This window comes from Melanerpes formicivorus, unplaced genomic scaffold (genome assembly GCF_026170545.1).
Source record: "Melanerpes formicivorus ecotype bairdi unplaced genomic scaffold, bMelFor1.0.p_v2 SCAF_18, whole genome shotgun sequence".
Lineage (NCBI taxonomy): Eukaryota > Metazoa > Chordata > Aves > Piciformes > Picidae > Melanerpes > Melanerpes formicivorus.
The window spans coordinates 10,658,068-10,772,478 of NW_027142370.1; the positions used below are offsets into that span (position 1 = coordinate 10,658,068).

General features: G+C 46.4%; 2 protein-coding genes across 2 annotated transcripts; both read right to left on the minus strand.

Moving 5' to 3' along the window:
- Positions 1-16,318: 16,318 nt before the first annotated feature.
- On the minus strand, positions 16,319-91,149 carry POLN (DNA polymerase nu). The gene is made up of 24 exons (XM_068149739.1): positions 91,023-91,149; positions 87,328-87,389; positions 86,086-86,562; positions 85,039-85,229; positions 84,036-84,148; positions 82,940-83,092; positions 79,445-79,518; positions 78,094-78,154; positions 77,552-77,616; positions 75,959-76,042; positions 75,344-75,433; positions 75,206-75,262; positions 74,154-74,207; positions 73,893-73,958; positions 68,667-68,724; positions 64,727-64,804; positions 63,778-63,892; positions 51,416-51,498; positions 48,134-48,265; positions 44,247-44,357; positions 41,772-41,850; positions 28,097-28,164; positions 20,682-20,743; positions 16,319-16,739 (listed from the first exon to the last, which is right to left on the minus strand). Exons 1-24 carry the CDS (start codon positions 91,147-91,149, stop codon positions 16,671-16,673), a joined length of 2,529 nt encoding a protein of 842 aa, XP_068005840.1. The 3' UTR covers positions 16,319-16,670.
- A 426-nt stretch (positions 91,150-91,575) lies between these two features.
- Positions 91,576-108,388, minus strand: HAUS3 (HAUS augmin like complex subunit 3). The gene is made up of 5 exons (XM_068149593.1): positions 108,130-108,388; positions 105,240-106,775; positions 104,120-104,556; positions 95,051-95,279; positions 91,576-92,879 (listed from the first exon to the last, which is right to left on the minus strand). Exons 2-5 carry the CDS (start codon positions 106,152-106,154, stop codon positions 92,622-92,624), a joined length of 1,839 nt encoding a protein of 612 aa, XP_068005694.1. The 5' UTR covers positions 106,155-106,775; positions 108,130-108,388; the 3' UTR covers positions 91,576-92,621.
- Positions 108,389-114,411: the final 6,023 nt, after the last annotated feature.

The window sequence follows — 114,411 nt, forward strand, 5'->3', positions numbered from 1 at the left end:
GGTTGGGGGGGGGAAAGTTACTATTTTATGAAGTATTATATGGGGGTGGGGGGGATGACAAGCACCACCTCTCATGCTGAGCTTGATGAAAGGGTAGAGCACGTGTTAACCAAACACAATGGGAGCGTCAATGGGAGAGCCCCAGAAGGGAGGTGGGCTGGGTGTAGGGAGAGGAGCTGTGGGCTGGACCGGGGGCAGATGGCATGGACCCGCACATGGGATGTCACCTGTGTCTCACTGGGACTGAGCTGTCCCCTTTCCAGCCTAAAGCTTTCCCAGCACTGAGCCGAGGCGATGCTGAATGAGACCAGCAAGGGAGGGGGTCGCCTCATCCCTGCCGGGGCTGTGGAGCAGGCAGCGATGCCAGGGATGCAGGAGCCGTTTGGCACAACCCCAGCAGGTCTCTCAGTGCTGGGCTAAGCCTTGGTCCAACCTTTTAGGAGCAAGGGGGGGGACAGAACGCCAGTGTGTGTGTCCCAGCAATAAGGGGTGGGGGAGGGTGGGGGGAAGATGAGGATGGCGAAGGGCACTGTAGCAAGAGACCTTGAGTTTAGTTAACAAAATTTGTGTATTGGGGCACTCTATTTTTAAAAGTCTTTCTATGCTGTACATTTGTCCTGAAGCTGAAACCATGTACTGTTGGGAGGGGGAGGGGGGGGAGGATTGGGGGGGGGGGGGGGCAGAGGGGGGGCTTTGTATAGTGTACAGAAATTGGCAGAATATTTTCTTGCTGCGTTCAGTGATTTATTAACCGAAGTAAAATAGACATAAAGTATAAAGTGTTAGCAAAAGCTAAAAGAGAAAAACACACACAAAAAAAAGAAAACAAAACCAAACCACAAAACAGTTTGTGCCTTTTTTTTTTTTTAAGTTTTAGGTTGGTTTTTTTTTCTCTGTTGCTATATAATCACTGCACTAAAACCTTTCCAGAGGGGTAAAACATAACCAAACAACAAACCACACACCGAACCAAACAAAACCCCACCGCAAAAAAACAGAGGGGGGGAAAAAAAACCCACCAAGAAACAAAACAGCCACAAAAACTAGGAATAGGTAAAGCCTAAATTGAGCATTTTTGTTGGTTTTTTAAAATTAATTATTAGGGGGTATTCTAATTGAAAGAATTTCTTTGCAACCTGTGCCTTTGTAATCAAACTCCACCTCCTGTCCGAAAAGCTAACCCTGGAATCAAGCCCACCAGATCCCACAGCTGCAGAAGTACCATCAGGTTACCAGGATTTTGGGGTTGTTTGTTTTTTTTTAAGCTATGTAAACCTCAACTGATGATGTATGCAGTGTCTGCTTGTGATGCCTGTTTTGTTCCTGGGGTTTGGAGGGGTGCAGCTCTTGGGGTGCTGTCTGCGTTCCTCCCCGGGCAGGCCGGATGCCAGCAATGCACCGATAAGGGTTGAGTCATTGCCACTTGGCTGGTAGCTGCTGAGCAAATTTCTTCCCTGAAGGCTTCTGCCAGTTTGTGACCAGGCTCCTTGGAAAGCACCCAGCTGCTTGCTCCCAGCTCTCCAGCCAGGACAGCTCATTTCTGAAGGAAAGGGCTGCCTGCCAAAGCGGCTGTGTTTTGCCTTCCTCAGAAGGAGGGGGCTTGGCAGGGTGAAACATCGCTGACCCCAGCCTGATTTTTTTGTTGGGAAGCCCAGGTGGTGGCCAGAGCTTCCCTGGTAGCAGTAGTGGAGGTACAGAACCTTTGACATTGCTGCTTCCCCCCCCACAAGCTGTTCTGAATAGGGCTGGATAAGGTCAGGCTTAAACGCATCAAGTGATGCTGCTGGTTCATCTGCACTCATGGGAAGTGCACCCTGTGATAGGACAAGAGTCAGTGGATGTAAACTACAGCACAGGAGGTTCCACCTCAACATGAGGAGGAACTTCTTCACTGTAAGGGTCACAAAGCACTGGAACAGGCTTTCCAGGGGGGTTGTGGAGTCTCCTTCTCTGGAGACTTTCTGGATGCATTTCTGTGCAACCTGTGCTGGATTCAATGGTCTTGCTCTGGCAGGGGGGTTGGACTCAATGATCTTTGGGGGTCTCTTCCAACCCCTAATGTCCTGTGATCCCGTGAAGTGCCCCTAAATGTGGTGGCTCAGCTCTGGAGCTCAAAGGCCACTGCACTGCATGGCCTCTGGGCTCTGGACCACACCAGTTCACCCCTTGGGGTCCAGCTTGTCTTGCCCCACTGCTGTGTGCTGGTAGAGCATGGTGCAGCTCGCAGGGTGGCATGCTGAGGTTGGACAGCCTTGGGCAGACCCATGTGTCTGCTCTGTCTCTTCAGGGCCTGCTTGTGCTGCATGGAAAAGATCCCACAGCTCATTGTTTGTGCCCCCTCCCTAGTGGCTTTGCTCCCTTTGGGAGCTTCTTGCTTTTCCTGCACCTAGCTATGGTCAGTTGGGGCCATCCCATCACCTTGTCTCCAAGCTTGAGCATCACCTCCTGACCCTTCCTATCTTAGCTCAGGGGCTGGATGGGTGCAGAGCAACCTGAGATGATTGTTGGTTTGATCCCAAGTGGAGGAGCTGGTGATCTAGACCTACTGCCAGAAACCCCCTTAAGATCTTCTTTCCAGTTGCTGACTCTTAATTCCAGCAGCAGTGTGAGATGGGAGGAGGTGCTCCTAATTTCTTTTTGGTTTTCCCCCTTCCAAGGACACTTCTGGCTGGACTGTGGGACAGCTCCACAGCTTGATGTGATCCAGCAGCACCCATCAGCAGATGCAAGGGGTAAAGAACCCTAGGGACATCTGTCCCCGGGGCTGGGACCTGGACAGTCATTTCTCCCCACTGTATTCATCCCCATGGATGCTAAGGGAGCTGGGTTTGTTTAGCCTGAAGAGGAGGCTGAGAGGAGACCTTACTGCTCTCTACAGCTACTTGAAAAGGGGTTGGAGTGAGGCCAGTGTTGGCCTCTTCTCTCAAGTAATTAATGGCAGGGCAAGAGGAAATGGCCTGAAATTGTTCCAGGAGAGGGTTAGGTTGGATATAAGGAACAATTTATTTACAGAGAGAGTGGTCAGGCACTGGAACAGACTGCCCAGGGGGGTGGTGGAGTCACCATCCCTGGAGGTGTTCAAGAACCAAGTAGATGTGTCACTTGGTCTCTAGTAGTCATGGACATGGGTGGAAGGTTGGACTTGATGATCTTAGAGGTCCTTCCTAATCTTAGTGATTCTATGTTGTCCCATGTGAAGAAAGTGGAGGGATGCAACTGTTAGATCAGCTTTAAAATACAGAAAGGTAGTTTTCTCTCTTCTCTTCCCTCCCCCCACCTCCCAAAATAGACCACCCAGAACATTGACAAAGTACAACAATGGTGTGCTCCTGCAGGCCTCAGTAACAGAGACTCTGCACAGAGGTTATGCTTCTGTCCCATCAAAATGCTGCTGCCTGAGTGATCATTTGGAGAGCCTGGCATTAAAAACCATAAACCAACAACTGGAACAGGTTGTTTAGCTAAAACTCAGTTAAACCAACAAGCTGCAAGTCAGCATTTGGAGCTTGGTCACTGTTTTGAGGGTTGATTGAGACTGGACATTAGGAGGGAGTTCTTTACAGTGAGGAAGGTGAGACACTGGAACAAGCTGCCCAGAGTTGTGGATGCCTCACTCCTGGAAGTATTTAAGATCAGGTCGCCTGAGGCCTTGAGCAACCTGGGCTAGCAGGAGATGTCCCTGTCCATAGCAGGGGGGTTGGAACTGGGTGATCCTGAAAGTCCCTTCCAACCCAAACCATTCTGTGACACAATGGTGAGCTGGGGGAGAGAACAGGCTGCCAGCATCCACATAGGAGAAGATGGTCTTGTTGAGAGCAAGAGGCTGGGGAGAGGCCTTGAGCACAAGCCCTATGAGGAGAGGCTGAGGGAGCTGGGATTGTTTAGCCTGGAGAAGAGGAGGCTCAGGGGAGACCTTATTTGCTCTCTACAACTACCTGAAGGGAGGTTGTAGCCAGGTGGGGGTTGGTCTCTTCTCCCAGGCAACCAGCACCAGAAGAAGAAGACACAGTCTCAAGCTGCACTAGAGGAAGTTTAGGCTGGAGGTGAGGAGAAAGTTCTTCCCAGAGAGAGTTGTTAGCCATTGGAATGTGCTGCCCAGGGAGGTGGTGGAGTCACCGTCCCTGGAGGTGTTCAAGACGTGGCACTTGGTGCCATGGTCTAGTAGTCATGAGGTGTTGGGTGACAGGTTGGACTTGATGATCTCTGAGGTCTTTCCAACCTTGTTGATTCTATGATTCTATAACAAATAGATGGTGCAGCTGTAGGTTCCTTTGAGTAACACAGCTGGGTGCAGAAGCAGCTACAGCTACGTAAGCGTGCCGAGCATGGAGCTCACCTTGCTAACTCCTCCAGAGTTCAGTCCCTTTGACTTGTAACAGGTATCTCTTGCCCTTTTTTGTTTGGTTTGTTTTTTGTTGAAAGCAAAGCCAAACCAACAAACTACAATTAGGGTTTTAACAAAGCCTCTGGTGCTTTGTCAGTTGTACTTATGATCGTGCTGGGTTGTTAGCTTGCAGCAGTTTGTGTGCTTGTGTTATTTTATTACAGCAACAAAACAACAACCAATAGAAATCTTCTTGAGACAAATGAGGTAATGGGAAAGGAAAAACAAACCAAAACCCAACGCTATTTTTTTGTTTGGGTAGTGCTAAGCAGATGTGTGGTATGCATTGGGAAAATGTCCAATGTCAGTTCAACCACAACAAACAAAGCAAACCTCCCAACAACTCGGGGCTAAATTGCTAACCAGACCTGCTCCTGTTCAAGGCAGTGGCTTTTTAGTTCATGGGTTACAATAAACTCAGATTTCCCCAGGCAGCCTCTTGCTCTGCATCTCTTCACCCTTGTACAAGACCGATGTGAGAGGAGTCTTGTGTTTTGTGTTTTCAGCACAGTGTGTACTGTACTCTGTCATGGGAAGTGGCTACAAGTCCTCAAAGAAAACCCATCCTACTCTAAAACAGCAATAATTAACCACTGGAAAGAGATGAGCAGGTGGAGGGAGTGAAGATGATTCCAGCAGGAGCATGCTGGTGTCAGTTCTGCTGCTGCACCTGGGGAGCAGATTTGAGTGCCATGAAAGGCCCTTGGTCCCTGGGACTGGACTTCAGCTTGGCAGAGACTTGCCCATGTGGGATCCTTCCCTCTCGGGCACTGTAGGCCCTCAGGCAGTGCAGGTTTCTCGCTGTGCTTTGAAGGGTGAGTTACTGAAACTGACTGTTCCTAGTGGGAGAGACAGACACCAGAGGAGCTGTCAGCATCACACAGGAAGGTGCATGCTCATTCCTGCAGTCTCATACCCCAGTGTGCTCTGCTGCTGCACTGCTGGGGCTTGACAATGGCAGAAAATAAAATACCTGAGGAATTTTCTAAGGGAGGGAAGCAGGAGCCAGCTCTGGTGGAAAGCTGAGGGGTGCCGTCAAGGAACAAAGCAGTTCCTCCAGCGTGGCAGGACATGTGTGAGGTGGCCCTTGGCGTGCTTGAGGCAGGTGAGCTCCAGCCTGGAGGGTTTACCCTGCTGCAGCCTGGACTCTCCAGTTTCCAACAGGAGCCAGCCAGCTCCTGAGGGCCAGCAGGGTGTCCTCGGGCAGGGTCAGGCGAGGACAGCTGACTTGTAGGTACTTCAGTTCTGTTCCTGATGGCCGCTGTAACTGTGAAAATTAACCAGACCTGCTGTGATAAATTTGGTTATATAAGGTTTATTTGGTTAATTTTTTATAAGTGAAAACTGAAAAGATGAAAGAGAATTGTAATATGAGAGCAACTGCTGTAAATAATGTACCAATAAAATCTCAAACTTACGTCCTTTTTTTCCTAACCTGCATCGCTGTCAAGTTTCTGACGCCGCGGCGCAGGCGGTGCCGCATCTCCCCCAGCTCCCACTCAGCATGGGCGAGCACTGTCCTTCCTCTGCTCAGGGATGAACTGGGATGGCCTTATGGCTGTCTCATGCATGTCCCTGGATTGCACTTTCATGGTGTTCCAGCTCCCTGGCTAACACTGACCAGCTCAGAGTGCTGCAGCAAGCGTGGAGCCATCTCTGGGTCTTTCATGGCTGGCGCTGCCCCATAGAGTCATAGAATGCTTGGGGTTGGAAGGGACCTTAAAGGCCATCTAGTTCCAACCCCTCTGCCATGGGCAGGGATGCCTGCCACTAGACCAGGCTGCTCATGATGGCCCTTGCCACTCAGCACAGCTCTCTCTGAGGCCATGTGCCTCTGTTTGCCCATTGAGAACTCACACTCAAAATCCCACCTGAGATCAGAGACAGCCCTCAGAAATGTCCTGTTGGAGCAGAGGGCAAAACAAACCTACCTGCTGTGCTTGCCGTTAAGTTTTGTGGCTGTTAACACGGAGATGAAGAAACAAGACCCCCAAACCACCCCCTAAATCAGCTCTGTTCGTCAGGTTCTCTTTGAGATGATGTATTAAGTGTCCTGGGAGGGGTAGAGAGCTGAAACAAGGGTGAGCAAATGTGAAACTGAAAAACCTTGGGGAGAAAAAAAAAAGGTGGGGAGAGGAAAAAGGAAAGGATAAGGGAGAGGAAAGAGGAGAAGAGAGGAAAATGGGAGAGGAAAGAGAAAAGGAGAGGAAAAGGGAGAGGAAAGAGGAGAGGAGAGGAAAATGGGAGAGGAAAGGGAAAAGGGAGAGGAATGAGGAGAGGAGAGGAAAAGGGAGAAGAAAGAGGAGAGGAAAAGGGAGAAGAAAGAGGAGAGGAAAAGGGAGAAGAAAGAGGAGAGGAAAAGGGAGAGGAAAGAGGAGAGGAGAGGAAAACGGAGAGGAAAGAGAAGAGAGGAAAAGGGAGAGGAAAGAGAAGAGAGGAAAAGGGAGAGGAAAGAGAAGAGAGGAAAAGGGAGAGGAGAGAGGAGAGGAGAGGAAAAGGGAGAGGAAAGAGGAGAGGAGAGGAAAAGGGAGAGGAAAGAGGAGAGAGGAAAAGGGAGAGGAAAGAGAAGAGAGGGAAAGGGAGAGGAAAGAGAAGAGAGGAAAATGGAGAGCAAAGAGGAGGGAGGAAAGGAGAGGAGAGGATAAAGGAGAATAAAGGGAGAGGAAAGGAAAAAAATCACCACAACTCAGCAAATGCCACAGTGTGAAAACTTCCAGCAGCTGTTTTGTGCACAACATCTTGCATGGCTGGCACCTGGGCACGTTAAACTGCAGCAGAAATGCCCTTGATGTGCTATTACATTTTCAGAAGGCTGAGGTGTTTCTCGCTGATGCTTGCTCTGAACCTTTTGGCAGTGCAATAATAGTTTCCTAAATGTCAGCTCATACCCAAGATTATCACACACAAACCTCTTGAGTGTGGCCATGGGGAGGAGGACTGCAGTTCCCCTTCTGCTTCAGGGCTGTGCAGTGGTTAAAGCCAGCACTTTTGGATTTGGGGCATCCTGGCAAGATTCCCTGGCTGTGACTTGCAGAAATGCTGCGTTTCGTGGAGGCAGATGCTGATTTTTGCCTCTCATTCTAACAGCAACACAATGGATTTTGATCTGAATAGCAACAGTCTCTAGAAATACAAAGGATGTGATTCAGCTGGCTAAACATAAGGACCTAGAATCATTTGAGACACCCTATGTTTAGTCGACTTGCAGCGAGCCCAGGCAGACTGTGTGCATTGCTCTGGGAGAGCTAATAAGCTGGAGAGGGAAGCAATGTTGTTGTCTTCTCCTTTACTCTCACGCTGAGTCATTTAGGTTTATTCTATGTTATGTTTGCATAGCAAATGGGAGCCAGTCAAACAGGCAGCTTGAGCACTTGCAAGTTATGAGGCCTACACTCCTTTCAACCTAAGGGATTGCTTCTCTCCCCAGACTCTGGCTGGCTGAGAAGCACGACTCAGTTTCTTCATAGATTCTAGAATGGCTCAGGGTGGAAGGAACCTCAGAGATCATCTACTCCAACCTCCTCACCATGGGCAAGGACACCTCTGAACCAGACTCAGCTGTTCAAGGCCTCATCCAACCTGGCCCTGAACATCCCCAGGGAGAAGGCATCCACAACATCCCTGGGCAGCCTGTTCCAGTGTCTCACCACCCTCATACTGAAGAGCTTCTCCCTAGGATCCAGGCTAACCCTGCTCTCCCTCAGCTTCAAACCATTCCCCCTTGTCTTGCTGCTAGACACCCTTAGGAAAAGTCTTCTCCAGGCTGAACAACCCCTGCTCCCTCAGCCTATCCTCATAGCAGAGGTGCTCCAGCCCTTGGATCATCTTTGTGGCCCTCTTCTGGACTCATTGCAGCAGCTCTGTGTCCTTCTCATGCTGGGGACACCAGAACTGGAGGCAATATTGAAGATGAGGTCTCAGCAGAGCAGAGTCAAAGGGCAGAATCCCCTCTCTTGCTCTGCTGGCCACACTCCTCTTGCAGCACAGCTCACAGCTGCCTTCTGCAACGTGAGGTTGATGTAGGCAGTGAAAGGATTTCAATTCCACAGTTGCCTCACTATTACTAATGTGTTTAACTGCATCACAAGCAGGACAATTCTTTGAGGTGGCAGATTTGGAAAACAGACAAACAAACAAGCAACTATAAAAAGAGATTTTGCTGCTGCTGGGGAAGGAATGTCCTTGAGCAGAGAAGCTGTGGGAGCTCCAACCCTGCCAATGTTCAAAGCCAGGTTGGATGAAGCCTTGAGCACGCTGCTCTAGTAGGAGCTGTCCCTGCCCATGGCAGGGGTTGGAACTAGGTGATCTTGAAGGTCTCTTCCAACCCAAACCATTCTGTGATTCTAAGAAATAAAAAACTGTCCCTGGCCACTGTTAAGCACAGAAGTATCAATGAGCAAAAATAAGCAGGAGGTGGAGTGGGTTGGGGAGTGAATAACACCTACTGCAAAGCTCATCACTGAGAGAACTGAAGTGTAAGGAAACTAGGGATAAATTGTAAGGCCAAAAGATCACTTTTGAGCCAGAAGGTGACAAAATGGAAGCAAGGAGAAGAAGGTGCACCCCTGTCTCTGTGCAGGAAGAAGGCCACGAAGGGTGCAGAGTGCAGGAGTGATGCTAAATGGAAAGAGCCTTCATCTGAAGTGCAAAAGATGTGCACTGAGTCCTACCTAGGGGCAAACACACAACAGGGAGTTAATTTTGCTTTCTTCTGGTTTCCACACAGTGGCATGGGAGCCAGACAAGCAGGCAGCTTGAGCACTCAGAGGTTATGTAGCCTACAAAATAAATCTCCTTTCAACCTAAGGGATTGCTTCTCTCCCTACACTCCAGCTGGCTGAGAAGCCCAACTCAAGCACATCATTATCTCCAATGGCCTTTAAACAGTGACGTGTTTCAAACCATGCTGAATTGGAGACTGGAGACAGAGTCTGGGCTCTCCTGTGGGATATGGTCATTTGAGGGCTGGGCAGTTGTGCTCTTTCCCTTTTTTTCCTTCATCTCTCTGCCTGGCAGAGGAAATATTGATTAGCTGATATAGAGAGGCCAGCCCCAAGAGGCAGCAGAGAAAGCTCCTGGGCAGAACATCCTGTAATCTGGTGGTTCATGTGTTCCTGTGGATGATGGATGTTGAAAGCCTTTCAGGGTGAAAGGTTCCCTATGCTTTGCAGATAAAAGTAGAACAGCAGCAGCAACATCCACTACTCTGGCTGCCCTTTGAAGGAAGGAATCACCTCCTCGGCGTCAGCAGGAAAAGCCACGAGCGTCGCATGTTGGGAGGTGAATCCCAGAAGGCAGCACTTAAATCCCAGAGGGACAGAATCAATCACACCTCCCTGTGCAGTCTTTCTGTGCACTTAGGCATTCAGAGGGCTGGCCAGCACACTGCAAGGCTCAGGCATTTTATGGAGTGCTAAGTGCATATCTGATCCTAAAAACATGACGTGGCACCAAGTGTCTGCCAGCTCCTGCTTCTCCTGCCAGGCTGAGGAACACTCAGCAATCCTGATATTAACAGCTGGTAAAACAAGGCCTCAGTAGTTCATCTGACCCAGGCTCAGCTTCTAGATAAGCAAAGATAAATTGCCCAGCTCAGTAGGTCGTTTACAAACTGGAGTAGCTCCCTGCATGGCAAGGCTGCACACACCAAGTGCATGATCAGGCAGTGGAGTGGAGGGGCTGGGTGGGACACAGAATTGCAGCTCATGGCCAGCAGGAGTGTAAGGTGTGTTGGTGTATTGCACACACACCACATTTATTAGTGTTTATTATTTTATTAATGCATTTTGGCTTGTGCTTGCCAGGTCCTGATGGCTTTCAAAGGATCCACCCTCATGCTCAACTTTGAGTAAGTCACAGGTGTGTGGCTGTTTGACCCAGTGACACTGGGTAAGGAAAGGTGCCAAAGCCTCAGCCAAAGCTGCAGAGCAAATCACACACAAAGACAGAGATGAAGGTTTCTAGGGCAGGTGTCTGTGGGAGTTTCAACTCACCCAGCTGAAGATGGCTTCCTTGAGACTTGCAGAGGGAAGTCCTATCACCCTCAGCCAGTGACCACCCATCCTACCCAAGAGCTTTTTGACCAAGATGTGCCCCATTTCCAAGGTGCCCATATAGCTTCCTCAGCAACACAGTGCTACAGGCAACACATTATCCATAAGGATAAGGAAAAGGTCTCAAAGGGCTGCTCAGCCACTGTCAGTGTCTTGAAGCAGGATCAACTAAGCATAAGTGTATTGTGACACACATTTGTCTGTCCTGGGCTAGAAATACAGAGTAATAACAATCCAAAAAGCTCTACTCGAGTCCATTCAAATGCTTCATTACCACTAGCAGTCTTTAGAAGACTTGCTTAATATCTTTCCTCTGCTGAAATGCTGCATTGTAAGCCTCTATCTCCTCATTCTATCTCCAGAGCACCTACAGAGCAGTTTATTGCCATCTTTATGGCAGCCCATCTCATCCTGGATGACTGCTTTTAGATCTCTCCTCAAGGTTAAACGACTGCAATTCCTTCAGTCTTTCCTCACAGGTGATTTTATCTACAGCTCTGCTCACCCCTGCTGCTCTCCTATGGATTCCTCTTGCTCTACATAATTTCTGAAAGGCAGTGCTGGAAACTGGGCAGAGCATTCAGCTGAGCCCTCTCTGGGGCTAAAGGGAGTGGAAGGGTTGAGTGCACCATTCTTGAGCGCTATGCAAACACCTACAGTCTCCAGGTCTTCTCCTGAACCTGGTGCCTAACCAGCTGTTCCCCAACCAAGTGGTTTTGCTTAGGTGTGAAGCTTTGCACTCACATCCTTTTCTCCACATTATCCCACTGTGTTTAAATCCCTTTGAATCATCAACCAGTTGGGCAGAAGCATTTAAAGCAAGATTTAAACTCTCCAAGAGCAATGTAAACCAGCCTGAGAAGGTCCCCAGAGAAGAATCAGGAAAACATTTGTTTTATTGTGCAGTTATCAATATCTGAGCAATGAGTGGCCCAGGCTGGAGGGCTGGGATGAATTAAAGAGGTGGCTACCAACCTGATTGCCAGGGAATGGAAAGTGCTAAGGGGTAAGGAGGATGCCAGGAGAAGGTTAAGGTTTAGGGCACATATCAGGAGTGAAAGGACTCAAACAAATCAGCTCCAAAGCAAAATCCACTCTGCCACAACCCACAGCAGCAGAAGCAGCACAACGCTGCCAGAAAATCTGACCAACACCCAACAACTACAAAGCTTTCCTAACCTCAGCTGTGACCCACAGAGGCCCCAAGAGAAGGTGCTGACTTCTCCCAGCTCATGTGTTACAAAAGCTCATTATATCTAAAGGGAAACCTCCCTGGGAAGCTGATTTAATTTAACCCCACAGCTGAAGGGGGTGGATGGGAAGGTAAACAGGGGTGGAATTGCTGGCAGGAGATTTGGGTGCCCCAGCTTTCAACATGCTGCACAATTTATTCCTCTTGGAGAAGTGATGTTCTTGGAGGTGTCCTTCACATGCAGTCTGGAGTCAGTCACCACTCTGAGCTGGCTTTGGGGCACAGCTTAGAGTTAAAACAAATGAAGGAAGGAAACCCCCAAACTTCTGGCAGAAGCCCTGAGGAAACTTGTCGTCAGCTAACCAGATACCAACATCCCTATTACAAGAGGGATGTGGAGGTGCTGGAAGGTGTCCAGAGAAGGGCCACGAGGATGAGCAGAGGGCTGGAGCACCTCTCCTGTGAGGATAGACTGAAGGAGTTGGGGCTGTTCAGTCTGGAGAAGAGAAGGCTCCCAGGTGACCTAATTGTGGCCTTCCAGTATCTGAAGGGGGCCTACAGGAAGGCTGGGGAAGGACTTCTCAGGATCTCAGGTAGTGATAGGACTAGGGGGAATGGAATGAAGCTGGAGGTGGGGAGATTCAGGCTGGATGTGAGGAGGAGGTTCTTCACCATGAGAGTGGTGAAACCCTCAAATGGGTTGTCCAGGGAGGTGGTGGAGGCCCCGTCCCTGGAGGTGTTTAAGCCCAGGCTGGATGAGGCTCTGGCCAGCCTGATGTAGTGTGGGGTGTCCCTGCCCATGGCAGGGGGGTTGGAACTAGATGATCCTTGTGGTCCCTTCCAACCCTGACTGATACTATGATACTATGATAAATCAGCAATTAACTGATTTTTGGACTCAGCTGGATGTGGACTGATGGATGGGTGCAAGGAGGCCAAGGGAAGCCAGAGAGATGCTTAATTTTGCCTCAGCCAATTATTCTGTAGAGAAGTGCAGTGGAACAGGCAGTAGCTGCTGGGGGGGCAGGGAGGGAGGAAGGCTGATTCTCAGGAGTTTACCTCTCTGCTTGACACACAAATTGGAAAATGGGATTGTAATCTGATGCATGACACTGCTGAATAATTAGAAGTGAGAAATTCAGTGTGCACAGCAGAGGAATCTGCCAAAAGAAAAAAGAAGGGAGCTGGCAGGGGGAGGAAGGGATAATTTCTACAGGCAAGGTTTGATACCAGGGAAAAATGGAGCCTGAAATGAGCAACTACAGTGAAAATGTAGTCAGACAGAAGATGCCCAAATGGAAGCAAGCTGAGGGCACAGAGGTAGGAGGTTTGGATTGGATATTGGGAAACAAGTCTTTGCTGCAGGAGTGGTCAGCCAATGGAACAGGCTGCCCAGGGAGGTGGTGGAGTCACCATCCTTGGAAGTGTTCAAGAAACCTGTGGCCATGGCACTTTGGGAGATGGTTTGATGGCCATGGTGGTGTTAGGTTGATGGGTGGACTGGATGATATTAGAGATCTTGTCCAGCCAAAACAATTGTATGATAGTTTGGTCTTTAAAATGTTTCCCTTTTTCTCACAACCTATGAAGAGGTTCTGGGAGAGCAAGAAGCAAAGGTCCTCTTTGCAGTGCAGAACCCTGCAAGAGTCCTGATCAGTGAGTGTGGGAGATGGCAGAGTAGATGGGGAGAGGGGAACAGCTGGCTCTGCTGGGCTTCAGTTGTCTTTCACTCACTGATTCTCTGAAGGCAGTAAAACCCATTTTTGAACTGATTTGTGTCTTTGAGTTTCATTTCAGTTGTGCCTTTGGTGGCCTGGGTCTTCCCTTAGATCATCTGCCACATGGAGCAGTGGGGAAGGAACAGTACCGGGAAACACTTGAACTCAGTGTCTGTGAGAAATGGAACAGCACAGCTGTTTGATGGCACTTGCATGGGCATGGCATGACCAACCCTCATCTGCTCAAGACTGTGATCTTTTAATGTCCACAGACCACTGTGGAATAGCAGGACTCTGATCTTAGATGTTGGCCCAAATGGATAACAGCTGTAGTTCAAACACTGGGCTCAGATCTTACATGAGCAAGACCCTGCAATTATAAGGGGAAATAAAAACCTTTTGGGTTTTGAACACTGAGAGGAGCTGAAGAGAATTAATCAGCTAGAGCAGATCCAGGATATCATTTGCTTCTGGTTTAAAAAAAGCCCTCACAAGGAAACTCATCTCTGGTTTGGATGTCAACAGAACCTGTTTGGGTCATTTTCTTGTTTACTTTGATTCAAAAAGGAGGCCAAGGAATGGGCTGAAGGTTCTATGATGCCATCCTGATATATTTCCTCTACTATAACACAGCTCTCTTCACTTCACCACTGGACAACCAGTCTGGATAAATCCCTCAGTGACCAGGTCTTGACCTCAGAATTATCTTTGAGCAGGAGGTTGGACTAGAGGCCTCCTGAGGTCCCATCCAACCTGAATTGTCCTATGCTCCTATGTCATTCTTCAGCTGGACAACAGCAGCTGCCTGGTTGAAAGACAACCCAGAAATTCCCTCCCAGCATTCTGCTGTTCCACATTAAACCACACAGTGCTGCACCAGAAGCAGCCCCAGAAATGTTTTGGGATTGGATTCCTCCTTCCCACCTGTGTTGCCTCACTCAGTGCCAGCATTTACTACATCCCCTGGTTTCCTGGCATGCTTCCTGTTGGTATTAGCAGGTTGTCAGAGACATTCCAGGAGCAGGAAGGAATTGGATCCTCTGCAGCAGCTTTTGCAGGCAGGCATCTGGGATTGGTGTTTCAACCATGTCCTGCTTTTGCCTTCCTGGGAAACTTCCCCAGCTTGCTCAGCTCATCTCTGCTGAGAACAGCAGCCTGCAGTCAGCTGGTTCTCTTGAGACTTCTTTGGGATGCACTTCTACCCCACATTTTGGTGAGAGCCTGTGATGCTATCCAGGCTGTCTTCATTACCCACCACAAGTTCAGGTAATTTGCTGTCCTCTCTGCTTGTGTTTGGAGTTCTGGAGGTCCAGCTTCCAGCCAAAGTTTACACATTTCTGGTGCATTTTTCCATGACACCTTCTCCTCTCAAGGCTTATTAGTCAGATAAATTTTAGATGCTTTTTTCCTCAGCTTTTGCTATCTACACAGATTCACAGAATGGTTTGTGTGGGAAGGGACTTTCAAGATCATCTAGTTCCCATCACCCTGCCATGGCAGGGACACCTCCTACTAGACCAGCCTGAGCACAGCCAGGCTTGGAACCTCCACAACTTCTCTGGACAACTTGTTCCAGTACCTCACCACTCTCACAGCAAAGAATTTCTTCCCTCCATGGCAGGAGGGTTGGAACTAGATGATCTTTAAGGTCCTTTCCAATCCAAGCTATGATTCTTTACATTCTTAAGTATGTGATTGTTATTTGTTAGGCTGAAGGGCTGATCAGGGCTTTTAAAAGCACCCACGTTGTCTATTTAACTTCAAAATGATGCCTCTTGAGGTAAATACCCAAGGTGGAAATCAGATGGGACATGGACAAAAAAATGCTGACTTCTTCCATATATTAGCACAGGCTTCTTGAAAACAGTAGGAGTGAAACAGAGGAGAGAGCAGAATGTTCTACACTTACCCACTGCCCTTGCAAACAGAAGGCTTGCAAATGGCCAAATCCAGCAGGAAATTCATGCAACCTCTTCTCATCTGGAAAGGTGGAATCAGACCTTCTGCCTGCACTGCCTGGGGCAAGGTCACAGCCCTGCAGGCTGGACTCTCCCCCACCCCAAGAGCTGCCCCCCAGTTAATATGTAGAAGGTTCTGACTTTGCTTGCATGACCACTGCTGGTTTTATTACTATCAGGACTGACTCACTTCAGCTGACAGATCACCTTCAAGGTCCCCTCCAACCCAACCCATTCCATGCTTCTATGACAGGTGACCTATGATTAATATGCACCATAAGAGTACAAGGTTTGATAGTTTAATGCCTTTAGGAAAATTGTTTAATGATACAAGTTAAAACTGCAGCAAAATCCCTGTAACTACACAGTTCTAAACTTTAAATGTCATTACTTTGATCCTTGGAGGTCTAACACTGAAAGATAATGAACACCTCTTAAAAGTTTTATGCTTGACTTCTAAATAATTAGTAGACTTTGAGGACAGTTTCATCTTTCACAAGCAAAGAGGCAGAATTTGGCAACCAGCAATGTTGTGAAACAAACTCATTTAAAGAGCAAATTCAGCACAAGCCCAAAAATATCTATAACAAATCCAGGCATTAAGCCTGAATCTTGAAAAGGATGAGGCTGGATCCTCACATTTAGCTAAACAGCATTTAACATGACATCAGCAATCAAATAAGAGAGTAGGCAAAACTATAATGCTTCCTCTAATGTATGCTGAGTTCAAAGTGAGCTTGAAATGTGTTGAATTGACTACAATCTGGTTATTTTTAAGTCATTTAGGCACTAAAAGTATTATAAACAGCAGCTGTGTTCACCTGTTTTGCTCCAAGATCCTGAACATAAATTCATGTGGAAACTCTTTTGTTTCCAAATAGCTCTGTGGAAGGTGACATTTAATAGGTGACACAAAGCAAGCAGCTGCCCTCTGCTCACCAAACACAGAGTATCTGAGCACAACAATTAGGCACTTGCTGCAGTTCAAACCCTGCCAGATCAGAGGTGTTTTTGCCCAGGCACTTCACAAAGTAGTTCAGATGCAAGTGTAAACATCTGCCTGTGTCACGCTCCCAAAGGGTTAATCTCGTCTTGCTTCATTTCTTACTTGTAGTAATTTAGCTCAGAACAAAAGCAGCTCCCTGCTGGTTACCTTGGCTAAAGGAAACACAATGAGCTGGTAAAAACCAGTTTTATCTCACTGCTGTTGCCTAGGGCTACAGACAAAATGAAGTAAAAAAATTCACATGCAGAGTATTAGGTGCTTATGAAAGATCCAGCAGCGCTGTTGCCTAGCGATTGGGGGAGGAATCGGCGCAGGCCAATGTGGTGGATGGGGACTGAACAACATCCCCGATGACTGCTTTACAGCTCCTGCAATTCTGTCATACACCCCCATGATTTCCCAGTGGTGAGAATCACTTTCAAGGGAACCTGTCAGAAAAGAGAAGAGGAAAAAAAAAGAAAAGACCAACAAAAAGAAAGAAAGACACCCATAAAAATTGAAACAAACAAACACACACACATCCCATACAGCACAATCCCTACTTTTGCTTTTTCCCCTTGGATGCTGCTCTAGATTACAGGCCTGCCCGATGTGAAACGTTCTTCATGCCTGCTAATACTTCATTAGCACCACAATGCTGATTAAAATACCTGAACAATTAAGGCTGACCTTCAGTTCTGCAACTGCAAGTACAGGTTGCTGAGTTAGTATCATAGTATCAGTCAGGGTTGGAAGGGACCACAAGGATCATCTAGTTCCAGCCCCACTGCCATGGGCAGGGACACCCCACACTAGATCAGCCTGGCCAGAGCCTCATCCAGCCTGGGCTTAAACACCTCCAGGGATGTGGCCTCAACCACCTCCCTGGACAACCCATTCCAGGGCTTCACCACTCTCATGGTGAAGAACTTCCTCCTCACCTCCAGCCTGAATCTCCCCACCTCCAGTGCAAAGCACAATGCATCTCGCCACACTTTTCAGAAGAGCTGCAAAACCAGAGTGTTTCTAGCCAGCAACTCTGTCAGGAACACAAAGAAACGAGGAGGGGAGGGGGTTGCCAGTTTTGTTGTGGCTTTGGTCGTGTTTCAGTTTGGTTTGCAGTTACAGCTGCTCTGCTACACAGTAGACTTTCTGACATGAAAGCTGCCTCATTAGCAAGGACTGTGTTTTGGAAAAGGAGCAACTTCAAAGATAAGGCCTCCTTCTCCTCAAAGAAGAAAAAGCAATCTCTCCCCATTAAGCCTCTGTGTGTGTGCTCTACTTTAGTGACACTTGTATGAAATGTGTTTAAAAAATAACATTCCTAGCACACAGTACAGATGGGGTTGGAGCAACTGTGCTGAAGGGGAACAGGAACATTTTATAGAAGCATGGAATCAGTTGTTTCAGGTGGAAAAACACCTCCAAGATCATCCAGTCCAAGCATCAACCCACCACCACCATGGCCATTCAAATGTGTTCCCAAGTGCCATGGCCACACATTTCTTGAATGCCTCCAGGGATGGGGACTCCACCACCTCCCTGGGCAGCCTCTTCCAGTGCCTGACCACTGTTGCAGCAAAGACATTTTTCCTAATCACCTCCAACCTAAACCTCCCCTGGCACAATTTAAGGCTATTTCTTCTTGTCCTATCACTTGTTACTAGGGAGAAATAGAAGAAGAAGAAGTAGTAGAAGTAGTAGAAGACAACTAACCCCCACCTCACTCCAACCTCCTTTCAGGGAGTTGTAGAAAGCAATGAGGTCTCCTCTCAGCCTCCTTTTCTCCAGGCTAAACAACCCCAGTTCCCTCAGCTGCTCCTCACCAGACCTATTCTACAGATGCTTCACCAGCTTTGTTGACCTTCTCTGGACATGCTCCAGCCCCTCAATGTCCTTCTTGGAGTGAAGGGTCCAAAACTGAACACAGTGTTCAAAGTGTGGCTTCCCAGTGCTGAATACAGGGGGACAATCCCTGCCCTACTCCTGCTGGCCACATTTCACAGGAAGCTTCACTGCTGAAAGACACATCCTCAGTGGACAGAAGGGTACACAACATCCACAAACACACTGATTTTGGGGGGTTTAAGTATCATCCTCAATTTCTTCCCTGAGATCAAGCTGTTGGTTCTTTATCTTTTCTGTTTGGCCTCTGCCATCAATCAATTTGTGATGCTTGAGAGGAAGATGAAGTATCTTCATGATGCATGTGTTCTGATGTGCAGTAGGAGTGAAAGTATGTCAGGACTCCTACAGCAATTTGCTCAGGAAAAGGAGAACAAAACAAGGCTAATAAAAGATGTATCTGCAGATACTTCCATTGCCTATTCCAAGTCTTTACTACAGATCTAGTAGTTTTCTTTTCCAGCCATTTCCATTAGTGCAGGTCTGTGTGGTCTGAAATAAACTAACTCCTTTCTGTCCCTGTGACACTGCTGAAGGAGTGATCTGGCACCACCAAGTACTCCATTTCTCAGAACACTGGGAACCCATGGACTGCTGCTCATTTGATAAGATAGGAGTCCCAGGAATCCTTTATTAAGCCACAAAAGCTGAGCAATTGGCTAGGGTGAAGGGTACCAGTCTTGTAGGATCAGAAAATCAGACAATGAAGAATTGTTTGGGTTGGAAGGGACCTTCAAGACCATCTAGTTCCAACCCCCTGCCACGGCCAGGGACACCTCCTGTTAGACCAGCTTGCTCAAGGCCTCATCCAACCGGCCCCTGAACGCTGCCACGCTTGCAGCCTCCACACCTTCTCTGGGTAACCTGTTCCAGTGCCTCACCACCCTCATGGGGAACAATTTCTTCCTGATGTCTCACCTCAATCCAGCTTCTTCCAGTTTGAAGCCATTACCCCTTATCCTGTCACCCCATGCCCCTGCAAAAAGTCCCTCCCCAACTCTCCTGTAGCCCCTTCAAACCCTGGAAGGTTGCTCTAAGGTCTGAGTGGAGCCTTCTCTTCTCCAGACTGACCAACTCCAACTCTCTCAGCCTATCTTCAGAGGCAGAGAAATACAAATATTTCATAAAATAATTAGAGTGAGGTCCAATGCACAGATAGAGCCAACAGCTGTGCAGCTATCACCCACTCACTTGTTACAGATGATGTTCTGGTAGATGATGTCCTACACTTTAAATGGTGACCAATGGTTTTTTTTTGGTCTGTTCTGTATCTCAGGCACCCACATGAAAACATTAAAAAGACCAATTTCCTAAGTGAAAATTACTGAAGAAAGATCTTCTGCAATAATTTTTCAGCAGTAATGAATGCCTGGCACATTTAGGCAGCCTCTTAGGGGCACATATTTCTCACTCTACCACACCCGAGAGAAACTTCATGGCAGTGAAGGAAATAGATTTTGAAAGCCCCACATGGCATTGCTGAGACAAAGAGCAGAAGCCAGCCACACTGTCCAAAGTGGAAGCTCAGTTTCCTTTAATTATTTCCCTTTAGGATATTTATAGTCATTGGGGAAAAAAAAAAAAAAGGGGGGGGGGGGGAATTACCTGCAAATATGAAAATGAAACTATTGAAGTGAAAGGCAAAAGAAGTTGCCTCTAGGTTGTTAATATGATGAATGGAATGGAATGGAATGGAATGGAATGGAATGGAATGGAATGGAGTGGAATGGAGTGGAATGGAATGGAATAGAATAGACCAGACCAGACCAGGTTGGAAGAGACCTTTGAGATCATCACATCCAACCTACCATCCAACACCATCTCATCAAATAAACCATGGCACCAAGCACCCCATCCAGTCCCTTCCTAAACACCTCCAGTGATGGTGACTCCACCACCTCCTTGGGCAGCACATTCCCATGGCCAATCTCTCTTTCTGTGAAGAACTCCTTCCTAACATCCAGCCTAAACCTCCCCTGGTGCAGCTTGGGACTGTGTCCTCTTGTTCTGGTGCTGGTTGCCTGCGAGAAAAGACCAACTCCCACAGGGCTACAACCTCCCTTCAAGTAGTTGTAGAGAGCAATAAGGTCTCCTCTGAGCTTCCTATTCTCCAGGCTAAGCAACCCCAGCTCCCTCAGCCTCTCCTCACGGGGCTGTGCTTCAAACCCCTCCCCAGCCTTGTTGCCCTTCTCTGGACAGGTTCCAGCAACTCAACATCTTTCCTAAACTGAGGGGCCCAGAACTGGACACAGGACTCAAGGTGTGGCCTAACCAGTGCTGAGTACAGGGGCACAATGACCTCCCTGCTCCTGCTGGCCACACTGTTCCTGATACAGGCCAGGATGCCATTGGCCTTCTTGGCCACCTGGGCACACTGCTGGTTCATGTTCAGCCTCCAGGTCCCTTTCTGCCTGGCCACTCTCCTGCCATGATGTACAAAGCTAAGCATAGCTGAGACAGGAATGGGTATCCAGAGTTGTCCCTACCTTTAATGGCACCTCCATGGCTGCGGTGTGCTGCAGGGACTCCATTGTTCTTTTTACCAGGGCTGCAAGGTAAAATTGAAACCCTTCAGCTTTATTTTCCATGTTAGAATTGTTAGATAGAAAATAAACAGTCACATGCTTTCCATTCACTGACTCACAGAATGGGAAGGACTGGAAGGGACCTCCAGAGATCACCCAGTTCAACCCCCCTGCCAGTGCAGGGTCACCCACTGCAGGTCACCCAAGCACACATCCAGATGGGTCTTGAAAGTCTCCATTTACAACCTCCCTGGGCAGCCTGCAGCACCCTCACAGCAAAGAAGTTTCTCCTCATGTTGTGGTGGAACTTTCTGGGTTCCAGTTTGTGTCCATTGTGTCCCTGTTCTATCACAGAGCAACTCACCCTTGACACTCCACCCTTCAGATATTGATAAGCATTGATTCAGATATTGAAAAGCATTGATAAGCATTCCCCTCTCAGTCTTCTCTTCTCCTGACTGAACAGCCCCAGGTCACTCTGTTATGCAATGCCTTCATTTCCACATGAAAGAAACTCCAACATTTACAATTGCTTCAGATTTATTTTAAGTTCAATACTATCCCTTGAGGAAGGCTCAAATCCATAGTTTAAAATGAATTTGAGAGTGAAATGTGGAGGATTACTTCAGTCCTACATCCCATAAACACAGAAGCACATCACTAATATGTTTTCCAGAGAGGCACAGCACCTCTGAGTGCTGTGTTTCTGTTTCTCAGCTCTCAGGGTCAGTGCTCTTAACTCTATGTTTCAGGACATTTAATAGATTTTTGTTTAACTTCCTTCTGCAGCCATAAAACTCCATCTAAAAATTAAACTAAGCAAGGAAATAAAATATCCTAGGAGTGTGGATTGTCTAAAATTCATTATTCTTCAAAGTGAAAAGATCAGAGCCAAACTGAAAATGAATTTTTCCCCATGGGACAGAGAGGTTACCAAGAATCTAAACAATTAAACTTCAGAGTGATTTATGGAACTTAACAACTCACCATGCCATAACACCATGGGCACTGCTACTGAAAGCATCTATTATTAGTCAGAATCAAAGAATCCTAGAATGGCTCAGGTTGGAAGGGACCTCAGAGATCAGCTGGTCCTACCTCTCCACCATGGGCAGCATGGACACCTCTCAGCTGCTCAAGGCTTTACCCAGCCTGGCCTTGAACACCCCCAGAAAAGCTGCAGAGGGACTTTTCATAAGGGTGTCTAGCAATAGGACAAGAGGCAGTGGTTTGAAGCTGAGGTTAGACTGGATCCTAGATCTTCAGTATGAAGGTGGTGAGACTCTGGAGTATGTTGCCCAAGGATGTTGTGGCTGCCTCGTCCCTGGGGTGGTTCAGGGTCAGGTTGGATGAGGCCTTGAGCAACTGAGTCTAGTTGGGAGGTGTCCCTGCCCGTGGTGGGGAGATTGGAGCAGAGGATCTTTGAGCTCCCTTCCAACATGAGCCACTCTGTGATGCTATGATTTTATGAAGTCCGAAGTCTGGAGTAACTCCCAAGATCAGCAGCTGAAGTGCCAAGGCTGGAGAAACGGAGATGTTTGTTGACACACCTATGCACAGCCACAGCTTTATACCTGCTCCAGTTAAGACTGGAGGGAGTGTGCAGTCCAGCGTAGGACACAGCATCATTTTCAGAGAGCAGAAACAAACACTGCAACCACAGACTGTGGAAGGGGAAGTGCTGGCCTAAATAATTATCCATTTAAAATCCAGTCCAAGTCAACATGGCTGTTCATAGACAAGTGTTGGATGGCCTCCATCTCGAGAAGCCCACTCGGAGCTGAAACAAGCTGCCAGCTCCCGGCGGTCAGCACTGCAGCAGGCGGCGGGGCACTCCAACCAGGTGGCATGGCTTCAGAAGGCTGAGGGGATTGCCAGGCAGGCCCTGGGTAAACATTTTTTCCTGTTTGTAAGTTTCTTACCAGGCTATGACTGCACAAAGCTTTTCTAAGAACATATCATCTGGATGCTACCAGCTCCCAACACAATAGAACGTGAGTCAGTAGGAGAAGGTCCAGAGCAGGCCACAAAGATCATCACAGGGATGGAGCACTTCTCCTACGAGGACAGGCTGAGGAAGTTGGGTCTGTTCAGCCTGGAGAGGAGAAGGCTCTGGGGAGACTTCACAGAAGCCTTTCAGGATTTGAAAGGGGGCTACAGGAGAGGTGGAGAGGGACTTTTTATAAGGGTTTGTTGTGCTAGGACAAGGGGCATTGATTTTAAACTAGAGCAGGGTGGATTGGCTCAAAAATACCCCCCCAGGAAGAGCTGGAGAGGAAAGTAGGAAGAAAAGTAGGAAGAAAATTTTCCCCATGATGGAAACAAAGTACCAGTACAGTGTCATTTCCAGTCTTGGGATCACCATTATATAGCTGTAATTAAACTGGAAGAAGCTTGATCTAGATGGGATATGAGGAAGAAATTGTTGCCCACGAGTGTGGTGAGGCACTGGTACAGGTTGCCCAGAGAAGCTGTGAAGGCTCCAAGCCTGGCAGTGCTCAAAACCAGGCTGGATGAGGCTTTTGTCAGCCTGATCTAGTAGGAAGTGTCCCTGCCCATGAGAGGGGGGTTGGAACTAGATGATCTTGAAGGTCTCTTCCAGCTCAAGCCATTGTATGACGATTCTGTGATGTTGATGACCTTACACACCTCACGCAGAATCACTCATCTCTGTGGCCCTACCACTCTTACTTTCTTGTTTCTTTCCTAAGATTTAGACTGGAGGCTTTGGGGATAATGATTATTTCTGTTCACTCAAGTCTATCTAGGGCACATCAATTATTAATTTGGAAATGTTCCTTTGCAGCCAGCCATCTACTGCAATGGCATCTGTAAAATGCTCTTCCCCTAACCTCTGCAACTTCTCTCTCAAAACCCCGAGTCAGCAATGCTGAGATTTGTTGATTATCCTCATCCTTGGAATGCTTTGTAAAGTGCTAAGTGTTAAAATATTAGGTATTAAAAATAACCCCTGGTGACAGCACAGTGAAGAGATCAGAGAGGAAAGGAAATGTGAACATATGTTTTAACATATATCAGATTTTCTTGTTACTGGCCAGAATAAATATGCGCACTGAAAGTGTTGTAAACAGGAGCAAAGCAAGGCCATGCCTGCCTGCTGGGGAACAAAAGCTCATTTGTCCCTACCACACTGAAGACATTTTTCCAGCTCACTCACCTATGAAATGATGACTCCAGAAACATGTCAAAGCTGGCCAGACAGATGAGCTGTGGAAGAGGGGGTTTTGCATGTTGAAAGCTATCTGGAGGCATCTTTAGTTTAGGCACCAGTGTTTCACAGGGCAGAGAAAGGCAGCTCAGAGGACAGAAAATGCCACTGCCTCCTGGTCACTTGAGTCTCCTTTTGAACATGACCACTTCTTTTATGCAGCCACCTCAGGACACATTAAGTGGAAAATTGCAGCAGAATTTCATAGAATTTGGACATGAGCCAAAAAATGTGTATCAGTAGATTAAAAAAATGTCTAAGATACTGTTCTTTAGGTAGGAACAATCTGGAAGTGTGCCCTGGCAGTGTCCAAAGGCAGGTTGGACAGGCCCTTCAGCAACCTGGTCTAGTAGGAGGTGTCCCTGCCCACGGCAGGGGGTTGGAATTGGTCCCTTCCTACCCAAGCTATTCTAGGATTTTATGAATTGATCAGGTCAAGGTGATCCTTCCCCTTTACTCTGCTCTTGTAAGACCCCACTTTGAACACTGTGTCGAGTTCTGGTGTCCCCATCATAAGAAGGACACAGAGCTGTTGGAGCAAGTCCAGAGGAGGGCCACAAAGATGATCCAAGAGCTGAAGCACGCTGCTGAGCGTCAGCCCAGGATATGGTTGGCTTTCTGGGCTGAATGTTGTAAAGCAGCACAAAAGACACACTTCCATAAGGAAAATGCTGCTGAGAAGGCTTGTGTTCTGTGCTGGGCTCTAATTGAAATGATCCTGTTTAGCTGCATAGTCTTCATTTATAGATCTTCAAAGTATTTAGAGGTTTTATATCCATTCTGAAAATGAGAAATCTGAGACACACACATTTGTTGTTGCTTCCCTGAAAAAGCAGATCAGAAGCATGACTGGAATCAGAATGCAAACATGCTGAATGGGAGGCCACTGTTTCTTGGATCACACTAAATGCAGGAGACTAACCCAACACCAAACTGAGTCCATTAAAGCCATCAAACACCACGCTCTAGCTTTGAGTCCACATCTCTCCCTTTACCGAGCTTTGTGACTGGACAACTGAGATTTCTCTCTGGATCATTAAGCTGCAGGCTGGAAACTGCAAGTCAGCAGATTCTCTAATGTAAAGTTTCTGAATGGGCAAAAGCTCATTAGACATGTAAAGACAAAGCTGACAGCTAAAGAATATCAGCAAATAAAACTAAGAAGAGTAGGGGCTTAAAAGAGGGAGAAAGAGCTTTGGGTCAAGGGATGAAAACTGTATTTGGAGTTTCAAAGCATTCAAGTGTTGTAGGAACACACATCCTCTGGTTTCAAACTCACATACCTGATTTGTTAGCTCACTTAGCAGCTCCTGAATTAATTGGAAAAGATTAGGAGGAAAAAGAGTCTTCAAGTTTAGTTTCATCTGAAAGGAATCTAGGTCAACCAGCTCTCAGACTGCTCTGTAATGTGAACCATGGGCTAGGGACAATGGGGAGATGTGCTCCATCATCATACTTCTGACTGGAAGTCCCATGCCAGTGCAGAAGCACCCTTTGCTGCCTGTTCACTTCAAACAAATCCTCATTAATGAGACTGAGAAAAGAACCAGCCTCAGACAACCACTTTTAAGACAACTTGGATTAGTTATTTCACCAGCAGCAGAACTATTTGCAAAACACAGAATGGCTGAGTTCCATAGAATCATAGAATTGTTAGGGTTGGAAGGGACCTCCTCCCTTCCTATATTCATAAGATCCCTCATAGCCTTCTCTTCTCAGGCTGAACAGTCCCAGCTCTCTCAGCCTTTCTTGGTAGGGTAGGGTAGGGTAGGGTAGGGTAGGGTAGGGTAGGGATAGGATAGGATAGGATAGGATAGGATAGGATAGGATAGGATAGGATAGGATAGGATAGGATAGGATAGACCAAACCAGGTTGGGAAAGACCTTTGAGATCATCAATAGAGAAACGCTGCAGCTTCTCCATCATCTTTGGGGCCCTTTGCTGGACTCTCCCCAGTCCATCCATGTCTCTGTCATACTGGGGAGCCCAAAACTGGATGCAGGACTCCAAGTGTGGCTTCACCAGTGATGAATAAAAGGGAAGGAAACTAATGAATAAAGAAATCAAGGAAATAAATGACTTAGGTTGGTCTTTAGCATTAAGGAAAAGACATTTCATCACTCCTCTGTTCTGAGGTAAAGGAGTTTAGCTGAGAGGTGCTGTCATGCAGAATTTCTCTCTTAGGGCAAAGTAGAGATAAATCTGAAAAGCAATCTTCAACCAGCAGAGTGATACAAACTTCCACCCTGAACACTCCAGCTGGGCAGCCTATGGCAAGTGCAATGGCAACTTCCAAGGTATCTCAGGCCTGTAGATTGCCCAGGTCCAGTGCAGAGCTGCCAAGGGTTGATGCAAAGTGATGTAAAACAAGATAATAAAAATCCTTCTCTGCTCTACTCCAAATCTCGTTGCACTTTCTGACTCAAACTGTGGCACTTCTAGAGAGTGGTCTTTTCTGAGCTGACAGTGCAGTCTCTGATAAACTGTATGGAGGGGGCTTTAATTTAAACCAGATTTGACCCCCTGTATTTAGAGGTCAAATGTTAATGTATTAACCTAATTCATTGCAACGCCCCTCATATACTGAACTTCAGTATTTCCCAGGCTCTTTGTTTTGATTAGATGGAGGTTTAATGTTCTCATTATGAACTAATACTCACAAGAGGGAGCAGTGATGAAATGAGACTACGGTGGCAAATTGTGCTGTTTAAATGAAAGCAAGGCAGAGAGGTAAAATTAACTATTTTCTTAGGTGGTTAGGTTAGAATGGAAGATAGTATTTCTTTTCATTGGTTCAGTTAAAATGTTTGTGCCACTGTGCTAAATGGTTTAGCCAAAAGGTATTTCTGAGCTGCACTCAAGGCCAAAGCTTGTGAATAAGCATTTAATACCTACAGGAGTAAATCCTGGAGAACAAACCCAACAGCCTCCTGTGTGCCCTCATTTCCTAACTAAATTTGTACCAGATGCTGAGACAACCTCTGGTTTAGGAAATAATGTCTGAAAGCAAGCCAGATGAGAGGATAAAAATGTAGGCAGCAACTTTTACTAACCCTTAACCTTGAAAGGTCCATCATAAAGTTCTCTTAATATTTAAAAAAGCAATAAGATATCTTAAAAAATGGCAGTGCTTTATACTCTTAAGAGAGTCATACTTCTTTATGTAGCCAGCCCCAGTCAGAAGGATTTAGGAAGCTTATGAATATTAAGGCAAATTATATCCTGAGCTGCATCAAGAGGAGTGTTGCCATCAGGGCAAGAGAGGGGATTCTGCCCCTTTATTCAATTCCTGTGAGACCCTACCTTGAATACTGTGTCTAGTTCTTGTGTCCCCATCAGAAGGAGGGCACAGAGATGTTAGAGTAAGTCCAGAAGAGGACCACAGAGACAATCCAAGGGCTGGAGCACCTCTGCTATGAGGACAGGCTGAGAGAACTGGGCTTGTTCAGCCTCCAGGGGGACCTTAGAGCTGCCTTCCAGTACCTGAAGGGATCCTACAGGAAAGCTGCAGAGGGACTTTTCTTAAGGGTGTCTAGAGACAGGACAAGGGGGAATGGTTTGAAGCTGAGGGAGAGGAGGGTTAGACTGGATCCTAGGAAGAAGTTCTTTAGTACGAGGGTGTTGAGGCTCTGGAATAGGCTGCCCAGGGAGGTTGTGGATGCCTCCTCCCTGGGGGTGTTCAAGGCCAGGTTGGATGAGCAGTCTAGTTCAGAGGTGTCCTTGCCCATGGCAGTGAGTAGATGATCTCTGAGGTCCCTTCCAACCTCCCTGCCATTCTAGGATTCTATGAAGTTCCTTTCCAAGTCCTTCTTTTTAAAGTGGTTTATTTCCCTCTAATACCCTTTGAAACCTTGGAGAAAGCTTTGCAATTTAACTTCCCAGGATTCACACACTGGATGAAGGAACCTTGATAAGAAAAATGAATACAAATCAGCATGGTGATGAACTCCAGATGAGGAGTGCATCATGTTTTATCTACATCAGAGCCAGTGGTGGAAAACAGTCAGAGAAATCTGCTTAGCATACATTTTCTTAATGATGAGAATCAATGTGCTTCTTATTGCTACACTATTTATTTATCCTCTGAGGTTAGAGGGAGAAAAAAAATGGGGTAGGGAAAAAAAAAGAACAAGAGCTTGTATTTACCTGCAAACTCCTGGATTTGAGAATCTTCTACTTCAAACAACAGCTCATCATGAATCTGGGCAATTAACCTGAAAAATTTCAGAGACTTTAGATGCCACATGCAAGAAATTTCTGAAAGTCCTTTCAATTCATACCATCAACTAAGTGTCACATGCACACAATGGCTATGGAGAAGTCAAATAACCACCCTCAGCAAATGAAAACATCATGAATGGAGGTAGAAAGACTGCCACTCCACACAGACTGAAAACATAAAGGTCATAACCAGCCTGTGCTTGCCAGCTCCTAAAGATCATCCAGGAATTTGATGTGACAGGATGTTACCTAAATCCTATGGAATGTGCAGAAAATGGCAAGAAATCGTGGAGACAGGCTGTTGGTTGAGGCAGGATGAGCTGGAATCAATGTGGTTGCAAATGGGTGGGTTTACTAATGCAGATTAAGTCAGTAGTAAGAGTAGTTGGCTCACTGCTATACCAACAGTAACTCCTAGCTGGTCAGCAGGTAGAATCCTTTCCAGGAAATAATCTTTTCAGTTCAGGGCAAAGCTGGTGTCCTCATGCTGACATGGAACACTTTTAAGACTCAGCTTGACAGGGTGCTGGGCCAGCTGATTTCAACTACACTATCACCTGGAAAGGTTGGACATCCACAGCCTCTCTGGATAACCTGGTCTAGTGTCTCACCACCCTCACTATAAAGAATGTCTTCCTAATTTCCAGTCTAAATCTACCCTCTTCCAGCTTCAATCCATTCCCCCTCATACTATCACTACAAGCCCTTGCAAAAAGTCCCTTCCTAGCTTTCTTGTAGACTCCCTTCAGGTACTGGAAGGCTGCTCTAAGGTCTCCCTGGCACCTTCTCTTCTCTGGGCTGAACAGTCCCAACTTTCCCAGCCTGTCCTCACAGCAGAGATGCTCCAGCCCTCTGATCATCTTTGTGACCTCCTCTGGACCCACTCCAACAGTCTGATATCTTTCTTGTGCTGGGGGCCCCCGAGCTGGATGCAGCACTCCAAATTGTTGTTCTATAGGTGTTCTAATCACCCAGAGCAACGCTTCCAGGACAAGATGTAAGCAGGCAAAGACCTTTACTACGTTATACAGCAAAGTTCTCTAGTCTATCAGCAGGCACATGTGTCACATCTCAACTGGTCATTTTCTACTGGCATGTGTGTAATTAAGGCATACAAAAGGTCAAAATAACAAAACAATATTTTAACACATCCAACCAAATTCTGCCCAGTTTCTCTCCTGCAATCACAAGGCGTTTACATTACCCTCAGAGTCAAAGACAAAACATAGCTTTCTCTAGGAGTTTGCAGACATGATGGAGGGAAGAGAGGCCATCCAGAGGGAGCTTGACAGGCTGGAGAGGTGGGCACAAGCCAACCTCATGAGGTTCAATAAGAGCAAGTGCAGGGTCCTGCATCTGGGCCGAGGCAATCCCAGGCACAAATCCAGGCTGGGCAGGGACTGGCTGGAAAGCAGCCCTGAGGAGAGAGACTTGGGGGTGCTGGTGGACAAAAAGCTCAACATGAGCTCTCAGTGTGCACTTGCAGCCCACAAAGCCAGTAAGATCCTGAGCTGCATCAGGAGAAGTGTGGCCAGCAGGTCAAGGGAGGTGATCCTCCCCCTCTATTCAGCTCTGGTGAGACCCCACCTGGAGTACTGTGTCCAGTTCTGGAGCCCCTATTACAAGAGGGATGTGGAGGTGCTGGAAGGTGTCCAGAGAAGGGCCAGGAGGATGAGCAGAGGGCTGGAGCACCTCTCCTATGAGGACAGACTGAGGGAGTTGGGGCTGTTCAGTCTGGAGAAGAGAAGGCTCCCAGGTGACCTCGTTGTGGCCTTCCAGTATCTGAAGGGGGCTACAAGAAGGCTAGGGAAGGACTTCTCAGGATGTCAGGTAGTGATAGGACTAGGGGGAATGGAATGAAGCTGGAGGTGGGGAGATTCAGACTGGAGGTGAGGAGGAGGCTCTTCCCCATGAGAGTGGTGAAACCCTGGAATGGGTTGTCCAGGGAGGTGGTCAAGGCCCCGTCCCTGGAGGTGTTTAAGCCCAGGCTGGATGAGGCTCTGGCCAGCCTGATGTAGTGTGGGGTGTCCCTGCCCATGGCAGGGGGGTTGGAACTAGATGATCCTTGTGGTCCCTTCCAACCCTGAATGATACTATGATACTATGAATTTGAGCAAAGGCAAATCTTCCCTATAGCCTTCCAAAGCTATCTGAAAACATCCTCTTCCCACACCAAATGTGCTGGGCTGAATCAGACCCACAGCAGAAGAGAGAGAATCTAGCACACAGAATCCCTGAGTGTAGCTCTCACTCAGTGCATGTCTGATTGGACTGTATTCCTACTAGGATTAATTTATTGCTTCTTTCATTACTGTAGGTAGGAGCCTAAATCATGAAGCAGTACCATCCATTTCCAAATTGCTTTGCAGTTTGTGTCTAACATTTAAATTAAATGCCCAGTGCAGGCTTTGCTTAATACCTGCCAGTTATTCCAGTAAATAACTCCTTACAAAGGGCTGCAACATCCAGCTGGTTACTACTTATAACTGTTCACAGCTTTCAGGGAAACATCCTAAGATAGTTTCACGCTGCCTGAAATTACAATGTGACATTGACTAACAGTGTGGTGAGCTCTAATAATAGATCTTAAATTATTAGTCACTTACAACACAGTCAGCAGCAGAGTGAAACAGATTAACATATTCCTAATAGGAAATTGGGACACAGGATACAAAAAGAAAGAGATGAAAAGACCAGGATCAGATGTAGCAAGAGGGGGGAAAAAAATCTACATGAAAAGTTTCTTTCTAATGCAAGTAAATTAATTAAAGCAAGAGATTCCTTGTAATCATTGACATGACATGGAAGATGATAAAAATCAGAAAGAACTGGGGACATTAAATATGAATATACTGTGAGCCAGTGGAGTAAGTGAAAATAATTGCATTGATCAAACCGGTGCAATAAAACGGCGATAGACTGGTGATTACTCGCAGCAGAGTAATGCCTCATGCCTTCAGTCAGGGTTAGAGCACTATGGACTCTGACTGTTCCATAGATTCATGGAATGGGTTGGGTTGGAAGGCACCTCCAAGATCATCTAGTTACAACCTCCCTCTCATGGGCAAGGACACCTGCCACTGGCCCGGGTTGCTCAAGGACTCATCCAGCCTGGCCGTGAGCCGTGAACACCTCTGTAGTGGTTTGAGCCTTAACTGAGAGTTAAAAGCTGTGACCGGTTGACGTTGCCCCCTTAAGAAAGGGAATATGGTGGACGGAAGTTGGTAAACGGAAAGAATAATCTAAACTATTTCATTGGTGAAGTGGGAGGAAGCACCTTCTGAACTGGGACAGCAGGAAAGTATACTGGGCATTCCAGCACTTTATCTTCAGTCTTGCTTCCGCCTCTTCTTCAGGCAGCAGCTTTCTGTGCTGGGCTTTTTGCCAAGGCTTCAGCCTTGAAGCCGATAAGATACCAGGTCTGTATTAACTCCTTTCCAATTAACACGAAACTGCCTCTAACTTTTTTTTCCTCTTTCTCTCTCTTTTTCTGATCTACTCTGGGGAAGGGGGGGAAGAGAGGGGAGAGCGGAGGTGGGGAACCCCCTCTGCAAGGGGGGGTTACTCTCATTTCTGTGTTACTTTATTGTATATCTTTGTATATATTGTAGATATTGTAAATTTGTATATATTCCCCTGCATACCCTACATTGCTTTGTAAATATAAAGCTCCACTGCTTTGCTAATTCAGCTTGTGAGGTTTTTTTTCCCTTTCCCTTCAATTTTCTTTCCCTTTACCTTACAAGGGGGAAGGGAGGAGGCTTCTTGGCCTTACCCTTCCAACCCACCACAAAAGCTCAAATGGGGAAAAGGCTGAGAATCTCTTCCCCACTCGTCCCCCACCTCCTCCCTCCAAACAGGGAGAGGAATCAAAAAAAAAAAAAAAAGGGTAAGGAGCAAATCCACTAAACAACAATCTGGAGTCAGCTTGGAAGTAGAGAGGCAAATAATTTTTTTTCTTCAAATTATATATATAACAATAACAGGGAAAAAAAAAAGGTTCACAAGGGCAAGGAAGAAGAATGGATGGGAGGGGGACAGAAAAGAATAATACAAAACCAGTCTTTCTCTGAGGAGGTGCAGAGGCAGCAGGGAAAAGGATCAGGTCCGGCCACGTGGCTGAGAAGCAGGAGGGCAGCTGCAGTAGCTCTCATCCAGCAGAGGCAGGAGCCAAAAAGGAGATCCAACAGCTATGATGGCCTGCTTTTTATACCCTAGCTGGGCAGGGAGGGGGGAGTGGAACAGACTCAGCTTTCCCAGGGGGGAAACGCCCTTCAGGGCGCCCTCCGCCCTCCACCCTGCTTTCTTCTTTTGTTTTCAGAAAAAGGCATTAACCCACCACAACCTCCAAGGAGGGGGCATCCAAAACCCTGTTCCAGTATCTCACCACCCTCACTGTCAAGAATTTCTTCCCAATATCCAAGTCCTTCTTAGAATAATTTACAATATACCTGACATCGAAACACTTGAATGTGTCCAGAGAAGGGCAACAAGGCTGGGGAGAGGCCTTGAACACAAGCCCTATGAGGAGAGGCTGAGGGAGCTGGGGCTGCTTAGCCTGGAGAAGAGGAGGCTCAGGGGTGACCTCATTGCCCTCTACAACTACCTGAAGGGTGGTTGTAGCCAGGAAGGGGTTGGCCTCTTCTCCCAGGCAACCAGCACCAGAACAAGAGGACACAGTCTCAAGCTGTGCCAGGGGAGGTTTAGACTCGAGATGAGGAGGAAGTTCTTCACCGAGCGAGTCATTCGTCATTGGAACGGGTTGCCCAGGGAGGTGGTTGAGTCATCGACACTGGAGGTGTTCAAGAGGAGATTGGACGTGGCACTTGGTGCCATGGTCTAGTCATGGGGTCTGTGTTGATAGGTTGGACTCGATGATCCTCGAGGTCCTTTCCAACCTAAGTGATACTGTGATACTGTGAAAAATTCATCATAAACTTATGGTGTGGCCTCACCAAGAGGGAACAATCCCTCCCCTGGCCCTGCTGGTCACGCTGCTCCTGATACAAACCAGAAAGCTTGTTGGCAATGATGAGAATTAAATTGTAGCTGAAGCAGAGGGAAAGGATTCTCTTTGGAGAATGAATGAAAAAGCTGAGTTATTTGAAATCCATCACAGCTCATTAGTTTGAGTAAAAACTCTAGTTCAAAAAAGCAATGCTCTCGTGCATGAGCTGGGAGCAGAAGGCAATGAGAACAGTTACACTTTTCCACAGGTATAATAAGAATTCTAGAAGGATAAACATTTTAAAAGTTACTAAAAAGCACTTTGCTTTTAAAAAGGCTATTAATGATCCCTTGGCAGCACAACAAACATCTAGAAAGAAAGAATCCCTCATTTTGTATTCACACATGGCTTTCTTATTTAAAACAGCACCATGTCCCTGATCATTGAAATTCATCCCATGCTCTGATGCACCATCATCAGCTTCTATATCCCAAATATCCTCCTTTTATGTCATCCCCTTTTTTCATGAGTAAAATAATCATCCAATTACCTCTCCTATGAGGACAGACTGAAGGAGTTGGGACTGTTCAGTCTGCAGAAGAGAAGGCTCCCAGGTGACCTAATTGTGGCCTTCCAGTATCTGAAGGGGGCCTATAGGAAGGCTGGGGAAGGACTTCTCAAGATCTCAGGTAGTGATAGGACTAGGGGGAATGGAATGAAGCTGGAGGTGGGGAGATTCAGGCTAGATGTGAGGAGGAGGTTCTTCACCATGAGAGTGGTGAAACCCTGGAATGTGTTGTCCAGGGAGGTGGTCGAGGCCCCGTCCCTGGGGGTGTTTAAGAGCAGGCTGGATGAGGCTCTGGCCAGCCTGATCTAGTGTGGGGTGTCCCTGCCCGTGGCAGGGGGTTTGGAACTAGATGATCCTTGTGGTCCCTTCCAACCCTGAATGAAACTATGAAACTATGAAACTGTTGATAACACCATGTTTCACTTTGAATTTGAAACTTCTAATTGGATAATGAGGGGGGGTAGGAACTCTGCTCTGCCCTGGTGAGGTTGCATCTGAAATATTGTGTCCAGTTCTGGGCCCTTCAGTTCAAGAAGGACCTCAGGGAACTGCTTGAAAGAGTCCAGCAGAGCCAGAAAGATGCTGAAGGCAGTGGAACATCTCCCTGCTGAGGACAGGCTGAGGGCTCTTTAGCTTGGAGCCTGAGGTGTGACCTCATTAATGTTTATAGAGATGGGCAGGGCAGCATCGGGAGGATGGAGCCAGCTTCTGTTCAGTGATGTCCAACAATAGGACAAGGGGCAATGGGTGCAAGCTGGAGCAGAGGAGGTTCCATGGGCACAGAAGGAAACATATTTTCACTGTGAGGGTGACAACACACTGGAGCAGGCTGCCCAGAGAGGTTGTGGAGTCTCCTTCTCTGGAGACAATCAAAACCCAACTGGATGTGTTCCTGTGAGACCTGCCCTAAGTGCACTGCTCTGGCAGAGGGGTTAGCCTGGATGATCTTTAAGGTCCCTTCCAGCCCCTATCATTCTGTGACTCTGTCATCTAGATGATCTTTACAGGTCCCTTCCAAACCAAAGCATCCTGTAATCCTATGACAAGGAGACACTTCAAAATTGCAGTTAGGAGAGCAGATGTTTAAAGCTTTGTGTATAACAAGTTACAAACAATTCCCCAAAGAGCACAAAAGCTGGTAAGGGTTCACAAGGAAATACACTAAAAAAAAATAATCAGATAAATAGGGGAATATGGGGAAAAAAAGGCCAAAAAAACAACCAGCCAAATAAACAAACAGCACCACAACAAATAGAAAGATATTGATGTTTTGCAATGGAAAACTAAGAACTTAATGACTTGAAAATGTGAGAAATGGGTACTTCATAATTTAACATTGAACAAATAGATACTTAATAAAGTAATAGTTAACAAATTGGTACTTAATAAAGTAATATTTAATAGAGCATTGGGGGTTAAGTCATCTAATGAAGTGCTTCAACAGCAACAGCCAGAATGGTTGCTCCTGTGACAAACACTTGTATGGACTGCAAGAACATTTAGCAATTATGACATTAAATGATTTGGGAGGGAAGACTTTTAAATCTTCTGTGACAGAACTTGAGGCTCATCCCCAGAAGATGAAAATCTGCAGACTGCTCTCCTACTACGAATCTTACACCTTCCTCCTGAAGCATCTGCTACTGGCCACACTCAGCCATAATGGACCAGATGGATGTTGGATCTGATTCTTCTTAGAAATCTCAATGATCCTACACTAAAACTGTATTAATCTTTTGCTGGTACTACTAATCACAGAGTCACAGAATGGCTGAAGTTGGAAGGGACCTTAGAGATAATCTGCACCATCCCTCCTCATAGTAGAGGTGTTCAAAAGGACACAGAGCTGATGGAGCAAGTCCAGAGGAGGCCACAAAGATGATCCAAGAGCTGGAGCACCTCTGCTTATGAGGATAGGCTGAGGGAGCTGGGGCTGTTTGGCTCAGAGAAAAGAAGACTCTGGGGGGACCTAATAGTGGCCTTCCAGTACCTGAAGAGATCCTACGGGAAGGCTGCAGAGGGACTTTTCATAAAGGTCTCTATAGACAGGAGAAGGGGGGATGGTTTCAAGCTGAGGGAGATGAGGTTTAGACTGGATCCTAGGGAGAAGTTCTTTAGTACAAGGGTGGTGAGACTCTAGAATAGACTGCTCAGGGAGGCTGTGGCTGCCTCCTTCCTGGAGGTGTTGAAGGCCAGGTTGGATGAGGCCTTGAGCAGCCGAGTCTAGCTGAGAGGTGTCCCTGCCCATACTGGGGAGGTTGGAGCAGATGTTCTCTGAGAGCCCTTCCAACCTGAGCCATTCCAGGATTCTCTGAAAACCTCCAACATCTGCAGCTACTGAAAAGCACTGAAAGATCCATTTTGGATCATTCCTTTATATGTGGCCTTTTGCTGAGCTTGTCCCTTTAAGAAGGCTCCAGACATGCTGAGAACTAAAGCTGTGTGTTTGTGGCACAGGTCCAGTGCTGGAAGAACAATAAATTGGTGAGAAAGCTGAATTGTTGGATTCACACCAAATTACTCAACAGTTCTTTGGACTTGTTAAACTTCATTTGCATGTGGTTGGGATGTTATAACCCCTTGTGGCTTTCTGAGAAGTCCATGTAGTGCCAGGTGGGCTTTGGGAAACATCAGTGCATTCTCAGTTTGCAAAGTGATAATTTTACAAGAACTGCTACAGGCAGCAATTCTTCCACATTTTTCCAGCAGCAAAGTTCTTTCTTACCAAGTTTGTGTGTCTGCCACTGATGTTTTTAATACTGAATGTGACTACAACTGAGTTCACCAAGTACCTTTCCACTCTCATCAATTCCATAAACTTTTCCTTCAGCTCCTACTCTATGCCTTGATTTCACTGCAGAAGTTTTGTGGTTGGGTTTTGGGTTTGTTGGGGTTTTTTTTTTTGCTGTCATCTGCCTGGCAGGAAAAATTGTGTGGAGGTTCTGTAAATTGGAGCAGAGAGGTAAAAGCTAGCACTTGGATCATTTACATCAGCAGCACATTTTCAGCAAGCTGCTAGGCCAGCAGCAGCAGAGCAGCATCTTAAGACCCTGGCTAATATGGAAGAAGTCTGAAGATATCACATTGATTGCTTGTCAGTGCCACACAAAATGCAGAGATGGTAACAGTGATGCCAGCAGATAAGCCACACTAATGACAGCTCCTTATCACATGTATTGCCTTTCATAGAATCACTTGGGTTGGAAAAGAACTCTAATACCACTGAGTCCAGCCATTCTCTAACTCTATCAAGGCTGGGGCTAAACCATGTCACTTAGCACCACATCTCTGCCACTTTGAAACACCACCAGGGATGGGGATTCACCCACCTCCCTACGCAGCCTGTTCCAGTCATTCAGAACCCTGTCAGGGAAGAGTTTTTCCTCTAATATCCATCCTAAACCTGCCCTGGTGCAACTTGAGGTCACTTCATCTCATCCCATCTCTTGTTACTAGTCGAAGTGGACTATACCATTTCATCAAGAGGGAGACTCTGCTGAAGAGTCATGAAAATGTAACTTGAGTACCTGTCCCTGACTTCCAAATGCAGTATCAGATGTGCCAACAATCATTGGAAATCTCCTGACCACTACAATGACTGAAAACCTCCTGACCACTAGTTCTACAAAAACAAAGCCTCACACTGTTGGGTCAAGGCTTGGTCACAGCTGAAGAGCCTTCAGAGTATGAAACATGGATGCAGGGCTGTCAGTAGCCAAGATTACAAACATCCCTGCACATTGAGACTAAAACCTGTGTGATCTTATCTAGAATTTCCTCCTTTCTTAAAAACTTTACTTTGAAGGTAAGGAAGACAGAATGCTGACTGTTAGGCACTGCTTGGCTGTGGCTAAGAGCACCCTGTCTCCCTGTGTAAATCTGGGGTTCCAAATCACTTCTAAAGCACACACAAAAGACATTTCACTTTGCTATGCTGTTCACAGTGAAAATTCTGCTTCCCAAATTAGAAGTTCAAAAAGGGGGGGAAAAAACCTCCACAGACCAAAAGAAAAAACCAAACCAACCCAAACTTAACAACTTAACCAGGGGGTGAAGATGCAAGCAAAGCTAGTAGTGTGCTGTCTTTGGAATGAGCATGATCTGATGTGCTGGCAACAGGAGACTGGTTGTATTTCTTATTCTGGAAGAGCTGCTGTGCATTCCTACTGTTACCACAACAGCACCACGTGTGTGCATGCTTCCTTCGAACAATATTTGTCAAAGCACTGTACAAAGGATGTTAGGATCATTATCCTGACTTGACTGATAAGGAAATCAGGGAACAGACCACTGCAAAAATAACTGAGTGTCACCTGGCAGACAAGTTTCAGTCCCATACTCTTTTGGCAGGACCACAGTGATGCTTTCAAATGCCATCATCCATCCAAGTTCACATAGTGCATAAAGGCACTGATGGTGCCTTCCTGAGAAGCTTGGCTTCTAAGTACCTGCTAAATATTACAGCAAGGAGCCATTAGTGACTATGAAAAAGCTCTCTCCTTTAGCAAAGCCATCCAGCTGTTAATGGCTGGCAGGAGTTCAACACTCCAGTTTAAAACAGTCTGTCTCTTTTAGATGTCTTTGCAGGCCTTGTCTTTCCCAGCTGTGACATTTATGATAGGAGTTAAGGCCAGGCAGTGACACTTCCCTGATGTCTGGTCTCGCCATTCCCCTCTGCTTTCACAGCACCAGGAAATTCAATGTGTAAAACTTCAACACTTTCCCATGTTCCCTGCTTGGCTATTTAGTGACACTGCTTCTTTAAAAGAGATCATTTTGAGAAAGGACAACCCAAGAAAACTCTTCTGCTGAGAGAAGAGAACATTCACAAGCTTTAGGAGACACAGCATTAGTCACGAATGTGTGGGGCTCTCAGACTTACAACAACCAGCCAGCTACTGAACCTAAAGATGCGTGTGCTAGGTAGGAGCTGCAGAAGGGAGAACATCCTTTGCCCTCTCACCACTTCCACATGCCCCCATGCTGTTGGCAGCTCGTTAGGCAGCTGCTCTGTCACTGACTTCACTCAAAGTTCAACTCGCTAAAGAAACTTTCAAGCAGGCCCCAGTTGCCAGATTCTGGTCTCTTTGCACAACTCAGGCAGCATAAAGAATTGAAATCATGAACTCAAATAATTCTTTTGGTTGGAAAAGCCTTCTAGGATCACTGAGTCCAACCATTCTCTAACTCTGCCAAGGCTGGGGCTAAACCATGGCCCTCAGCATCATGCATTTGCCTCTCTGAAACACCTCCAGGGATGGGGATTCAACCACCTCCCTGGGCAGCCTCCTCCAGTCTTTGAGAACCCTCTCTGGGAAGAAGTTTCTTCTAATGTCCAACCAGATCTCCCCTGGTGCAGCTTGAGGCCATTTCCTTTCATCCTATCACTTGTTAACAGAGAGAAGGATCAAATCCTACCTGGTTCCAACCTCCTTTCAGGGAATTGTCAAGTGAGAAGGTCTCCCCTCAGCCTCCTTTTCAGTGAGACAATCTCCCCAAAACATAGCCTGCAGTATGCTACAGGCCCTGATCCAACATTTCAGGCAGAAATGGATGGTTGAATGCCTGCAGTATCTCCACCAAAGAACCATTTCCCATTTCAGATTTGCACTAGCAGACCACTCATTTCCTGGGCTGTTTTGTAATAGTTCAAAAGCATTTTGCCCAAAACCTTTCAAGAACACTTAGAAAAACCTTTATTTTGGGCACAGGAGTGAGTCCTCCTTAGAATTCAGCACCTGTAATTTATAGTTGTAACTAGAAATGACATTTTGAAACCCTGGTCAAAAAAAATACCAACACAAACACACACAGGGGATTGGCTGGCTGAGATGTTACACTTCATGGCAAGGACTGTTTGGAAGGCTGTTACTTTGCACTGACCTAAACTCCAATTGAAGTCCTCAAGCCATGGCTGCTACAGCTAAGGTTATAGAATAGAATAGAACAGAACAGAACAGAACAGAACAGAACAGAACAGAACAGAATAGAATAGAATAGACCAGACCAGACCAGGTTGCAAGAGACCTTCAAGATCATCACGTCCAACCTATCAACTAATTCAACACCACCTAATCAACTAACCCATGGCACCAAGCCCCCTATCAAGTCTCCTCCTGAACACCTCCAGTGATGGTGACTCCACCACCTCCCAGGGAAGCCCATTCCAATGGGCAGTCTCTCTCTCTGTGTAGTATTTCTTCCTAACATCCAGCCTAAACCTCCCCTGGCACAGCTTGAGACTGTGTCCTCTTGTTCTGGTGCTGGCTGCCTGGCAAAAGAGACCAACCTCTGCCTGTCTACAACCTCCCTTCAGGTAGTTGTAGAGAGCAATAAGGTCACCCCTGAGTCTCCTCTTCTCCAGGCTAAGCAACCCCAGCTCCCTCAGTCTTTCCTCACAGGGCTGTGTTCCAAACCCCTCACCAACTTTGTTGCCCTTCTCTGGACATATTCCAGCAAGTCAACCTCCTTCCTAAACTGAGGGGCCCAGAACTGGACACAGGACTTGAGGTGTGGCCTAACCAGTGCAGTGTACAGGGACAGAGTGACCTCCCTGCTCCTGCTGGCCACACTGTTCCTGATGCAGGCCAGGATGCCATTGGCCCTCTTGGTTGCCTGGGCACACTGCTGGCTCATGTTCAGCCTACCATCGACCCCCAGGTCCCTCTCTGCCTGGCTGCTCTCCAGCCACTGTCTCCAGCCTGTAGCTCTGCATGGGGTTGCTGTGGCCAATGTGCAGAACCCAGCACTTGGATGTTTGATCATTTCCTCTCCTCAGAAACACTGATGCTCTGCACTGCCTGCTAACTCTGCTTTTATCTGACCTTCTACTGCAAAAATCGATGTTCTGCTGGACTGTTGACTACAGCATCACAAAAGATGAGAATCCACTTGTTTGGGTTTGTTGTTTGTTTGTTTGTGGGTTTTTTTCCTGCATGTTTGCCTTCAAAGTCTCTTTCTATAATAATAATAATAATGCTGACTGGCTAACTCTGCACCAGCCCCTCCAGCTTTCAGCCCAGGAAAAGCAGACTTCATTATTTCTGCCAGTGGCATAAAAATCTTGAGGACATTCTGTGATCTCCTACCCAACTATGAGCAGTCACACCAGAACAAAATCATGATGACCTAGCTTTCCTTAAGCAAAGGAAAGCCATCTATACAAGAACAAAACTCCCCCCCAGTTCATTTATTTTGCTTGAGCACTGGTTTCCTGATTCCTGGGTTTTTCCCAGCCCATTGAATGTTCAATTCCCATTATACAATGCACTCAAAATAGAGGAAGGATATGATCAGAGGGCTTGATTTCAAAGATGTGGAACTGCCACTGAACTGCATCTGACTGAGATTCAGTGGCCCCAGAGCACTTCATTGCCTTGGGATAGATTTACAGAGCCAACCATTTAAGCACAAAGATAAAACTTGGAATGTATAAAACCATCCCACAAGTCCTTGCTTGTTAAAAGATTCAGAGGCACAAAGGATATTCCTATAGCTGCTTAAAATGCCAGAAACATTCCTTGCCATGATGGTGGTTTAAAAGGAAAGAGTTTTGCAGTCATAGAAACATAGAATGGCTTGGGTTGGAAGGGACCTCCAAAGGTCATCTAGTCCCACCCCCCTGCAATCAGCAGGGACATCCTGCACTAGATCAGGTTGCTCAGAGCCTTGTCAAGCATGACCTTGACTATCTCCAGGGATGGGGCCTCAACTACCTCCCTGGAAAACCTGTTGCAGTGTTCCACCACCATCATGGTGCAGAACTTGCTCCTAACATCCAATCTAAATCTGCTCTTCTCTCATTTCAAACCATTGCCTCTCATCCTATCACTGCAGGCCTTTGGGAACAGCCCCCTTCAGGTACTGGAAAGCTGCTCTAAGGTCTCCCTGGAGCCTTCTCTTCTCCAGGCTGAACAACCCCAACTCCCTCAGCTGTGCTCAGAAGTGCCCCAGCCCCCTGATCATCTTCATAGCCTCCTCTGGACTCACTCCATTAGGTCCATGTCCTTCCTATGCTGAGATTTCCAGAGCTGGAGGCAGTACTCCAGGTGGGATCTCACCAGAGTAAGTCATTCACTACTAACCTGGCTGTTAAAGTCGGAGAACTGACAACAGAGGTAAAAACCTCCACCATAGCCATCTTACAGAGATCAGCTGCAGAGCCTAGAAGAGAAAGCAATCTGCTTTTAATTTAAAGCATGTGACTGGAACATTCTGTTCTTGGAAATATGGCAGAGCAATGACAAATACCTGAAGATCCTGGATTGTAATCTGCAAAACTAGTGGATTGGATACACGTCATCGATGAAACAGCTCATAAGAGCCATAAACAGCAATTAAAGCCAGAAAACAGTAATCAAAGCCAGAAAACAACCACATGAAATGATGTGTTAATTAAAGGTGAATTTGTCAGCCACTGGTCACGAGGTGACAAATGTCTTTGTCTTAAAAAGTCTGAAATTATCTACAGAGGAATTAAAAATGGCCTCTGAATCCATTAAGGTTTCACATGTCACAAAAGGTTAGGACATCGTTTCAGTGCTGCACTTCCCTTTGGAAACCTAATTTTATGCCTCTTCATTTCCATGTGCAGGCAATGTATATTCATTACACTCCAGTGTTAAGGGCAGTGGTGCAGAAAGCAGTGTCATGTTACAGAGGAGATGACGTACTCCTGGTGATCAAGAGGCAAAACGATTCCCCAGGCTGGCGGTTTGGTGAGGGGCTCTGCTCTGAGCCATGCAGCAGGGGCTTAATGTATCTTACATAAAGATTTATCAGATGAAATACAGACACAGCCTTTTAAGTAAGCATTGGAAGCCATAACCCTCCTGCCCCATCAGATAGCCTCCATTTCCTAGCCCATAGACATCTTCCTAACTCAATGCATTCTGAATTCTTTCACTTTCCAGAGCAAGGATAAAAAACCAGCCAGGTAGGCAAAGGGTAAGGATCCTCTGCTGGGAAATAACAATACATTAGATGCAATTATAAAGCCCATTTATTAAATCCAGTTTAGCAGACTGTGATAAAATGTTTTAGCCTCATTTAGAAAGTTCTTCCAGTCATAAAGCATTATCTCTTAGAGCTGAAATCCTGAAATTCAAAGCTCCTTGTAGTCTAGAATGAAATTGTAATCCATTTTAAGCTGGGAATACTGAATCTTTCAGAGTTTGGGGTTTTTTTTAACCCTTGCTTCAGCACACCTTCTAATATGACATGTTTGGAATAAGAGTTTCACTGGTTTTCAGCAGATCTCTCCTCCACTGCTATTTGAACTGATAATGAAATAGGATAATCTCATGATTGTAGGTACATGGAAGTGTTTGGTGGACAGTCCTCTGATATCTTTGCCTCAGCTCCAAGCTCTCTGGACAGATGGGACACAAGCAAGTGCTGCTCAGAAGCCTGTGTGGTTTTATTAATGCTGCACTGTACACTCAGCAGGATTCAAGCATTGTGCCTTCAAGTGGAGAGGGCTGCTGGCCAGCTGGATGGAAACCCAGATGACCTGGGCTCTGGATAAGGTTGTGCAGACAAGCCCAGTGCTCCAAGCAATCTGCTGCAAATTTTAGAAGGATATTTTCCAATTCTACAGTTGGGTGCCTACAACACCAAGGCAGCCATCACTTGAGCACAACTGTTAGTCAAGCTACCCCAAGCACAAATACAGGCTGGGTGAGGGGTGGCTCAAGAGCAGTCTGGAAGAGGAGGACTTAGGGTGTCAGCTGATAAAAACTCCCCATGAGCCAGCAACAACCACTGGCAGCCCAGAAGGCTGAGCTGAGCTGCATCTAGCTGCATCTAGCTGCATCTCAAGAGGAGATTGGATGTGGCACTTGGTGCCATGGTCTAGTCATGGGGTCTGTGTTGGTAGGTTGGACTCAATGATCCTCGAGGTCCTTTCCAACCTAAGTTATACTGTGATGCTGTGATACTGTGATCTAAAGCAGTGAGAGAAGCAGGAGAAGGAGGGGATCCTGCCCCTCTGCTCTACTGAGACCCCCACCTGCTGCAATGCCTTCAGTTCTGGCGCCCCCAGCCTAAGAAGGATGTGGAACTGCTGGAGCAGGTCCACAGGGGGCCAAAAAGATAGTCAGAGGGATGGAGAACCTCCCCTATGGGGGTAAGATGAGAGAGTTGGGGCTGTTCAGCCTGGAGAAGAGAAGGCTCCAGAGAGATCTTAGAGCAGCCTTCCAGTACCTGAAGGGGGCTACAGGAGAGCTGGGGAGGGACTTTTTACAAGGGCTTGTAGTGATGGGATGAGAGAGAATGGATTGAAGCTTGAAGAGGGGAAATTTAGACTGGAGATTAGGATGAAATTCTTTCCAGTGAGGGTGATAGATAAAATATACAACAGCTATAAATATTCTAGTCTATTCCATTCCATTCTGTTATTTCTATAGAACATATAGTATCATCTCTTTCGTGTCAAACTCCTGCCTCAGTGAGCCACTACAGTGGACACCTAGAATATTCATTCTTTTGAGATTACCAGTAAAGCCAAGCACAAAGAGCTGGGGAGGTAAGTAGGAAGGCAGGGAGGAAGATTTCTTTACCTTGAACAACAAAATTGACAGCCTGCCTCTCTGCTTGAGTGCGTAGTTTGTAATCCTGGGCGCTGATATTAGCCAGGGGTCTTCTGCGTCCCATCATGGAAACCACGTAGCCTTGCAGGGTTGTAAAGAGAAGTCAGTGTTCTTAGAGTCATCTAAGATAAGGGAAAACCTCCACATTTCTCTCTGAAGATAGCATGGAGTTTAGTAATGATGTGCTGCCTGAGCCCATGGAATACAGAATCATGGAACTGTTTGGGTTGGAAAAGCCCTCTAAGGTCATCAAGTCCAACCCAACACCATCACGGCCACTAAACCATGACCCAAAGTGCCATGTCCACAGGTCTCTTGAATGTCCCCAGGGATGGTGACTCCACCACCTCCTTGGGCAGCCTGTTCCAATGCCTGAACAGTCATTCTATGAAGAAATTTTTCCTAATCTCCAATCTAAACCAACTCTGGCACAATTTCAGGCCATTTCCTCTCCTCGTATCACCTGGAAGAGACCAACCCCCACCTCACTCCAGCCTCCTTTCAGGGAGCTGTAGAGCCCTCTGAAAACATTCAGAACTTCTTGTATTTAAACCTTCAATTCTTACTGTATTTTTGGGCTGTGACTTACTTCATTCAGAGCACTGGTAGATGCAAGACAAGGAAATCTTGTGTTCATTAAAGCTCTAGTTCCAGCAGGAAGGTCTGCTTGAAACACCAGCAAACTCACTCTGTGGGAGCTGGAACTATAAATACCTAGCAGAATTAACTATCTATTGGCAGCCATAATTAGAGCTTTCCATGCAATGAATAGTTTAATTGGGAATAGAAGAGGGGAAAAAAAATCAATTTGTAGAGTGATTATATCATTAATGAATATTTCCCCAAATGATCAAATAGGCTGGGGGGGGGAAAAGTTCTAACACTTCCCCCTCCCCCCCCCCTCCCCCATCTTCTTTATGGAGTATTTTTATGTCCCTCTCACAGCCAAACCTCCTCAGCCCTAGAGTGGTGGGGGTTTTAGTTTAAAAGGAGCACAAGAAAACACAGGGAGAGCTTCAGGATGTATTTTGCAACTATTTTGGATGGCAAGTGAGAGGAGTTGAGAGGGGAAAAGAGACGTGAGAATAACACAGGCGAAGCTTTATCCCAGCTTGCCTTCCAAACTCAACATCTTCCCTAAGAAAAATTAATCATTGCTAAAAATATATCATTACAAAATCTTTCATTAGACTTCTGATCACCTTGACTACCCAGGAACTCTCACTGGAGACCACAGAATCACAGAATGGTATGGGTTGGAAGGGACCTCCAGAGATGATCGAGTCGAACCATTGAGAGGAAACGGGTTTGAATTGTGCCAGGGGAGGTTTAGATTGGACATTAAGGAAAGCTTCTTTATTGAGAGAGTGGTCAGGTATTGGAACAGGCTGCCCAGGGAGGTGGTGGAGTCACCACCCCTGGAGGTGTCCGAGTAGTGTACAAATGTGGTGCTTCAGGATTTAGTTCAGTGGCCATGGAGGTTGGGTTACGGTTGGGTGATCTTAGGGGTCTTTTCCAACTGTCATGATTCTGTGATTCAGGATCAACCTGATGGACCACCAGTGTCAAACCTCCTCTGCACTGGTCTGTGTCTCAGGAGGACTCTCTTCCTTCTGCTATTGATTCTGAGCCATATAATCCTGAATCCAGTTCCTGAATCCTCCTGAACATGTATCCCAACACACTAACAAAAGTGCCTTCATCCCAAATTACTGTTGTGGTTGTCAGCAGAACAAAACCATTTCGTAAACGTGTTAGGAAGAGGGTGGTGAGACTCAGAACAGGTTGCCCAGGGAGGTTGTGGATGCCTCCTCTCTGGGGGGTTTCCAAGGTCAGGTTAGATGAGGCCTTGAGCAACCTGGGCTAGTGGAAGGTGTCCCTGCCCATGGCAGGGGGGTTGCAGGTTCCAACCTGAGCCCCTGTACATTGCACTGGTTAGGCCACACCTCGAGTCCTGTGTCCAGTTCTGGGCCCCTCAGTTTAGGAAGGAGGTTGACTTGCTGGAATATGTCCAGAGAAGGGCAACAAAGCTGGGGAGGGGCTTGGAACACAAGCCCTATGAGGAGAGGCTGAGGGAGCTGGGGTTGCTTAGCCTGGAGAAGAGGAGACTCAGGGGTGACCTTATTGCTGTCTACAACTACCTGAAGGGAGGTATTCTATTCTATTCTACTCCTATTCTATTCTATTCTAGGATTCTGTGCAATACCTTACTAGATTTGTTGAGCTTAATTGTAGCTGAAAAGTAGCTTTTCAGTCTTTAGTGATATTAATGAACAAAAGAATGCAACTGCATGACAACTGGTCATGCTTCCAGGAGAATTTTTAAGACCTACAAAGTAGCAAAACCAAAAGGAAGGCACATTATCCCTTTTCATGACTGAAAGTTATGCATCTCTATTACAACACACACCATGATGGGTAATAATATATTGGAAACTTACTGTTTCTACAAAATGCCTTAGAACTGTCTACCCTTATTAAGAAATAACAACAACAACAAAAAAAGAGATTTTGACAGTTCTGCTAATTAGCTGTTAAAAGACAATATTTCAAGCAGCTATATTTTTCTCTCCTCTAATTACTACGCTCCCAGGATTCCCTAAATATAAATGAATATGTAGACTACCAACAAATTTGATGCAAGAAGAGTTTGCAGCTGCTGGCTCCAAGAAGCACTCTGCACACATCTGTCACCACAGATACCACCTGAATTTCAAGAACAGAAACTCTGACTGATGCAAAAAGAAAGTGTGGTTAAAAAAACAAGAAAAGGGCTCTGTAAATTGACTCTTTGGCTGACTGGCTGGGCCAGGCAGGAAGGGACCTGGGGGGTACTGGTTGATAGTAGGCTAAACAGGAGCCTGCGGTGTTCCCAGGTAGCCAAGAAGGCCAATGGCATCCTGGAGTGTATCAGGAACAGTGTGGCCAGCAGGAGCAGGGAGGTCATTCTGCCCCTGTACTCAGCACTGGTTAGGCCACACCTTGAGTCCTGTGTCCAGTTCTGGGCCCCTCAGGTTAGGAAAGACGTTGAGTTGCTGGAACCTGTCCAGAGAAGGGCAACAAAGCTGGAGAGGGATTTGGAGCACAGCCCTGTGAGGAGAGGCTGAGGGAGCTGGGGTTGCTTAGCCTGGAGAAGAGGAGGCTCAGGGGAGATCTTATTGCTCTCTACAACTCCCTGAAGGGAGGTTGTAAACAGGCAGAGGTTGGTCTCTTCTCCCAGGCAACCAGCACCAGAACAAGAGGACACAGTCTCAAGCCATGCCAGGGAGGTTTAGGCTGGATGTTAGGAAGAAGTTCTTCATAGAAAGAGTGATTGCCCATTGGAATGTGCTGCCCAGGAAGGTGGTGGAGTCACCATGACTGGAGGTGTTTAGGGAGAGACTGGATGGGGTGTTTGGTGCCATGGTTTAGTTGATTAGATGGTGTTGGATTATAGGTTGGACTCAATGATCTCAAAGGTCTCTTCCAACCTGGTCTGGTCTGGTCTGGTCTGGTCTATTCTATTCTATTCTATCCTAACTTCCATGGTCCAGCAGCCACGTAGGATATTTATTCAGGAAAAGATTCCTTGGGCTTTTTTCTGTTGGAGTACATCATGTGTCAAAATGATGCAGTGTGACTTGACATGAGGTAGGGTTCACTCTGAGAACAGATGTCTTATTCTGTTAGCATCTTTGTGAGAATAGGCAGACAGGTTTAACCAGCTTAGGGTTAAAAAAGAGAAAAGCCCTGATTCACCAAGAAATAAAGTCCCCTTCGTTTTTTTCTCTCCTCCTGTAATTGAATTTGGGTTAAGGTAAATCTCTGTCTCCCCCACTGATGAGTAAACAAAAACATGCTTACAGACTCTGGCTTACCTTTGTTTCTGCATTCTTCAATGGTTCTCTTTGTAAATTCATGCAGTTTCTTGTATTTCTGCATAAAGCTCTCTATAAATTGGCTGGCTTGAGGAGGAGTAATTCCCAGGCGGTCAGCAAGACATTCCTTACCTGGTGGCAAAGAAATTAGCTTTATAAGGTAATAAAGCAGAACAGAAACCACAGAATCATAGAAATCATAGGTTCATAGAATGGCTTAGCCTGGGGAGAAGAGAAGACTCCAGGGGGACCTTAGAGCTGCTGTCCAATACCTGAAGGGATCCTACGGGAAGGATGCAGAGGGACTTTTCATCAGGGCAGGACAAGGATTCAGACTGGATCTTTGGAAGAAGTTCTTCAGCACAAGGGTGCTGAGACTGTGGAACAGGCTGCCCAGGGAGGCTCTGGATTACACTGTTTGCTGTCTACAACTACCTGAAGGGTGGTTGTAGCCAGGAGGGAGTTGTCTCTTCTCTCAGGCAACCAGCACCAGAATGAGGACACAGTCTCAAGCTGTGCCAGGGGAAGTTTAGGCTCGAGGTGAGGAGAAAGTTCTTCACTGAGAGAGTTATTTGCCATTGGAATGTGCTGCCCAGGGAGGCGGGGGAGTCACCATCCCTGGAGGCGTTCAAGAGGGGATTGGATGTGGCACTTGGTGCCATGGTTTAGTCATGAGGTCTGTGGTGATAGGTTGGACTTGATGATCTTTGAGGTGTCTTCCAACCTTGGTGATACTGTGATGCCTGCTCCTTGGGGTGTTCAAGGCCAGGCTGCATGAGGTCTTGAGCAGCTGAGTCTGGTTGAGAGGTGTCCCTACCCATGACGGGGAGGTTGGAGTAGATGATCTCTGAGGTCCCTTCTAACCTCAGCCACTCTGTGATTCTATGTTGGATCTAAGAGCATTGATGGGAAAAGGTGGAAGAAAAGCTGAAGGCAGTTTTCCAGAGTGTGAAAACTCCACCTAAGAGGTACTCTTCAAACCCATTTGTGAACCAAACAGCTCCAGCAAAAATAAAACACGCGTCAACATTAGTCACAGGAGGTTTGAAAGACAGAGATATTTATGTCAGCTGCACAGCAACACAAACCCTGCACTGTGTCTGCACAAGAACATAAGCTGAGGGGCGACGTCTCGAGGCACCGAGGCACAGAAGAGTTATTGTCACAGCAAACCTGTCAAGAAAAATTCCCTGGCATATTCGAACAAGAGAAGGTTTCAGCCACCTAAATGCCATCACTGTCACTCTGATGTGCACTGCAGAACAGTTCTGGAGCATTTTGTTCTCACTCATGCCAGGGTTTGCACTGAGCTACAGAGAAGGGCCACAAGGATGAGCAGAGGGCTGGAGCACCTCTCATATGAGGATGGACTGAAGGAGTTGGGGCTGTTCAGTCTGGAGAAGAGAAGGCTCCAATGTGACCTAATTGTGGCCTTCCAGTATCTGAAGGGGGCTACAGGAAGGCTGGGGAAGGACTTCTCAGGATATCAGGTAGTGATAGGACTAGGGGGAATGGAATGAAGCTGGAGGTGGGGAGATTCAGGCTGGATGTGAGGAGGAAGTTCTTAACCATGAGAGTGGTGAAGCCCTGGAATGGGTTGTCCAGGGAGGTGGTTGAGGCCCCGTCCCTGGAGGTGTTTATGCCCAGGCTGGCTGAGGCTCTGGCCAGCCTGATCTAGTGTGGGGTGTCCCTGCCCATGGCAGGGGGGTTGGAACTAGATGATCCTTGTGGTCCCTTCCAGCCCTGAATGATACTACTATGATACTACTATGATACTACTAAGACCAGTCTGGACAAAGTACTGGACGAAAGAATTCAAAAGACCTCCAGGGTGACTCTTGCTGAACTATAATAGGTCTGTAGTTTTATTTGACATCCAATTAATTTGGATCTTCTTCCTGGGTTAGCAGATGACAAATCTATCTGCTAAAGCACATAATGGTAACAGCTAGGACTTGGCTGTGGCTTCCTTAGAGAACTGTAACATCCAGGTTTGACCATGTCAGCCATTTAAGGAACTGTTTATATGCTGAGCAAAGTATTGCATGGAATATTAGGAAAATGAAGCTACCACATCAGTATGGAAGTCTGAAAGGTTCCAGGGAAATGCAGTTCCTGGAAAGCACAAAGTGAGGAATGCACAGCCTTCTAATTACACCAGGTCATGTTCCACAAGGCAGGAGCTCAGGAGGGGCCTAAAGCTTCCCTGAGCACTCTCCTGGAGCTATCTGTGCCAGGGGAATCATTAGGAGCAGCCTGTGAGTTTCAGTGTTCTCCACTCTATAATGCCAACTTCCAAAACTAAAAATATAATTGCTTCTTCTGCTTTTCATTCCAACACCTTGACATCCCTCTGTGCCACTTTAGGGCTTGGACATACTGCTACTAAATGGAATTGATTCCTTATGCATGTTTCTAAAGAGAGTTCCCCCTTACAGACATTTAGGTTGCCTTAGTTCTGCAAGCTGACTGAGGCAATTAGAAAAGGTGAATTGAATTGCTCCAAACAAAGCAAAACACAGCAGCTCCTCTCAGTATTTGGTGTAAAGTATCAACTCCTAGACATAATGAGACTCTTCCTTGGTTTTTAACAAAGAATCATAGAATGGTGGGGATTGTGGAGTCACAGAATCATGAAATCACAGAATCACCAAGGCTGGAAGAGACTTCAAAGATCATCAAGTCCAAACTGTCACCACAGAGCTCATGACTAAACTATGGCACCAAGTGCCACTTCCAATCCCCTCTTGAACACCTCCAGGGATGGTGACTTAGTCTCCACCCTTGGAGACATTCAGAAGCTGTCTGGACAGGGTGCTGGGCAAGTGGCTCTACATGTGCCTCCTTGAGCAGGGGGACTGGATCTGACAACCTGCAGAGGTCACTTCCAACCTCAGCCATTCTGTGATTCTATAAACATGTTTTGAGACTCTATCAGAGTTTGTAACTTCATTCCAGGGCATTAAATCTCAGTTATCCTCAACTATGTGTATCTACTGCAAAATCCACTCAGAATGAAACTAATCTGAGACAAACACAACTGCTTCAGTTACACCAGCAGCAAATAAATCCAAACATCAGCATCAGCTTTGTCTGTGTCAGTGTGGCTGTGCTAATTGGATCATTTTGGATCATTTCATAATCCCTGAGGAAAAGAAAGATGTAATATTCTGTCCAGCTTGTATTCACCTTTGCAAATTCACTTTCCTGATATAAATTATGCAGAAAGGTTGAATCTGTTGTAGCTGGTTGGGGTGGTTTTTAGGGTCTGAAAATGCGTACCTGCTCCATAAACCACGGAGTACACGATTCGCTTTGCCTGCTCTCTGTCTGAGTGTTTCACTTCTTCAGGTGGAATCTCTTTCCTGAGCAAACAAACAAGAATCACACACTTTCAGTTAAAACTTAGGTCAGTTGTCATCCCCACAAACAATGTATTTAAAGTCAATAATCATTTAATAACTACAGGCTTGTAAGGTAGGAACAGAAGCACTTAAGGGATTTTGTCTTTGGCCAGGAATCACAGACTCAGAGTGGCTTTGGTTGGAAAAGACCTTGAAGATCATCCAGTCCAACCACTCTCTAACTCTGCCAAGGCTGGGGCTAAACCATGGCCCTCAGCACCACATCTCTGCCTCTTTGAAACACCTCCAGGGATGGGGATTCAACCACCTCCCTGGGCAGCCTGTTCCATGTTTGAGAACCCTTTCAGAGAAGAATTTTCTTCTAATATCCAACCTAAACCTGCCCTGGTGCAACTTGAGGCCATTTCCTCTACTCCCATCACTTGTTACTAGGGAGAAGAGACCAACCCCCACTGGGTTCCAACCTCCTTTCAGGGAATGGTGGAGAGCAACAAGGACATTTTTAGCCAGGGGAGATGATTTGATTGACAATGTTTGAGAACATGGCATATTTCTCTGTGTTTCTTGGAGAAGAGCCTTTCACCATAATGAAGATATTCAAACACCCTGAGAATCAGCAGAGGCACAGATTTTTCCTTGCTTGGCCCATACACTAATTTTAGCCAAGCCTATGCAGAGTGCTGGTGTAACAGATATGATACTCTGAATGACAAACAAATAGACCTTGAGTGCAATCTGATTTAAGCAAACCCTTACTGCAGCACAGGGGTTGGGAAGAGGAAAAATACAATGGAATAGTATCATAGTATCATTCAGGGTTGGAAGGGACCACAAGGATCATCTAGTTCCAACCCCCCTGCCATGGGCAGGGACACCCCACACTAGATCAGCCTGGCCAGAGCCTCAGCCAGCCTGGGCTTAAACACCCCCAGGGACGGGGCCTCCACCACCTCCCTGGACAACCCATTCCAGGGCTTCACCACTCTCATGGGGAAGAACTTCCTCCTCACATCCAGCCTGAATCTCCCCACCTCCAGCTTCATTCCATTCCCCCTAGTCCTATCACTACCTGAGATCCTGAGCAGTCCCTCCCCAGCCTTCCTGTAGGTCCCCTTCAGATACTGGAAGGCCACAATGAGGTCACCTCGGAGCCTTCTCTTCTGCAGACTGAACAGCCCCAACTCCTTCAGTCTGTCCTCACAGGAGAGGTGCTCCAGCCCAGAATATGGTTTCAAACCTTCAGTGAGCATAGTCTTTGAGTTTGTAGGAGCTCAGATTGTCCCTTTGGACAGCAAGGACTTTGCACTGCTTATTATAGGATAAGAAACAGGGGAAAAAATGGATGACCTAATACCTAGTAGTGAAGACTGTTCCCACTTAATTCAACCACTCTGGTCATTGAAGACTTTCAGAACTTGCCTTCTTAGTTATGCCAGGTCAAAAGTTCATGGCTCTTTTGAATCAAGTAGGTTAAGATTCCTAAATGTACCCGAGTAAGAGGACAAAGTGGGAGCTGGAGATGATAAATTCAGAATTAGGAAGCTGGACATCATAACGGATTTCCTGAAGCAACCTCTGGCAGAATATCTGCAGGAAATTCCTGAAGAACCTGGCAGCAAGCTATCCATACACTTGAGAAAGCACCTATCCAGAGCCAGGAGGGAAAAGAGAATCTGATAAGAGAGCAGATTTTACCTGAGGACCTTCCTGAGTTGCAGAACTAAGACTGAAGAATGCAGAAACTAGGGGAAAAATACAAAAGGCAACAGTGCCTTGCTGCTGCTGCACCACTCAAACTAGAGGCCTGGAGAAGGCAAGAGATGAGAGAACAGCAAGCATTTGCCTGCAGTTTTACTGACATCTGAGGCTAGAGACACTGAGAGGCAAGGGGTCACCAGAGGGTCTGTTAGCTGCTCACTTCTCTGAAAAGAAGGGTTATAACAGACAGGGCACAGTGAGTAAGAAGCCATGGAGATCTGCAGAGGAAGACGCATACTTATCAGATCATGGTACTGAGGAAGACACTAGACAAGAGTCTTGCTGAGAGGGGCTGATGGTTCTGGAGAAACCTGGACAGTGACAGAAGAAACTAGAACTCCAATCTGTGCACATAACCAAAGGATGTTTGTGCATTATCCCAGCCTCAACTTGAAAGCACTGACAGGGAAAACCAGAAACAGACTCATGGTTGCACCCATGGGAGGCATCTCCACAAGGAGAATCCCATGCTTCAGCTGGGAGTAACCCAAACAAAACCTTGCCTGGTACAGTTATCAGATATCCCTGGCTAAGGTGATGATGGCATCACAACAGACACTTAGCATCCCCTGATCACAAAATACATGAGAAGCAAGTAAAATTTCAGAGCTTTATGTGTCCTTTAATGTATCCCACACCCCAAATGGTTAGTCAGCCCCTCCTGGGGTGGGCAATGTGAACAGAGAGGCATTACATCTAGCACTGCAAGTCTGTTAATTTATGTTCCACATTCAGATTCCTGGGATTCTGGGATAATAAAGTGTGAAATTGCCATATAAATCACAAGTGCTTGAGCAAACAGAAGTCATTAATCAAAATGATCCATTTTTCCCCCCCTAATAATAAAAATGTGAGCTTTTTCCTGTTTGCATGGACAATGATTTCCTTCTGCTCAGGGGGTTTGATTCCTTCTGAAATACAGAGTGGCATTGCTGCAGTCTGAGGTGAAGGCTATTTAGCCTTTGAGCAACAAAATGAGGAGGGGGAAGGCAATTTCTCAGAGACACATTAGCCACATTAGAAATCCCCAGTGGGCTTTCTTCTTCAGCCTGTTTCCTCTGCAAATAAATTGATATTTCTGATAATTAATTGGTTTTAATGGGTACTGTGAGAATTAATTTCAAGTCAAAACTTTCACTTTGAGCTACCTTCCAATACCTGAAAGGATCCTACAGAAAGGCTGGAGAAGGAGTCTAGCAAGAGGACAGGGGGGAATGGTTTGAAGCTGAGGGAAAGTAGGCTTAGACTGCATCTTAAGATGAAGTTCCTCAGTATGAGGGTCATAAGACTCTGGAACAGGTTACCCAGGGATGTTGTGGATGCCTCCTCCCTGGGGATGTTCAAGGACAGGTCAGAAGGTGTCCTTGGCCATGGCAAGGGGGTTGGAACTAAATGATAGGATAGGATGGGATGGGATGGGATGGGATGGGATGGGATGGGATGGGATGGGATGAATCTGGCTGCGCCAGGGGAGGTTCAAGTTGGATGTTAGGAAGAAGTTCTATACAGAGAGAGTGATTGCCCATTGGAATGGGCTGCCCAGGGAGGTGGTGGAGTCACCATCATTGGAGGTGTTCAGAAGGAGACTTGACAGGGTGCTTGGTGCCATGGGTTAGCTGTTTGGGTGGGTTGGATTGGTTGATGGGTTGGACACGATGATCTTGAAGGTCTCTTCCAACCTGGTTTGGTTTATTCTAGTTTATTCTAGGTTGGAAAAGACCTTTGAGATCATCAAGTCCAACCCATCATCCAACACAATTTGATCAACTAAACCATGGCACCAAGAACCCCATTCAGCCTCTTCCTCCTGAACACCTCCAGTGATAGTGACTCCACCACCTCCCTGGGCAGCACATTCTAATGGGCAATCTCTCTTTCTGGGAAGAACTTCCTTCTAACACCCAGCCTAAACCTCCCCTGGCACAGCTTGAGACTATGTACTTTGTTCTGGTGCTGGCTGCCTGGGAGAAGAGACCAACTCCCACCTGGCTACAACCTCCCTTCAGGTAGTTGTAGAGAGCAATAAGGTCTCACCTGAGCCTCCTCTTCTCCAGGCTAAGCAGCCCCAGCTCCCTCAGCCTCTCCTCATAGGGCTGTGCTCCAAACCCCTCACAAGCTTTGTTGCCCTTCTCTGGAAATGGTCCCTTTCAACCCAAACCAGTCTGTGATTCTATGAAGACCTTAAAACAAATGAACACCAGGTTTCTTTATACCCAAGAAAAATGTGGCAATCTTATGTATAGTTTTAACAAAACTTAATTACAAACTAGAAAACCAAGTCCAATACAGAGCTGAGCTGTGGATGATTTTCTTTTTAACCTCTACAGCACTGAAATGAAAGAATTAACACAAATACCAATGCAGGGAAATGAGCACAGACAGCATAAAGCATAGGACCACAACACAAATCCAAGAGGCCACAGGGCAATGCCAAAATAAAACTTTGAGAACAGGTAGCAGTGGAAGGAAATCAGCCTCCACAGGAATGTGCCAAGACATTTCAGCCTTTCTGGGAAAGGCTGCAGGGTGACGGAAGTCGTCTGTTTATGTGCAGGAAAAGGCAGAACAAACTCCTCCAACACAATATCTGGCAGACAGACACACGTTGCCTTGATCTGGGTCACATTCCAGACAAGCCAAGCTCAGGCATAACAGCCACAAAGCTCTTAGCCACTCTTCTGCATCTGCAGATTAATCCAGATCCCAGCTGTGAGCTGCTGATCACAGAGGTTCTCTTCCCACTCTACTCTGCCCTGGTGAGGCCACATCAGAGTACGAGGTCCAGTCCTGGGCTCCTGGGTTCAGGAAAGACAGGGACTTGCTGGAGAGGGCTACAGAGATGCTGAGGAGCATCCCTCCTATGAGGAAAGACCCAATTCTCTCAGTCTTTCCTGGTTTGCATCAGTGACATGTAAGGTTACAGAGTACCACCAAGAAACCCCTCGCCCAAGGACACGCACCAATAAATGGATCAGTGAACCAGGGCATTGGGATGTCTTCATTAGTACACCAGATGCCTCACACCTCCTTGTCTAAAGGGCAATACACAGGGTGGGACACCCCCCCCCCCATTTTATGTCTGTTTATTCCCCCTCTGGCATGTGGCAGGGGGGTTGGAACTAGATGATCCTTGTGGTCCCTTCCAACCCTGACTGATACTATGATACTATGATCATGAGAGGCAGAGCTGGAAAATCTCTGGCATGGGTCTCCCATGTAATTACAGGGGTCATGGACTTCAGCACAGAGGGGAGGGGGTCACAGTCTCCCACTCAGGGAGCTTAAATTTGCGCTAATTAGTTGATAAAAGCTCTTAGTTGTGTTCAGCTTCATTGAATGAAAGACTACAGCACTAAGAGCATCCTTCCCACGTCACACTTCTGTCATTGTCTCTCTTCTCCCTCATTGTTTGCCACCCAGACAAACAGCATTTCAGGGTTTTTTGTCTCTATTTCATGCCAGGAGAAAGCTTTCCTAACCCCTCTAAAACTCTTTTTTTCCAAGACTCCAGAGACACTTTAGGATTTTAAAAGTCCTTCCAATGGTTAATCATAAAAGAATTTATTTTGTCTGAGCAGCCTCTACAGTCCATTGCATGAAGATTTATTTGATTAGTCTTCAACCTTCTTTCAAAGAGCCTGAGATCCAGCTCTCTGGCACTTCAGAGAGATAAAGACACGTCTCTGCAGTTTGCTCTGTGGGCCAGGAGCCTCCTCATGCTATAGGCTGAAGGAGCAAACAACCAGAGGAAGAAACTGCAGCAAGGTCACACTGCAAATTGCAGCTGTCATCAGTTACAATCTGTTGGGAGATGCATTTGGGAGCAAAGTGATCCATTCTGTCTGGTAAGATATTTACCTGCATGTTGATGTGCCAGGTATTGGATTTTGAAGTGAAATTAGAGAGCATTCATTTTCAGTGCTCTTGGCAAAGAAAAGGCCACACAGAGATTTTTTTTCCTTTAAAAATGCACAATTCTGAGCAGCTTTCAGTTAGAAAAGAGAGTCCCTGACACTGATGAATATCATCCTGTCCTCCAACCTTCAGCTGTTCCCACCTTCACTCCTGCAGGAACACACAAAAAGAAAGGGCTTTCTTCCCACCTTTGTAGTCTCCCTCGCCTAGTGAATGACATGGACAAGGGTCTGTGCCCCTGTATGCCACCCTGGTGAGGCCAAAGCTTGAGTACTGTGTTCAGCTCTGGAAAGACATCGAGGTGCTTGGAGCATGTCCAGAGAAGAGCAACAAGGCTGATGAGGGGTTTGGAGGGCATCATATCAGGAGCAGCTGAGGGAGCTGTGATTGTTCAGTCTGAAGAGGAGAAGGCTGAGGGGAGATCTTATTGCTCTCCACAGCAACCTGAAAAGGGGCTGGAGTGAGACTGGTGTTGGGCCCTTCTTCCACGTAATCAGCAACAGGATGACAGGAATTGGGCTTGAGTTATTCCAGGAGAGGTTTGGACTGGACATTAGGAAAAACTTCTTTACTGAGAGAGTGGTGAGGCACTGGAACAGGCTGCCCAGGGAGGTGGTGGAGTCACCATCCCTGGAGGTGTTCAAGCAATTGCTTTTGCTTTCTTGATTTCATCAAGATTTAGCTTGGCACTAAATCTAAAGTTAACAGAGTTGAATGCAATAAACACAAACATTTTACAAAGCTCTGGAGTCATAAAATGAAGCATTTTGTCAAGGGCAGCCTAGAAGAAGATGAGTATTCTGGGGTGGCTTTTCATGCACAAGCCAAATTAGCAAAGCCAGATGTTAACAGACACCAGGAAACAAGTGAGGACTGCCCAGTCTCCTCTGAGCTTGCTTTCTCCCCCCCCTTTGTGTGTTAGTTGTGGTGGTGACAATTCTAACACTCTGTTTTATTCCAGAATGCTAAGAAAGCATTTAATGTGCAATAATCAGCTGCCAAGGTGTCAGAAAGTTAAGCTGTCTGGTTAAACTCGTTGTTAACAACCTGGTTTATTTAAAGCTGTTGTTTAGCTCTTCTGAAAACAAAGGCCATGAAGCTTCCTGAAGGCTTTATTCCCTCTGCCTTATTATCTGCTAGTCTAAACAAATGTCACAGCTGCACTTCTCCAAGGAACTGTAAACTATAAGGTGAAATTTCCCCAAGCTGCCACACAGCCAGAGTGTTAAATTTCATTAATACCAACTATTGCAAGGGAGCATTCAAAACAGAGAGAAATTGCTGTGCTGCAGAAGTAAAACTGTTAAAATATTCCACACCAACCCCCATGAGGTGCTGCACTTGGAGCTTAGAGTGTTTTAAAACCCTGGTTCTGAGGAGGCAAGCTGAGCATCCTCTCTTTTACTACACATCAGCATTTACAGGATTTTTATTTTAGGGGGTGCAGGGTGGGGGGAAGGTGTGGGGGTGTTTGGGACAAGGGAGTAGAAAGGAGTAGGTGGGGAAAGTGCTACCAAATGAAACCACTACATGAATGCTCTTTGGAAGAGCACAGTGCAATAATTAAACACCACAAGCTCAAACCTAGATCTGTTTCCTGTATCTCAAGAGAAAGTTCAAACACATCTACAGAAATACATTGAAACCCCCATGTGTGGAGGCAGAGCTACCTAAGAAAGCTATTCCACAGGCAAAGCAAGAATTATCACAGCTCTCACACAGGCTGGATTTGTAAATGCCACAGTTTTCAAGTGCCTCCTGTCAGAGTCTTCTGAGGAGCACCCATCAGTACAAATCTTAATGCAGAATTGTAACAGCTACTACAATCATTCATCAGCAACCAGACACATTTCACAAGTGATGCTTATGGAGAGAGGGATAAAAATCTCAGCCCAGCACTTGGTCTTGTTGAGCCTCATTCCTTTGAGCCCATGGGTTTAACCTGTCCAGATCTCTCTGCAGAGCCTTCCTTTAGAATAAAACCTTTATTTAGAATAAACCAAACCAGGTTGGAAGAGACCTTCAAGATCATCGTGTCCAACCCATCAACCAATCCAACCCATCCAAACAGCTAACCCATGGCACCAAGTACCCCATCAGCACTGCTGCTTAACTTGGCATGGCCTGCAAACTTGCTGATGGTGCCCTCCAGTCCCTCATCCAAATCACTGATAAAGGTTAAACAGAACTGGCCCCAACACTGAGCTCTGGGAGACTCCACTTGTGACTGGCCACCAGCTGCATATATCACAGAATTGTCAGGGTTGGAAGGGACCTCAAGGATCATCTAGTTGCAACCCCCCTGCCACGTACAGGGACACTTTCCACTAGACCAGGCTGCCCAGAGCCACATCCAGCTTGGCCTTAAAAATATCCAACCTGTTCCAGTGACATGAAGTATCCTAAACAAAAAGACAGTGTTTGGCTGAGGCTGAAGCTTTAACCTATTTGATCAAGAATGTGTTTGAAACAGGGATGTATCAAACACCTATGGGCAAGTGCCTGTGTATTTACTCAGCCCCAAGATCAAGCATGTGTGCACACCTGACCTTATCTTTTCCCAACAGACCCAGAGCACTCACCTCTTGTATCATTTTTGTCTATCTTTTGGGATAATTTAGCCCACAAGGACTTCTTTTGATTTATTTCAGGAACAGCCAAAATACCTCTGCTTATTTCCTGTGTTCTTCAGAACTCAGCAGGATCTCAACAGATAGAGCTATTGTCAGGAAGTATCCCCAACTGCCAAGTGGCTGGATAAACAAGAGTCCCTATTTTGCCCTAGTTCCTGCTAGACCAACTGCCAGGCAGCAACAGTTTGGCCCCCCTTGCCATTATTAGATAGCATCAGTTCTGTGGGTCCCCTGCTTGGCAAGTGGTAAAGGAATAAAATTTCCTCACTTCCTGGAGGAAGACAGCCTGCAAAGAGCAAAACAAACCTTTCTGCACTGTGGGCTTCCCATTCAGTTCTGGTTTAACTTATTGAAAACAAAATGCTTTTGTCCTTCTGGCAGGGCAATCCCCAGCAGTTCTGTGCTTTGGTCCTCTCTAGGCTTTTTCTTGAACAATTTCCAAAAGCAGCATGTCTGCCTCTCACCAAAATGGTTCACAACAGGTATTACCAGGAGCCCACACTGACATCAGCTGAGGAAAGATGGATGTTTATGGTCAGCACATTTTACAAGCAGCCTGCAGTGCTCCAGATGATTGGAAGTCAAGAGCTCAGGTTGCTCTGATTCTGGCAGGGACAGTGTAAGCTAAAGGTTCTTCCCCGTCTTCAAGGGGCAGCCAGCCAAGTTTGTACTATAAAAACAGCCAGAAACTTCTTTCAAAATGATTAGCAGTGGTAAAGAATTTATCAATCCCTTGGGATTCTATAATAGCCATACATGTCCTTAGGGGGGTTGCAGACAGGCAGAGGTTGGTCTCTTCTCCCAGGCAGCCAGCACCAGAACAAGAGGACACAGTCCCAGGATGCACCAGGGGAGGTTCAGGCTGGAGGTCAGGAGGAAGTTTTACACAGAGAGAGTGATTGCCCATTGGAATGTGCTGCCCGGAGAGGTGGTGGAGTCACCATCACTGGAGGTGTTCAGGAGGAGGCTTGACAGGGTGCTTGGTTGCACGAGTGAGTTGGTTGGGTGGTGTTGGATGATAGGGTGGACACGATGATCTTGAAGGTCTCTTCCAACCTGGTCTATTCTATTCTAGATAGCAATTGTCATTGCTACAAAGAAATAATGAGCTATGCCCTCTATTCTGCAGCCATTTTTGGCAAGCCTCTGAAAGCCAGAGAGACTCAGATGAACAGTTAAGGTGTCCAGTACTTGCTAGAAGGTAAACTCAATACTTGGAAGGAGGCACTGGAACAGGTTGCCCAGAGAAGCTGTGGGAGTCTCAAGCCTGGAAATGTTCAAAGCCAGGTTGGATGGCACCTTGAGCAAGCTGCAGGTGTCCCTGCCCTATGAGGAGAGGCTGAGGGAGCTGGGGTTGCTTAGCCTGGAGAAGAGGAGGCTCAGAGGAGACCTTGTTCTCTACAACTACCTGAAGGGAGGTTGCAGACAGGTGGGAGTTGGTCTCTTCTCCCAAGCAACCAGCACCAGAACAAGGGGACACAGTCTCAAGCTGCACCAGGGGAGGTTTAGGCTGGATGTTAGGAAGAAGTTCTTCACAGAAAGAGAGATTGGCCATTGGAATGTGCTGCCCAGGGAGGTGGTGGAGTCCCCATCACTGGAGGTGTTTAGGAAGAGACTGGATGGGGTGCTTGGTGCCATGGTTTAGTTGATTAGATGGTGTTGGGTGATAGGTTGGACTCGATCTCAAAGGTCTCTTCCAACCTGGTTAATTCTATTCTATTCTGTTCTACTCCATTCTCATGGAACTAGATGGTCTTCCAACCCAAACCATTCTGTAATTCCATCACAGATCCAGCAGAAAGTTACTTCAACACATCCTCTTTCCTGAAGCTCAAAGGAAGAGTCAGCAGAATCATTATGTAATGATTTTGTAGACACACCATGACACTTCTGTCTGATAAAAATATTTGCCTGTAATATTTCATTAAATTTAAAGTTCCTGTGTAGCAACTCTGAGAAGCTTGACGGCTGCCAAGAGCTGTGAGGTTGCTGAATAGAATGGTATTTCTGGAGCCTTGCCCAGAGTTGAGACAAAATTTGACTCATCTTCATGCATACATTTGCAACATACCTCCAAGCTAAAATAAGGATCTAACTCCATCACGAGGTTTCAGTGATATCATCTTAAAGCTAAGAATTTATTAGAGCACCCAGAGAATATCCAGAGCTGCTAAGTGACTCTAAAGAGAAAGGTGCTCTCTCCATAGCTACATTTATTGGTATGCTTGTGACCCTGAGTCCTGTTCTCTCACATGCATCAGGTGCTGATTCAGCTCTCAGTAGCAGAATGAGTACACCTTGAGCTCCATTTTACAGCTCCAATGAGGAGAGGCTGAGGGAGCTGGGGTTGTTTAGCCTGGAGAAGAGGAGGCTCAGGGCAGACCTTATTGCTCTCTACAACTACCTGAAAGAGGTTGTAGCCAGGTGGGGGGTAGTCTCTTCTCCCAGGCAAGCAGCACCAGAACAAGAGGACACAGTCTCAAGCTGTGCCAGGGGAGGTTTAGGCAGGAGGCGAGAAAGCTCTTCACAGAATGAGTTATTGGCCATTGGGATGTGCTGCCCAGGGAAGTGGTGGAGTCACCATCCCTGGAGATGTTGAAAAGGGATTGGACATGGCACTTGGTACCATGGTTTAGTTAGTCATGAGGTATTGGGTGATAGGTTGGACTTGATGATCTCTGAAGTCTTTTCCAACCTTGTTGATTCCATGATTCTGGTTCTTTGTACCCTGCAGCCAGCACACGGTGCCAGCTCATGGTGAGCTGTTCGTCACCAGCACCCCCAAGTCCTTCTCCTCAGCACTGCTCTCTCTTTACCCTTTTTCCACCCAACCTGGATTTCTGCTTTGGACTGCCCGAATCCAGGTGCACTTGGCTTTGTGGCATTGGCCCACCCCTCCAGCCTGTCCATGTCCCTCTGAATGACATCCCTCCCTCCAGCAGCACACAGATTGGTATCACCATATCAATAATCGTGATGATCAGAAATAGTTTTGGGGTTTAATTACTGAAGTACCATTTTTTCCCCCAGCTATCACATCATCCATCAGAAGGTGGAAGCACTAAACCCTATGGCTTCATAAGAAGGACACAGAGCTGCTCGGACAAGTCCAGAGGAGGGCCACAAAGATCATCCAAGGAATGCCTCTGCTGTGAGGATAGGCTGAGGGAACTGGGCTTGTTCAGCCTGGAGAAGAGAAGACTCCAGGGGGCCTTTAGAGCTGCCTTCCAATACCTGAAGGGATCCTACAGGAAAGGCTGGAAAGGGACTTTTCACAAGGGTGTCTAGCAACAGGACAAGGGGGAATGGTTTGAAGCTGAGGGGAGAGCAGGGTTAGACTGGATCCTAGGAAGAAGTTCTTCAGTACAAGGGTGGTGAGACTCTGGAATAGGTTGCCCAGGGAAGCTGTGGATGCCTCCTCCCTGAGGGTGTTGAATGCCAGGCTGGATGAGGCCTTGACCAGCTGAGTCTAGTTGAGAGGCAACTCTGCCCATGGCAGGGGGGCTGGAGCAGATGATCTCTGAGGTCCCTTCCAGCCTGAGCCATTCTGTGGTTACCAAGCAGCTTTCAAAAATGCTTGAACATATACTAAAAAACCACTTTGCTCTGCACTTTTTTTCAGCTGGATAATCTACTGAACTGCTGCTCTGGCTTTTTAAAAGGAATTGGTGAACAAGAACACAGTGAGAACGTTCTCAGCAGGCACATTATTACACCAGCTTTAGTCACAGGGCTCATACCGGTCAGTGGGACTGCAGCACTGGCGGCATGGCCATTACCACTGGCATGTGGTGATTATCACAGTGGAGAAGACAAGGCTGAGAAAGACAGAAAGGAGTTGTCATTCATGGTGTTAAAGCAGTATTAACCACAGCAAATGCTGCCTTTTGTAAACACTGGGCCACAAGAGTTGAAGTTATTCTTACTGTTTTGTCTAATTATTATCCCCCCAAAATGCACCATTGACTCTTACCACTGAGCAGCCAGCGTGGAAAAGATATCAGCGGTTTCAGGCTCTTGGAACAGCTTCAAAAGCTCTGGTTCAGAGGATAAGTCAGCAAGGATCCTCAGCTCAATGTGTGAAAAATCTAGAAAACAGTGCTCAAATAAATCTACTGTTCTAAAATGAAAACATATCTGCATTTTATCCAAACTGTCAGAGATTAAAAGGCAAGCCTGGGCTCTACAGTCATTTCCCCATGCTCAAAACACACACCCAGATGACTGTAAAAAGCTCATCCTGAAGATGTTAGATTCCAGCCACAAGAGCAGAAAGTGTCTGATTCCTTCACTGCATCCAGAGGTTAATTAATCTTATTAGCTCTTTGTTACTAGTTGATAAGGTTTATGTATCAGCCACTTCCAAAGCACACTAAGGAGGTGTGGGGTGTCCCTGCCAATAGCAGGGGGGTTGGAACTAGATGATCCTTTTGGTCCCTTCCAACCCTGACTGATTCTATGATAAGAAGGCTGAGGGGAGACCTTCTGGCTCTCTACAATTCCCTGAAAGGAGGCTGAAGCCTCCCTGAAAGGTGGGTCATGGTTTCTACTAGTTGTTAACAAGAGTCAGGATGAGGGAAAATGGTCTCAGGTTGCACCAGGGGAGGTTTAGGTTGGACATTAGAAGAAAATACTTCCCAGAGAGGGTTCTCAAAGGCTGGAACAGGCTGCCCAGGGAAGTGGTGGAATCCCCATCCCTGGAAGTGTTTCAGAGGCAGAGATGTGGTGCTGAGGGACATGGTTTAGCCCCAGCCTTGGTGGGAGAATGGTTGGACTGGATGTTGTACATCATACAACAACATGAACTGATACAAAGGGGTCTGACAGCCTTGTGAAATACACATTCTAAAGGAGAGGGGGAAAAGAGATGACAGAACTTTGAACATTAATATGCATGAGAATGACAATGCATGCTGTCTTACCTGCTGCTAAAAATGTACAGCCTTTGTTGGAAACAAACAGTGTTCTTGGGGAAATGGTTACTATTTCCTCTTCTTTTCCTAGAGAGGAGGTAGACATTTAAGTCCCAAGCCCAAAATATTGTGATTCAAGCCACAGGAGGCTACTACCCCCACAAACCATGGCCACAAATGGCAAGGCAAACAATTTAGCAGAGCACTGCCAGCATCACAGTGGCTTTACTCTATGGGTCATGTACAACATCTCTATCTCTGCCATGCTTGCAGTATAGAGAGGAAGAGCTAGACTGAGAGGAAGCAGCCTGAAATTGTGCCAGGGGAGGTTTAGGTTGGGTATTAGGAAAGATTTTCTTTCCTGCAAGAGCGGTCAGGCTTTGGAACAGGCTGACCAGGGAGATGGTGGAGTCATCATGCCTGGAGGTGTTCAGGAAATGTGTGGACATGGCACTTTGGGACATGGCCATGGTGGTCTTAGGTTGAAGTTTGGACTAAACCCTTCCCAAAACACTATCTAACATCTACAACAACTAAGAGTACTCACAGACCACTTAATAAAGGAGGCCTCCAGATAGGGAAGGGTCTACAGAGATGAACTAAAAATACATTTTCTTATCTTAGAGTATGCAGCAGCAAAGTGTTAATAACCAAATTCTGAGTTACAGGTGGTAGGGGAATACTACAGTGAGAACACAGAGCTGATACAGGCATCTAAATTCTAATCCCCTGTAATATCACAGAGAAATAAATTACACTGAGGAGGGATTAGAACCTCAGTGCACCCTGAGAATACCACTTGTCTGGGCATAAAAAGAGATGGTGCTTTGAAATACAACAGAATTATCTGATCAGCATAAAAGTGTGTGTGGGGAGGGAAATCATAGACTCCTAGAATGGCTCAGGTTGGAAGGGACCTCAGAGATCATCTACTCTAACCCCCACACCATGGGCAGGGTTGCCTCTCAACTAGACCCAACTGCCCAGGGTCTCATCCAAGCTGGCCTTGAACACCCCCAGGAAAGATGCATCCACAACCTCCCTGGGCAGCCTGTTCCAGTGTCTCACCACCCTCATACTGAAGAGCTTCTCCCTAGGATCCAGGCTAACTCTGCTCTCCCTCAGCTTCAAACCATTCCCCCTTGTCATGTTGCTAGACACCCTTAGGAAAAGCCTTCTCCAGGCTGAACAACCCCAGCTCCCTCAGCCTATCCTCATAGCAGAGGTGCTCCAGCCTTTGGATCATCTTTGTGGCCCTCTTCTGGACTCATTGCAGCAGCTCTGTGTCCTTCTCATGCTGGGGACACCAGAACTGGAGGTAGTATTGGAGGTGAGGTCTCAGCAGAGCAGAGTCAAAGGGCAGAATCCTCTCTCTTGCTCTGCTGGCCACACTCCTCTTGCAGCAGAGCTCACAGCTGCCTTCTGGGCTGCATGAAGGCACTGCTTGCTCCTGGGGATCTTCTCAGCAGCCAACACCCCCAAGGCTCTTTCTTCAGTGCTACTCTCAACCCACTCTGCACCCAGCCTACATTTGTGCCTGGAATTGGCCCAGCCCTAGGAAGTGTATCCAGACACAGGAATAAGAAACTTATTCTAAGATCATTAACCAAATTGATTGGGTGGTCTCCAGAAAGGCCTCTGTGCCACAGTGATGCACAGCAGCTCAGCTTTCCACAGCCACTGCTCACACAGTTTGGTTTTCTTTCTAACAAAAAAACCCTATAAAAATGAATCATGGAGATAAAAAATGAAACTGCTGTCACAGTTTTACATGGTCTGCAACAGACTCCTGGTTTATGATCTGTATTATTTGAAATGCAGAGAGCAAATAGCTGTGAAATCAAGTCTGCCTTTGTCTGACAACCAAGTGCAACAGCTGAGCAGCATTTCCCAGCTCTGTCTGCAGGCACTCAAGGAGACTTGATATTGGCAAATCTCTCTCCCCTAGGAGCCTACCATTCCATGCTTCTGTCTTTATCACTGGGCCATGCTTTTCTAGGATGAGGGCATTGAGTCCATCATCAGTAAATTTGCTGACGACACCAAGCTGGGGGCAGGAGTTGATCTGCTGGAGGGTACAGAGGCTCTGCAGAGGGACCTCGACAGGCTGGACAGATGGGCAGAGTCCAAGGGCATGAGATTTAACACATCCAAGTGCCGGGTTCTGCACATTGGCCACAGCAACACCATGCAGAGCTACAGGCTGGGGTCAGAGTGGCTGAGAGCAGCCAGGCAGAGAGGGACCTGGGGGTGCTGGTTGATGGTAGGCTGAACATGAGCCTGCAGTGTGCCCAGGCAGCCAGGAGGGCCAATGGCATCCTGGCCTGCATCAGGAACAGTGTGGCCAGCAGGAGCAGGGAGGTCATTCTGCCCCTGTACACTGCACTGGTTAGGCCACACCTCAAGTACTGTGTCCAGTTCTGCCCCTCAGTTTAGGAAGGAGGTTGACTTGCTGGAGCATGTCCAGAGAAGGGCAACAAAGTTGGTGAGGGGCCTGGAACACAAGCCCTAGGAGGAGAGGCTGAGGGAGCTGGGGCTGCTTAGCCTGGAGAAGAGGAGACTCAGGGGTGACCTTATTGCTGTCTACAACTACCTGAAGCGAGGTTGTAGACAAGCAGAGGTTGGTCTCTTCTCCCAAGCAGCCAGCACCAGAGCAAGGGGACACAGTCTCAGGCTGCACCAGGGGAGGTTCAGGCTGGAGGTCAGGAGGAAGTTTTACACAGAGAGAGAGATTGCCCATTGGAATGTGCTGCCCAGGGAGGTGGTGGAGTCACCATCACTGGAGGTGTTCAGGACGAGACTTGCTGGGGTGCTTGGTGTCATGGGTTAATTGATTAGGTGGTGTTGGATGACAGGTTGGACACGATGATCTTGAAGGTCTCTTCCAACCTGGTTTATTCTATTCTATCCTATCTGCCTGAAATTCACTTCTGTTAGCAAAACCAACACATCTAAACCCAACCCCTACCATTCTGGGAACTGACTACTTACTGGTGTTCTAAATTGGATTAAAATGGCCCAACTTTAACCTCTCCTCAGGAAAAGCCTTATGGGCTGAATGCACACAAAAATCATCCCTAGGCTATTTAACGGAGTCAAGATGAAGGTCTAGGGATGCAATTGGCCCCTTCTGTTCAGCACTGGTGACGCCACACCTAGAATACTGGCTTCAGTTGTGGGCCCCTTATTACAAGAAAGACATTGAGATGCTGGAGCACGTCCAGAGAAGGACAACAAAGCTGGTGAAGGGCCTTGAACACAAGTCTTATGAGGAGTGACCGAGGGAACTGGGGTTGTTTAGTCTGGAGGAGGCTGGGGGGAGACCTTATTGCTCTCTGAAACTCCCTGAAAGGAGGCTGGAGTTTGATGGGAGTTGGTCTCTTCTCACATACAAGTGATAGAACAAGAGGAAATGGCCTGAAGTTGTTCCAAAGGAGGTTCAGACTGGATATTAGGAAAAACTTTTACACAGAAAGGGTTCTCATGCACTGGCACAGCCTGCCCAGGGAAGTGGGGGAGCCACTATCTCTCAAGTGGATTAAAAGAGCCATGGATGTGGTGCTGAGGGACATGGTTTACTGGCAGTGGCCTAGCAGCAGTAGTGGGGTTGTGAGCTCAAGGTGATTGCTTGGACTTGATGACCTCAGAGGTCTCTTCCAACCTCAGCAGTTCCACGATTCTATGAATTACATCTGGAGGAACAGTAAGGTAGCCAAGGGAGACAAACAAGAAAATCTACTAGCTTGTGACTATTTAGATCAGTGCTGAAACAGCAGATTTTGTGGAGGAACAGTCAGCAAAAAGCAATTGGTTTAAATGCTGAAGTGTAACTCAGCATCAAGAATCCCTTCTATTCCTTAGTGCTGGAGCTATTGATCTGCTGTAAACCAGAACTCAGACCCATCAGTAGATAAAATTGCCTCTTCATGTTAATGAAAACACAGCTTACCTTTTATGTACTGCTTCCTTGCAATGTTAACTGGGTGTTTAGAGATACCTTGAATGTTCTACAAAGAAGAACAGAAATGCTTGGTCAGTTAGGGTTCATGAAAACATGGGCATGAACAGTTTATAAGCAGCATAAAAACCATGAGTGATACTGATGACCACAAGTCTTTTCCCTCATATAATGAATAAGATGAAGCACTTTGCCTTTCAGAGGCATCTTCACACTTGGGTAACTACAGTTACCTCTGAATATTTGCCCTTTCTTCAAAACTGGAAGCTTGTCAGGCTGGAGAGGTGGGCACAAGCCAACCTCATGAGGTTCAATAAGAGCAAGTGCAGGGTCCTGCATCTGGGTCGAGGCAATCCCAGGCACAAATCCAGGATGGGCAGGGACTGGCTGGAAAGCAGCCCTGAGGAGAGAGACTTGGGGGTGCTGGTGGACAAGAAGCTCAACAGGAGCTCTCAGTGTGCACTTGCAGCCCGCAAAGCCAATCAGATCCTGGGCTGCATCAGGAGAAGTGTGGCCAGCAGGGCAAGGGAGGTGATCCTCCCCCTCTGCTCAGCTCTGGGGAGACCCCACCTGGAGTACTGCCTCCAGTTCTGGAGCCCCTATTACAAGAGGGATGTGGAGGTGCTGGAACGTGTCCAGAGAAGGGCCACAAGGATGAGCAGAGGGCTGGAGCACCTCTCCTACAAGGACAGACTGAAGGAGTTGGGGCTGTTCAGTCTGCAGAAGAGGAGGCTCCGAGGTGACCTCATTGTGGCCTTCCAGTATCTGAAGGGGACCTACAGGAAAGCTGGGGAAGGACTTCTCAGGATCTCAGGCAGTGATAGGACTAGGGGGAATGGAATGAAGCTGGAGGTGGGGAGATTCAGGCTGAAGGTGAGGAGGAGGTTCTTCACCATGAGAGTGGTGAAGCCCTGGAATGGGTTGTCCAGGGAGGTGGTTGGGGCCCTGTCCCTGGAGGTGTTTAAGGCCAGGCTGGATGAGGCTCTGTCCAGCCTGATCTAGTGTGGGGTGTCCCTGCCCATGGCAGGGGGGTTGGAACTAGATGATCCTTGTGGTCCCTTCCAACCCTGACTGATACTATGATACTATGATTTCTCTCTGGCAGCCTTCCCAAACCCTGCTCTCTGGCTGCACCACAGGACATTATTAGGAGCCCAATAAAAATTGTTGTCTTCTTATTTACACCTATTTTTAGATCTGCTGCATTACTGTGGAATAAAAATAGCTGTGAACCCTACCTTAAACCAAGGAAAGAGCTTCTTCACAGTGAGGGTGGCGAGACACTGGAGCAGGCTGCCCAGGGAGGCTTTGGATGCCTCCTCCCTGGAGGTGTTCAGGACCAGCTTAGATGGGGCCTTGAGCAACCTGGGCCAGTGGGGAAGTGTCCCTGCCCATGGCAGGGGTTGGACTAGATGATCTTGAAGTTCCCAACCCATTCCAGGATCCTGTGGCTCAAGCCATTTTTCTAATACCTATTGCCACTTTTTTTTTTGAGGTGCATGATAAAATCAAGGAGATTTTTGTCAGCCACAGCACATCAGAGAAGGTTGAAGTGACAGCTAAGTTTATGAGCAAACACAGAGGGCTGGGGAAACCAGCAGATTTTTCTTTAGAGGTCTGGGTTCACACAGCTCCAGTAAAGCATGAAAGATGACACACAAGAGCTTCCTTCTGTTATTTTATGTCATTATGCCTCTTCATCTGGAAAGGTAACAGATGACAAGAGGTAATGGCTATCAAGCTCAGTGTCTGTAGCTCCACAGAATGAATTTGTGAGTGGTTTAAGAGTGAGATGAACAGCATAATATTATGGGATGCTGTGAACTCAGGAGATGGGAATGGTGCTAACTGATGTCCAAATCAGATTCATCATTTTCTGTGTAATTCTCCACTCCAAATTGTTATCTTGCACTTAAGGGGGATGTAAGCAGACTGCAAAAGCCATTGAAATGTAGAGCAGAAGTAAAAGAGCAAACCACCCAAACCAGAACAGTGTCATTTCCAGTCTTGGGATCACCATTATATAGCTGTAATTAAACTGGAAGAAGCTTGATCTAGATGGGATATGAGGAAGAAATTGTTGCCCACGAGTGTGGTGAGGCAGTGGAACAGGTTGCCCAGAGAAGCTGTGGAGGCTCCAAGCCTGGCAGGGTTCAAAGGCAGGCTGGATGGGGCCTTGAGCAAGCTGGTCTGGCAGGAGGTGCCTTCTTACAAAGCATTCAGGCCTTGCAAAAAGGATGGTTGGAAAAGATAATGTTCAAAACACAGCTTGTGGCTCAATAACTAGAGGAAATAGGAAGATCAGCAAGGTCACACCGCAGCAGCAGCCTGCGAGCGTGTCTACACCCGTTCCTCAAATCTTGACTTGTCTGCAATTGCCACCTAGTGGCTAGTGAAAGACCAGACAGCTATTTTCCTTCAGAATCATACGAACTGCTGCTAAAGGGCTTCCTCCTTTTTGGTACTAGGAGGATGCTATGGGACACGGTGTCTAAAGAAAAGTTCAGGTGAACAACATCCACAGCCTTCCTCTCATGCACTAAGTTGGACCCCTCCTGATAGACCAGCTTGCTCAAAGCCTCACCCAAACTGGCTTTGAACCCTATCAGGCTTGCAGCCTCCACAGCTTCTCTGGGCAACCTGTTCCAGTGCCTCACCACCCTCATACTGAAGAACTTCCTAGGATCCAGTCTAACCCTACTCTCCCTCAGCTTCAAACCATTCCCCCCTTGTTCTGTCTCCAAACACCCTTATGAAAAGTCCCTCTGCAGCCTTCCTGTAGAATCCCTACAGGTATTGGAAGGCAGCTCTAAGAATCCCCCAGAGTCTTCTCTTCTCCAGGCTGAACAACCCCAGCCCCCTCAGCCTATCCTCACAGCAGAGGTGCTCCAACAGCTCTGTGTCCTTCTTATGATGGTTTTTTGGGTTTATTCTTTTTGTACTTGACTTCTCACTTCAGCTGATTTACCCTGATTGTTTGCTTTAATCACTCCTTAAAGCATTGTAAAACACAGTTACAAAGGAACTACCTCAGCAGATATTCAGCTTGAATTTGCCCTAACAAGCTAGGCAATGCAAAACCAGCTACAATATTTATGATTGCTGGCAAGAGTATTCCCAATCCTTTAACACTTTGTAAAGTGGCTGGGCACTGCCATGCATCTTCTGTATCAATCAGTGATTCAGAAACAGATGGTATCAGTTCCACAAACATTTCACACAAAAAGCAGCCATGCCAATGCTTTGCCTTATAAGGGAAAGAAAGCCTTAGGCAACCCTGGATGCTAACTTCAGCAGCATTATTTTGGAGAAAAACAACCTTTAAGACAAGTAGATATTGTGCCACTTTTAGCATGGGGGGCCAAAGGTCACCTTGTGCTGGCTGGAGTTGTTCAAGACAGCTGTCTGCTCAGCTCCAACTTAAAAATGCCCATGCACCACAGCAGAATAGTTACCTGGGACCTTCGTGCTCATCTGTTCCAACCTGTCCTACCACTTTCCCCATCTGGGTGCATGAGAAGCAGGAGCAGCAGGAACACTCCTCCCTTCCATTGTTAATTCAGGGTCCTATAGCCACTCTGTTTTACCCAGCAGAAAGCAGAAGCACTTCCTATTAGCTGATGGCAAACTAAACAGAAATAGGTACCACAGGTAGGAAGGTATGAATGAAACCTGAACTGTCAAGACAGGTGAAAGAAGAGCAAAGGAAGTCACCAGTACTGTGAGGATGAGAACCTCCCAGGACAGCTTTCTGCTGGAACTCCCAAAGACACCACACCAGTCAGGTCTTGCAAGGAGCCATATGACCCCATCCATGCAAAGTGGTCACAGCATAACCATTAAGTCTAACATCTCTGCTCCTGGACCAAGCTCTGAAAACATAGATTCATAGAATGATTTGGGTTAGAAAGGACCTTAAGGATCATCCAGTTCAACCCCTCCTGCCATGAACAGGGACACCTTCCACTACACCAGGTTGTTCAAGGCCCCACACAATCTGTCTTTGAGCACCTCTGGGAGGGGGCATCCACAGCCTCCCTGGGCAACCTGTTCCAGTGTCTCACTGCCCTCACTGTAAAGAATTTCTTCCTAATCTCCAGTCTAAATCACCCTCCTTCCAGCTCAAAGCCATTCCCCTCATCATATCACTACAAGACCTTGTGAGAAGTCACTCCCCAGCTCTCCTGCAGCCACTTACAGGTACTGAAGGCTGCTCTAAGGTCTCCCTGGAGCCTTCTCTTCTCTAGGCTGAACAGCCCCAACTCTCTCAGCCTGTCCCCATAGGGGAGGTTCTTCAGCCCTCTGATCATCTTTGTGGCCTTTTTCCCTGAGCCTGCAGAAAGGTTCTAATGCCATTTGTAGCCACGAAGCTCAAGGCCAGTGCCTGCACAGACAGACAAGCAGCCCTCACACCTACATGAGCCAGAAGGACAAGAATTTCAGGCACAGGACAACAGCCTCACGGATTCCCTCTAGCCTTCATGAGCCAAATCCCACTTCTGCTTCTATTCCCCCTCTCTCACAGAGCCAGAGGTCAGGCTATGGCTGAGAAATGCCATGACTCAACCAAACAGAACCTTCCTACAGGTAGTTTGTCACTACTTTTCTGCTGTTATTCCTATACCCATTTAATAAGATTCTTCTCTCCCACATTTGCATAGCCACAAGGATGATCAGAGGGCTGGAGCACCTCTCCTACAAGGACAGACTGAAGGAGTTGGGGCTGTTCAGTCTGCAGAAGAGAAGGCTCCCAGGTGACCTAATTGTGGCCTTCCAGTATCTGAAGGGGGCCTACAGGAAGGCTGGGGAAGGACTTCTCAGGATCTCAGGTAGTGATAGGACTAGGGGGAATGGAATGAAGCTGGAGGTGGGGAGATTCAGGCTGGATGTGAGGAGGACGTTCTTCACCATGAGAGTGGTGAGACCCTGGAATGGGTTGTCCAGGGAGGTGGTGGAGGCCCTGTCCCTGGAGGTGTTTAAGCCCAGGCTGGATGAGGCTCTGGCCAGGCTGATCTAGTGTGGGGTGTCCCTGCCCATGGCAGGGGGGTTGGAACTAGATGATCCTTGTGGTCCCTTCCAATCCTGAATGATACTATGATATAATACAGCAACTGCTAGGCTTAGATGAACACAAACAATTCATGCATTAAAAATATGATGTATTTTACATAAATAATACCAATTTTCAAATCTAAACCCTCTAACAGGCTCACTTACTGGATGTTTGGCTGAAAGTCTGCCAGTTACAGTTCCTGTCTGATTCCATGTAGAGGAAATAAATCCCTGTAGTGAAATAAAGGACAACAACAACTTCATGCAATGCAAGTATCAGCAACACAAACTCACTGCAATCAGGACTACAAAATCAGAAGGAAACACTTCAGAACTGTCCATATAAGAAAGTTCTTAAACAGGAAACACCACAATCCCTTCCCACCTTGTTAGGACCTACTTAAACCCTCCTTTTGCTATCTCTACCTTTCTCATGCACGTTCGTAGGCCATCCACATAAGTTGATTTCATCTTGTGCACCTAAATGACAAAGAAAAACAAACTTTAGACAAATGTTTGTTTCTAAAATTAAGAGATTTTGCAAGTTAAAAATCTTCATTTCCAAATACATCTTAACTTGCTTTGATACCCATGTTACAAATCACTTTCATCTTAGTAAACAATGGCTTGTCTTCTTTAAGCATAGGTAAAGTGCTTGGCTGGGCTCTAAAGCCAGTTCTTTGCAGATACTTGGGAATCATAGAATCAATAAGGTTGGAAAAGACCTCAAAGATCATCAAGTCCAACCTGTCACCCAACACCTCATGGCTACTAAACCATGGCACCAAGTGCCACGTCCAATCCCCTCTTGAACACCTCCAGGGATGGTGACTCCGCCACCTCCCTGGGCAGCACATTCCAACGGCCAACAACTCTCTCTGGGAAGAACTTTCTCCTCACCTCCAGCCTAAACCTCCCCTGGCACAGCTTGAGACTCTGTCCTCTTGTTCTGGTGCTGGTTGCCTGGGAGAAGAGACCAACTCCCTCCTGGCTACAACCTCCCTTCAGGTAGCTATAGACAGCAATAAGGTCTCCCCTGAGCTTCCTCTTCCCCAGGCTAAATAATCCCAGCCCCCATAGCCTCTCCTTGTAGGGCTTGTCACCTACTGGAATTTATTCCTTTACATCTCTGGAGAAAAAGGGGCTGAGGGAGACCTTCTCACTCCCTACAACCCCCTGAGAGGAGGCTGGAGCCAGGATGGGGTTGGCCTCATGTCCCTACTAACAAGTGATAGGACAAGAAGAAATGGTCTCAAGTTGCATCAGGGGAGGTTTAGGTTGGAGAATGTAAGAAACTTTTCCCCTGAAAGGGTTCTCAAAGACTGGAACAGGCTGCCAATGGAGGTGGTTGAATCCCCATCCTTGGAGGTGTTTGAAAGAGGCAGAGATGTGGTGCTGAGGGCCATGGTTTAGCCCCAGCCTTGGTAGAGTTGACTTTGCATCAGTGCAACTACATCACATGAAAAATATCAGCTCACCTGCCGGTACTCTAGAACTATCTTAGGCAAAGGATGAAGATCTTTCAACTTATGTAGCTGCAAAATAAAGACTGTGAATTATATTTTTCTCTTTATTTCTATGAGGACAGGCTGAGGGAGCCCATCTCCTCATCTCACCACGACTTCTGAGGTGGACACAAGCTGTTGTATTTCAGTCCTGTGAAGTTTCTCACACAGTGTGTGCAGTTTTAACTTCTCAAACAGTACCTAGAGTAAGAAAACACACAGAAGAGAAATGTTCCAGTGTGTGCAGTTTTAGCTTCTCAAACAGTACCTAGAGTAAGAAAACACACAGAAGAGAAATGTTCCAGTGTTGGCAGGTGCTGAAACAGAAAGGAAAAACATGTGTGTGGGGCCTGGACTTAAGTCTAGAATGCAGATTTGAAGGAGAATAGAGCATAGTGTGGCAAAGACAGCTGTCACAGGATGGAGAAGGCCAAACCTTTATTTTTGAGCTCTTGAAAGACTGGTGTTTACTAAAGTGAAATACTCAATTTCCAACACATATCCAATTTATATCCTATATATATTTGGCTATACATATACCCAAACACAGACTATCATTAGAGTTATGAAAAGCTGTCAGGTCCTCCAATAAAAATCAGAAAACAAGCTCATTAATGTGGAAGGAAGAGAATTCTGAACAGCAAGGACTATTTTACATACTTAGTAATTCTTCTGTATCAATAACAATTGACATGACTTACATACCAACAGTAGTATAAACACTACCTCTCTGAGCTGAGTGCTGCTGGTCAAAAGGAATCGCTCTCCAGCAACCTGATGAGCTTCCTGCTCGAGCTCTTTGAGTCGTAACTAGACATGGGTAAAGCAGAATTATTTTGCTGACAGGATTGTTTCTTTCACTATCTCCTACTTCCTAACCCAACAAGTATTTTGGACTTCTATTTACAAACAGGGTACTTGATTAATGTGTAATCACTGCTGGCTGTCAACATTCGGGTTAGCAGGTTGCTTGTATGCTCTTTAATCTATAGTTCTTCATTATAGAGTAGGATAGAATAGGCTAGGCTAGACTAGAATAGGCTAGACTAGACTAGAATAGAATAAACCAGGTTGGAAGAGACCTTTGAGATCATTGAGTCCAACCTATCATCCAACACCATCTCATCAACTAAACCATGGCACCAAGCACCCCATCCAGGCTCTTCCTAAACACCTCCAGTGATGGTGACTCCACCACCTCCCTGGGCAGCACATTCCAATGGCCAATCTCTCTGTGAAGAGCTTCTTCCTAATATCCAGCCTAAACCTCCCCTGGCACAGCTTGAGACTGTGTCCTCATCTGAGAAGGGGATTTGCTGTAGTGAGGAGGAGACTTGATGGGGTGCTTGGTGCCATGGGTTAGTTGTTTAGGTGGGTTGGATTGGTTGATGGGTTGGACACGATGATCTTGAAGGTCTCTTCCAACCTGGTTTATTCTATATAATTCTATGTAATGAGCATCCCATTTGTAGGGCAATCATTTAGGTTCCTGAATCATAGAATCCTAGAATGGTTTAGGTTGGAAATGACCTTCAAGATCATTTAGTTCTAACCCCACTGCCATGGACAGGAACACCTCCCCACTAGACTAAGTTGCTCAAGGCCTTGTCCAAGCTGGCCTTGAACATCTCCAGGGAGGGGGCATCCACGACCTCCTTGGGCAACCTGTTCCAGTGTCTCACCACTCTCACTGTAAAGAATATTGTCCTAATCTCCAGACTAAATGTGCCCTCCATTGCCCCTCATCCTATTACTACAAGCTCCTGTATAAAGAGTCCTTCCCCAGCTCTCTTGTAGCCCCTCTTCAGGCACTGGAAGTCTATAGAGGGCTGTGAGTAATACTCTGTGATTATCTAGTCAGATTTTATCACAGAATCACACAGAACCAATAAGGTTGGAAAAGACCTGAAAGATCATCAAGTTCCAACCTGTCACCCAAGACCTCATGACTCCTAAACCATGGCACCAAGTGATTTTATGATACAGAATAGGAAAGAATGCTACAAAATGCAGGAGGAAGGAGGACCATCATCACCATATAATAATAGAATGAAGTCATTATATAATCAATCAAATAATAAAGTGTCAACAAAACAATAATAATAATGATCAGGATAATACAATAAATAGTAATTAAGATAAGAACAATAAACAACAATAATACATTTTAAAACAACAAAACACACTGGAAGCCCCAAGCTGTCATGTAACCTGGGACAGAGAAAAAGCTTCCTCTGCTCTTTAATCAACTATCCTCCCTAAAAGCAGGAAGGTGATGCAAGACAATTTCCAGGAGAAACAAATAAAGACAACATTTACCCCCAGAATCTCTGATGTTTTTTTCAGCTCCTGCTTGTTGACATGGATTTGGTGTGTTTCCATCACTGTAAGTACAATTGCACAATGAGAACACTAACAGCTGACAGTTTTGATCTTCCTTGCTTCTCAGGCTGCAAAATGGAAACTCAACCTTGCACAGCTGTCAGGAGGAGGGTAAGATCGCATTTAAGATTCTGAGGTGTAACTTTCTACTGGAGCATAGTCAGCAGCTGTGTGAAAATGGAATCAAAGAATTCTAGAATGGTTTGGGTTGGAAGGGATCTCAAAAATCATCTACTTCCAACCCCTTGCCATGGGCCGGGACACGTCCTACCAGACCAGCTTGCTCAAGGCTCCATCCAACCTGCCTTTGAACCCTGCCAGGCTTGGAGCTTCTCTGGACAACCTGTTCCAGCGCCTCACCACCCTCATGGGGAAGAATTTCTTCCTCATGTCTCATCTCAATCCAGCTTCTTCCAGCTTGAAGCCATCAGCCCTTGTCCTAAACAGTGAAACCCACATTTTGAGGTGGACTTTCATACCTGCCAGAATTTTGAGGAGTGGAAGCTCTAATGTGCAATATAATTTCCACAAGCCTTGAACCTGGAAAGCAAGATGCAAACAAATTCTTCAGTATCAGCCAATTTTAATGTGAAAACAAAGGCATGTCATTCTGTGGATCTATTTTCCAGTTTCTCACTTTCAGTGTAGTTCCCTTTTTATGTGACAATTGCTTGTGGAATGAACTATGAACTCGTGTAAATTCTAATACCTAACCACTGCAGCCCATCAGCACTTCTTCTTGTGGGGAAAAGGAAACCATTGTTTCAATAGCAATCTTTTGGTACAGGAATAAAGAAATAGACATCCCTCATCTTTATAAATTGTTTCCTCTCAGAGCCAGCTCCATTTTAACAGGACACAGCAATCCCTTTTTCTTTATTCACTTGAATAATTAAGCAGCCACTCAGAACTCATAACTTGGTTTTCATCAGGAACAAAATAAAAGATGACAGGGTTATGCACCCAATTTAGTTACAAAGAACAGGAAGTCTGTTTTCCCTCTAACCACTGAAAGCAACTGGACAGCAACACTTGTCCAAAAACTCCTCCTGTAGTCTGGCTCTCAGCATTTCTGTGCCTTTGGTGTTTCTCCGTTACCTCTCCTCAGATTGTTTCATCATACTGCTGGGTCACTTAGATACCCAGATTAAGCCAACATGAGTCAACAGGGTGCACTTGCAGTCCAGAAGGCTAAAGGCATCCTGGACTGCATCAAAAGAAGGATGGTCAGCAGATGGGAGAGAGGTGATTCTGCCCCTCTGCTCTGCTGCCCTCAACACAGGAAGGACATGGACCTGATGGAAGGGGTTCAGATGAGGGCCACAAAAACTATCAGGGGGCTGGAGCACCTCTGCTACAAGGACAGGCTGAGGGAGATGGACTTGTTCAGGTTGGAGAAGAGAAGGCTCCAGTAAGACCTTAGTGCAGCCTTCCAGTATCTGAAGAGGGCTAGAAGAAGGCTGCAGAAGGACTGTTTCCAAAGGCCTGCAGTGACAGGATGAGGGGCAATGAGTTTGAAATGAAAGAAAAGCAGATTTAGAATGGATGTTAGGAACAAGTTCTGCACTGTGAGGGTCAGGGAACACTGGAAGTGGTTGCTCAGGGAGGTAGTTGAGGCCCCACTCCGGAGATATTCAAGGTCAGGCTTGAGAAGGCTCTGAGTAGCCTGATCTAGTGGAGGATGTCCCTGCTGACTGCAGGGGGCTTGGACTGGATGACCTTTGGAGGTCCCTTCCAACCCAAACCCTTCCATGGATGTGTGAATCACTAACTCTCTTTACTGGAGGATAACCCATCCAAGGTTATATCCAACTACTTTTTGTATCTTACCTTTAAGTCCTGAGCAAGATCCATCATGACATTATAAAGCTTCTCCAAGTCCACACCTAAGTTCTGATACAAACACATTTAAAAAAAAAATCAAGAGTTTTAATGCCAACAGAAACATGGTTTAGTTGATCAGATGGTGTTGGGTGATAGGTTGGGCTCAATGATCTCAAAGGTCTTTTCCAACCTGGTTAATTCTATTCTATTCCATTTGGAATACTGTCTACTTTAAAAGGGATTAGAGCAGACAAATAAGTTTTTTCTGCATGTCCCCTGTTATATTTCACATTTGACAAGATTCTCAGACTTCTGACAAACAAAGTGTTTAAGAGCAGGCTGGATGAGGCTCTGGCCAGCCTGATCTAGTGTGGGGTGCCCCTGTCCATGGCAGGGGGGTTGGAACTAGATGATCCTTGTGGTCCCTTCCAACACTGACTGACACTATAAACTCACCAGCAGAGCAGTACAGATCATGGATATTCAAGAATTTAGCTGTTCCTTTATGTGCACTTTGCACAGACTGAGTCTGGAGAAATAGCATCACTGCCTTTGACATTACAGTCAGAATTCTATTACTGCTTGCAAACTGAGGAGAAAATCCTTTGCTTCCTCCTTTCACTACAGCTGCTCCTCTGAGTTGATGAGAAGGTACCTCTGGACAACTTTTCCCATCTGAATAGGGTTTTCTGCAGGAATTACTCCCTGAACTAGCTGCCATTGTCTCCTCCTTGTCTTCAGGATGACTCTCAGAGTCTCCTGGTTCTGTTTCTAGAGAGTGAGGGTAGGCATGGACTGAAACACCATGCCATAGTCTAGTCATGAGGTCTGTGGTGACAGGTTGGACTCGATCTTTGAGGTCTCTTCCAACCTTAGTGATACTGTGAAACACTAGAATACCTTCCACACCTTATCCTGTGCCCTCCTGGGACAAGAGTCAGCTACACATCAAGGAAACAGACTCCATCCTCCAAACAGGCTACAAAAATCTGCCTTCTACACCAAACTCATGATTCTGGCCTATTGTTTGCAAACCAGCCCTATTATTTGAAAAAAAGCAAAAGTCTGGTACCAAAGCATTGCAGCAGATGCAGACTGACAAGAGCAATGCTTCATTCACTATTTGATTCAAACAGAATGCAGAAGGAACCCAAATTGCTTGTTGCTGCTCAAACACAATAGAGCCAGAGCAGACTGAAAATCACTTTCTATTAGGACAAATGACAACACATTATTGCTACAGAGGCCTGCACTCTGGTGTATAGCTGGGGAAGAACCATCAGGGGATATTCATCACAGTTCTCCAGCTAATCTTTAAGAGAATTGTCAGCTCTAACAGAAGTGTGGAAGACAGCTGCTCGTTACAAGAAGCTATGTTTCATGTTAAACCCAGAGTTATCCAAGTTTTGGGGTAATCTTTGCTGCAGACATCCCATGAAACAGAGGGGCAGCAGTGTTTCAGGCATTCAGAACATGCTTATGCTGGGCCATAGCTGTTTTTACTTCCAATGACCACATGGCTCAAGATAACAGCAGATAAAACTAAAGAGATCCTATTTAAGCTGGTGTCTTTTAGTGAGAAGCATGTCCTAGCAAAGTCCCAATGTGAAAATGGGATAATGAATTCCACTGACAGCCCATGCAGGCTCCCCACCTGCTCAAGGGCTATACATCTTCAGCTCAAGCCCATACAACTTCATACTGGTCATCAGGGAGGTCGTGGAGTCACTGTCCAAAAAGTGCCCAAAAAAGAATTGGATGTGGCACTTGAAGCCATGGTTTAGTTAGTCATGAGGTGCTGGGTGGCAGGTTGGACTTGATGATCTCTGAGGTCTTTTCCAACCTTGTTGATTCTATGATTCTGTGGTTGTATGATCTGTGAGTAGACAGCACGGGCACCCACTGTGCAGGCTTCCTCCTGCCCTACAGCAGACTTGAGCACTGCAAGACTGAGAAGCAAAAGACACTTGAATGTAGGGTGCAGAGAGCTCTCTTCACAGATGAAATAGTTAGATCCACTGGTGATCATCCTTGCTTTGTAACAGTCTAGTCCTGTGTCCTGTCAGTGAAGACTTCTCTCTGCCTCAGAAAGATCAATTTAAGCAGGCCCATAATCCAGTGAAAAGCTATCAACCATCCACATCTCCTGGTTCTGGAACATACAAGCTGTGAAATAACTGTGCTTTCAGAAACAGGCAGCTTCCTCAGTCCCATTCTGGAGGCAGAAGTAAGCCTAATGAGAGGTTTCAGTTGACATTGAGATTCCTCATCAGCAAATGCAGCAAGGACAAGAGCAGTATGGTGTTCAGCACCTGTTTCAGCAAAGGTTTCAAGGCATCTGGACTATGACTCCTTTTGCTGAGCCTTCTGGCACAATATCCAACAGAGACAAGCAGCAAGCAGCTCAGATTCTGTGCTAGTGGGGTATGTGGGTGAGCAGCAGGCTACAGAATAAACCAGCATCATTCCATGTACTGTGCTGGGGGGACAAGGCTAGCACAATACAGAGGAGATAAACTGAAGAAGTATGGCACAAGACATGACATCAGATGGCATAAGCCCCTTATGCTGCTAGGAGGAGGGCTGCTAGGACCCTACCAGTAAAGCTGGAGCAAGAAGGCTGAAGAGAGAAGTCTGTTCACAGGAAGAACTGGACTCAGGAAACAGAGAAGACAAAAAGAAAGTGGAAGAGTCCAGCAAACAAATTAATTGCATGAGGAATGAGGGGGCATAATGACAGAGGAGGAGGCATTAACTGGGACCTGGGTGAACAAGTCAGCATAAAGGCACTGGAAATGTCTGGGGTAAGGAAACGAACCAGACCTGAAGTAGGGCAGGGAGGAAATAAGGCTTCAATATTGAACTGAAAGCTGGGAATCAGGATGCCAAATTTGAGCATGACAACTAAGAATAGATGTGATATATGAAGAACAAAAGGCTGAGTCAAGCTAAGGAAAGAGACAAAATTAAGGCTGCTGACTCACAGGAAGGAATATCACAAAGAGAAATAACCAAGTTCATAGCTTCTGCCTCTTTCCCTGTCCACTCCCCACAGTGACAGCTTAACTCATGCAGGAGCTTCTCAACAACTGCAGTTTGCAGATGGTGATTCAAACTGGCTCTGGTTTCCTCAGCAATGTCTGTACTAGTGGGTATGTGCTGACACAACTGGCCCCTGTAGATGCTAAGCCCACTTGGCATCTGTGGATTTGTATCCTAGAAGCTCTGTAACCATGTGACAACACTCAGGCCTGAGGAAGTGAAAGGTTTCAAACACCATCTAAGTTGCTGCTCATTCTTATTTTTATCAGTCAAACAAGCTCAGAGGGCTAATGTGGCCAAAGCATCATAGAGTCAGAGAACTGTTTGGGTTGGAAAAGACTTCTAAGATCGCCAAGTCCAACCATGCACCACCACCACCATGGTGAAAGCAATTCTTTCATCATTTCCTTCCCCCTTTAACCCAACCAGAAGAAATATAAACCAAACTACTTACTGCAGTGTTTCTCAGAGTGCCTGCCTCTCTGTTTACTCCTCCCACAGAAACAGGCTCCTCAAAATACTTCTGTGTTAGACTCTCAAAAGAGGGAACTGTGTCGCTGGGGTTTATCAGCCACGCTGCAATCCTGGGATCTAGCACCACACTATCTGCAACTACAAGAATAAGTTATGCCTGAGAATCAGAATACTTAAATCACCTCCCACACTGAGAAAGACCTGTAAAGTTTTACCCTCTGTTTTCCCTGTAGACATTTTCAGAATCACAGAATGTTAGGGGTTGGAAGGGATCTCTAGAAATCGAGTCCATCCACCCTGCTAAAGCAGGATCACACAGGAACACAGTCAGATGGGCTTTGAAAGTCTCCAGAGAAGGAGACTCCACAACCTCTCTAAGCAGCCTGTTCCAGTGCTCTGTCACCTTCACAGTAAGGTTCTCCTCATGTCAAGGTGGAACCTCCTGTGTCCCACCTTGTACTCATTGCTCCCTGTCCTATCACAGGGTATTCTTTTCCATGGTACTGAAACTCTCTTTTCCAATACTAAGTCTCACAGTATCTCCAAGGTTGGAAGAGACCTCAAAGATCATCAAGTCCAACCTGTCACCACAGACCTCATGACTAAACCATGCCACCAAGTGCCACATCCAGTCCCCTCTTGAACACCTCCAGGGATGGTGACTCCACCACCTCCCTGGGCAGCACATTCCAATGTCTAACAACTCCCTCAGTAAAAAACTTTCTCCTCACCTTGAGCCTAAACTTCCCCTGGCACAGCTTGAGACTGTCCTCTTGCTCTGGTGCTGGTTGCTAGAGAGAAGAGACCAACCCCCTCCTGGCTACAACCACCTTTCAGATAGTTGTAGAGAGCAATGAGGTCTCCCCTGAGCCTCCTCTTCTCCAGGCTAAGCAACTCCAGCTCCCTCAGCCTCTCCTCACAGGGCTGTGCTCAAGGCCTCTCCACAGCCTCCTTGCCCTTCTCTGGACACGTTCAAGTACATCCCTTAACCACCAATCTAGCTGCTTCTGCACTCAGTGGTTTTAACAGCACCATCAGTAGCACAGAGACTACAGGATTAGATGACAGATTAGATTATTACCTTGTCTCCAGCTAATTTCATCCCTATAAACTTGAAGCAGAGTCCTCAGGAAATCTTTTGCATTGAAGCAAATAATGGGAACTTTGCACTGGAGCATTTGGAACAACACTTGCCTGCACAGAAATAGTTTGTCAATAAAGACTAGACTGTCAGTAGTGAATGTGTTTTATACTTTATACTTTTAATTAGCACATAATACTAAACAATTAATACATTTCTTTGTCCCTGTGAGGACAGAACACTGTATTTGAATACTACATTCTCAGTTCAGTAATACCTGAAGCTTCATGCTATAATAAACGAAACATCCTAGGAGACATGCAACCTGTTCCAGTGCCTCACCACCCTCATGGGGAAGAATATCCTTCCCATGTCTCTAGGTCATCCAGTCCAAGCCCCCTGCAGTCAGAAGGGACAGCTCCACTAGACCAGGTTGCTCAGAGTCCCATTAAGCTTGACCCTGAATATCTCCAGAGATGGAGCCACAGCTACCTTCCTGGGCAACCTGTTGCTGTGTTCCATCACCCTCCTGGTGCAGAATTTGTTCCTAACATCCAGTCTAAATCTGCTCTTCTGTCATTTCTAGCCACTGCCCCTCGACCTGTCATTGCAGGCCTTTGGAAACAGTCCCTCTGCAGCCTTCTTACAGGCCCCTTCAGGTACTGAAGGCTGCTACTAGGTCTTCCTGGAGCCTTCTCCAGGGTGCTCCAGCCCCCTGATCATTTTTGTGGCTGTCATCTGGACCCACTCCATCAGGTCCATGTCCTTCCTGTGTTGAGGACTCCAAAGCTCTAGAATCTAGTTCTACAGGGCTGCAGTTAGTGACACACTGAGCCCAAAGGAGCACTCCATTCTTACTTGATTTCTATTAGCCCAGGCCTGGCACAGAACTGAACCAGCTAATATCAAATTCAGTGAACTGGATGTCTAAAATTAACCCTGTGCCACATAAGCACCACCACTGTGGCTAAAAGCTCCTGTAAAGCAAACAATCTTTTCCTACCAAGCAAATTTCTTGTGAGCCTGTTGTTCTTTTTCCCAAAGGGATGATGACTCAGTTTTCAAATAAATTAATCTATCCTTCTCATGAGCAGCTTTCCAAGTGTAGTCAGCTGAGGAGCAACTGGGAGGGCAAGGGTGATCAGTCTGAGTCTTCACTAGCACAACAACTCCTTTCACTGCTGAGGTTAAGGCCTGTTAAGCAGAATTACAACAATGTTTCTTCTGACAGATTTGATGCAATCCCATGAAGAAAATGATATCTCTATTTTACAACATAAAACCTGTGACAGACAGTAGTTAGTGCATGCACCCCTGACCCAGCAGAGGGGCATGCAAGTGTTTCAGCCTTGAAACAAAAATCCACAGTGACAGAGCAAAAAGGAGGGGAGAAATATTCTAATGCAAGCAGCCTCACTCTCAGGAACAAATTCCCACTTAGCCCAAGTGGGTTTATTTTGTTTATGTTTTAGTTCAGTCAGAAGTATTAAGGTTTGCCTCATTTTACATTTTGGCAAGCAATAGCATACAAAAATGGGCCAGACTCTAAGCTCCCAGTGAACGTGGGTTTGTGTTTACCAGAGCTACATGCACAGTTCAAATGGTTCTGCAAATGGAACTCTAAATAGAGCACAACACAGAATCACAGAAAGGTAGGGGTGGGAAGGGACCTCTGGAGATCATCAAGTCCAACTCCCCTGCCAAGATCATCTAGAGAAGATCACACAGGACCATGCCCAGGCAGGTTTGGAATGTCTCCAGAGATAGAGACTCCACCATCTCTCTGGGCAGCCTGTTCCAGGGCTCTGTCACCCTTCAGTTAAAGAAGTTCCTCCTCGTGTTCAGATGGAACTTCGTGTCCATTACCCCTTGTCCTGTCACCAGGCACCACTGAAAAAAAGCCTGGTGCCATCCTCCTGCCACCCACCTTGTAAGTATTGATCAGCATTGACTTGATTCCCCCCTCAGTCTGTTCTTCTCCAGACTAAAAAGCCCCAGTTCTCTCAGCCTTTCCTCAGAGAAATGTTCAGTCCCCTAAGCACTCACTAACCTGCTCTGAGCTGAGCTGTGAAGAACCGTCTTGGTACACCATAGTAGTTACAAAAGCCACTGCCTGCTCTATAGATGCAAGCAATTCTCTTCTCCCCTCAAATCCCAGCTTGCTGGTATCACAAAGATCCTTCTCAGGAGGCACTGTTTGTCCACTGTTGTATCTTCTTTCATGTGAAGAAGGCTTTGCAGGTAATCTCCTTGCTTTCTCTGAACAACATGCAGGCACATCCTGCTTTCTTTTCATGGGAGTAGCTGTCTTCTTTTCACCAGCCTTCAGGTTTTTTGCTTCCACTGAAAGATTTCTTTCTGTACACCCCCACCTTGTCCAGTCTAAATCCTGGTGGTAGCTCACTTTTTTGGTATCTTGAGAGCAAAGGATTTCATCAGTGTGGACTGTCCTGACTAGCTGACCAGCTGTGGCCTTTTCAGGGCTGGCAGATGTTTTTAACAAGGCAGTCGTGGAATCATGAGCCTCCTGGGAAAATGGAGCACTTTTAGTGCACCAGTTAGGAGAGACAGACATACAGGAGTTAATGTAGATAAAGCTTTGAGTGAAATGATATTCCATGAACAAAATGCTGGCACCAACCAGAGTCACCTTAGGGGAACCACTACCCTCCATGGGCACCCACAGCTGCTATGAGCTGCTCTTTTTTTGTACAAAACTAGCCCAGCCCACAGGAGAGAGCAGTCTTCTGTATTTTGAGTGGCCTGAGTGGACTTGCTGATGTGTGCAGCTGAGACAGGAGTATGCTTGCAGCATCTGCAGCTTCTCAGTCAACTCCACAGATCCCACAAGCACAGCCTGAGCTGGGGCTGCTGCAGTTACCCATTCCCATTCTTGCACTAGCACTCACTTGCAGCCACATAAAGCCGAATTCACAGAGGTGATTGAATCAAAACTTGAACTTCCTGGTACAGAGCAGTTTTTCATGTGGCAGCTCACTCAATGATTACATGGTAGTGATGTCTCAGTGACAGAGGTCTGAGAGCATTTTTAAACCCTGGTTGCTAGCTAAACATGGCAACCTTATTGAGTTCTGATCAGTCTGTCTTAAAAGGCAAACTTCCTCTAACAGGGTAACAGAAGTGGGGCCAAGACTCTCAAAAGTAAATAGAGATCAAGTGAAAAATAAGATGCAAGAAAGTTATGTGAACCATGAGTGTGTGCAAGAAACTGAGAGACCAAATCTGCTAGAAAGTCTGCTCTTAGTCATCTTCAATCTTACAATGTGCTTGCCTTTGCATATCTCAGATGTTTCTCCTTGTCACCCAGTTTGTTTTCCTCTGTCTTCTCTAGGCCTTTAAAAGATAGAATGGGGAACCATTTTACAACACAAAACTTGAGAGCAGAGCCTGTTACTCAGCTGACAAACCTTGTTACCTTACTGACACTTTTACCAACCCTAACATAACTGCAAGAAACTGTTCCATGACAACCATGTCCCTTAAATCAATATCACTCATGCTTAAAAGGGCCCTGCAGGTTTCCAGATACAAAAGCATGCTCTGTCCTCATCAGGTAAAAATTAATTCAAATTAGGCACAAAGCACACAAGCATTTTCCATGGTCTTTAGAAGAGGCAGTACTATGATACCAACAATAGGGGTAGGTCTTCTTTCAAGGCAAAACAGCCCAAAGCAAAGCTGGGAATATGGACATGAAAGAAAAAGAAATAACCATGTAAACCAAACTAGACACTTCACCATTTAACTCTTTTCCTGGCATTAGATAGTAAAACACTATTTGCAGACACAACTTCAGCCTTTGGCCCTGTTACTGTGAGACCACACAAAACCTGACAGGCTCTTGTGAAAGGGACCTTCAAGATCATCCAGTTCCAACCCCCCTGACATGGGCAGAGACGCTTCCTACAAAACCAGATTGCTCAAGGCCTCATCCAATCTGCCTTTAAACACTGCCAGGCTTGGACCCTGCACAGCTTCTCTAGGCAAGCTGTTCAGTGCCTCACCACCCTCCTCGGGAAGAATTTCTTCCTCAAGTCTCGTCTCAATGCAGCTTCTTCCACTTTGAAACCATCACCCCTCATCCTGTCACTCCATACCTTTGTACAAAGTCCCTCTCCTCCTATAGCCCCCTTCAAATCATGGAAGGCTGGTCTAAAGTCTCCCCAGGGCCTTCTCCAACAGCCCCAGCTCTCACCAAGAAGTCCAATGGCATCCTGGCCTGCAGCAGGAATAGTGTGGCCAGCAGGAGCAGGGAAGTCATTGTGTCCCTGTACTCAGTACTGGTTAGGGCACACCTTGAGTCCTGTGTCCAGTTCTGGGTCCCTCAATTTATAGAAGGATATTGAGACTCTTGAATGTGTCCAGAGAAGGGCAACGAGGGTGGGGAGAGGCCTTGAGCACAGCCCTGTGAGGAGAGGCTGAGGGAGCTGGGGTTGTTCAGCCTGGAGGAGGCTCAGAGGAGACCTTATTGCTCTCAACTACCTGAAGGGGGGTCCTAGCCAGGAGGGGGTTGGTCTCTTTTCCCAGGCAACCAGCACCAGAACAAGAGGACACAGTCTCAAATAGCACCAGGGGAAGTTTAGGCTGGAGGTGAGGAGAAAGTTCTTCACCGAGCGAGTCATTCGTCATTGGAATGTGCTGCCCAGGGAGGTGGTGGAGTCACCGTCCCTGGAGGTGTTCAAAAATGGATTGGATGTGGCACTTGGTGCCATGGTTTAGTAGTCATGAGGTGTTGGGTGACAGGTTGGACTTGATGATCTTTGAGGTCTTTTCCAACCTTATTGATTCTATGATTCACAGCAGAGGTGTTCCAGTCCATGTATCACCTTCATGGCCTGCTCTGGACGTGCTCTAACATTTCCATATCCTTCCCCAGGAAACTTCAAACATTTTAAATCTGAGTTTCTAGATAATTCCCACAACAATAAAACTATAACCTAGGAATGACAGTAACCAAGTCTACATTCAGTGTTTTGACTTGTTTCACAGCTAGAGAATTCTTCTTGAGAAATTGATCCTCCAGAGATGATGAAGGTTACATTTCTCTCTTTCAGCACCCAGTATCCTAAGTGCTGTGCAGCCTCAAATTTCTGGTTTATGAAAACAGATCACCAGATGGCAGCAGAAACCCATCACAGAATTGTTCTGCTTGGCATAGAACTTTAAGATCATAGTGTCCAACCATGAAAATAATACCATGGTGGCACTAAACCATGTCCCCAGGTGCCATGTTCACACATATCTTGAACACCTCCAGGGATGGTGACTCCACCACCTCCCTGGGCAACCTATTCCAATGCCATCCTTGCCTTCAAACTCCTTAAGGGTGGATGGGACCACTGCAAGCTCAAGTGGAGAGGTAAGATGACCTCTTAGTTCAACATGGCAGATATTTGTCCTATTTGAACCTAGTATTTACCCCCTAAAGATAAAAAGGTTTTCCTGGAGGTAGAATTTAATCAGTCACATGGGGCTTGGCTGTGGGTGGACCTAAAACTACAACAAATCTTTAAAGATCTATCAGTAAAATACAAATAAACTGGGACTGAGGCACCCTCAGCAAGTTTGCCGATGATGCCAAGCTGTGTGGTGTGGTGGACATGCAAGAGGAAAGGGAGGTCATCCAGAGGGACCTGGACAGGTTGGAGAGGTGGGCCCATGCTCATCAAGTTCAACAAAGCCAAGTGTAAGGTCCTCCATCTGATTCAGGGCAATCCCAAGCACAAATATATGCTGGGCAGAGAACAGATAGAGAGCAGAGTTGAGGAGGACTTGGAGGTGCTGAGCCAGCAATACCCACTTGCAGCCCAGGAACCAGCCATGTCCTGGGCTGATCCCCAGCAGTGTGGGCAGCAGGCGGACAGAAAAGATTCTTGTCCTCTGCTCTGCTGAGACCCCACCTGAAGTCCCCAACACAAGGATATGGAACTGGAAGAGTGGGTCCAGAGGAGGCCACAAAGATGATGAGAGGGCTGGAGCACCTCTACTGGGAGGACAGGCTGAGAGGCAAGGCTCCAGGGAGATCCCAGAGCAGCATTCCAGGATTTGAAGGGGGCTACAGGAGAGCTGTAGAGGCTCCAAGCCTGGTAGTGTTCAAAGCCAAGTTGGATAGGACCTGATCCCTACCCATGACAGGGGGGTTGGAACTAGATGGTCTTGAAGGTCCCTTGAGACCCAAACCATTCTAGGATTCTTTGAAACACAGTTTAAACCAGACCCAGTAACATGCCAGGATTGGGGGAGGTGAACTTTCTCCTCTCCCAATCCACACTAGCCAGCTAAATCTTTACATACAGGCAATTCCCTAAAAGCAATGAAAATAAATTTGGGTTTAAGCCTGTAAGCTGAGGACAACTGCAATTCCTACAGGGCAAACAAGAGCAGCAAATAAGGATTTAGCAGCACTACAAAGAAGACAGCAAGATATTCTTCCCAGATCTAGTTCAAGAGACAACAGCCAACTGAAACTGAGCAGAACTCTACCTTGAGAACAGAGATCCCACCCCTGCTATCCACAACATTGAGCAAGATTTGCTAATGAACATGCAGTGTAAAGGACAGACAGAAGCCTGGAAAAGTTCACAGGCAAGGTCCCTGTACCTCTAATGATCCTTAAATAGCTAATCCAGTCAACACATACATTTACTTTACAGTATTAGTTAACTAACAGTCTGAAATCCTCATCTACTTCTATACCAGATACCAGGAACAGGAAGAAAAAGCCCAATGAAATTGAGGGTGCTGTTAATATCCTAACTCCTCACACCCACATAGCATCATTTAATCAGGAAAGTCCCAGGAAATGTCAGTTTCAGCTTGGTTTCTTTTCTAAACCTGGAAACCTAAACTCTCACTTTCCCCACCCCGCTTTTCAAACAGGGACTAGAGTTTGACACTGTTTATTTGTTTGGGTTTCAGGTTTTCAGCTGAAAATAGAAACACTTACATAGATTGAGATTTACTCACTCTGGTTATTCTCTCTGCTAGCCTGAACTCCTACAGGAACAGACTGCAAAGCTGTCATAATCCTCTGAGCGATATCAGACAAAGGCACTTTAGAAACCTCACATCCTATGTATGTGTCCAGTTCCATTTGGAAGATTAAACCTAAACACAGAACACATGCAAATCATGCACTGCATCAGGGCCAGAGAACAACCCCCAATTACACTCTGCTGTAAATCAAGGCAAAAATAAAGTGAAGCCATTCACCCTCCTCAGGAAAAGCAGAGGCAGAAGGGCTTTCTTCTCCCTGATGTTCCAGGAGCAGAAGCATTCTTCTTTCCCCCCCAACCCCAACAAGTTCCCCTAGCTTTGATAATTAAGAGCAATGCTTCTTTCCTACAGGGGTGAAGACACCTCCTGACTTCTCTGAGCAAGAAGCAGCAAACTTAAAACCTGAGGGGGCAGCTGCAAATGAGAAGCCATCAACTAAACAGAGGAAACACTTTGCATGAGAACGGGGCTAAAACCAACACACAGAGTCACCATAAATATTGACAACACTGAACTGACAAAGTTTGGTATTTAATAAACACAATGTAGAGAGTTAGGATGTATGGAGCTACAGCCAACCAGGAAGTGAATTCAACATCTAAAAATAAATTATACTCCCATAAAAGTTAAAAGTCTGCTACCAAAAGAGTTTTCAGAGTAGTTATTGAAGTTACAGCTAATTTAGTAACTTTCATCAGTATGTGCAATGCCCAAAAGCAAGAGCAGCTGATCCCAGCAGAACAACAAAGACTGGAAGTTCTCATACTGTAAAAGCCTCTTTAGGGCCATTGGTACATTGAGAAGCCACAGAAAAGGTGATCAGCAGCCTAACAAAGCCCAAGGAAGCAGTAATATGAAACTGAAATGCTCATCATTATCAGTTACAGAACAAACTCAGGAGTCCAAAAGCTAAACTTAATGGTTTTTTTTTCCTGTGTAGAGGCCAGCATGAGGATGGTTTCAATGGAGAAGGTAGGCCCCAAGTTACATTAAGAGATATCAGAATGGTCTTAAACCAGATGGTCCTGGTACTTGAAACAGATTCTGGTACAGATTCCAACACATTTTTAACAAAGCCAAGTCTTCTTAGGAGAACTGGAAAGGAAACAATCAAAGAATATCTGTCCTGTAAAACTCCCCTCTTCAGAATGAGCACATCCCCTCATGTTCCAAAATCTGGAATGCCTTCTCTGCTTTATTTTCCAGTTCACATATCAAAGGTTCTCAGCATGCAAGAAAACTTATCCCAAGGGTGTGAAATGTTCCTTTTTGTGCCATGCGCTGTGCAGTGGGAATCAACACGCAGGCTGGCAGAGAGCAGCCTGAATGCAATTCATTCCAAAAACTAATGGATTACTTCAGAGCAAAGAACTGACAAAACTGAGATTTGGAATCAGCAGGCAGATGCCAAGAACAGTAAAGCAGCACACAAACCAAGGCTGGTAACTGCCAGTTCAACATGCACTGCAATGACAGATAAATGTTAGCCTTGGTAAGCCAACACTGGTCCCTCCGTAAACTCGTAGACAGTTCACATCCATCTGCTTTCCTTTAAGAGTACATGGAAGTTTAAACACCACTGGCAGGGAGGTTCTGATCTTCCAGGCCACTGGTTTTCACCCGAGACTGCTGCTCAAGCTGCTCCACCATCTCTTTCAAGTGCTCTTCATCTTTGAAAAAATACAAATACAAGTCTCTTTCCATCTGGTGGAGCTTGTTGGACTCCAGAAAGTCTCTTTTGGATTTCACATCAGCAATCAGATGCATAAGGAGTTCATTTAGTTTACTTAAATCAGCTTGCAGCTGATGAAACAGCTCAGTAAGTTCCTGACAAAAAAAAACATAAGATAAAACAAAAAAAATCATTACTTTATGTTGTTAATACACCAATTCACCAGAAATATACTTTTTTCCCTTTTGGAATCCAGTATCTGAAGGGGGCCTACAGGAAGGCTGGGGAGGGACTTCTCAGGATCTCAGGTAGTGATAGGACTAGGGGGAATGGAATGAAGCTGGAGGTGGGGAGATTCAGGCTGGATGTGAGGAGGAGGTTCTTCCCCATGAGAGTGGTGAAGCCCTGGAATGGGTTGTCCAGGGAGGTGGTTGGGGCCCTGTCCCTGGAGGTGTTTAAGAGCAGGCTGGATGAGGCTCTGGCCAGACTGATCTAGTGTGGGGTGTCCCTGCCCATGGCAGGGGGGTTGGAACTAGATGATCCTTGTGGTCCCTTCCAACCCTGACAGATACTATGATACTATGAATCCACTTTTGTTTGCAACTGAAATGTTATCACAAAAACCCCAGAACCCCAGGTGATAAAGGATTCCACTCAATATGCAGCTTCTGAGCTCGTGCAATGGTACTGACAGCAGGTTATGAAAGTGAGAGTCCATTACTTGGCTTACTAAACCAGATGAGTTCAGAGCCCCAAAAATCCAGCCTCAACAAGATAGCTGAATGACATTTTCAATCAATTGCAAGTCTTCAGACCTAGCCAAACAACAAAAGGGAGCAAAAATAATCCACAACTAAAAAGCCAATTCAGTTTTAAAGCTGAATCATTAAATTACCAGCTGCAACTTTCCCAGCTGCCACTCTTCAGGTCGGGGTAAGCAGGCTGCTCACCTACTTGCACATTATTTCCTAATTAAAGGGACTACTTGAGAAATGGGAGCAATAGAAAGAAGTGTCACTATGGTTTAAGGTGCAACTTGAATCAACAGAAAGGTATTTGACTGATTTAATAAGGAAGAATCCCTACTCAAGTATTGTTCCAATTACAGAGCTTCCTTTTTTAATAGCAACTGGTCTATATGTTGCAAATTAACTTGACAGATGGAAGTGCTAAATATATTTTTATGTATTTAACCAAGGCTGTATTATGTAAGACAAGACTTCCCTCAATCCACTTCTGGGATATCTGAAGTTATTTAACAAGCTGCATTTAACAACCCTATTCCCATCTAAAAGAGGCTCTAGCACAGCACCTGGGAGGTCTGTAGGATTGTCCTGCTATATCTGCCCTTCAAAATTCTGATGTTCTTACTTTGCCCAGATCAGTCACCCAGATAATGCTAAAATGGTTTTGTTTGGAAGGGATCTTCAACACCATCTAGTGCTATCTAGCCCCTCTGCCATGGGCAAAGAGACCTCCTACTAAACCAGGTTACTCAATGTCCCATCCAACCTGCCTTTGGACACTGCCAGGCTTGGAGCCTCCACAGCTTCTCTGGAAAACCTGTTCCAGTGCTTCACCACCCTCATGGGGAACAATTTCTTCCTGAAGTCTCATCTAAATCCAGCTTCCAGTTTGAAGCCATTACCCCTCATCCCACCCCTTTGTCAAAAGTCCCTCTCCAGCTCTCTTGGAAGCCCCTTTTAAACACTGGAAGGCTGCTGTAAGGTAAAATGTCCTATGGCCAAACCATTCTCTTCAGGTATTACAGGTAACAGGGCAAAAAAAAATAACTCAAACCCAGTTGAAATTAAGAGAAATTTCAGTGAGTTTTCCAGCAACATCATTTCCACACCATAAACTTAAAAAGTAATACAGGACACTCTGTACCTTTCACAGAAACTAAGTCAGGTGCAACAATCTGCTCAGAAACCAAGTTCCTCACAGAGAGTTGTTAGCCATTGGAATGTGCTGCCCAGGGAGGTGGTGGAGTCACCATCCCTGAAGGTGCTCAAGAGGGGACTGGATGTGGCACTTGGTGCCATGGTTTAGTAATCATGAGTTCTTGGGTGACAGGTTGGACTTGATAATCTTTGAGGTCTCTTCCAACCTTATTGATTCTATGATTCTTACCACCTGCCAATGTGTCCAGAACTGAACATTTGCTATGAGGGATCTAAATACTGCTCCCATGGTCATTATGCTGACGAATGCTGCTGATGTGGCAGCTGGTTTGCGTGCTTCCAGCCTTCATACTACATTCTACTCAGGGAAAGAGCATGACACACATTAACATAATAATTTTAATGATCAGGCAAAGGCTTACCGGACTTGTCAGCTGTAGCTGATTCCCTCCATGGTACAGAGCATCCCAAAGGGCATCCACATCACCTTCTAGCTTGGACAACTGGAGAGCCTGTTCCCTAGAAGATGCTTCTAGCTGATCTTGGGCAGCATCACAGTCCTGCTTTAACTTCCGAGCCATCTTCTCCAGGTTTTCATATGTTCTAAACAACTGGGGCTTTTCCTTGTCTCCTTCCAGAGCCTGATACAGCCTGTAACACAGAAATGGGACACCAAAGCCTTTTTGAGTCTCCCAAGCACTCCTGTCATTATTAGTCAAGAGAAGATCATAGAAACACAGAATTATTTTCATTGGAAAGACCTTGAAGATCATGCAGTCCAATCATTCTATAACTCTACCAGGCCTGGTGCTAAACCATGTCCTTCAGCACCACAACTCTGCCTCTTTGAAACACCTCCAGAGATGAGCATTCAGCTACCTCCCTGCACAGCCTCTTCCAGTCTTTGAGAACACTTCCAGGGAAGACATTTTTCCTAATGTTCAACCTAAACATCCCCTGGTGCAACTTGAGGCCACCTCATTTTATTCTATCACTTGGTCCTATAATTCTAATTCCTTCAACTTTAAAAAAGGAAATAAAGTGGAAAAGCAACCAGCCAACATTTAATGACTTGGAGACCTAGTAAGAAACATAGTTTCATAGTTTCATTCAGGGTTGGAAGGGACCACAAGGATCATCTAGTTCCAACCCCCATGCCATGGGCAGGGACACCCCACACTAGATCAGGCTGGACAGAGCCTCATCCAGCCTGCTCTTAAACACCCCCAGGGATGGGGCCTCGACCACCTCCCTGGACAACCCATTCCAGGGTCTCACCACTCTCATGGTGAAGAACCTCCTCCTCACATCTAGCCTGAATCTCCCCACCTCTAGCTTCATTCCATTCCCCCTAGTCCTATCACTACCTGACATCCTGAGCAGTCCCTCCCCAGCCTTCCTGTAGGCCCCCTTCAGATACTGGAAGGCCACAATTAGGTCACCTCGGAGCCTTCTCTTCTCCAGACTGACACCTTCCAGCACCTCCACGTCCCTCTTGTAATAGGGGCTCCAGAACTGGAGGCAGTACTCCAGGTTGGGTCTCACCAGAGCTGAGTAGAGGGGGAGGATCACCTCCCTCGACCTGCTAGCCACACTTCTCCTGATGCAGCCCAGGATCTGATTGGCTTTGCGGGCTGCAAGTGCACACTGAGAGCTCATGTTGAGCTTTTTGTCCACCAGCACCCCTGTGGTGGGATGGAAGGGGTAAGGCTGAGAAGCCTCTTCCCTTCCCCCTTGTAAAGTAAAAGGGAAAAAAAAATTGAAGGGAAAGGAAAAAAAACTCGCAAGCTGAATTAGCAAAGCAGTGGAGCTATATTTACAAAGCGATGTAGGGTTTGCAGGGGATTATTTACAAATTTACAATATCTACAATATATACAAAGATATACAACAGAGTAACACAGAAATGAGAGTGCCCCCCTCGGCAGAGAGGGGTCCCCCACCTCCGCTCTCCCCTCTCTTCCCCCCCTTTCCCCAGAATGGGATAGAAAGAGAAAGAGAAGAGAGGAAAAAAAGTTAGAAGCAGTTTGTGTTAATTGGAAGGGAGTTAGTATACAGGCCTGTTATCTGGTTTTCAAGGCCGAGGCGTTGGCAGAAAGCCCAGGACAGAAAGCTGTTGCCTGAAGAAGAGGCGGAAGCAAGACTGACTGAGAAGTGCTGGAAATGTCCAGTTCACTCCCAGTTCCGAAAAGTGCTTCCTCCCACTCGTCCAATGAAATTAGTTTAGACTATTCCTTCCGTTTACCAACTTCCGTCCACCATGTTCCCTTTCTTAAGGGGGCAACGTCAACCGGCCACAGTCCACCCCTTCTAAACAATTTCATTGGCTGTTCATACTGTCCATCCAATCCAAAACGATATTTACAGTTCGTGAGTAAAGTTCACAGTCCATTCCGGCTATGCTCAGATGTAGATGATTCAAAAGTCCAAGAAAATCAGAAAATGAGAAAAATGGAAAACAGTTCATTTCTTCACCGATGAAGCGAAGAAAAGGGAAACAGGGAAATCTCAGGGTCTCTTAGTTGACTCAGGGCTCTCAGGGATCTCAGGGTTCGTGCACCGTAGATTCCTCGTTGATTCTTCCTCTGGACGCGATGTAGCTGTACAGCAGTTCAAAATTAACCTCTTTCAGCTAAAGTTAAATTTCTTTGTGGAATACACTGAATTTCACCATTCTCTTGCATTACCCAATAAGTGTGACCCGGACCTTCAGCTGAAACCACCCCTCGGACAGGTTTAGCCTCTCCTGAGGGTGAAAATACCCAAACAGTTTTACCTAACAGATTCTTTTCTCTAACAACAGGAACTCTATCACCTTCTACTTTCCGCAGCAGATCTGAATGTGCAGGTCCAGCTCGGTTCACTGAACCTCTACTATTTACCAGCCAGGTTGCTTGTGCTAAATGTTTTTCCCAGTTTTTCAAAGATCCACCCCCCATGGCTTTGAGAGTGGTCTTCAACAAACCATTGTAGCGTTCAATCTTCCCTGAAGCTGGTGCATAGTAGGGAATGTGGAATATCCACTCAATACCGTGCTCTTTTGCCCAGCTCTTTACAAGGTTGTTCTTGAAATGAGTTCCGTTGTCTGACTCAATCCTCTCTGGAGTTCCGTGTCTCCACAGGATCTGTCTCTCCAGACCGAGAATGGTGTTGCGTGCAGTTGCATGTGGAACTGGATAAGTTTCCAACCATCCAGTGTTTGCCTCTACCATAGTAAGCACGTATTGCTTACCAGAACGAGAACGTGGTAGAGTGATGTAGTCAATCTGCCAAGCTTCACCATACTTGTACTTGGACCATCTGTCACCATACCACAAGGGCTTAAGTCGTTTTGCCTGCTTAATAGCAGCACAAATGTCACAGTCATGGATGACTTGTGTGATAGCATCCATGGAAATGTCTATGGATCTGTCACGAGCCCATTGGTATGTTGCATCTCTGCCTTGATGTCCTGACGAATCGTGAGCCCACCGAGCTAAGAACATCTCACCTCGGTGTTTCCAGTCGAGATCAAGATTAGAGTCCATGTCTACTTGAGAAACTCTTGCAGCTAGATCTGCCTGATGGTTGTGTTGCTGTTCCTCAGTAGCTTTGCTCTTAGGAATGTGAGCATCGATGTGTCTCACTTTCACTGGAATTCTCTCGATTCGATCAGCAATGTCCTGCCATAGGTTGGCTGCCCAAATGGGTTTTCCTTTTCTCTGCCAACCACTCTTCTTCCAGTTCTTTAGCCAACCCCATAGAGCATTGGCTACCATCCATGAGTCGGTGTAGAGATAAAGCTTTGGCCATCTCTCACGTTCAGCTACGTCGAGAGCTAGCTGGACAGCTTTTACCTCTGCGAACTGACTGGATTCTCCTTCTCCATCTTTCGCCTCTGCAACTCGGCGTGTTGGACTCCACACTGCAGACTTCCACCTTCGCTTGTTTCCAACAAGACGACAGGAACCGTCTGTGAACAAAGCATATTTCTTTTCATCATCAGAAAGGTCATTGTAAGGAGGAGCTTCCTCAGCACGAGTTACTTTCTCCTCTGGAGGTTTAGCACAGTTGATGCCTTCAGGCCAACTTGAGATCACCTCCACTAGACCAGGTCTTTCAAGATTTCCCATTCGAGCTCTCTGTGTTATCAGAGCCATCCACTTAGACCAGGTTGAGTCTGTGGCATGATGTGGTGTGGATCCTTTGCCTTTGAACATCCAATTCAAAACTGGTAATCTGGGAGCTAAGAGAAGTTGTGATTCAGTTCCAATCACTTCAGAAGATGCTTTTACTCCTTCATAGGCAGCTAAAATTTCTTTCTCTGTTGGAGTATAATTAGCCTCTGAACCTCTGTAACCTCGACTCCAGAAACCAAGAGGTCGTCCACGTGTCTCACCTGGAGCTTTTTGCCACAAGCACCAGGTTGGACCATTGTCACTTGCAGCCGTGTACAAAATGTTCTTAATGTCTGGACCATCTCGGACAGGTCCCAGACCCATTGCTTGAATCACCTCTTGTTTTATCTGGTCAAAGGCTGCTTGTTGTTCAGGTCCCCAGTGGAAATGGTTTCTCTTTCGAGTCACATCATACAGAGGTTTCACAATTTGACTGTATCCAGGAATGTGCAGTCTCCAAAATCCCACTATCCCCAAGAAACGTAGGGTCTCTTGCTTGTTTGTGGGACTTGCCATGGTAGAGACTCTATTTACCACATCCACTGGAATGTGTCGGCGTCCATCCTGCCACTTCACTCCCAGAAATTGAATTTCTGTGGTAGGTCCTTTCACCTTGTCTCGTTTGATGGCAAAACCTGCATTCAGAAGAATGTCAATGATTTTGTTACCTTTCTTGAAAACTTCCTCAGCAGTTTTACCCCAGACAATGATATCATCGATGAACTGGATGTGTTCTGGAGCACCTCCTTTCTCCAGAGCATCGTGGATCACTGCATGACAGATGCTTGAGCTGTGGATCCAGCCCATTGGCAGCCTGTTGAAAGTGTACTGGATTCCTCTCCAGGTGAAAGCAAACTGAGGCCTGCATTCCTCTGCTATGGGAATAGAGAAAAATGCATTAGCAATGTCTATGGTAGCATACCATTTGGCCTCTTTGGATTCCAGCCCATACTGTAGCTCCATCATGTCTGGTACTGCTGCACTCATAGGTGGTGTTACTTCATTCAGGGCTCGGTAGTCTACCGTCAGACGCCAGTCTCCATTCTGCTTCCGCACAGGCCACACTGGACTGTTGAAAGGTGAATGAGTTTTGCTGACGACTTTCTGACTTTCCAACTGACGAATCAGATTCTGAATGGGCAACAAAGAGTCACGGTTGGTTCTGTATTGTCTGTGATGCACAGTCTGAGAAGCAACCGGCAATTTAATGTCCTGTATCTTATGTTGTCCCACAACTGCAGATTCATCAGAAAGTTCAGGTCTGGCAGACAGCTTCAATTTTTGTCCATCAATTTCTATTGAAGCTACTCCAAAAGCCCATTTGTAACCTCTAGGGTCTTTGAAACGCCCTTCTCTCAGAAAATCAATTCCCAAAATACAAGGTGCATCAGGTCCGGTCACAACTGTATGCTTCCTCCATTGTTTACCAGTTAAACTTATATTAACCTCTACCTTACTTAACTCTTGAGATCCACCAGTGACTCCCAGAATAGTTATAGACTCTGATCCCTGATAATTTGATGGTATTATGGTGCACTGAGCTCCTGTGTCAACCAAGGCCCTGTACTTCCGAAATTGTGAAGTGCCAGGCCACTGGATGTACACATCCCAATAGATTCTATTGTCTCTGTTATCCCTCTCCTCCCCCTGGCGGGAGGCAGGGCACCCCTAGTTATGGGGAACATGCGCACATGTGCATTGCACATATTGTGCAGGGTTATAACTTTGCATGTTATAACTGGAGCCACTGTTGGAGCCATAAGAGTCGTTCTGGGGAACTGTGGAAGTAACAGCTACCCTTCTGGTATTACTACCTTGGGTTCTGCCACTTTGCAATTCCCTCAGTCTCCTGAAAAGATTAGCAGTTGGTTGGCCATCCCAGCGGTTCATGTTCTCACCAAACTGATCACGCAGAGTTATCCAAATAGTTCTACGTGATTGTCTTGGTGGTCTGTTTTGGAACGACCTGTTTTGGAATGTCCTGTTTTGGAATGACCTCCTTGGAGGACGTGTATTCCTCACAGATGAAACTTGTACCCACCTGGAGGAAGAATTGAAATTATCCTTCTGTGCCAATTGGTATATGGAATCTTTTAGATCCTTCATGCAATTTTCAATTTTTCCAGACAGAGTTTCAATGGCTGAAACCAAAGAACCACGTGTCATGCTATCCTCCAATTGTCTCATTTGATCACTGAATTGGCCAACCGTGGGAGAAGCTCCACCATAACTTCTTGACACAATTCTGCTTGCCAGAATGTTTGCATAATTAGAAGGAGCAAGTTTGATGATCTTTTTAGCAAGACCAATACCCACAGGAATGTCATCAGGATTCAGAGTTTCATGTTCACCATAGAGTAGCTCTCTAACAGCAAATTCTCTCAAGCGCTTAATTCCCTCATCTATGGTAGTCCAGGGTTTAGGATTCCATGGAAGATCATCTCGGGAAGGGTATCTCAGGGCAACCGCTATTAAAAGGCGTATCCACAGATTAACCTTACCGAGAGCTTCACCTAGATGTCTATCTATTCCATTGTCCCTTGAGAGAGTTCCTAACTGAGCTGCTGACTTGTCTCCAACTGTTAGAGCTGAAGCACCTGTATCATAACACCTACTAAGCCAAGCTAGAACTGGCTCCTTATCTGCCCTGGTGAAATCTTTACGGACATTTCTCAATTCCTCCCTTGGAGAAGAACAGTCCGTAATATCATCTTCATCTTCATCTCCCTGAATTCTTTGCCCGTAAAATCCTGCTGTCATTCTCCTAAGGATCTCTTTAAGCTGAGAACCACCTTTGCCAGCTGCTTTCCTAGCTTCATCTCTATCCTGCTTTGATCTCACTAGGTTAGCTAGATCTTTAAAACAAACCTTCTCTTCCTCCTGAGCAGGATCTTTTAGAGTAGAGGGCCCCTCACCAGGATCAGTCTCCTCCTCTTCTTCTCCATCTTTGCCCTTTCCAGCTCTAGTCTTTAAAGGAGCCACCTTAACTGGACCTGTGTTTGAATTTACAGCCACCTTAATGGAAGCTGACAGGTCCTGAGATAAATCAGCTGCTGGGGCAGTGACTTCCGGTCCCACTGAGGGAGTGGGTGGAAGTGACGTTGCTCCATTAATGGCCGACGGAGAAGAAGAAGAAGGAGAAGGAGTGGGAGAAGGAGTAGGTGCCATGTTGATACCAGCCGATGCCCTTGGCTGCTTGCCAGAATCAGCAAAGTCATTTAGAGCTGCCTTACCAATTAACTTTTTAGCCTTCTTTTTAACTGACACGGGTTCTCCACAGTCCTCATCACTAGATGACTCTGGGACTGATCGAGAGCCACGGCGTTTTCTTTTTGATCTAGTTTTAATAACAAAACATGCCCTGGACACCTTTTTCTCTCGCCGTAAAGAGAACAGTAAATATGCGATTACCATCACCAGCAACAGATTTATACACATCAAATAAATCACTTTTGGATCCCAGGCATCACCTAAAGTTACTGTCTCCTCAGGCGGAATCTTAAAACCCTTTATCTCAATTGGGAGAGTGGTGGAGGTAACATTCCTGTATCTCACTGGCCATAATAAATTAATACATTTTCCATACCATAATTTAACTCTATACATAACCCACATATAAATTGTCCGCACCAAATATTTACCCAGGTAATCCAAAATCAAACCCAAACAATACCTGTAAATCAGAGCCCCAAAAATTGAAAAGAATAATCGCTCCACAAACCACAACACCTTCATGTTTGCTAATTCAGCTAGAAAACACTAAATCAATCAAATAATAAATTAAACTAATTATCTGCCCCACGTTGGGCGCCAATAAAAAAAAATGTGGTGGGATGGAAGGGGTAAGGCTGAGAAGCCTCTTCCCTTCCCCCTTGTAAAGTAAAAGGGAAAAAAAAATTGAAGGGAAAGGAAAAAAAACTCGCAAGCTGAATTAGCAAAGCAGTGGAGCTATATTTACAAAGCGATGTAGGGTTTGCAGGGGATTATTTACAAATTTACAATATCTACAATATATACAAAGATATACAACAGAGTAACACAGAAATGAGAGTGCCCCCCTCGGCAGAGAGGGGTCCCCCACCTCCGCTCTCCCCTCTCTTCCCCCCCTTTCCCCAGAATGGGATAGAAAGAGAAAGAGAAGAGAGGAAAAAAAGTTAGAAGCAGTTTGTGTTAATTGGAAGGGAGTTAGTATACAGGCCTGTTATCTGGTTTTCAAGGCCGAGGCGTTGGCAGAAAGCCCAGGACAGAAAGCTGTTGCCTGAAGAAGAGGCGGAAGCAAGACTGACTGAGAAGTGCTGGAAATGTCCAGTTCACTCCCAGTTCCGAAAAGTGCTTCCTCCCACTCGTCCAATGAAATTAGACTATTCCTTCCGTTTACCAACTTCCGTCCACCATGTTCCCTTTCTTAAGGGGGCAACGTCAACCGGCCACAACCCCCAAGTCTCTCTCCTCAGGGCTACTTTCCAGCCAGTCCCTGCCCAGCCTGGATTTGTGCCTGGGATTGCCTCGACCCAGATGAGCAAAAGCATTGAGCAAAACATGAGCAAAAGCATTACAGGTTGCCAAACACCCAATGGGAACAAAACAACTGCTGTCTGATCCTTGCAGTTATTCACTGTGCAAGACCACACTCAACTATCACTTAAGTACTACAAAACATTTAAAGCACCACTGGAAAGGAAGAGGTAAAGCCAGACATGAACACACCATGTTGTCCCATTTGTCCAATGCACGTCATCAAAAGGTTTAGTCTGGAGGTGACAGCAACACAACACATGTTCCTAATGCACCACCTGAGCTACAAGCAGACTTTTAGACAGAAAAACACTCCTACATGGGTGAGGGGACACTGAAGCCAGATGGCAAATGAAGCAATAAAAATCATCTCAACACAGCTCACATATTCCAGGAGCTGTTCCTCTCCTCTACCACATGGGGGTAAGCTGATGAGGCCATGCACACCGTCTGGGAAATCACTGTTAAGGACAGCTCCCTACATCTGTGTTTAATCTAAAGTAACTTCCAAGAGGTCCTAGATCAAGGTATCATGTAAGAAAGATTTGGCTTTAAATATTTAGTATGTCCTGGATCTTGCTTGGGAATGCTTCAGCAACAGTAACAAGACTGAAAATTGAACAATTTTTCCTCAGGCAAACCTAAAAAGAACTTCAAGAGGCAAGGCTCAGATCTTGAAAGTTTCATTCTGGAGAATTCAAGGTACTAATTAAAGCAAACAGCTAAGGACTTAGCAACAGAAAAGGCTGAGCTGGCCAAAGTATCTCCCCAGCATTATTGTAAATTCAGTCCAAGTTCAGCAGTGACCATTACACTCACCTGCAAAGGAACCCATCCTCTGAACTGATGGTGCTCCTTGGCTTTGCATGCTGAGCTCTTTCAGTTATCACCTGCAGTCTCTGCTCCAAGTCATCACTGCTTTGTTTCAGAGACTCCACCAAACCCTCCAGGTGAGAGTAGATCTTCTTAAGTTTCCTCATCTCCATTTCATAGGCTAGCTCAAGAAGTTCAAATGATGCTATCTGTCTGATCAAATGCCTGCATACTGCATCCTGTCTTGAAGCACAACTTTCCTGCTGAGCAATCTGATGATCCAAGCATGCTTTCACTACTGGTGCACAAAAAAGCTGGGCCTTCTCTTTCAGAAGGGGAAGCAGCTCCTCATTGTTCATCCGAGAGATGTCTTGCTTAATTGTGGAGATTTGATCATTTAAACCCCGTATTTTGGCATCCAGGTCCTCCTGGTTCCTAGGATCCTGCATAAAACAAAACAGTGGTGAATATCCTCATGGTTGCCTTCATGTCAGATGTTTCTTCAGTTCACACAAGATTCATGTACTTAAGTGAATCTTAGCACAATCTCCCCCACTGCCCAGGGGTGGCTCAAGATGAGACTTGATGGGGTGCTTGGTGCCATGGGTTAGTTGTTTGGGTGGGTTGGATTGGTTGATGGGTTGGACATGATGACCTTGAAGGTCTCTTCCAACCTGGTTTGGTTTATTCTAAATGGTTTATTCTAAAAGATACAAGGCTGTGACACATTCTTAAATTCCAGCAGCCATACCTGCTTGTCACTCACTTGTTGAGACTGGGGAGGTTGGAGTCGATGATCTCTAAGGTCCCTTCAAACCTAAGCCTAAGGATTCAATGATCAGATCCACTTATGTGGCACAAATATAGTTGAGTTTCAAAAGAGTCAGTGAATCACAACTTTGAAAGTTTGCTACAGACCATCAACAGGAATACACTTCTCATACAAGCTCCACAATACCACAAAACTCAACCAAAATTAAGCTCTTGTTTGTTGTACAGACAACAGAGAGCCAGTTACAGTTTGAAATGACAAACTGAATTAGAAAGCCATTCCTTTCACTAGATCCAGCTGAACACACCTGCCCATGTAACAGTCCACTACTTTCCGCCCCCTCTTGCAGCTTACCTTGTTTAAGGACTGCAGCATGTCCTCTGCACATTTGGTAGCTGACTTCCTGCTCTCCTCTCTCACTTGCATCTGGATGAGCTGATGTTGAGCACAGATGTATGCTGTCTGGAGCCTGGCTATCTCTTGCCTCTGCTCACCAACTTCATCGGTCTCATGACAGGTGACTTGGCTGCCTAGACCTGCAAGCTGGCAGCTGCCTTTGGGGGAATTTTCAAGCCATTCAGAAACACACTGACAAAAATGTTTTTTTACATAAGAGGTGACTGTTGCAGTGCTTTGCTCTTCCTCAGCCAAATACCCATCCAAAGCAAGTTGGGAAAAAAATACTGGACGCACACCTGCCCTTTGCTCTGCATCTGGAGCAGTGAAGAAAGAGACAAATTTCTTAGCTGCTTCCATAAGCGACACCAGTTCCCTATTAAGCTTCTTATTTGCTACAGTAAACACATTCAGTCCTCTCTTCAAATCTTCGTGTGCTTCTTCCTCTTTGCTTCTTAATGTTTGTAACAAATGGTTGTTTGCAGAACACATAACCTGAAGCTTATTATGCCGATAAATTTGAAGGTTTTTGATCTTCTGAAGTGTTTGAAGCTCATCTTCCAATTCCTTCATTTCCTCATCTTTCTCCTCCTGCCTCCTGTTCTTTGAATCCAGAGGATTCAAGGTTTTAAGCACTTCATCCAGTGCACTGCCTTCCAAAATGGGCTTCCCAGACTTCAAAAGGTTATCACACTCTTGCAGCTCTTTTTCAGAGACCACACACTGCTCATTTACACTGCCACAAAACCACTCCACAAAGGCTCTGTCTTCCAAAGACTCGAAAAGCCAATCAAAATCTCCTCCATTAAGCGAATCAGCTTCTGGGTATCCAATTCTCTTAAGAGTTTCCACAAAATCTTTCCCACAGCTCATGATTCAATGTTGTTTTTTTCTTTGCAAGCAGAAAAGATCCAAACAGATTAAAAAAAGAGAATTTGGTGTACTATGCCCATCACATATTTTTTTCCTTTTTGTCATTTAAAGTGAATATTTAGTATTTTAATCAAATACAATCTGCACAGGAACAAGAAAGTGTCAGATCACAGCAAAGAAAAGAATGCTGTTCTGGATTTGAGTGGCCACTCAAAGACCAGAAATCAATTTTTATTTCAGGGATAGCTTTTGTCCATCAAATCAGGACACATTTTTACTTCAATTAAGTCCCTGGCCTTTGCAAGCACTTATGTTTTCCCTCAATCCACACAAATTGATTATTAAATTAGGATACTATCATCCATTAAAAATCAACAGATGTAAATATTGAGCAATTTGCCTCACATCAATTAGAAAAAAATAAATATATATAACATCAACCACCCACAAACATTTTGACTCTTCCAAAATGACAGGAGCTTTCAGCTTGCCCTAAAACCAAAACTAAAGTGATGTTTCACTGTACTCCAAGATCTTGCTCATAAAACGTGGGTTTTTTTTTCCTCTACTTCAGCAGCAAGCAGAAACTTGTCTTCAGAACCTTCATTTAAAAGTTCCCCTCTGAAAATGGAACAAGAAATCCTTTAGCATAAAAATATCTCAACAGAGTAACTGGTCTGAAGCCTGCATTGACTTCAGATGGGTGTAAACACCCTTGTCAAAAGAGGGAAAAGAACAGCGAGTGAAAAAAGTAAGGAAAGTAAGCAAGAAAAGCAAGTTTGCTGTTTGGCAGGAAACAAACCGTCAGAGAAGAGCAACAAAGTTGGTGAGGGGTTTTTGAACACAAGCCCTATGAGGAGAGGCTGAGGGAGCTGGGGTTGCTCAGCCTGGAGAAGAGGAGACTCAGGGGTGACCTTATCACTCTCTACAACTACCTGAAGAGAGGTTGTAGACAGGCAGAGGTTGGTCTCTTCTCCCAGGCACCCAGCACCAGAACAAGAGGACACAGTCTCAGGCTGCGCCAGGGGAGGTTCAGGTTGGATGTTAGGAAGAAGTTCTATACAGAGAGAGTGATTGCCCATTGGAATGGGCTGCCTGGGGAGGTGGTGGAGTCACCATCACTGGAGGTGTTCAGGAGGAGACTTGATGGGGTGCTTGGTGCCATGGGTTAGCTGTTTGGGTGGGTTGGATTGGTTGATGGGTTGGACACGATGATCTTGAAGGTCTCTTCCAACCTGGTTTAGTTTATTCTAATAAAGGTTTATTCTAATAAAGGTTCTAAAGGTTTGGGGTCCTACCACGAGCTCAACAGAGAGCAAAAAGCAGGATAAACTACTAATAAAATCAGGAGTCCTCGTCTGCAATGCTCTAGCAACATGCAGAAGATTTTGTTTCTTCCCGAGTCTGACATTAGTTAATACTTTGCTGCCAGGACACATTCCAGTAGGAAACGCCCCTTTGCCAGCCGGCCTGGAGGACATCGGCGCTGGACAGGAAGCAGCATCCCGTTAGAACGCTGCGCGCATCTAAGCTGTCCTAAGAGCCGCAGGCTATATAGGAAACAATTCGTTGTTTCACACCACAGGGCAGCCTTCCAACTGACCTCTGCCTTCCACGCTTAACCGAGGCCCGTTGTCCGAAGGAAGCAAGGAAAAGCACAGAGCCCTATGTCGGTGCATGCAGATCGTGAGGCCTGCCGACGCCACCACGAACACCCCTTCGGAAGCTGCCCACCATCCCCGTCCCCAGCCCGGGGAAGACAAAGCGCCACGACTGGGACCCTCAGGGGGCTTTCCACCAGCACCCATAAGCTCGAAGAGCCGCCGGCTGCCTACAGCCCCAAGGGGATCGTGGCTAGGAGCCGTCCCGCAGCGTGACAGGGCAGAAGGAGGAAAAGAAGGGGAGTGGGGGTGCTGCGGCGGTTACTGCCCTCCCAGTGCAAGCGAGCCACGACCCCACACCGCCCGGTACTCACCGCAGCGCTCCGCCTCAGCCACTGCGCGGAGAAGGGAGGGAGCGACACAGAAAATGGCGGGAAGGCTGAGGAAAGGCTAAGGGAACGCTGACGGGGAAGGCTGAGAAAAAGGTAGTCTGGGGGGAAGGATAAGAGAAGGCTTGGGGGGTGAGGAAGAAGGAGAGGGACAGAGGAAGAAGGCGTGGAGGAAGGCGAAGGCAGAGGCAGGGTTGCCAGCCGGGGCAGAAGCACAGCGGCGCCCAGAGGGGGCAGGACCAGCGCCGAGATTAGGGCTCGAAACGCCCGCCACGCGCTAGTCTCGCGCGGCTTCCCGCCCGCTCCTTCCGCTTGGCAGCCCGCGCATGCGCGCCTCGCCGGCTCGGGCGGGGGGGCGGAGGGGGCAGTGACGTCAGGGGTCATGGGCCGTCTCTCCTCAGCGAGCAGCCGTGGTATTGTCCCGCTCGTCACGGCGGTCGCTTGGGCTCGGCTGCTGCGCTCCCCGTTTTAACCTGTGGCGAGGGAGAGGTCAGAGAAGATGTGACTGCGATTTGATGCTGCTCAGCTTTGACCGGGCCCCAGAGGCGTGTGCCAGGTCATTGCCCAGTAGCCCAGAGGCGAGGCTCATGGTGGCCACCACCCTTCTGCACGCAGCTGCCGTATCAGCGAATCACCCCTGCCTAGGTCTCCTGGGATTCTTCTTCGTGGACTTTATGCCCGTTGATTTGTGTCATCCCATTTGTGAACCTGCCAATAAACCCAGAACTTCACAGAGAGCAAATTCCAGACCTCTACTACTGCTTTGAAACAAACAAACCAAAACAGCCCACACAAAATACTTCCTTAACTCTTTACCCCACCTCCGCATAAAGTGGCCCTTAGCAATGGTGCCGAGGCACTGCGGGATTTGTTGACTACCACCTCTGCATCTACCTTATTTATGACTTTTAAATCCGTTTAGAAACCAGCAGTACATTTCCTTTCCTTAGCCTGGAGAAGAGGAGGCTCAGGGGTGACCTTACTGCTCCCTACAACTACCTGAAGGGAGGTTGTAGCCAGGTGGGGGTTGGTCTCTTCTCCCAGGCAAGCAGCACCAGAACCAGAGGACACAGTCTCAAGCTGCACCAGGGGAGGTTTAGGCTGGATGTTAGGAAGAAATTCTTCCCAGCAAGAGAGATTGACAATTGGAATGTGCTGCCCAGGGAGGTGGTGGAGTCACCATCACTGGAGGTGTTTAGGAAGAGCCTGGATGGGGTGCTTGGTGCCATGGGTTAGTTGATTAGGTAGGGTTGGATGATAGGGTGGACACGATGATCTCAAAGGTCTCTTCCAAGCTGGTTAATTCTATTCTATTTTTCAGCTCTGGCCTCTCTCAAATACTTCCTCTATGAAGCAAGTCTCCATTTCCTCCATTTTTCACACTTCACCTCTTACAGCATGACTGCACCTTGCTGAAGGTGCAGAGACAGGACTGCACCTGCACATAAGTCCTCAAGGCTGCACCAAGGCTTTCTATGAGGTCCTTGTTTCCAACACCATTCCTGACCACGCTCTCTGTCTGCTTGGCTTTTGGGCTGCTGCTGGCTATGAAGCCACCAGAAAGCTCTCAGCAGTGACTGCAGGACCTCTTCTGTATTGTGAGGGCTGGAGCGGAGTTGACTCAGATCATGTAAACTCTTCACTAGCACTTTGAGCATCCTTCGTCAGCCACTCCTCCCATTTAGCTGTCTTTGCTTCCTGTTTACTCTGCACATGCCACATCTTTCTGGGCTTCCCTGCTTGCCTCAGCAGAGTCTCCTTTCTCACTGAGCCTTGCCAGGGGAGCATCTGGGCCATGGTTTTCTGTTTGTGTCAGACATTTTACCTGGGGTTTCTACTGCACTGTTTTTAAAGCCTTCTGGGTGTTTGTGGGCTGCTTGCTTTCAGGACACTCTTGTAGGGTTTCCTGGTTTTTTTCCTCTCATTTTTCCATAGGTCATTTTCTTAGAATTGAGCACCATTTGCTTGATTTGACTTGCTCTCTTCTTTCCTGGTGGTTTCTAAGACCACTCATTTTTAAGTCACTTACTGCATCCAGAAATGGTGTCTCAGCATTTCACCCTGGTGAGGCACCGACCCACTCTGTGGGTGGCTGAGCCCTCCCACTACAAGTCCTAAATGTGCAGCTTCCCTAATCTGACTTAATGCAATTGTTGAAATGAGTCAACACAGGGAAAAGAGCAACCTCGCAGTCAGCATGGCCAAGACTAACTCCCATGAGGTGTTCTAGATCAAACCCAGTGCTTCTGTGGCCTGCAAAGTATAGTATGCTGATCACTGGTATAACATGCTCTGTGCAAGGCATTTTTCAATTAAACCCTGAGCTGGCAGTGAGTTCTCATGAATAAAAAGAGCTGGAGAGCCGAATTCCTCCCCATCAGATCACAGCCTGATATGCAGCTGCAATTCAGCCTAGCTCAAGTTTTCAAATCATCTTGCAGATAGGGTTTGCTGCGCCTTGCTGATGGGGAAGGAACAAAAGCATTCACTAACTGATTTCACAAGACTGTGCTGCTGCACTTCAGTCAGTTCCTTGCACTAGTATCAGCTGGTACTACTGGAGTATTTTGGAGACTTGTGTGTCAGTTCCTTGCACTAATATCAGCTGGTCCTACAAGGGTATTTTGGAGGCTTGTGTATCAGTTCCTTGCACTAATGTCAGCTGGTCCTACAGGGGTATTTTGGAGGCTTGTGTGTCAGTTCCTTGCACTAGTATCAGCTGGTCCTACAGGGGTATTTTGGAGGCTTGTCTGTCAGTTCCTTGCTCTAATATCAGCTGGTCCTACAGGGGTATTTTGGAGACTTGTGTGTCAGTTCCTTGCACTAATATCAGCTGGTCTTACAGGGGTATTTTGGAGACTTGTGTGTCAGTTCCTTGCACTAGTATCAGCTGGTCCTACAGGGGTATTTTGGAGACTTGTCTGTCAGTTCCTTGCACTAATATCAGCTGGTCCTACAGGGGTATTTTGGAGCCTTGTGTTTCACAATAGTGTTTTCTTGTCAGTTTCCTAAATATCAGTGTTACTCATGTAAAGACTACCTGAGTAAAAGCACATTTGAACACCTAGAAAGCTTCCAAACACTCTTCTGTCCTGAGAGCGCTGAGGTCTGTAACTGAAGTCCACATCTGAGATGAAAGAAGACACCTCTGATAAAAGATTGTTTGTCTTTTGTCTATCCAATCAGCTATCTGGATTGTTGCAACTAACACTTTCCATTCCCTGCATGGTCACTTCCTCTCCCTCTGTCCACACACACACACATGCAATGTCCCACCTCCTTCATGGCCTTCCACAAAAGTGACATCCCCATCTAAGGCCCTGAGCAACATAGTCTAGTGGAGGGTGTCCTTGCCAATGCCAGGGGGAGTGGAAATAGATGATCTTCCAGGTCCCTTCCAACCCAAACCATTCTAGGATTCTATGAGCTGCTTAGCTGGGCTGTAGCTGGTTTAGAGCTACGTGTGTGCTGGACAGTAGCCACTTCTCCAAAGAGTGAAGAGCTCAACTGGGCCAGCCTTGGGGCATGATCAGTGCAGGAAACAATTCATTCCTCTTTCTACCCAGACATGGAATGTTCCTGGAAGTTTTCACTGTGGATTAGATTGCAGCCTCTCTGCTTTATCAAATTTGGTGAAAATTAGCCTGAAGGTTCAAAAGTTATCAAGGAAAGGAGGAGAGGAACAGATGGACAAAAGAGGAGATGGCAGACAGCATGATCTCATAATCCCCACTGGCATCGGAATTCAGGCTAGGACTGAAATGTTTTAGGTCAGAACATCGTGCACCTAAATTACTCATTTTGAAAGAACAAGCCTCTAATGTGGAACAAATTTTCATTTGCTAGAACATGGACCAGCTTTTAGGGCAGAGATTAAACACCAGCCTTCCCCTGCACATGTTACAGACACATCTTCAACATTTCTTATGGTCCCTTTCCCCACCCAGCCGCAGCCCTGTGTGTCAGTGTTTGCTTTTGCACCTCCCTACGGGTCAAGATTGTTTTTCTCTGATTCATTTTTTCTTGGTTGTGTTCAGTCAAAACATAATTACAGGCTTACCTTACCCTTTTTTTCCATCCTGGGAGCAGTTGCTTTGCATTTGTGTCCAAAAACCAGCGAGGCTGCTTAGATAGTATATTGCTTTTACAAGCCATTTTATGGTGGATTCCAGCAGATCAAGACATGGACATTTCTGGAAGGATGTCTGCAAGCTCTGCACTGCTCCATCAAGGCCATGTTGCCTTTGTTCTGCTGCAAAACATGACATTGTTGAGCCTGATACCTCAGAGGGAAGCTACCTCAGTTACCCATTGGCAAAGGCTGGGGGAAAATAGCCGCAGAGTGCAGCTGCCAACATGCAGGCACCACAGCTAGCCAGGATCACCCCTCCCTCTGGGACGCATCTGCCTGATGAAAAACTCTCAGTTCTGAAAGTGGTTTTGCTTATCACTGCTGCAGGGTTTGGGTTGGTTTTGTTGTGTGAAAAAAGAAAACCACACAGAGAAGAAACAAGGGTTTTAGCTGATAAAGTGTGACGGTCTAGAGGCTTTCTGCATCACGCTGCACGTCTGCAAACAGCAGCAGGATGTTGAGGTCCCTGCTGCAAGCTGCTGGAGTAGCACCCACTCTCTGGAAGCACCCTAAGGAGTAACTCACTGCTATAAGCAAACTTAAAGGTTGGGCCAGATGTTCCTTGGGGTCCCTTCCAACCTGGCATTCTGGTGAGTCTGAACTAAGCACAGCTATTGAGGTGCTGTGTGAACTTCTATGACAACAAAGTCAGAAGACAGAAATTTGGCACCAGTTTGCTTCCTCTCACCAGCACCTCTATCTTCTCTCTAGAGGAACAGTAGATTTCATTCTGGGCTCTCTTATTCCCAGAAAAGCAGGCCAAAGGGATTTGTTTCCTTCAGCTTGGTTGGATTCAATGCCATAAATACAACAGAGGCACCTAAACATTTGGGTGAACTCATGCATCAAGGCACGTGATGGAAAACAGCACTTTTTGTGCTAGAAAATTGTTTGCTTACTCTTCTGACCCCGTTCTGGAACTGCTACACACACAAAAAAACCCCCAAACTATGAAGAAGTTAAAAGAAGTGAAAACCACAACAAAAAGGTATCAAAAGTTGTGTTTATATTATGAGGAGATGATGCTCCAACACAATGCACTGTGAAGTGTTGCTCCAGTACTGTCAGAAATACTCACAGGAGGTTCCACCTCAATGTGACGAGAAACTTCTTTGGTGTGAGGGTGCCAGAGCCCAGGAGCAGGCTGCCCAGGGAGGTTGTGGAGTCTTCTTCTCTGGAGACACTCAAAACCCACTTGGATGTGTTCCTGTATGACCTGCTCTAGGTGATCTGGCTCTGGCACAGGGGGATGGGCTGGATGATTTCCAGAGGTCCCTTCCAGCCCCTCCTGTTCTGTGGTTCTGTGGGCCACAGAATGCAGTAGGCATGACATGCATGTGTAAAAAGGAATCTACACACCTCACAGGCTCCCACCCATTCCTCTGGCCCTGGCACCCAGTGGGTCTGGCACAGAACACCCTCACTGACACCTTCAGCTAACAATTTGCCCAGCAAGCAGCAGGCTTCCTGTCAGTGCCTCAGGTGCACCAAAATTCCATCAAAAGTCCATGCTGCACAGACCCTTTCAGTGACATGAGTCATCCAAAACCACATTCTATGCTCACATTTTAGTTTGCCTTTCTGATTCATAGCTCTGGCTCATGGCAGTGACATTGGAGTGAGAAGCTCCCTTAAAATAAGGCAGAAGGAAAGCCAGAGGTAACTGGTGAGGATGAGCAGCAGGACTCCAAACTAATGGAGCTGCTACCAATAAATTACTTCAGGGTTGCACAGTTCCTTCTGTGCAGAGCTCCTGCTGACTAATAACCATGAATGATTCCTAATAGGAGCCGGATTTGCTCCAGGTGATCCTGCTCTAACAGGGGTGGTTGGACTGGATGATCTGCAGAGGTCCCTTTCAACCCCTACCACTGTGAGATTCTGTGAGAAAATGCAAGGTAGAAGCTCTGAGACTGGAGCACCTGGACTCTGCTTTGCCATCAGGTGAGTCTCTCCCTGGATGTGCCTCCCCAGGAAGCCTTTGCTGGGGTTAATTCACAACAATTCAGGTAGAGATAGCAGTCAAGGTGACCAAATGGTTTCTGCTCTACTCTGGTTCATGCATTCCCTGCATTTTCCTTCCAGGTGGCTGTGACACACTTGGGTTTGTGGGGTTTTTTTGGTTGGTTGGTTTG

Coding starts and splice junctions, on each gene's coding strand:
- POLN (XM_068149739.1), bottom strand. CDS start 91,149: ATGGAACTGGACACATACATAGGATGTGAGGTTTCTAAAGTGCCTTTG. Junction 79,519..82,939: donor GGCAGGCACTCTGAGAAACA/CTGCAGTAAGTA, acceptor TTTTTTAAATGT/GTTTGTATCAGAACTTAGGT. Junction 16,740..20,681: donor CCATGGAGGTGCCATTAAAG/GTAGGGACAACT, acceptor CTTTTCTGACAG/GTTCCCTTGAAAGTGATTCT.
- HAUS3 (XM_068149593.1), bottom strand. CDS start 106,154: ATGAGCTGTGGGAAAGATTTTGTGGAAACTCTTAAGAGAATTGGATAC. Junction 104,557..105,239: donor TGCTGCAGTCCTTAAACAAG/GTAAGCTGCAAG, acceptor TGTTTTATGCAG/GATCCTAGGAACCAGGAGGA. Junction 92,880..95,050: donor AGCTACAGCTGACAAGTCCG/GTAAGCCTTTGC, acceptor TTTTTTTGTCAG/GAACTTACTGAGCTGTTTCA.